At 35.2% G+C, this 122,119-nt stretch overlaps 1 protein-coding gene across 1 annotated transcript; it reads right to left on the bottom strand.

Moving 5' to 3' along the window:
- Positions 1-616: 616 nt before the first annotated feature.
- LOC141301414 (calcium-dependent secretion activator 2-like) lies at positions 617-62,118 on the bottom strand. Its single transcript, XM_073831647.1, has 11 exons — positions 61,798-62,118; positions 39,787-39,867; positions 37,332-37,562; positions 36,905-37,026; positions 18,313-18,424; positions 17,789-17,928; positions 8,596-8,662; positions 7,148-7,256; positions 5,824-6,030; positions 2,489-2,625; positions 617-712 (listed from the first exon to the last, which is right to left on the bottom strand). The coding sequence occupies exons 1-11, from the start codon at positions 62,098-62,100 to the stop codon at positions 617-619; spliced, it is 1,605 nt and encodes a 534-aa protein (XP_073687748.1). The 5' UTR covers positions 62,101-62,118.
- Between the last annotated feature and the right edge of the window lie 60,001 nt (positions 62,119-122,119).

Genomic DNA, 122,119 nt, shown 5'->3' with positions numbered 1-122,119 from the left:
TGAAATGTAAAAAATATTAATATTTCTTACACGATTCGCCATATATATTACATATATGCACAGTTTATGAATGTACTGTTGTCATTGGGAACAGAAATATATAAGAAAGTATACGTATAATATGTAATAAATAAAAAAATGAAAAAAATAAATAAATAAATAAATGAAATGTAAAAAATATTAATATTTCTTATACGATTTGCCACATATTGTTAATGCATGTACAGTGGTCATTGAGTACATAAAGTGTAACGTAATAAATTATATATATATAAACATTTTTTCTTTACTCAATGGTCATATCAAATTTAATGTAACAAAATTTTAAACAAATGTTTTAGTACACTTGCATGATTTTTTATTTTCTTTTTACATTTTGTATGATTAGCAGGCTAACAGGAGTCATTGATGATTTTAAATCATTAGCTTGGTTTGTCAATTTTTTTGGAAGGCTTTTTAAAATATTTTTTAGGACATTTTAGAAAAATTGCACTAGCAACCCATAATCTATAAGATACATTTTGTACTCAATCATATAGCATGCATGTGGTCTATTGAAAAATCCCATTCCCCCTCCGTTCGTTTGCTTGAAAACAGGCCCACTCCCCCACAGATGTCACATCCCAGAAGGCATGGGAAAAGCAGCACATTCAGGTGGTTTTTGTGGCTCCCTTTTTGCCGAACACAGAAGTTTAAACAAAGGCTGTAGAGCCTTCACAAAGAGCCAAACGCAGACAAGAGTCATTCAGAAGCTGAATGGATAACAGAAGGTGCTCACTCAGAGCAGGTAAAGACCCACAATGGGCACGAAAAGAGAAAAAACAACTGAAAGTGTTAACAGCAAATGGTGAAAAATGAACGCTTATATATTGCTATACATTGTGCACTGAGTCATATATACAACAACTCAAATTTGGTACCTCCACCCAACTTGTCGTCCATCAGGGAGAATTCCCTCATATATGTGCTTCTCGACTGTTCCAATTTCATTGCACGCACACTGATATAAACATACTAACTCAGTCCCCAGCAGGGATCTTTTATTCAAGGCAGTAAATGGAGGAGACGGGATGCAAGCGGATGGTTTTCCTATTTGGGTTGTATTGATTGGAAGCATTTATCCCTGTCTTAACCGTGAGCCCTGACTCAGCCGGAGGGCTTCATCCCTCCCCTCCAGTCATATAAACCCCTCCTATATCTAATACTTTCACCAACACATCACACACTCATTTATGACAAGACCTGGATGAATGTAAAGCATACAGAGTCCAATAAACACACAAAGAATCATTCAAGAAGTCAATCAAAACCATGCAGCACAACCAGTGCAGTCTAAACCAATCCTGAAAGAACGATTCTTATATGCTGGTTCATTATTGTGAATTAAAACCATTCACATGACCAGTATAGCCCATCTGATTCTTTTTAGTGAATCTAAAACATACAGCACAACCTGTGTAGTCCAACTCTTGAACAAATGACTCTTATGATCTGGATCTTTTTAGTGAATCAAATACAGAACAGCACAAACTGTGTAGTCCAACTTTGGTTCTTTTTAACGAATCTAAAACATATAGCACAACCTGTATAGTCCAACTCCCAAACAAATGACTCTTTTTTTATCTGGTTCTGTTTAGTGAATCAAATACAGAACAGCACAACCTGTATAGTCCAACTCTTGAACGAATGACTCTTATGATCTGGATCTTTTCAGTGAATCAAAAACATACAGCACAACATGCGTAGTCCAACTCCTAAACGAATTACCTTCATGATCTGGTTCTTTATAGTGATCAGTGTAGCAAAGTTGATTCCTGAACAAATTTTTCAAATTAAGAATTATAGACCAATGAAGTCTAAACCATTCCTGAAAGAATGATTCTTACATGGTGGTTCGTTATAACAAATCAGAACCATTCACATGACCAGTATAGTCCAACCGATTCCAGAATGAATGACTCTTAGGATCTGGTTCTTTTGAGTGAATTACAAACATACAGCACAACATGTGTAGTCTAACTTCTGAACGAATTAATCTTATGATCTGAATCTTTTTAGTAAAGCAAAAACATACAGCACAAACAGTGCCTTATGAATAAAAGTCTTCTCAGCAGTTTATAACCATACAGCGCAACCAATGTAGTCCAACCAGTTTCTGAACAAATGATTCCTAAAAAAAAAAGTGATTCCCAAATGAATGATTCGTATGAGTCAGTTCTTTTTAATGAATAAAAAATTATACAGAGCAATCAGCGTAGCCAAATTGATTCCTATAAAGATGATTCTTACAAATTAGTTATTTTAATGAATAATTTGTATGAATCAATTTGATCTTATTAGTGAATCAAACCTATATAATGTTTTTTTATTGACTAAAAAGATGGCTTATAAGCATAATTCTTTCAGAAACTATTTGGACTACGTTGATTGCACTATGTTTTGATTTACTAAAATAAATCTCCATCACAACACACTCTTGTGCTCTCACCAGGCAGGAAAAGGAGTCGTTCATGCGGTGTAAGAGCGTGTGTTTCTGCAGGATGATGAACAAGCTGGCGTGGTCGAAGTTGCAGGGCATGGCAGAGATGAGCTCCTCCACTCCCTGTCTCTGAGTCTTCTCCAGACCTGCGCCAGAAACACACACACACACACACACACAGTCAGAAATCTGGCACGCGCTGGCATACGCCACCGTTTTGTGCTAAAAATCCCATCCCCACCACAAGGGATGGCAAGTTAATGCCTGTTTGTGCTGTAAATACATGTAGACATCCATTAAGGCAAATGAAACAAACATTTGATAATTTTCAAAATCATCTCTAATAGCTTAAACATATATTCCAAAGAATTTTATATGCACTACTATTCAAATGAACCCGCTGTGGCAGAACGCAAGTGTGGTTCACACCTTAAAAGCCCGAAATCTGTGTTTGGTTACACACTCTCCATCTCCGTACACAGGCTGAGTGTTTGCATTTCACCTCTTTTGGCCAAAGCTACGCTGTGAAACTCAGTTTTCCACATTTCAGCTGGCAGGCGCTCTGAAACGTGGAAGCGTGGCTGTAAACTGCTGTAAAATATTAGCACTTTGTCCACATGCCCACATAAATAGACATCCAAAGTGCTCTAATTTATCAATCGAACACCTCTTGCATTCAAACCAGCATTCAGCCTTTTAAAATAAAGGCCAGGTCTTGCTAAAAAACACCCGGTGCCCTTCGCTAAACCGCCGCCGGGCTGAATGTTCTGATCTTTAGCGCATTAAACGCTTAAAACGTCGAAGTGTGGAAACAATACCGTGTGACTTCAAAGCACTTAAAGCAATTTTTCGCTAGCTGGTGAAGCCAGGTGAGTTGTATAAAAGTGATGTCACTTGTTCAGACCGTGTTGATTGAGTCTCGACCTTGAGTAAAAGGAGCACACCTTTGTGAGAGCGCTGTAATTAGGACAAACGCGAGCGCGTGTTTGCTGACGGTCTCTCCCGTACGCATTCAGACTTCCTGACACGGCTTGGGCGGAGAGGAAATTGAATGCAGGAGGGAAAAAAACGCCGACACGTTCGGCACGATGCAAAGAGGCCGAGGGGTCAGGGCAAGTCAGAGAAAGAGGGAGCCGAGAGAAAGCCGCGAGGCAGAAAAAGCAGGAGAAAGCACTAAAAGTGTGCCCAAGTTCATTTCCAGTCCTTTCACAAGCGTCCTCAAAATGGGCTAATGGGAGGTCCGTGAAAAGCCTAACACTCGCTGGCGGCGTGTTGAGAGCCCACATATGCGGAGCGAGGGCCTTCGCTTCTCAAGGACCACAAAAGACCAAGGCTCCTCCTGACGCCTCCATGGCCAGCGGCACCTTCTTGAGACGAGCATTAGTGATTGCTTTTATTAACGCTGCCATTTCTGGCATGCCAACGACTTCGCATTGACGGTGAAAAGCCCTGTTCTTGCCTGGAAGCGGTGTGGGCATTTGTCGGTTCCCCCCAAAAACATCACTTGTTGGGTACGAACTCCCAAGTCGGCCCATTGTCTGTTCTTTTAATTCGATGTAGGTCATTTTACGTTCATTACGTCGAGACGTGATAGATAGAAAAGAGACAAAAGGAGATAGGGTGTGGTATTGATCCACGTTGCAAATCTGACAGATCGGGTTTGACAGGAGCACCACATTGATCCGTGTCAACTTCAAGTTACCGCTATTATCCATGGACAAGTGGACGGAGAGGGGGTGCGTCGTCTTTAATCCCAGCTGAAGGGGCCGGGAACACGCCTCACGCGCTTCCCGGTCCAGGCGGTCAAGCCAGCAGTCACATCCATCTGACATCTCTCCACAAGGTGGACGGGAGCTTTATGACAGGTATCAACACGGCGATATCGCAGGTACGCCCCGCCGGGTCGCTTCGAGTGAAACCAGCCGGAGTCGGAAAGACTAATGAGGCAGGACAGGACATCGGTGTTCGGGTTGGATATGAAACCAGAGTCTTGAAACACTGATCTGGCTATGAGTTGGGAGTTGAGCATAAGGCGGTGAGACAGATCTGTGCGAATCAATCAATGATAGGAAGTCCAATGTCAGGATGAGTTAATAACGTCATCGACCCGCCGAAATGTGCCGGATTTTGTTAACAGGCATCAAATGCGACTGGATTTTAGGTGAATTCCTAACAAAATTCTATCTGTAGAAAGTATTTCTGAAAGAACGCACAACCTTTTAATTGGCCGAATGCCACGGTTATCAGGTATTCACACTGGTTTCGACACTGAGGAACTTTTCCATGCTCTTTCCATGTTCTTTGTCGAACAATCCGCCTTTATCCAAAATGGCTTTTTGGCGATGAACCTCAGATGCATTGAGTAAAAGATTGTGTATGAGGTCCAGTAAGACAAGAGGAAAGAGACCTTGAAAAACGCTCTGTTTGAGTGCCAGCGTATGCACATTATTAACTTATAAATGCCAATCTTCATGTACACAATCGCCATCAGTGCTCAAAAAAGAAGCTTTATAGTGATTCCACACCAGATTTATAACTTGAAACGCTAGTTTCTTAGCTTTACGTGAGGTTGTGTGGTAAATGAATGCCCTGGAGCTCTCCGAGCGCTTCTTCACAAGCGATAATGACATAAACCTCATTCGGCTCACTCTCTGTTTGTTGAAAGTGAGCAAACTGCAGCATTTCAGTGGTGTAAGTGTTCCTCCTTTCACTCAGCAGCAGTGTTTGGGTTATTCAAGCCCCCCGCTGACATTTGTTTAGACTGTGTCTGTGCTGCGGCCCAATGGATCGATGGCTGGCCACCGCAACCTCCAATTTCAAAGTCCATTCAGGAGGGGACAGCTGAAGGTGGCAGAAAAAGAGCCCACCTTCTTTTTGCTTTTACGGATCGGTTTGGTTTTGGGTTTGAGCATTAAAAAACGTTGACAAAGCCAGCGCAAGCCGTCTTTTGTCGTTAAAATAGTCCTGTCAGGATTTACTAGCAGGAAGACAAGCAGTGAAGAATTAGCGCTGAAAAGGCGTAGACATGCATTTGTAGGAGTTTCCCTTCCAGATGCAAAATTCATGGAAGGAGAGTATAAAAATGAACCACGTAATGCGTTACTAGTATTTGCGCCATTATTTAAATCCCAAAAACAGCATGTCTTAAAGCAGGCGGTAATTTGCGCTGCTCTTGGTAGATTACGCTGGTCATTATGGAAACGATCTGGCTGCGTTTGTTCTTTAATGTGCGCATTGTTAGTAAATCACACGCAGAATTTTCACCTTCAATCTGCGCTTTAATGAAATTTGGCCTTTAGTTATTAGGATCATAGTACCTATAAGATGAATAAAAGATAACATACTGAGTAAGGACACAGGGGCATCTTTTTGGGCATTCCCTCCTCTGCAGTTCTGCTGGTTTTGGGCGGGCGCTACTGGTTTATAGGACTGGCCTGTGGCGCGGTACATGGCCTGGACCCAAAGAGCGCGATCCTGATCGTCATTGCTGGCGAATACAACCAGATCGCCTTCTCGGACAGCGCTGAAGAAGGCTCGGCCTCCCTGAAGACCTGCAAAGATGTTGTTTTAGCAAATTAATCCATATTATATATTTACCCAAGAACACTTCATTAAGAAACACAGTCATGGATGTGATTTTGTGGCTTTGTTGAAGCATTAACACATCAACCACAATGGATTCAAGTGATGCTAAAAAACATCCAAATTATTTGGACAGAATTGTCTCACATTAAGAACGGTCTGCTGTTGAGATGAATACCTTCAAGTTTATAAGATTATAAATATAAATGAAAATGGTATATTTATAATTTACAACATTTTTGTAGATATCTAAATTTTACATTTATAAAATAGATTATTTGTATTGTTTTATTATAGATAAAAACCAAAATGTAAACATATAATTTACAACAAATTACAAATATACATTTAATATGTATATACATTATAAATATATGTGACCCTGGACCACAAAACCAGTTCTATATATCTTGTAGCAATAGCCAACAATCCATCATATGGGTCAAAATTGTTGCCAAAATTCATTAGGATATTAAGTAAAGATCACGCTCCAAGAAGATATTTTGTAAATTTCCTACTGTAAATATAGCAAAACTTAAATTTTGATTAGTAACATGCATTGCTAAGAACTTCATTTGGACAAAAAAAAGCAATTTTCTCAATATTTTCATTTTTTTACACTCTCAGACTCCAGATTTTCAAATAGTTGTATCCAGGCCAAATATTGTCCTATTCTAACAAACCATACAGCAATAGAAAATCGATTTATTCAGCTTTCGGATAATGTATAAAAAAATTGACCCCTTATGACTGGTTTTGTGGTCCAGCGTCACATATATGTGTATAACACATACATAACACATTTAAAAATCATTTTTACTGAACCTTCACATTATTTCCCTATAATTTTGTTCTCTGTAATTAAATACTGTAGACTCTGGTTTTCAGAATATTTCATGCCTACTTCATTTAAGCTCATAACATGCATTTCTTTTAAAAGTAGAATTCAGACTTAATACATAGATGACTGCAATTCATTTAACCGTGATCATTCATCCAATTTTAAAATAAAATCAAACGCCCACATGAGCATTTGACTAAATATGAGTATCTAAATAACGCATTAGTGTTGAAGCGTGAGTGTACCTGGCTGCGGATCGGAGTAATCTACCGTATACCCGTCCAACTGCATCAGTTCATGTGGCTCCGACTTCTTCTCCCGATAACTGCACATGGCAAACGTGTACTGACTCACCTGAATGACAAAAAAGAGAGGATTTCATCTTAACACAAACATTGTTTTGTTTTGATTTTTTGTCCTAAATAGTGATCAAATGTGACCTTGGACCACAAAACCAGTCTTAAGTAGCAATAGGCAAAAATACACTGTATGGGTCAAAATGATCGATTTTTCTTTTATGCCAAAAATCATTAGGATATAAGTAAAGATTGTGTTCCATGAATATATTTAGTAAATTTTTTTACCATAAATATATCAAAACTTCATTTTTGATTAGTGATATGCATTGCTAAGATCTTCATTAGGACCACTATAAAGGCGATTTTAGCAATATTTATCAATATTAGATTTTTTTTGCACCCTCAGATTGCAGATTTTCAAATAGTTGTATCTCAACCAAATATTGTCCAATTCTAACAAACCATACATCAATAGAAAGCTTATGTATATATCTCAATTAAAAAAAAAACGGACCCTTATGACTGGTTTTGTGATCCAGGGTCACAAATATTCCTTTGTGTGCTACATACAGTACAGCTTAAAAACAAATTTATACAATTTATATCTAAACTCTGTCAATTATGTCATAAATACAGTACAAACACAGACAAAAACATTTTTTTTTTTTTTTGTGCATGGATTTTTCAAAGTTTTTTACTCAAATTTATCAATTAAAAAAATTATTTATGTCACAGTGTTGACATCAAACTCTGACTGGTCAGCCATATTTTCTTGTTTTCTTTTATTGATTTTTTAAGTATGTTTTGGTAAGATTTTACAATAAAGTTCATTAGTTAACATTAGTTAACAACATTAGTTAACATGAACTAAGAATGAACAATACAAAAGCATTTAATAATCTTAGTTGATGTAAATTTCAGCATTTGCTACTGCATTTTTAAAATCACAAGTTGTGTTTGTTAACATTAGTTAATGAACAGACAATGAACGACTGTATTTTATTAACAAACATTAACAAAGATTAAAATTTTGTGTAGGAAACGTATAGTTTATTGTTCGTTCATGCTAGTTAATACATGCTAGGTAAGGTGTTATTTTTAAAAATTAACTAATGTATTAACTAACATGAACAAACAACGGACTATACGTTTATTGTTAATAAAAGTACAATTGTTCATGTTAGTATATATAATATAATGCATTAGTAAATGCTGAAATAAACATCAACTAAGATTAATAAACGTGCAGAAGTGTTGTTCATTCTTAGTTCGTTTTAACTAATGTAGTTAACTACTGTTAACTAATGAATCATCAAAAAAAAAAAAAAATTGGATTTTTTTTTCAGCACCTGAATGAAATATATATATTAAGCTGTAATTAGAAATCTGCCCACCTGAACAAGCACAAAATATCTCCTTTTCCATCGCTTCCAGACTCTTTGGCCTAAAGCATATAGATACCTACAGAGAAGAAATTAAATACATTTTAATGAGTGTCATGAATTAATCAAATCAACAGGAGAAACATTCCTTGATATCTTAATTTACAGACATGATTAAAAAAAATCTAGTTTAAATATACCACCGTATTCATTAAGCCAAAGTGCAAAACTATAAAAAGTTTATGGAATTTATTTCCTGTCATTCATTCATTTCCCCAAACGCCCGGATTCTGTCATGTTCACTCAGTGACAGAGAGAAAAACACGTCTGAGGCTATTGATTAAGCACACATTCTTAGAAACGTAACAAAAAGGAAGGATGTGTGCAGAAATATGGGTGAGGTGAAATCAATTCTTCATAAATGGACACACAGCGCCTGTGGGGGGAAAAAAAACCTCCAGTCAAGGTTGAGGGAGCAATGAGTGCATGGAAGCGGGCCAATCTGGGTTAACATGTGGCAGAGGTAATCATCCACTTGTGAAAGTGATTTTCAGCTCACTCTCCGACACCTTTCTGATACACATGATCCCATTTAGACGCCAACAATGGCCGGCTAACGGCGGGCGAGACGACCTGAGGGTGAACGGGCGCGCCACAGGCACTTTCCAGCCGACTTCGGCTCGATCTGAACCCGAATAATAATAATAATAGTCTTCTGAAGATACACATTTGCTTGATTACAATGAAAGCCTTTATGATTTCTTAAAAGTAGCTTAAGTGAAAACCAGTCAGCAAACGCTGAATCAAAAGAGTCACAATAATTGCATTTTAAAATGTTTGACTTGATTAATTCAGAAATACAACTAATATTTCATTTCTGGCTAAATAAAACATCTTTAGGTCCCTGAAATACGAAGTTGCACTCATCCTCTGAGCTGATATGATTTGTTATTTTTTTCTAACCTACTCTGTAAAAGTGCTCAACCTGTTTGCATAAAAACTTAATTTTTGAATAACCTGTTTCTTCTCTGTGTTTGTTAACATCCCCGAAAAGTCAATAGGTTTATCATTCAGATAAATTGCAGGATGCAAGTTATGATACTGCATTGAGCTTTTAAATGCAATACAAATGTTAACCTTACGGTTTGTGTCAATACGACTGTAAAAAGTCAAATTAAACATATTAAAAGACACTATGGAAAAAAGTGGCATTATGTGTTCAATGTAAGTGGTTATTATAACGGCTGCAGTGCCCCCATGTGGTTTAAAAGCAGTATTAAAGAAAACAGACTTATTTGAGAAATACAAGCAGATGTGATTTCTCTGTGGTTTTAAAAAGTAATGGAGTTATTAAATAAATTAGCATTCAGTTTAGTGCTTTATATATATAATTCAAAACTAATTCAAAAAATAAATGATTTGCATAGAAATGTGTTTTTGTAGTTATCAGTAAATTGTTCCTTTGCTCTTTTACCAGTTTTGTTATTGTTAACTAAATCTATTAATAAATTATTATCGTTTTTGTAATTTAAATAAAACTCAAATAAAATAAAACAAAATATCAATATTAGATGCAAAAACTTTAAGCTTTTAATTTTTTTCTTTTACATTTTATTTATTTATTTATTTGACAAAAATAAAGCTAAAAACTAATTAATTAACGATTTGCGTTGAAATTTATTCTAGCTATTAGTACATTGTTCTTTTAAAAAAAGGGTGGACAAGAAATATTTACATAAAATAAATAAATAAATAAATAAATAATAATAATAATAATAATTATTATTATTATTATTTAATTTACCAAAACTAAAATGAGAATAAAAAATGGAAAAAAAAATAATAATAATAAATAAATAAATAAAAACAGAAGACAAATCAAAATATTAATAAATACTATAATAGTATAAAACTAATGCGAAAACAATACTGTATTAAGCATAAATAAAATAAAATAATATTAAATGAAAAACTTAAATCTGATTTTTTTTTTTAAATAAAGCTAAAAACTGATTCATGAATGAATTGCATAAAAATTCTAGCTATCAGTACATTGTTCTTCTGCTTTTTGCATTAAACTTAAACTATTAAAATAATTTTCGGTAATTTAAATGGAAGCTGAAATAAAATATTCATAATATTAAAATTTTTGAAGTTAGTTTAAGTAAAATTACTAAAACTAAAATAAAAAAATAAAGCGGACAAGAAATATTCACAATAAATTAATAAATAAATAATAATAATAATAATAATAATTTTTCAAAACTAAAATTAAAATGAAATATGACAATATAAAAATATTTTATTAAATTAAGCTAAAACAAAATAGACATATTAGTCAACCATTTTTAGGAAAATCTGTATAAAAATTAGAAATGGTACCTTGGCAACTAACCAAAATAAATAAGTTTAAGTACTACTTTATGAAATAAAAAATAATGTAGACAAGAAATATTTACAAAAAAAAGTAATAATAAAGAGTAATAATAATCATAATGAAAATTTAAATGACCAAAACTAAAATTAAAATGAAAACTGGGAAAAATAAATAAATAAATAAATAAAATACAAATACAAATATTACGCTCCCATTACATTGTTATATATTTGTTTGTCTTTACTAAAAATTAAAAAAAAAAAAAAAGTTTTTCTTTTTGAAATTTAAATACAACTTAAATGGTGTCTTGGCAACTAAACCAAATAAATATGTTTAAGTACTAAAATTACTAAAACTGAAATAAAAAAAGTGGACAAGAAATATTTACGACAGACAGACAGACAGACAGACAGACAGACAGACAGACATACAGATAGATAGATAGATAGATACACATAGTCAGATAGATAGAAAGATGCATAAACAGATAGACAAAGATGGATAGTTAGAAAGACAGACAGACAGACAGACAGACAGACAGACAGACAGACAGATACAGACAGACAGACAGACAGACAGACAGACAGACAGATATAGACAGACAGACAGACAGACAGACAGACAGACAGACAGACAGATACAGACAGACAGACAGATATAGACAGACAGATACAGACAGACAGACAGACAGACAGACAGACAGACAGACAGACAGACAGACAGACAGACAGACAGATATAGACAGACAGACAGACAGACAGACAGACAGACAGATATAGACAGACAGACAGACAGACAGACAGACAGACAGACAGACAGACAGACAGACAGACAGACAGACAGATACAGACAGACAGATACAGACAGACAGACAGACAGACAGACAGACAGACAGACAGACAGACAGACAGACAGATATAGACAGACAGACAGACAGACAGACAGACAGACAGACAGACAGACAGACAGACAGACAGACAGACAGACAAATAGACAGATTTTAAATGACCAAAACTAAAACTTAAATGAAAACTGAAAAATAAATAATTAAATAAAAATACAAGACAATTCAAAATATGAATAAATACTATAACGGTATAGAAATAACACTGTATTTAACTTCCATTACATTGCTATATTTTTCTGTCTTTATCTTTTATAGCACAGGTAGTGTAAAATATTTCATGCAATAACACAAATCAATGAGTCATAAATGCAATGTGTGGCCGTAACCGAAGGGCGAGGTTAAAAGAGATTTTATGAGAGAAAAATGCAAACGTGTAAAAAGGGCTTTAATGTGTGCCCTGGCCCTCAAACGAAAGAGGGCAAAGATGGTTTTAAAGGGATACAAAAAGAAGTAAAAAAGGACCATGGGAGAGAAAAGAAAGAGCCAGTGAGCATAAGTGAGACAGAGACAGACTGATCAGACTGGAGCTGGCAGCTCTCTCTCTCAGGGCCACGCTGGGGTCACTCCACAAAACTGAATGGCTCCCAATTCTTCAGTCGCTCTGCTGATAAACAGATGGCTTCTTTTAATGGGGTGCACTCAACCTGAAAATCTCCCCACCGATCGCTCTCGCTCTCTTCCCATGCGCTGGGACAGTCATCAGGTGTTTGTTTTCGTGGACGTGTGTGGGTATATGAGTAATTGGACCAAACCTAAGACTGAAATACTACGATTTTGGTCTTAAAAATCCCAAATGAGTATCATAAGACCAAAAAGGATCATACATTTCAGCCTGTTCCTCACAAAAATGCGGCTTTAGAAGATTTGGAATATGCTGAGAGTCAAACGGTACGATCAAGTCCTCCTGAGACGTTTGTATTTACGAGATTTTGTAATTATGATGTTACAGTGTTCAAGTCAGTTTGGTCAGAGAAAGATGGCAATGTAACATTTCTACAAAAAAAATCCGCAATGTTTTTAAACTCTACTTTTACAAAATGATAAATAAAGAATGTACATTGGGTGTGTTTTGGTTTTTTTGTTTTATGTTTTTATTCATTTAATAAAGGTGCTGTAAACTGATTTATGTTCCATAGAAATTGTACAATCAAAATACTAATTTTTTTGTATGCAATTAACATATTTCATTGTAAATTGAAAAAAAAAAAAAAGTTATTTGTTTTAAACAAATGTATCATCACGTATCATCAAAACTTTCAACTTGGAAACTCTCAGCTTATAAAAGTTCAGAATTTTTTCACTTGTAATTAATTTAATAATAACTTATTGATTTTTTATGACTTTTTGGAGGCATTTATGTGCTTGAATTTGTAAATATGATCTTTCTGACATTTTTTAGTCAAATAGTCATAATTACAACGTCTGTTTTGTTTAACTAACTTTGGTTGGAGCAAGATTGCGATGTAACTTTTTAACAAAAATGTATCAATAACTTTTAATTCTTATTTTTACAAAATGATGGTGTTTTTTTTCAATTTATTAATCTGTTGTAAATTGAATCATTATATGTTCTAGCATTATTGTACATAAATGTACAATACTAAATTTTTAAAATTAGTATATTTTAAATAAATAAATACCAACTCTAAATTCTTGAACAGCTAATTCATTTGATTAATTAAAACGATTGTTTTATATATATTTATTTCAGATTATTTGTTTACTTCTGTTTAATGTTGCACATTTACTTAAATTTAATTATTAATTATTTATTGTTATTTAATCTTCTTAAAATTTGCATATTTAAATAAATAAATACCAACTATAAATTCTTGAACAGATAATTCATTTAATTCAACTGATTTATTTTTATATTTTTAATTTAAGCTCTTTTGTTTACTTCTGTTTAATGTTGCAAATTTACTTAAAGTTCTTTGAATTTTATTATTAATTATTTATTTAATTATTTATTGTTATTTAATGCAGCTATTTATTTACAGCTAATTCATTTGATTAATTAAATTGATTTTTAACATTTTTTTATTTCAGTTTTTTGTTTACTTATGTTTAATGTTGCAAATTTACTTACATTTAATTATTAAGTATTTATTTAATGATTTATTGTTATTTAATACTGCTATTTATTTAAAATGGTAAATTTTTGTAAATTAGCATATTTTAAATAAATAAATACCAACTCTAAATTTAAAAAGGCTAATTAATTTGATTAATTAAACTGATTTTTTAAATATATATATTAATATTTCTATATATATTTTATTACAGTTTTTTGTTTACTTCTGTTTAATGTTGGAATTTTACCTAAATTTAATGAATAATTATTAAGTATTAATTATTTAATTATTTATTTTTATTTACTGCTGTTATCTATTTAAAATAGTAATTATTTTTATTTGTACACTTTTAAAATTTGTATGTTTTAAATAAATAAATACTACTAATAAATACAACTCTAAATTTATAAACATTTGATTAATTAAATTGATATATATATATATATATATATATATATATATATATATATATAGTATTTTTGTTTACTTCTGTTTAATGTTGCTAATTTACTTTTATTTATATTACTTTTATTATTTTAAATAAATAAATACATACATGCCAATTCTAACTTCTTGAACCACTAATTGATTAGATTAATTAAATTGATTTTTTACAAATGTATTTAAATTTTATTCAAATTATTTATTTAAAATAGTCATTATTTTTTTTTTATTTGCACTTTTTTTTTATATATTTTACATACATACAATAAAATATATTATCAATATTTATTGGGCTAACATAAACAATGTATTTTATTAACTAACATTAACAAAGATTAATAAACACTGCAGAAAATGTCTTACTCAATTGTTAGTTACTTAGTTAATGCACTAAGAAAGTTTAGAGTTGTTGTTATGACTATTTTCAAGTATTATTCATTAAATATATATGTCTGACGTGTCTTATGGAAAACAAAAAACAAAAGAGGGTGAGTAAATAACAGTTGAAGTTTTAGTTTAGGGCATAAATATAATGTATAAAATGTCACAATTATATAAATTTGATTATCAATATGTCTCAGCACAGTATCTGTGTGGGAATGGTTTGAGTAAGATTGTGTCTGTCTGAGCGTGTAAGTGGTCCTCTGCTATGTCTTGTGAGGTCTGTTAAAAAGGTAATTCCAGGTTGAAGAGGCTTCTGCCAATTAGAGCAGGCCTCTCAGGGAGGCACTCTATTGAGGAATCACACAGGGCCTCTGGGTAATTAGCAGGCTGATGGCAGCGATCTGACCCTTGACCCCGCCCCACTGAGGGTAGGACCTCAGCAGCTGCTGCCGCACGTCTTCACTGCGGCTACTCACTTCTGGGAACTATGGCATTTACTGACACGGATCATACTGGATGAGTACAAATAGATAGACAGAAGGATCTGTAAAATGTTTTTATCATGCAATTTTGTCACTTTTACAAATACCAAATCTTGAACAGCAAATAAAAAAAAGTTAATGTTATAATGCTTTCTTTTAAATATTTTATTTACTTGTTTAATAGTGCCAAGTTTATGTTGCTATTTATTTGAATGTTCATTATTTATGTTTTAATTTGTAATCAGTTTTTTTTTCTCCCTTGTCATTTAGTTGCTTTTAAACATAGCAAAACTTAATTCTTGACCAGCAAACTAAAAATATATACAATCATATAATTACATTTTAGTTTTTTTATGTCTACTATTGCCGTTTTTTATTTAATGTTGATATTTATTTAAATGTTCATTATTTAATTTAGAATTTTTTGATCCCTTGTAATTTTATTTAGAAAATTCCAGAAAATACAAAAAAGGACCAACAACTCTAAATTCTTTAAATAAATAAACAAACAAATAAACACAAACTTTATAATGTTGCAAATGTACTTAAATGTAATTCAAATTATTTAATGTTATTTAATGCCGATATTTATTTTACATGGTATATTTTTATTTGTGCTAAATATTTTTTTATTTGTATATTTTAAACAAATAATGTTATTTTACTGTTATTAATATTATTTACTGCTGCTATTTATTTAAAATTGTCATTATTTTTTATTTGTACAAAAAATTCAATATTTTGAATAAATGAATAAATAAGTAAATAGCAACTCTAAATTCAAAAACAGCTATTTTCTAAATACACTTTTATTGTCTTTTATTGGTTTTATTTGTTTACTTGTTTAATGTCGCAAATTTACTTTTTACTAAATGTTATTCAAATTATTCAATGTTATTTAGTGCTGCTATTTATTTGAAATGGTCATTATTTTATGTGTACAAAATCATTTTTATTTGTATAAATAATTAATGTTGCAAATTTACTTTAATGTTATTTCAAATTATTTAATGTTTTTTAATGCTGATATTATTTTTTTGTACAAAAATATAGTTAAATTTGTAGATTTTAAACAAGCATGGAAATAAATAAATAAATACCAACTCTTAAATCTTCAACAGCTAATTCATTTGATTAATTAAATGGATTTTTAAATATATTTTAGTTATTTTATGTAAATTACAACTCTAAATTCATGAACAGCTAGTTAATATAGCTGTATAGTTATTAAAAATGTGTAGTTATTTTTATTTGTTTACATGTTTAATGTCGCAAATTTACTTGTTATTAAATGTTATTTAAATTATTTACCGTTATTTATTGCTGCTATTTATTGTCATTATTTTTTTATTTATACAAAAATATTTTTAATTTGTGTATTTAATATTGTATATTTATATAAATAAAAAAATAATAATAAACAAAACTTATAATTTTGCAAATTTACTAAAATGTTATTCAAATTATTTAATGTTATTTAATACTGCTATTTATTTTAAATGGTGTATATATATTTTTTTTTTAAAATAAATAATGTTGCATATTTCTTTTAATGTTATTCATATTATTTAATGCTGCTATTAAATATGAATATTTTGAATAACTAAATAAATAGCAACTCTAAATTCATAAACAGCTATTTTAATACATTTTTATTGTCTTTTATTGTTTTTATTTGTTTACTTGTTTACTGTTGCAAATGTACTTATTATTAAATGTTATTCAAATTATTTCATAATATTTAGTGCTATTTATTTGAAATGGTCATTATTTTATTTGTACAAAATAATATGATTTGATTTATTTAAAATGGTCATTATTAGTTTTTATTCATAGCATTGTTTTTTTATATTATTATAAATATTTTAAATCATTTTAAATAAACAAATAAATCAATAAATTAATTCTTGACCAGCTAATTTATCTGATTAATTTAATAGTAAAACAAAATCTATGTTGTAATGTTGCAAACCAGCTAAAATGTTATTCAAATTATTTAATAATATTTAATTCTGCTATTTATTTAAATTGGTCATTACTATTTGAATTTTTAGTTTCATTTTTAATTTAAATAAATAAATACGATTCGGGGGACTTCACGAATAACCCTAAAGCGTTAGAAACAAGATACTGTTTCCTGAGAGACTCCTGGAAGTCCAAAGAAACTAAATGTGTAACTCGAGAAGACGCAAGAATAATAAATGAACACAAGGTGGCACTATAACACTTTTTCTAACGCACCTCATTCATGTAAACCTGCTTCCAGCTTCAAACCAAATTATATTTATATCGACACACAAACCGACAGAGACCGTTACCATCATTACAAGTTTACTTCAAGACTTCTATTCTATGTTTATATAATAATTAAATAACAGATTATTCCCTATCTATGAGAAATGACCTGTATATGATTCAATAAAACGGATTTATCCACGGAATTCTATTTGTGGTTTTAATTTGCACATAGCTTTTTCTCTCATGAGGGCGTATTCAGATCCGGGAGGTCAGGGTGCGAGCATCATTAGAGACGTACCCGCTGTGCTTCATGTTGGGTGGTTTGTCCATGCGAACCGCCAGTTTGATTTTCAGATCCACGTCTTGGCTGTTCTTAGGCACTACCATCTTGTGCAACTCTGCCGTTTTGGGCCCGTTTGTGGTTGGGTGAAGGACCACCTGGACAGAACGAGAGAAAGCAAGAGAGAAGCACATTATTAGGACTGATACACCTGGATGGGCAGCTGGAGAGATAGGTGTGAAAGGGATGATGGGAGACGGGAGAAAAAAAGGGTTAGACTGAGAAAATAAATGGAGGAGGTGCAGTCTGTTTGGTGCGAGTCTCTAATGGGGAGTCTCCATCTGTTACTCAGGGAGCGTGAGCCCTAATGACTAGAGATTTCCTCGCCTGAAGATCACACATACACACACATGTGCACGCATAGCACGGTTCACACACTGTGTGCAGAACATCTGGTCCGCAACATCAGCTAATAATTGAGCGCAATGTGGAGACTGAACGCAGAGGTAAGCGGCGGACAGAAGGACGGAGTGTCGTCTCACCCTTCCCAACTCTTTGTCCTCCAGAGCCAGGACTCCCGTGCTTTCGGTGAAGAGTTTGACTTTGACGGCGGGCAGGGGATGTGTGGTGGTGAAATCTCCTTGCGTGCCCCACCTGTAGCGGGAGAAAACAAATCAGCCGTCACAATAGGAGACTTAATTTCGTATTCACCACTTCTCCAGACCCAGCGATGAAGTGGCTGCTGAATATTTCCTGTCTTTGTTTGATCAAATTAGTATGTGGGATGGTAAAGTATCTGTTTGTTTTTGTAAGGCTTTGCTTTTGTCCTTTTTTTTTTATGACACTAATAATAAAGCTCAAATTACTTTGTGTATGTCTTTGTGTGTATATGTATGTAAGGACTGACTGTCTTTCCATAGTGTACACGGAAAAGTACAAAGCAATAAATCTGAAAATAAACACACGTGGGAATAAATAAATATAAAACTAAATGAACACATATAAAATAAATATACAAATAACAACAAATAAACGAAATAATAAATAATTAAAAGTTTTTTTAAAAAATGTAAAAAAATAAAATTGAATTTGATTACAAATGAATAATAAATAAACTGTTTTTCCTCCCTTGTAATGTTGTTGGTTTTAAACACACACAACCAGAATCCTTGACAACTAAATTAAAAATAAATAAACTTTTATAATTAATATCTTTTTAGAAGTTTTTGTTTACTTATGTTTAATATTGCCACATTTTTATTTAATGTTTTTAATGTTCCTATCTATCTATCTATCTATCTATCTATCTATCTATCTATCTATCTATCTATCTATCTATCTATCTATCTATCTATGGTCATTTTTTTATTTCAAATTCGGACAATTTTTATTTTATTTATTTTTTTACATTTGCATTTACAAATAAACAAATACACACCTAAATAAATATAAAAATAAATGAACGCTTACAATAAAAAATAAACAAAAGAATAAGTCAATTAAAGTTAAAAAGAATAAAAATAAGTGTAAAAAATAAAAACATAATTTTTTTTATAAAAAAGTAATAAAAAAAATGTTTTATCAAATCATTTAATCCTGTATTTGCTTTCACATCACTACATTTATTTCTTAATTTACTTCTATATTTATTTACACATTTATTTTTAATTTCTGCAGGTTTGGTCCTTCATATGAACCGACGAAAAAGTAAAAAGACATAAATGATTACACGAATCAGAAAATTAATACATGTGGGAATAAATAAATATAGAGGAAAAAACTGCATAAATAAATGTAAAAAATAAATATATATAAAAAAATAAGAAAAAAGTAAACTAAATATATTTAGGATTACATTTTTATTGAAAATTTATTATATTTGTTTTATTAAATCATTTATTCCTTTATTTGTTTACCTATTATTGCATGTATTTATAATTTACCTATATATTTATTTATGCATGTATTTTTTTATTTCTGCAGGTTTGGTCCACCATAATTTTAAGTTTTACTCTTAAAGCAAGAAAATGAAACTGGAAAGAAAGAAAGAAAGAAAGAAAGAAAGAAAGAAAGAAAGAAAGAAAGAAAGAAAGAAAGAACAAGCCATTAGACCTAAAAAACTAAATTAAACTCTAAAAAACAAGACTTGACTACAAAAGCAGGAGCTAAAACGCAACTCAAAAACAAGCTTTCAAAACATGAATTGACTCCAAAAGCACTTAAATTAAATAAAAAAAACTGACTGCAAAAAACAAAAACAAAAACAAGAATTGAATACAAAAGCAAAACTAAAAACATGGCCTGACTTCAAAAACAAGGCTTAAAACTTGACTCTGACCACAAAAACAAGACTTAAAAAACAATTTTGACTCTAAGCAAGAGTAAAAACAAATGTCTACTACCCTCCACCCAAAAAAACTGTAAAAAAAAACAACAACTTCAGACTCACTTCACAAAACAATACTTGACTCCAAAATTCAACAGACAAAACATGACTAAAAAACTCCAAAAACTAAATTTTAAAACATAGCTTGACTCTAAAAACATGTTTCAAAAACAAGACTAAAAAACCTATAGCGAAATAAAATTTAACTCCAAAAAATGAGACTTAAAACTTGACTTGACTTTAAAGACATTAAAAAAACTCATTTTGATTCCAAAAACAAAACTTCACTCTAAAAGTATGAGCTAAACACAGCTTGACTTCAAAAACAAGGCTTCAAACATGACTCGACTCCAAAATCACTTCAAAGACATACAAACAAATTCTGATTCCAAAAAACAAGAATTTAACACGGAAACAAAACTACAAAACCATGACCTGATTTTAAAAACAAGGCTTAAAACTCAACCCTGACCGCAAAAACAATTTTGACTTCAGAAACAAGACTAAAAATCAAATTTTTACACCCCTAAACACAACTTGAGTCCAAAAGAAATACTAAAACTCAACAGTCAAAACATGACTTAAAAAACAAGACAAAAAAAAACAAAAAACATAATGACTTTAAAACATGGCTTGACTCTAAAAACATGACTTGACTCCAAAAGGAAGACTTAAAAACAAATATTGACTCTAAAAGCAAGTCTGTCAGGGAGGTTGGCAGGGCATGACTGAGAGTCATCTTTATGTATAGCATACTTGCATATCAGTCTGTCAGTGTATGTCTATGTGTGAGTTTCTAAGATAGGATCACTATAAAAATACAGACATATTGTATATCTATTGCTGAGTAAACATACAGCAACGTAATCAAGCTAACTCTTTCTCTCAAGCGGGCCAACAGTTGCTTGCGGCAAATTGACTGTAGGAGTCGACTCCCACGTCTAATTCAGTTCTTCTGCTTTCTAAAGCAATAAAGCCCCCAGACAGTGTTTTGAATGTCATATGGCAAGCCAAGCATCTTTCCTCTTCTATAATATAAGCAGTGAAACAAAGCCTGCAATACAGATAAACTGTACAGTATGTACACTTGGTTGAGCGTATATACAGCGATCTGTACATTCTGATGAACAAAAATGCCAATGAATCTCTTGAATCAAATCAACTATTAAATTCCTTAATCATGATTCAGCGCTCAGACTCACCCGCACATCTTTTCACAGCTAGTCTAGACTGTCTACAACATACACTGAGTCATTCTGCTGAATCACAGTCTATGGTGTCTAAGCCTCTGTGAAAAGCCTGGCTGGGTGTCCATCGGCCTCATGTTACCAAGGAGGTGTGCAGTATCTGAAAATCTTGTAGCATTCCAATTCATTTCAATAGGGTTTTGTTAGAATACAAGCCGTCAATGGAGAAAAATGCTCTATGCAGCCATAGTTACAAGACATACCAGAAGGGGGGCTATTGCTAACCAGCCAAACCGTGATCCCTTAAAGCCGAAGTATACTTTGGTTTTTACCAGTGTTGTTTTCGTCAACGATGACGATGACGAAATCATTTCGTTGACGCCACTTTTTTTCATGACGATAACGAGACGATGACGAGATAAAAAATGGCTCGTTGATGACTAAAACATGACGAGACGTGTGTGAGTTTTCGTTGACGAGACGAGAATAGACGAAAATGTTAGTGGGTGGTCCGTCAGACGTTTAAAATGCATGACATTTCCGCTTATTGTGCATGCCAATTAAAACTTAAAAAGTATCTGACGCTATGGCAAGCCGTTTTAGCATTAAATACTCTTTGCTATACTAGTAAGGCAAGCCGTTTTAGCATTCCATCCTTGTTTGTCTTTTATGTTCTAAAACATTCCTTCATTATTGTAATTATTGGTGAAAATAGTCGATCCGGGAGCTCACATTGTGTTGAACTATAGATCCGCTATTTTCAGAACTTATAAGTGACACTACCCAACAGCAAAATACTTACTGACCTACATTAATTTGTTAAAAGACTACTTTTTTCCCTTTTTTTTTGACTAAAACTAGACTAAAACCTTTTTGACTTTTCGTCGACTAAAATTGGACTAAAACTATCACATATAGAAGTGACTAAAATTTGACTAAAACTAAGAAGCATTTTAGTCCAAAAGACTAAGACTAAGACTAAATCTAAGATGGTTGTCAAAAACAACACTGGTTTTTACACGTATGCGAGTTTCTGCATACATTGTGCATGACAGAGCTGCACGATTCTGGGTAAATTCAGAATCACAATTTTATATAAACTGCTATTGAAAAATGCTGATTTTTTTAAAGCAAAACTTTTATTCAAATTCTGAACTGATTATAGACTACAACCTCTGGTAAAAAGTATGGAATCACCACACTTAGATGTTGTTCACTCATTTTGTTTACTTCACTGCATATAAACAAATTACAGATATGACTCAAAACTATTTTTGTTAATTCAACATTGTGGATATGTGAAACACACCTCAAACAAATGAGATGAAGCTCTTTTAATTAATGGAAAATTATTTTCCATATCAAGTAGAGGAAAAAAATATGGAATCATTCAATGTTGAGGAAAGAAAATATGGAATCAGCTTGTAATTTGTATTTCTGAAACAAATATCTAAACATATCTAAACTGCTAATTAGCCAGCAGTGCTTACAGACCTTCACGAGCTGTTAAACTTGGCTAATGGTAAAGAAACATGTCCCCAACAAGAAAGCTGTCAGTTGAAGTGATGGAAAGGATTATAAAACTCCTTCAAGATGGAAATCCATCATGGAGTGTGACAAAAGAAGTTGGATCTAAGTTAGAAATTGGTGTAAGTATAAACAAAATGGAAAGATTATAAAACGAAAACATACAGGCAGATCAATGAAGACAAGCATCAAGATAGAAAACTCAAAGCAAATTGCGTTAAAAATAGAAAATGCACAACGAAACAAATGAAGAACAAAAATAGGCAGAAACAGGAGTCGATGTGTGTGACATAACTGTAAGAAACCGGCTGAATGAAATGAGATTTACACATAGAAAGGCCAAATGAAAACCAGCATTAACACATAAACAAAAGAAAACAAGATTATAGTGGCTAAAGAGAAGAAGTCATGGAGTGTGGATGATTGGATGAAAGTGGTATTCAGTGATGAATCACAAACCTGCAGTGGACAAGAAGATGATGCTGGATCTTGTGCCATTCTAATAAAATATATAAAGATGACTGCCTGAAGAAAACTATCAAATTTTCCAATTCATTTCTAATATGGGGTTGCATGTCAGGTAAAAGACCAGGGGAAATGATTATCCTTACCTCAACAGTCAATTCTCAGGTTTACATTGAAACTTTGGACACTTTTCTCATTCAATCAATAGAAAAGAAGTTTGGTAATGATTTAGTGTGATAATGGACCTTGCCACAGAGCAGAGAGTGTTAAAGCATTTCTTCACGAAAGGCACATCAACCCAATGACATGGCCAGCAAACAGTCCAGATCTTAATCTGATTGAAAATGTATGGTGGAAATTGAAAAACTGGTCCATGACAAGGTTCCGTCTTGAAAAGCTGAGCTGTCAACCGCTATTCCAGAAAGCTGGAACCAGCTTGATGAAGAATATTGTTTTTCATTAGTGAAGTCCATGGCCTAAAGAATTCAGGCCATCATAAATACCAGAGGAGGAGCAACAAAGTACTTATTGTGTTTTTTGGTTAATGATTCCATAATTTTTTCCTCAACATTGGATGATTACATACTTTTTTCGTGTACTTGATATGGAATATCATTATCCATTAATTAAAAGAGCTTGATCTCATTTGTTTGAGGTATGTTTCACATAACCAGAATGTTGAATTAATAAGCAAAAATAGTTTTGTGTCATATCTGTGATTTGTTTACTTGTCTTGTAGTCAAATCATGTTATAAGTTTTAGGATTGGAGTCATTACTTGTTTTTGGAGTTCAAGGTGCACTACGCAATTAAAAAAAAAAAAAAAAAAAAAAACGCTTTTGACCGCAATGCCGGACTCAGTTCCAAAACACACCTGTAGCCAATCAGTAGTAAGGGGCGTGTCTTGTAAGGATAGAGAGAACAGAGCGCTCAATTTGAGTGCACAACATGGGTATTAGTAGATTGACTGTAGATACAGAGAGATGGCAGATAAAAAAAGAGGAAAATATTGAAGAAACAAAAGCGTTGGAGAGAGCTCGAGGAGCGTGAAGGGCTTTGAGGTTGAGGTTGAGGTTGAGTTGTTTCTTTTAGATAGTTGAAGAACATTGATTTTGCATAGTTTCACACAACTTATCTGTGTTGTTTTTTGTTTGATTATGCTTGTGTGTGATCTCTGCTTATTTCCACGATCGTCGTTATGCCAGGGTTGTGTACATACGTGTTAGGCAAAGATATCAAAATTGGGGCCAGGTCCTGTTGGAATACGACCGTGTTTGTTTTGGTGCTTTCAAATATCAACATCGTTTGGCAAAAATAACTTAATCCACCTTTAAATGTAGTTTTTTAGGTCTTGTTTTTGAAGTCATGCTTTGTTTTGTTTTTAAGCCTTGCGTTTTGGGAGTCAAAATTGTTTTCTAGATCTTGTTTTAGAAGCTCAGTCATGTCTTTGTTTTGCCGTTGGAGTCAGTCATGTTTCAATGGCTTGCTTTTGAAACAAATTTTGTTGTTATGTTTTGCTTTTAGAGTCTTTTATTCTTTCTTTTGGAGTCAAAAGACCAAAATCAAGGACGCTGAACTACAAACTGTAAACAAAGCAGCACTTGCTTACCAATTTGAATATAATTAGATGCACAGTAAGATGAAGGGCTGTGACTATAAATCGATGCATCGTGATTCATGGATCGATTCCGAATGCATCACGATTCTTTCTGGGGTCGATCCTGAGCTTAGTTTTTAACAGCAGATGGCGCTCTAATTTTTATCTGCACACTCATATGCTTACAAAGAAGAGCGCTTTCTAACCAAAGAGCTACCGTCGACATTGCACACAGATGCTCAACGATGGACTTGTTGTCTGCTTTTTTTTTGTACCAAAGGCTTTACTAGTTGCACTAGCTGTGCATAAGTTACAACTTTGTCTTGCGACGTAAAGGGGCAGTAAGTTACAATTTACACACTAATTAATATTTTGTTTTTTTGGTGCACCATTAAATTTATTTGCAACATAACTCCGCATATAAACTATATACATTTATGGAAGCCTCGAACCAGGATTAGCGGTTGGAATAAAACAGCCGAGTGACTGAATTGCATTTATAAGCTCATGCTTCACACATATGATAATGCTGACATTTACACTTATTTACATTTTAAGAGAGAACATTATGTGAATAAATGACTTGCAGATCTTCAACACAAACTCGATCTAAACAGCACACCTCTTGTGTGCATCACTCAGTGTTGTGCATGCCAAGTAAAATTAATAATAATAAATAAATGCCATTTCTTATGTTTTCTTTTGTGTTGCTTTTTTATTGCTCCGTATTAATTTCAAATTAGGTTTGGCACACAACTTGTAACGGTGGTGAAGTAAAATAAAAAGTAAAAGTAAAAGTAAACAAAACAATGTTGTTGCGTAAAGCTCCTTTTTTTTCTTCTTAATCGCCACAAACTTCTACTCTTGAATCTGAGTCATTTGTTGTCATTTGTCATGAAGAGGTTACAGTTACAGTGTAACCAAATTAAGCAGAGTTAGTTACAAACTAGATCGTAGTTAATAAGCCCCTAGTGTGGACCTTACATTCCAATATAGTAAAACAGCTTGTCTACTGTATGAACAGCCAACACAGAATTTTAGGTACAGCTGTTGCCAATGACACAGACAGACAAGATCTTTCAATCTTTACTCTGACTGACATTGTCTAGAGCCCAAACCCGCCTTGGGGAGCTTCATCAGAGGATGGATATTTTGGGAGGTCTGTTAATGTTACTGGTCTTATAATGACCTCTCACCACATAGAGGCTATATGAACCCTCAAAACAAGTAGGAAGGACTATTTATTAAGCAAACTGTTGCCAGGGCAACAAAACAACATATCTTAGCATCTCATAAAAATCAGTGCAATGATGCAATACCTCAGTCACATTAAAAATGACTTTCTAAATTTAGTCGCATTTGTTTGCAACATGCTTATGTTGACAGAACCAGATACTAACATTATTCAGGGATAATAATCATCCTTAAATGGCCTCGGGAGGTTTGCATTGGAGAGAGTTTTATCTAAGGGTACTTAAAGCAGCATTCAAAGTATTTAAATAAATACAAGCTTAACACCTTAAAGAAAATGGGGTTCATTACGGTTTCATTTGTTGGTAATGTGCACAAAGCCAATAAAAGGCTTATAAGAAATATCTAATGCCTGATTTCCAGGAACCACATTTCACTAGCCAGATTAAAATGTAATTCTAATTTAATTCCAGCATAATAAAATCACATATGTCTGACATATATTCACTTGCAATACTCATTACATTAACAAAGTGGTCATATATATATATATATATATATATATATATATATATATATATATATATTTTTTTTTTACAAAAGCGGTCACATGCACAAATGGATCTGCAATATCTGGTTCCTCTGTGCTAATTAACATCATACTGCGAGGTCAAATGTGAGCGTTATCGGATTGAACCACATGACCCCAGCAGGTGACGGCACAATAAACACACTGAAATCATCTCACACGCCACTGATTCACCTTGATGAGATTACAAGTGACATTTCAATTTCGAGTGTCTGCTGGAGAAAAATGGGAATAATAGCTGTCTCAGAAATGCAATATAAGAGGGAAAAAACCCACAACAATTGGCATCCTTAATATAAGTGCACAATACAACGTTGCCAATACCATGCCAGGTTGTAGTTAAGAAATGTTTTACAGAGGTCATAAAAGGAGGAGCAAATTCTCCCTGATCTTTGAGTACTGTCATCTGTTTGTGTACAATGAAATCATACTGTAATTTTACTGTGTATAGATCTACAGTATTTCTTAAAGGGATAGTTTACCCAAAAATGAAAATTCTGTCATTAATTACTCGTCCTTGTGTCGTTCCAAACCTGTAAGACCTTCGTTCATCTTTGGAACACAAATTAAGATATTTTTGATGAAATCCAAGAGCTTTCTGAGCCTGCATAGACTGTAACGCAACTGACATGTTCGAGGCCTAGAAAGGTAGTAAGGACATCGATATTAATTTAACTGATAGCTATGTTTTTTTAGGAATGGAATTTTGAGGAAAAATGTAAAGTTTAAAGTGAGACGGCTTTCACTTTTACTTCATGAGTTTAACGAGAGCTGTCTGTCAAGTCAGGAGCGCTATATCATTACACAAACAGATTGATTTCGGTTTTCCGTTGTTTATAATGGGCATAGTCTGCAAACTTTTGATCACCCCTTGTATGTTTAAATAGCACAGATAATGTACCTTGTAGTTGTAGTTTACATGTAGAAAAGCGAGCTCAGCGCAACTGTACGCGCACTTTTTATATAACAGACGGTCATCAGACACCTCCTCTTTAGTAACTTCATCATTTGATCCTTTATCTCTGGATGTGAAGTAGTCATTTATAACATCTTTTAGGGCACTAACATCACCAGGATTGAGCAGATTGAAATGAGTAAGACTGTTTGAGTGAGCAGCTTCCTCAGACTGTGTTGCACTCTTGCGCTCCGCTCTCTCACGGTATTAAAAAATAAATACATTTTAAAAAACTTTGCGTGCCGTAATTTACACAGGACTGGCAGGGAATATGCATTGATACATCTTTGATAAATATGTTACATGGTTTATCTTGATAGGTTAACTTTTTTGTAGTGTTAAGGGAAAGCACCTCCGCAGCGCGTTCTGAACTTAAGAGAAAGACACAGTCATTTCTGCTTTCTGCAATAAATCGCTATTTTTCTGCACAAAACAAGTGAATTTTGGCAAGATATTTTCAGAGATGATAGACAAGATGTTATAGAACAATAATGTAATGAAAACCTAATTTTGCCAAAAAAAATTGACATTCAACCTATTTTTCATATTTCCTGAAAACGTCCCAGCGTGACATCTGACGGGTTTTCCCAGATCGCATCACACACACACACACACACACACACACACACACACACACACACACACACACACACACACACACACACACACACACACACACACACACACACGTTGGGTTTACATGTTTTATGGGGACATTCCATAGGCGTAATGGTTTTTATACTGTACAAACCGTACTTTCTATCACCCTACACCTACCCTACACCTACACCTAGCCCTCACAGGAGATTGTGCACACTTTTACTCATTGTGCATGATTTATAAGCCTGTTTCCTCATGGGGACCTAAGAAATGTCCCCACAAGGTCAAAATCTACTGGAATTCCTATCCTTGTGGGGACATTTGGTCCCCACAACGTGATGAATACCAGGTACACACACACACACACACACACACACACACAATATATATATATATATATATTGTTCTTTGGCTGGGCAAATGAGTATGATCTGAGTCATCTTTCTATTCAATGCTACACAACACTCTTAAAGGCCACCCGCCTTTCACCGAGAGTGAGAAAGCTCATCTAGACTTGATGAATTCCTCCTCCTTGTCATATCACGCCTATACTGGAACACTTGGAGGTAAGATTGATTTAGGAGCTCTCTGAGAAAAAGAGACAGAATCCTGCATTTACCTGGTCAAAGTGGTAATCAGTTCAATTCTGCAATCAAAGTGCACTAAAATAGCATCAAAGCTACTGAAAGTAACTGCTTCTATAAATACACAATAACTTCACAACTACTCAAAAAATACATTGTATGGGTCAAAATTATCGATTTTTCTTTTATGCCAAAAATCATTAGGATATTAAGTAAAAATAATGTTCCATGAAGATATTTTGTAAATTTCCTTTTGTAAATATATCAAAACTTATTTTTTGATTAGTAATATGCATTGCTACGAACTTCGTTTGAAAATTTCAAAGGAGATTTTCTCAATATTTGTTTTTTTTTGTACTTCAGATTCCAGATTTTAAAATATTGTCCAATCCTAAAACCTAGAGTTGGGGTACTCTGACTTGTACTCGGACTCGAGTCCGGTCTCGAGTTCAATTTTTAGCGGACTCGGACTTGTCACAGACTCGGTGTAACAATAGGGGTCTGGAGACTGACGTGTAGATCCATATGCAAGGCTTTATTAAAAGACGCAGTCAAGACAGGCAGGGGTCGAACACCAGCAGACAGAGACAACAAGGGAAATCCGAAAGAGTAATCCAGTTATACAGGCGAGGGTCAAAATCCAGGGTGAGCAGTCCAAGGTAGAAATGAAACAAAACTAAGAAACTAGGGGAAACTATGACTATGACTAGGAAACAAACTGAACTGGAACAAGGCTAGGAACCAAGGAAACTGAGAACAAGATAAACGCTATGAGAAATTCTAACAATAAACAACGATCCGTACAGACAGAGGGGGAAGGGAAGGCTTTATACCAAACACTAGGGGTCACATGACAGCAACAACCAATGGGGAACAGACACATGGAACAGCTGGACCAATCAGAACATGACACATAAGAACAAATCATGGTGGGTTGAGAGAACACATAACATAAACAGAGTCCGGGATGGAGTGCCCTCTACTGGAGATGACGTGCACTCCAGCTGGTGATTGTGACACTCGGATGCGTTTTGACTCGGACTTGACTCGGACTCAAGCTTTTCGGACTTGGGAATAATTGCCGAGTCCAGGGACAGTTGACGGAAATTTTACTGACTCGCATTATTACGAAAGTGACATTCAGTATTCACACGTGTTTAAAAGTCTTGCCAGAACTTGAAAGCCTGCTGGTTTCTTTGCATACACAAACCCCCAAAGTGCGCTCAACGAAAGCGCCTCTCAGTCAGCGTGCAAATGCTGAATTAAGTTTACTTTTGGATGTTATTGCTACACATTTACACGAAAAGTAATGTCAAACTGCACCATCTTGGAGAGTATTAATGCAAATGCGGTCGGTTTTGTCTTGTGAGTGAATTTAAACAGTTGGGAGAAATACAGATGTGTCACAATATATGATCGGTGCATCCGGTCTTAAAGCGACAGCAATGTAAACCTGCTGCAGCAGTCTGCGTCATATTAAATTTGCCTATTTTATCTCACAATTCAGAATTTTTTTATATATGTTGTTTATATGTTTTATTTCGGACTTTATAACTCAAATTAACTCAAGAGTTTTCTGAGGGGAAAATGTCAGAAGTGTGGGATTTAAACTCATGATTTTGAGCTGAAAGGAAAAGGGAGAATGTCATTTCTTATCAAAATTGTGAAATATAATCTCGGAATTGTGAAAATAAAGTCAGAATTTTGAAATATAAACTTTTTTTTACTCTTTTATTCCACGGCCTCCATAGACTGCTTCTTAAAAACGGTCACCTTACAGCCTCATTTTCATCCAAGAAAAAAAATAATCAAAACGCCATCTACCCTGTCTAAGGTCTTAACATTCATCATATAAAAACCCAAAACAGCCAAAATCAGAGATAAGAAGTGAATTTTCATGCTCCTCAGCTCTCATTCACTAAGCTTCCTACCCACCCCGTTGAATTTATATAAAGTTGTTCCTACATTGGTGCACTACTGAAAGTAGACATTGGATCTGTTTTATTTCTCAGAGATTTCTCTAATGTGACCGCATATATAGGGAGTAAGAAGCACAATGACACTCTCTCTAATCAACACCAGCAGAAAAGCTCCACAAAAGCATTTCTAAACGACTGCGATTCCAATTATTGAGTAACCGAGCTCACTGTCTACTTAATAAATATTACAGCTTTGACATGCTAGTCAGTTCAGGTCAGATGCATCATTAGTGCAGATACACTACGGACTCAAAGGGACCCAGAGATTCATTTAACATCACACAAAACACTGGAGCCAGTGATGACCGCTTCACATTTCTCTGTCTCATAAAGAGTGTTGTTCTGGGTTCAGCAGTTTGACAGAGCCACATTTGCACTTCAGAGCTGCGCAGCTGGCATATTTTCAATGTGTCTGCAGTGTCAAAACAAGTCACTACGCTAATGGGGAGCTGATGAGATAAGAGCGATTTCATGCTCAAGGTTTAAAGATAAAAAGCAAATGTGAGAAGTTCCCAAAGGATTTGTAAGTCAGCGTACTATAGAATGAAAACAGAGCAGTGACCTTAAAAAGGTTAGAGAGATTGGCACATTGTGTACATGTCTATATAAAGGTGTAATCTATTAAACAAGTTCATTAGCACCTGGACTTGCATCTGTTTATTTTAAAAAAAAGAAGAAAAAAAACCTCCCAAACACCAGATGGAGCTTCAGAGTAAAAAATGAATCAGTTAATTGTAAGATAAGGTTAATAAATCAAATAAGAAATAAAGAAATACATCTTATATTGTGCGACATGAAGTGACATTTACTAGATTAACAAATTCAGTTATCGGAGATAATGCCACAACTATGCTACTGTGAGATATAAAGCTGTCTATCTTCATAAAGTCATGTTTTTGACCTTTATTTTTCATTTATGATATAATACTGGATATGATATTGGATTTTTGACTCTTTTTTGACCCTTGCATGACCCTGTTTGAGGATTGACCTTTGGATTTGCTAACCTTACCTTCCAGTTTAGCTTATTTTCAAAAGTTGTGAGTCACAATTCTGACTTTTTCAATCCGAACTGTGATATAAACTTTCAATTGCGAGTTATAAAGTCAGAATTGCATGACGTAAACTCACAATTGTGAGAAATAAATTGTGAGTTTATATCTCACAATTATGATTTTTTTCTCAGAATTGTGAGATATAAACTTGCAATTTCAAGTTAAAAAAACCTGATATGTTCTCAAAATTGCAAGTCTATATTTCACAATTCTGATTTAACTCACAATTATGTTATAAAGTCCAAATTTATATCTCGCAATTCTGACTTTAGTACTTGCTATTGCGAGTTTATATCACAATTCTGAGAAAAAAGTCTGATTTGTGAGTTTATATCTCGCAATTCTGAGAAAAAAGTCTGATTTGTGAGTTTATATCTCGCAATTCTGAGAAAAAAGTCTGATTTGTGAGTTTATGTCTCGCAATTCTGAGAAAAAAGTCTGATTTGTGAGTTTATGTCTCGCAATTCTGAGAAAAAAGTCTGATTTGTGAGTTTATATCTCGCAATTCTGAGAAAAAAGTCTGATTTGTGAGTTTATGTCTCGCAATTCTGAGAAAAAAAGTCTGATTTGTGAGTTTATATCTCGCAATTCTGAGAAAAAAGTCTGATTTGTGAGTTTATGTCTCGCAGTTCTGAGAAAAAAGTCTGATTTGTGAGTTTATGTCTCGCAATTCTGAGAAAAAAGTCTGATTTGTGAGTTTATGTCTCGCAGTTCTGAGAAAAAAGTCTGATTTGTGAGTTTATGTCTCGCAATTCTGAGAAAAAAGTCTGATTTGTGAGTTTATGTCTCGCAATTCTGAAAAAAAAGTCTGATTTGTGAGTTTATATCTCGCAATTCTGAGAAAAAAGTCTGATTTGTGAGTTTATGTCTCGCAATTCTGAGAAAAAAGTCTGATTTGTGAGTTTATGTCTCGCAATTCTGAGAAAAAAGTCTGATTTGTGAGTTTATATCTCGCAATTCTGAAAAAAAGTCTGATTTGTGAGTTTATATCTCGCAATTCTGAGAAAAAAGTCTGATTTGTGAGTTTATATCTCGCAATTCTGAGAAAAAAGTCTGATTTGTGAGTTTATATCTCGCAATTCTGAGAAAAAAGTCTGATTTGTGAGTTTATATCTCGCAATTCTGAAAAAAAAGTCTGATTTGTGAGTTTATATCTCGCAATTCTGAAAAAAAAGTCTGATTTGTGAGTTTATATCTCGCAATTCTGAGAAAAAAGTCTGATTTGTGAGTTTATATCTCGCAATTCTGAGAAAAAAGTCTGATTTGTGAGTTTATATCTCGCAATTCTGAGAAAAAAGTCTGATTTGTAAGTTTATATCTCGCAATTCTGAGAAAAAAGTCTGATTTGTGAGTTTATATCTCGCAATTCTGAGAAAAAAGTCTGATTTGTGAGTTTATATCTCGCAATTCTGAAAAAAAAGTCTGATTTGTGAGTTTATATCTCGCAATTCTGAGAAAAAAAGTCAGATTTGTGAGTTTATATCTCGCAATTCTGAGAAAAAAAAGTCAGATTTGTGAGTTTATATCTCGCAATTCTGGAAAAAAGTCAGATTTGTGAGTTTATATCTCGCAATTCTGAGAAAAAAAGTCTGATTTGTGAGTTTATATCTCGCAATTCTGAGAAAAAAGTCTGATTTGTAAGTTTATATCTCGCAATTCTGAGAAAAAAGTCTGATTTGTGAGTTTATATCTCGCAATTCTGAGAAAAAAGTCTGATTTGTGAGTTTATATCTCGCAATTCTGGAAAAAAGTCAGATTTGTGAGTTTATATCTCGCAATTCTGAGAAAAAAGTCTGATTTGTGAGTTTATATCTCGCAATTCTGGAAAAAAGTCAGATTTCTGAGTTTATATCTCGCAATTCTGGAAAAAAGTCAGATTTGTGAGTTTATATCTCGCAATTCTGGAAAAAAGTCAGATTTGTGAGTTTATATCTCGCAATTCTGAGAAAAAAAGTCTGATTTGTGAGTTTATATCTCGCAATTCTGAGAAAAAAGTCTGATTTGTAAGTTTATATCTCGCAATTCTGAGAAAAAAGTCTGATTTGTGAGTTTATATCTCGCAATTCTGAGAAAAAAGTCTGATTTGTGAGTTTATATCTCGCAATTCTGGAAAAAAGTCAGATTTGTGAGTTTATATCTCGCAATTCTGAAAAAAAAAGTCAGATTTGTGAGTTTATATCTCGCAATTCTGAGAAAAAAGTCTGATTTGTAAGTTTATATCTCGCAATTCTGAAAAAAAAAGTCTGATTTGTGAGTTTATATCTCGCAATTCTGGAAAAAAGTCAGATTTGTGAGTTTATATCTCGCAATTCTGAAAAAAAAAGTCTGATTTGTGAGTTTATATCTCGCAATTCTGAGAAAAAAGTCTGATTTGTAAGTTTATATCTCGCAATTCTGAAAAAAAAGTCAGATTTGTGAGTTTATATCTCGCAATTCTGAGAAAAAAGTCTGATTTGTGAGTTTATATCTCGCAATTCTGAGAAAAAAGTCTGATTTGTGAGTTTATATCTCGCAATTCTGAAAAAAAAGTCAGATTTGTGAGTTTATATCTCGCAATTCTGGAAAAAAGTCAGATTTGTGAGTTTATATCTCGCAATTCTGAAAAAAAAGTCTGATTTGTAAGTTTATATCTCGCAATTCTGGAAAAAAGTCAGATTTGTGAGTTTATATCTCGCAATTCTGGAAAAAAGTCAGATTTGTGAGTTTATATCTCGCAATTCTGAAAAAAAGTCTGATTTGTAAGTTTATATCTCGCAATTCTGAGAAAAAAGTCTGATTTGTGAGTTTATATCTCGCAATTCTGAGAAAAAAGTCTGATTTGTGAGTTTATATCTCGCAATTCTGAGAAAAAAGTCTGATTTGTGAGTTTATATCTCGCAATTCTGAGAAAAAAGTCTGATTTGTGAGTTTATATCTCGCAATTCTGAAAAAAAGTCAGATTTGTGAGTTTGTATCTCACAATTCTGTGAAAAAAAGTCTAATCTTAGAGTTTTCATCTCACAATTCTGACTTGACTCACAATTGTGTTATAATGTCTGAATTTATCTCTCGCAATTCTGACTTTAGTACTTGCTATTGCGAGTTTATATCACAATTCTGAGATAAAAGTCTGATTTGTGAGTTTATATCATGCAATTCCAAGAAAAATAAGTCAGATTTGTGAGTTTATATCTCGCAATTCTGAAAAAAAAGTCAGATTTGTGAGTTTGTATCTCACAATTCTGTGAAAAAAGTCTTACATTTTTATCTCAATTCTGTAAAAAAAGGTAGTTTGTATCTCACAATTTTGAGTTTGTATCTCACAATTTTGAGAAAAAAGTCTGATTTGTGAGCTTATATCACGCAATTCTGAGAAAAATATGTCCGATTTGTAAGTTCATAGACCTTTTTCCTGAAAGTAGAAGTCACGCCTGACTGAAGAATGGTTTGCATTTCCGGTCTCCAGTGTTTCTAGTTAAAGTATCATATATTCTGAGCTGTTAATCTAATGTTAAACCTATTAAAATGTTTTTAAAAAGCACACAGCTCTATAGTGCCAGCACTTTGCAATGTTGCAATGACCGTCATTTGTCAGTGCCTTACTCCTCAAAGTTTAAAGAGTGTAAATGACACGAAGCTGCCGACTTTATTTGAATGGGTTCTTATGGAGACCGGAACAGAACAGCATCCAATCTGACGTTAGAATTCGTAATGATGGCGCTCATCGTTTACTCAGGAAAACGGTCTATATCATGCAATTCCGAGAAGAAAGTCAGATTTGTGAGTGTATATCCAGCAATTCTGACTTTATAGTTCACAATTGCAAGTTTATATCACACAATTCTGAGAAAAAAAGTGTGATTTGTGAGTTTATATCATGCAAATCTGAGAAAAAGAAGTCCAATTTTTAAGTTTATATCATGCAATTCTGTAAAAAAAGGTTAGATTTGTGAGTGTATATCCTGCAATTCTGACTTTATAATTCACAATTGCAAGTTTATATCACACAATCCTGAGAAAAAAAGTCTGATTTGTGAGTTTATATCACAATTGTGTTATAAGGTCCAAATGTATATCTCACGATTCTGAGAAAAAAGTCTGATTTTTGAGTTATCTCACAATTCTAAGGAAAAGTCTGATTTGTGAGTTTATATCATGCAATTCTGAGAAAAAAAAAAAAAATCTGATTTATGAGTGTATATCCAGCAATTCTGACTTTATAATTCACAATTGCAAGTTTATATCACAAAATTCTGAGAAAAAAGTCAGAATTTTTGTTGAAATCTCGCAATTCTGAGAAAAAAAGTCATATTTGTGAGTCTATTTGTGAGTAGTCAGATTTGTGAGTTTATATCTCACCATTCTGAGGAAAAAAATCTGATTTGTGAGTTATATATCTCACCCTTCTTAGGAAAAAATATAAAAAGTTTATATCACAATTATATCACAAAAAAAGTCAGAATTGTGAGTTTGTATCACGCAATTCTGAAAAGGTCTGTTTACAACTTTTAAAAAGTTTACATCTTTTAAAAAAAAAGTCAGAATTTTGAGAAAGAAAGTCGCTTTTATCTTTATCTATATCTTTTTTTTAATTCAGTTTATTCAGTCTCTATTTGAATATATTTTAAAATGTAATTTGTTCCTGTGATGCAAAGCTGAATTTTCAGCATCATCACTCCAGTCTTCAGTGTCACATGATCCTTCAGAAATCATTCTAATATGCTGATTTACTAATGTCGAAAACAGTTGTGTGGCTTAATATTTTTGAGGAAACTGATAGGCTAACAAACCTTTTTATAATTCTGAATGGAAAGTTCCCAAGAACAGCATTTATTTGAAATAGAATTTAACTGTAACATTATAAATGCTTTTAATGACACTTTTGATCATTCCAATGCGTTCTTGCTGAATTTAAGTATTCATTTCTTTAAATAAAATCTTACTGACCCCAACCTTTTTGAACAGAAGTGTTTGTGTATATAACACCAGTATATATCTGGTTAAGGGTTCTTATGTTTATCGTTGATATCACCGTACTCACTGTGGTCTGGAGGCCTCGGCTTGATCTGTCTGGAGCTTCTCTCCTCCCTCCACCTCCATGGTGCAGTACACGATCCGATTAGGAGCAACAGATTTCAGTCCTTGCACCTCAATGATCACAATCTGAGGAAAAGAAACATGACATTTGAAAAGCATCCAAAGAGCGACAATTTAAATTTCTTTGTGTGGAAGTGCTTTTGACAACTAGCTGTTTAGACAACCTACTGACTAAACTATCATATAAAAAAAATGCCATTTTGAAAATTCCTAGTTCAAACAATTCATTGATGTGGAATTAATGTTTTTTTATTCATTTATTCAACCATTCAAATGCTTTGTAGCTCTGATGGCTGTAAGACTGCATGCAAAGTGAAAACTATCATGATGGAGAACTGTAAAGCGAAGATGGCATCTTTATAAATATCTACCTCCAGAGAAAACGACAGCACTACGTCAGATTTGGAGAGAGGCAAGTCGTTCTCATCGCCGATGTCCAGGAAGCTGTTCATGGGTGTGAGTTTGGGCTTGATTTTGGGCTTGAAGTCTTTGGCCACAGGCTGGCTCTCCAGGTTCGCCATCAGCAGGTTAACAGACGACCTGAGCTCCTCGATGTACATCATCTCCATGTCTTTGGAAATAAACTTTGGAAACTTTCTCTCCTATCAGTTGCACAAGGAAACAGAATGAACACTGTGACTTTGATTCTACCTTACAATTAGTCAAAAATGTATTACATTCAAGACTGACGGCAACACTTTACAGTAAGTTGCCATTAGTTAATGTATTAACTAACACGAATGAACAATGAACAAACACTTATTGCAATATTTATTATTTACTCTTTGTTAATGTTAGTTAATGAAAATGCAGCCATCACAACTTGTGATTAGTAAATGCTGAAATTAACATTAGCTAAGATTAATAAATGCTGTACAAGTATTGTTCATTTTTAGTTTATGTTAAATAAAGTAGTTAACTAATGAACCTTATTGTAAAGTGTTACCAGACCAACAATTAATATTTTGGGAGGGGAAAATGTATGTTTTTTAAATTATTACAACAACCATTATTGTTGTTGTTTATTGTACATTATTTATTATTTACTCAGAAAATATGACTGATTAATCAACATTACACTAAACAATAGGCTATTTTTACATTTTATGTATTTATTTATTTATTTCATTAATTTATTATTAACATAATATTTTGAAGGGGGGAAAATGCCTTATTTTTGTAATTTTTTTATTCTTATTTATTACCGGTAGTTTTTCAAGTTAAAACTTAACGGCTCTAAATGAGTTCCCCAATAAGACCGACTTAGTATACAATATGCTACAAAAATAGCCTGACCAACAATATTTTTTTGTTAATTTTTACATTTATTTATTTATTTACTCTGTAGCTGCTCTGAATGATTTACTGACTTAGTCCACAACATGCAAAAAATAGAATACATTATTTATTTATTTTGCGTGAAATAAAAAAATATGTAATTCTATTTATTTTTAGTTTGTATTTACTTATTTTTTGTTTGTTTGTTTACTTGACAGCTCTGAATGAGTCCACAATATGACCGACTTATACAATATACAATATGCTAAAAATAGCCTAACCAACAATATTTTTTCGAAATAATTAGTGTGATTTTTTTTACATTTATTTTTGTTTGGATTTATTAATTTATAATTTTTTTTATTATTTACTCTGTAACCGCTCTGAATGATTCACTGACTTAGTCCGCAATACGCTAAAACAGCATAACTATTTTTATTATTAACATTTTATTTAATTTATTTTTTTTGTGAAAAAATAAATAAATTTCTACTTATTTATTTATATATTTTTTAAGTTCACCTATCGGTTTTGACATAGTCCACAATATGCTAAAATAGCTTAACTATATATTTTATACATATTTGTAAAATTAAAATTTTATTTTAGTTTTATAAGTTTACTTATCGGCTCTGAATAAGTCCACAATATGACTGACTTAGTATACAATATGCTAAAAATAGCTTAACAACAATATTTGTTACAAAATAATTAGTGTGATTTTTTTTTTTACATTTATTTAATTTTTTTGTTTGGATTTATTTATTTTGATATTTTTATATTACTTACTTTGTATGATTTACTGACTTAGTTCACAATATGCTAAAAATAGCATAACATTTTTTTGTGTGAAATTTAAAAAATCTATACAGTATTTAAATTTTTTTAAACCTTTTTTTAAGTTCATTTAATGGTTCTGACTTTCACTTCCACAATATGTAAAATAGCATAACTATATTTCATTTTCATTTTCATTTTCATTTTTTATTGTATTAAAAAATTTATATTTCAATATTTTATTTTAGTTTATAAGTTTACTTATCGGCTCTGAATGAGCCCACAATATGACTGACTTATATAATATACTATAATATACAATATACTAAAACAAGCCTAACCAACATTTATTTTTTGCTAAATGATTAGTATGATTTTTTTTTTTACATTTATTTTAATTTTTTTTTTTGTTATTTTATATTATTTATTTTACTTATTTACTTTAAATATAGATTTTTTTTTCTTTACTACATAAAATCTCTGAATTATTTACATCCACAATATGCCTGCTTTAGTCCACAATATATATAAAAAAGCAGACTAATAATATTTTTTTCTAAAATATATTTTTATTGTTGTTGTTATTTTATATTATTTACGCTGTAATGGATCAGAGTCTGGTTCAAAACGGTTAACTTAACAGTGAGTTCGAGACTTTTGTGAATCTTTTTACTGAACTCATCAAAAAGAACTGATTCATATGAGTCATTCAAGTGAGTCATCAACCTTGCCTTAATTCCATAAAGAGAGAAACAGGTGAAGGTTTCTTACTCTGGCTATTTTCTCGGCCAGCTGCAGTCGCCCATCCAGCTCTCTGCGTATCTGTGCCGCCTGCTCGTCCACATTGTCCAGCTGTGAGAGAACAGAAGACAAAGCTTATCTATTTAACACGGCTTACTAAACCCATTACCCACAGGTATAGATCTAGATAGATCAAAGCTGACCGCAGTGAAAAGACGGGGAAGATGAGCTTAATAACTACCATGATTAGTCATGTAATCTCTTTTGAGCCTCATGAAACAGCGGTGGTACTTGGACGGGCCATACCAAGGAGATATAAGATCATAAAAACGTTTAATGTCTTTATCTGTTCACTGAGCGGCTCTGGCATGCCCTCAAATGAAGCGTTTTTAGAGTGTGAAACACACACAAAGTGATACACAAACACACCCACACAGCTCTGCTGGCATGTTGTCAATGCAGGGTTTCCTCTCTGTGAGTGGGAAATCTCTCTGTATCGCACACACACCACCCCCACCGGAGCGCTGTTTCCACTTGATAAGCTCTTCTCCCTTCGGCGGCAGTAGGATGGACTCCGCTCCCATTTCACGCTGCACTATTGCGTACTGCTGCACCATACTAGCTCACTTACGTTTTTTTTTTAATTAAGTGGTACTCATACTCTGTGGTTTGAACAAAACCCAGATCCTCAGAAGTTGGTAAATAGATGCATCTTCAGTGCAACATACAGTAAGATTTGTACCTCATTGTACTGTGTGGCTTGTTATTAACTCCTCACTATTGACAGAATTTTCCATTTTTCAGGCATGTGATTGGCTAAGGACAAAAAAGCAGGAAAATATACTAATATCCCCCCCCCCCCCCCCGCCGCGCCGATCAAACTGGTGGCGGATCTGTATGGATAGTAAAGCTGGACCCCATAACAACTTATTTGAACAAAAAATACATTGTAATTTATTTAACATGCAACTTTTTTTTGTACAGCATGACATAACTTATTTGGTGGATGTGCAACAGTGGGAATCAAAAGCAAGTGTCTTGTCCACTGCTCCATCACCACCACTCTCTATAACAACAACCATGACAAAAAAATATATTTTTAACTTATTTTAGTTTTACATTTTTACCCAACTTTAACTGCTAAATGTGCAGCATGCAAATGTTCATGTCAAAAGAAGATATCCACTTAGGTTTCTCAGCTTGTACATTTGTGTGGTCCAGGTAACGTTAGCTTTGCATAAAAAAAGGGTTATCATTCGCATGGCTACTTTTACTTGAGTAAAGAAGTTAAATCAGTTCTTCTACTTTTACCAGAGTATTTTTTAACACAAGAGTGGGGACAGTTGCAACGTGTGGCAGTTGCAACATTGCTTATTTCTTCAAGCAGGAATAAGATACAGAGATTATATTCATACTACACACACTTTATTGGCCCTTCATACTTCCTGGAAGAAATCAGCCACATGTGATCAGTCATTCTACCCAAAATCCATTTCTTGGTTAAAAAGTATTTTTTTTAAAGATTAGATTTTTGGTCATAGTGTCTAAGTTGTTTGTGTGACGAATTGTAAAAACATAACATTTTTTTCTGTGCGTTCTTAGCTTCTAATAGGCATAGCTACCGTGTGCCAATGATATATTGTTAAGCTAATATACCAATTTTTATCATGGCTATCACTGTAGGGACAGTTGCAACAAACTGTTGAAACCGTCCCAAAATGCTGTTCCTTACCACAATATTGATTTAAATGCTTGCCATAAAATTACATAATTGTAATTTTATAATGATAATACTAATGAACCCCTTTAATAGTTAGGTATTTCTACCTTTTTTTAAGTAAATAGGTAAAAAAATCTACTTGTCACTTAAGAAGGTTTTAAATTTACTATTCTTTGTTTTTTTTTTACAACCAATTTACCTGATTAAAGACCCTGACTGTGCACAAATAAAATAAAGAAATTGCTAAATTATATTTAAGAAGGATTTAATTACATTTTATTGAATGTTGCAACTGTCCCCTATTGTGGGGACGGTTGCAACATTTCACTTTGTCTATTTAAGTGTACATTGTTCGTATATTATCATATGTACACATGTTTTAGCAACATGGGTGAGTAGCTGACAGATGTGGCTTTATTTTATTAAAATTTCGGCTTTCTAATACAAATAGTTTCTGAGACACTAAAGGAAATGCAAAAAGTGTTGCAACCGCAACCCCCTATCTGTACTTCTACTTAAGTACGAGAAGTGAAACGGATTATTTTCTTTAGCGGAAGCAATATAAATCGTTTTTAAATCAATCAACTCCTTTTAAAATCAATATTTTGTCAAATTATTGATTTATTTTGTAGGTAGCCATGTAATAAGCGGGATAATAATGTAGAGTTTGTCTTACATGTGGTTCATGAGGCACACACGTGCGGTCTCTTGCTCTCTCTCCCTCTGTCATGCACGCGCTACATGGTCTCGCACTCACTCCCTCGCTCTAGATTTCGGGAGAAACTATTTGCTGCCATCAGATTCAGTGAGCTATATATTTAATATTATAATTAAAATATAATTATTAATTTTTCATTAGACTATTTTTTGGTGCCCCCTCAACACTCGGTAGTAGGTACCCTACACACAGTGCGTGATGCGCGTGGTGGGAGCGGCAGCGCTGAATGAACCTTATTGAAAAGTATGAATTTACCACTTATCAGTTAAGTTTACGGTTAATAATCGGATAATGATTTGCGGTTGGGAAAATTAACCGAAATGAGCATCCCTAATAGCTAGCAAATACAAGTAAGTTAATGTTAATGCAGCTTAAACATCCTGCCATAGTGGAAAATCACTCAAAATCGATCATCTAATCAATCGACAACAAAGTCAAATTAGTAACTTATAGGTTATATATAGACACAAGCAATAATATATACCCAGATCATCCGATCCGGCGATGTTCTTGTCATGATACCACTGTAGCGCGAGAGCGACTGAGGTAACTTACACTGCGCAGCAGGGAGCTTGATTGACAGGTGATCTGACTAATCACACTTCGCCATCAGCCATTTGCGAACGGTCGCAAATACGTCCTTGTTGATACTCGGAAAGGAAGGAAAAATGCATACTCTTTGCCATTTGACGTGCCGCCCGGTGTGGCCCTGTTAACCCCCCCCCCTCCCCCCCCCTTTTTTTTTTTTTTACAGATCTGCATGATTCACACAGGTCACGTTTTCAGGTCGAAAAATCCGGAATTCCGGATTAATCCGGAAAAATCACATCCCTGATTTTTTCTAAGACAACGCTTCGCCACCATTTACAAATCTTTCTGTGTTTTCACTGGTGTGCAGTAGAAGGCGCTATTAAGCATTTTCTGAAGAAAAAATACGGACGGGGAAAGAGTTAAGATGTTTTATGGTTTATCAAACTCATGATTTTTGCCAAGGGGGTGAAAAAAATGGCAAATAATCCTGTTTATGCTACTGTAAAGTTCTTCTGGGAAGTTTGTACTTCCAGTCTCAGCAGTTCTACTTATTATTATGATTTTGGTTGAATGTAATGGGGGTGATATATTTTTTTAGGACTGCATGATTCTTTTAATAATCGATTAATCGGACAATTATTCGAACGATTAATCGACTACAAGTTGAATATTTCACTGGTTAATCAGTAAACTTTGATAGATTATTCAGCTTTTGCAATTAGTTAAAAAATTGAGTTGAGTTACACATGTTCTATATATGTAGAGCACCACACCATGTCAAACTACGATACTGCAGGCCATTACATTAGGATATATGAGATCAAATAGCTAATACAATATTAAAAGTTATCATAGTTAAAAAACATGCAATATTGAATAAAAAACAGGTTCAAAACACAAAACAAAACATATTCACCTTTTAAAGTTCATCCCATTTTTATCAGGACTTTAAATTTTTAGCAGTATTTACAACCAGAGGCTCCGCAAAGTTGTGGCATCTTGGAAAACTCTTTGACTTTTACTGCGAGTGACAACATGTTGACCATTCTAAGATGGTGGACGTATTGATGTATCTGAAGCATCGAAAACATATCTATGGTAAGGAAAAACTACCTAGTAATCAACCAGAACACACTTGCAAAAAAAAAAAGAATATGATACCAATCACACAGAACACCTTAGCAGGTTTACAGTAACCACCCAGAAGACTACTAAAAACTACTCAGTAACCACTTAGACAACCGTAGTGGATAAACCATTCATGACAACATTCAACAACACCCTAAGAATCACCTAGTAACCACCCAAAAACCCTAACAACCACCCAAAAACCACATGGTAACCACCAGAACATCACAGAAACCACCAAGAACACCCTAACAACCACCAAGTAACCACCCAGAACTTCTTGGCAACCACTTAGTAACAACCCAGAACACCATAAACCATCCACAACACTCTAACAACACTCTAAGCAACTATATAGAACACCCTAACAACCACCCAACCACCCAGAACATCCTGGCAACCACCTAGTAACCACTCAAAAACCCTATCAACCACCCACAACACCACAGAAACCACAAGGTAACCACCAGAACACCCTGACAACCACCTAGTGACCACCCAGAACACTTCAGCAGGTGCAAAGCAACCACATCAAACACCAACATTCTGTAAACACCCTAACAACATTCCAGAACACCCTTGCAGACACCTGGTTTCTAGGTGGTTGTATTATTATTGTTTGGGTGGTTACTAGGTGGTGTGGGTAGTTAAAGGACACTCTAACACTGTTGCATTGAACGAGATCACCACAGCAAGCATCTAGCCAACCAGTTCACACTAAGAACACCTTAGTAACCACCTAGAAGATCCTAGCAACCACCCAGAAAATCCAAAAAAAATAAAAAAAAATCAACAACACCGTAACAACCACCTAGTAACCAGCCAAAAACCTAACAACCACCCAGAACACCACAGCAACCACATGGTAGCCACCAGAACACAATAGAAACCACCAAGAACACCCTAACAACCACCATGTAACCACTCAGAACACACTAGCAACCACCTAGTTACCACTCAGAACACTTCAAAAGGTGAATAGCAACCACAGTAAGCACCAACACTCTGTAAACCATCCAGAACACCCTAGCAACCATCTAGTAACCACCCAGAAAATCCAATAAACTACCCACAACACCCTGACAACCACCTAGTAACTACCCAGAACACTTTAGCAGGTGCACAGTAAGCACTAACACTGTAAAAATATCCAGAACACACTAACAACCACCTAGTAACCACCTAAAAAATCCAATAAACTACCCAAGACTGACAACCACCTAGTTACCACCCAGAACACTTCAACAGGTGCATAGCAACCACAGTAAGCACCAACACTCTGTAAACCACTCAGAACACCCTAGCAACCACCCAAAACCACCTAGTAACCACCCGAAACCCCTAACAATTACCCAGGACACGACAGAAACCACATAACCATCAAAACACCATAGAAATCACCAAGCACACCCTAATAACTACCTAGTAACCACCCAGAACATCCTAGCAACCATCTAGTAACCACCCAAAAAATCCAATAAACTACCCACAACACTGACAACCTCATAGTTACCACCCAGAACACTTCAGCAGGTGCATAGCAACCACAGTAAGCTTCAGCACTCTGCAAACCACACAGAACACCCTAGCAAACAACCACAACCACCTAGTAACCACTCAAAACCCCTAACAACCACCCAGAACACCACAGAAACCACATGGTAACCATCAAAACACCATATAAATGACCAAGCACACCCTAACAACTACCAAGTAACCACCCAGAAAACCCTTGCAAAAATCTAGTAACCAGCCAAAAAATCCAATAAACTACCCACAACACCCTGACAACCACCACGTAACCACCCAGAACACTTCAGCAGGTGCATAGCAACCACAGTAAGCACTAACACTCTGAAAAATACCCAGAACACCCTAGCAACCACCTGTAATTACCCAAAAAAATAAAATAAACTACCCACAACACTGACAACCACATAGTTCCCACCCAGAACACTTCAGCAGGTGCATAGCAACCACAGTAAGCACTAACACTCTGCAAACCACCCAGAACACCCTAGCAAACAACCACAACCACCTAGTAACCACCCCAAACCCCTAACAACCACCGAGAACATCACAGAAAGCACATGATAACAATCAGAACACCAGATAAATCACCAAAGCACACCCTGACAACCACCTAGAACACTTCAGTGGGAGCATAGCAACCATAGAAAGCACCCACATTATGTAAACCACCCAGACCACCCTAGCAACCGCCAAAAAATCCTAACAACCACCCAGAATACCACAGAAACCACCTACTAAGCACCAGAACACAAAAGAACACCTTAACAATCACTTAGTAACCACCCAGAACACTTTAGCATGTGTATAGTAACTACAATAAGCACCCACACTCTGTAAACAACCCAGTACACCCTAGCAACCACCCACAACACTCTAACAACCACCTAGTAACCATTCAGAACACCCTAGCAACCACCTGGTTAGTAGGTGGTAGTATTATTATTGCGTTATAATCACCAGGTAACTCAGTGGTTGTTGTAGTGTTCTGGGTGGTTACTAGGTGGTTGTTAGGGTGTTGTAGGTAGTTTATAGAATGTTTATAAAACATCTTAGCAAGTGCACAGTAAAGCCCCGGCAACCAAGTGTTTTCACTTACATGTCCTTCAGAAATAATCCTATAGATGAACGAAAATAAATGTTATACAATATTATATTTGAACTGCTCTGATGTCATTTATTACATCAAAAGATTCTAAACAGAAGAAGAGTATGTAAAGAGTATTTAAGTGCAGCATTGTGCTGGTGTCAGTAATGAGGCCGGCTAATGTCTGCCATGCTTTACTGAGCAGATCTACTGCTCCCATCACATCAACCTTCGTTATCGACTCATTCTATTAACATATGCAAATCCACTAACGCCGCAAAATCTCACAGAAGGAGCGTGTGGGAGAAAGCAGAGCAGATGAAGGCCTCTTGTCAGCCCGTTGCTGGTCTGGTCATATGTGGGAGGCCTTAATGATGCAGTTAGCCACGTCTAGGCAGATGGAAAGAGGCCAATCGGTGTTAAAGGAAGTGCACCTCTGAAACACACAGGAAGGTAAAAACCAATAATAATACACCTAATGACCCCAGCAACAACAGGAGGTCAAGGTCAGGGTGGGATTTGATCATGTGATCAAGCTTGTGGTTTTCTTCATTTCCACGGTAAACCCACACGCAAACATCTTTCACTACATTGCTCTTCAAATCTGTACGGTTCGAAGAATATTTTCCATTTAACGAGCAATGCAGAAATGGAAAATTAAAAGTACATTCTAAGAGAAGCAAATGAAACCCGCATTACGATACCGGCCACTAATTAAGAATTAACGGTGCCATCTATTTCAGTTTCTGACAGGTAATTAAGGTCTGTGCAAAAGCAGATAATCATCAACATTCATCGCTTATTTATAACTAATTAGCGTCTAATAACTCTTGTGTTTGCTGTCAGCGTGCTATTTAGACTTTGAGATATACGTCTGAATGCATGCCGCAGAAACGGTGACATTTAATTAAGATAAGGTTGCACCTGTGGTCAGGATCAGGGCCAATCAGATTGTGCTTCAGCTTCACTTGTTGCACTCGTGAATTACTAAAAGTTCTGCTGAAATGACCCATCTGTTACTCCAGATGCATTTAATATCCTGATCATTTGCAAGGTCTGCTAATGTAATTCGTTTTCTTTTTGATTTGCTCTTAATGGATGTACAGGAATATTTAATTGAGCTAGTATAAACTTTAGAATAGTTTTGTGACAACCTGTGGATTAAACATTGCAAAATTTAAATTCAAAAATAGTTCTGTACATTTACAAATTTATTAAAAATGTATGACATTAATTTATTATAAAAATATAGCGTAATTAAAATAATTGTAAAATAAAAAAAAATACATTTGGATTCAATAAACAATAATATAATATAATATTTACTTATATTAGAATAATCTATTTGAATATGAATATTTATAATAATACATTTATAACAACAGCATTGTTATTATTATTACTATTTTTAAATATTTGTACAAATTGTCAAATGATACAATGGAAATGGATGACATTCAATAATAAAATTAAAATACTTTGTGATTATTTTAATAACTATGATTATGATTATGTATAATAATAATAATAATAAAAATAATAATCTTCACCATCATCGTCATTATCATAATCATACTAATTTTGGATTTGATAAACAAGTTGAATTAATTTCTATAATGTAATAATAATATAATATAATATAATATAATATAATAATGATTATATATGACAATATATTATAACAACAGCAACATTATTATTATTATTATTATTATTATTAATAATAATAAATATTTGTACAAATTGTCAAATGATACATTTAAAATGTATGACATTAAATAATATTATCAAAATACAATATAATTAATTTAATTATTACGATCCTGTATAATAATAATAATAATAATAGTAATAATAATAATAATAATAATAATAATAATAATAATAATAATAATTAAAAAATAATTTTGGATTGGATAACATTTTTTTCTTAATTTCTATAATATAACATTAATATAATAAAATATATTATAATATAATATAATATTATTAATATTTATAACAACACTATAACAACATAATATAATATAAATACTTTATTAATTCTGAATATTTATAATAACACTAAAACAACATTATTATTATTATTATTAAATATATTGTAAAAAAAATCGTCAAATTATGAAATTAATAATAATAATAATAATAATAATAATAATAATAATAATAATAATAATAATAATAATTTTGGATTGGATAAACATCTTTACTCAATATAATATAATGTAATGTAATATAATATAATATAATAATTATTCATATTTATAATAACATAACAACATCATTATAGCAACAACAAAAATATATTATTATGATTGTCTAATGATATACTAATAATAATAATAATAATTATTATTATTATTGTTATTATTATTATTATTATTATTTATTTTTAATTGAAATATTATTAATCAATTTAATTTGAAACTAATGCCAAGATAGGATTTGTGATATTATTTTTAATAATATAATATAATATAATATAAGATAAGATAAGATAATAAATATGATTATTTATAATAAAAACATTATTATTATTATTAACAATGTGTAAAATTGTAAACTTATATATTTAAAACAAATGACATTATATAACACAAATACTATTATAATTCATGTAATAATTATGATTATGATCTTTTATAATAATAATAATAATAATAATAATAATAATAATAATAATAATAAGACAATATTTGTAATTTTTTATTTATTTTAATTATTGTCATTAATTTTTAAATTTAAATATTTAATAAATTTAATTTAAAATGATGCCAAGATAGGATTAGTAATTTTATTTTAAATATATAATCTAAACTAATCTAATCTATAATATAATATAATGTAATAATTTTTACTTACAGTAACTTATTCAACCTTCTAAGCCCAAGGACAGTCTTGTGTCCAAGTGCTGACAAATGTAAGTTTTTCTTGTTTTTATGCAGCAAGTTTTGGAAATCTATTTTGATTGGCAGTTTGAAAGTTTGAGATGTCCCCAGCCAGCCGGATAACTCTGTCATGAATCGCCAGTTTTGACAGTCAGAATGACCACGTCAGCCATTTCTCAGCACGATGACGCAAACGGTGGCTAAACAAGGAATAATAAAACTGCCAAAACAGGGACAGCGGCGTGGACATGCCACTGAAATATGCCAGTGCCACAGCGCAGGGGGTTTATGTTCATAATGCATTAAAATGACTTGATTGTGGCTTTCTTTCTTCAAACACCTCCCCAGAGCCGCACACATATGCACACCAGATTCTATTCTGTTGCCGTGTTACCAACTTGTTCGCTTTTCTTTAGCTGCTCTATTTTGGTTAGTTTGGCAACAATTTCTATGACAACAAGCCTTAGGAGCGCCCTAATGAAAGACGTCACAGGCCTGGAGAAAAGCACGCCACTGTCATGCTCTAATCTTCCCTTGGCTTTCTTTACCCCCCTCATCTAAATTAGCGAACCAAATAAAGAGCAGCCGCCTCCAGTCACTAGCTTCATTCTTCCAAGGAGCTGAAAAAAAAGTATGGCTGTCTTTCTATACTAGGCTCAGGTGCTTTAATGAGCATTCATAGTAAATTAATAATGATTTTGTTGGCCATACAAGATCAAAGAACTTTGAAATTAATACTAGTTGTGTTTAATAGCATCTCTCATTTAAACTTTAATTGCAAAAATGACTGATCAATGAAAAACAAGTTCTGTGAATCAGTTCATTTCAATGAACCGACTCAAAACTCTAATAAATTAGAAAATGTAATCCTGATATCAAGTTAATACTACACATGATAATAAATAACTAAAACAATAATATGATATTATTGTTATTATTAATTCTATGGGATATGATAATTGCCAATCATGACAACCCCTATCTGTTTTATTGATTCATCTGAATTTAATGATTCATTCATATTGATGCATAAGAATGATAATAATTGTTTCAATAAAATTAAATATCAATTTAATAAAACAAATCTTTTTCCTTTATTTTGTCAAATGTGTGTGGAAAACAATGCCCTATTTCTTAATAAATGGACTGAACTTGTGAATTTAATTCATTTCTGATTCAACTGATTGTGAATCATTTTAAATTGTAAAGAATCATTTTAATATTCTTCTTCATGGATTAAAAATGAGTCACCATGTGGCATTTTGATTCATTTCTGTGAACTGTTCATAAATCAGATAGATCTGAATTGATTTTTTTTCAAAACTCTGTTTAAGATTCATTTGCCATTATTCAAAATTGAGAAAAAAAGAGTCGCCATGTAGCATTTCGACTCATTTCTGTAAACTGTTCATGAATCAGTTTAATCTGTAATGATTCATTTCATAATTCTTTGTTAAAGGTTCATTTATCATTATTTAAAATTAAAAAAGATTCGCCATGTGGCATTTTGAATCATTTCTGTGAACTGTTCATGAATCACTTTATAGTGACATGAGTCACCATGCGATTCATTTTGCTCAATTTTGAGCAATGACAAATGGATCTTTAACAGAGTTCAAAAGAATCATTATTTAAACTGAAAAGTTCACAGAAATTAGTCAAAATGCCACATGGCGAATTTTCCTTTTCTCAATTTTGAATAATGGTAAATTAATCTTTAACAGAGTTTTGAAAGGAATTGTTACAGATTAAACTGATTCATTAACAGTTCACAGAATAGAGTCGAAATGCCACATGGTGACTGTTTTTTTCTCTCAATTTTGAATAATGGCAAATGAATCTTTAACAGAGTTTTGACAAAAATCATTACAGATTAAACTGATTCATGAAAAGGTACCAGAAATGAGTCAAAATGCCAGATGGCGACTTTTCTTTTTCTCAATTTTGAATAATGGCAAATGAATCTTTAACATAGAGTTTTGAAACAAAACATCACAGATTAAACTGACTCATGAACAGTTCACAGAAATGAATCAAAATACCACATGACGACTCAGGAATGAATCAAAATGCCACATGACAACTCAGGAATGAATCAAAATGCCACATGACGACTCAGGAATGAATCAAAATGCCACACGACGACTCAGGAATGAATCAAAATGCCACACGACGACTCAGGAATGAATCAAAATGCCACGCGACGACTCAGGAATGAATCAAAATGCCACGCGGCGACTCAGGAATGAATCAAAATGCCACGCGGCGACTCAGGAATGAATCAAAATGCCACGCGGCGACTCAGGAATGAATCAAAATGCCACGCGGCGACTCAGGAGTGAATCAAAATGCCACACGACGACTCAGGAGTGAATCAAAATGCCACACGACGACTCAGGAATGAATCAAAATGCCACACGACGACTCCGGAATGAATCAAAATGCCACACGACGACTCAGGAATGAATCAAAATGCCACATGACGACTCAGGAATGAATCAAAATGCCAGATGGCGGCTCATTTTGCTCAATTTTGAATGATGACAAATAAATCTTTAACAGAGTTTTGAAATGAATCGTTACAGAATAAGTGATTCATGAACAGTTCACATAAATGAATCAAAATTCCACATGGTGATTATTTTTTCTCAATTTTTAAGTGATGACAAATGCGTTTCTTAACAGAGTTTTGAAATAAATCATTACAGTTTAAACTGATTCAAGAACATTTCACAGAAATGAATTAAAATGCCCCATAGCGACTCATTTTGCCCAATTCTGAATGATGACAAATTAATCTTTAATATAGAGTTTGAAACTAATCATTACAAATTAAATGTATTCATGAACAGTTCACAGAAATTAATCAAAGTGCCACATAGTAACAAATTTTTCTTGATTTTGAATAATGACAAATGAATCTTTAACAGTTTTGAAATGAATCATTACAGACTAAACTGATTTGTCAACAGTTCACAGAAATTAATCAAAATGCCACATGGTGACTCTTTTTTTTTAATTTTGCATAATAACTGTTCATGAATCAGTTAAATCTGTAATGATTTGTTTCAAAACTCTATGTTAAAGATACATTTTTCATTATTCAAAGTTAAGAAAAAATGAGTCTCCATATATGTGGAATTTTAAATGTTAAAATGTTTCAGTAAAAATCTTCGATAATACTTAAAGCCTTTATTTATAAAGCATGATAAATGTTTTCATAACGCATTTTATAAATAACTTTTTACATCTGAAATTGGTTGTTTGTCATGTATTTTAATGCATTTTTGTGAAACAATTAATAGTTAAGTATTATAATGTTTTACAACAGTGGTTACAATTATTGAGATCATACAATGATTTTAACATAAAATAAATGCATAAAAAATACTTTTATAATGCATTTTATATGAAAACTACAAGTGTTACAAAATCTTCTTTAATACTTTGTATTGATGCATATAAATTTAAATAATTAACTATAATTTAAATATCAAAACTGCGAAAACTGCCTCGCTTTTATAAAATATGAAGAGTATTCATTTTATAAAATAAATAAATTATTAAAATGAATACTAAAAAGATTAAAAGTAAAATTAATATTAAAATCATTAACATTACAATTAAAATAATAAAAATTAAGGACGTAAAACTATTTATAACTCAATATATTCTAGCCTTAAGCCAAGAGTGTCACTGTGACGCGCTGCCTCTGTTTTTAATGGTCCGGCCTGACCCTGTCAGACAGATATGAGTATCACCGCACCATCAGAGGTGGTAATTCATTACCGCTTCCTTGTGGCTCACCTGCGCGGCGCATCCTCCGGCCCCGGAGCGGCACGCTAACGAGAGATGACAGGGTGGCGAGAGCGCGAGGCGAGGCTGAATGTGTTCATTAGGAAGAGGATGACAGGTGCTGAGAGGAGAACAGGGAGGCTGAGCCGCAGCGACTGGCCTCTCTGATCAGAAGGGCACAGCTGGATTTCTCAGTGTGTCCACCTGAGACGCGACCCGCCTGCCTGTCCGCCCAACCAGATGTTCCACACCTCACAGGACGCTTGATTTATTATTCAACCCACTGATTTAATGGGGTCATCTATGTTGACCATGAGATTATGTGATTATAAAATTTGTTTCTCGAGGTTGTTACAGAATATTACAGGTTAAAATTCATACCTAAGCACTGAGGAAAAACTGAAGCCACAAAGCGGATGAACCACAGATGTCACATGGACTATTTTAACAATGTCCTACTACCTTTCTGGGCCTTGAACGTGGTAGTTGCGTTGCTGTCTTTACAGGGTCAGAAAGCTCTCGGATTTAATCGAAAATATCTTAATTTGTCTTTTGAAGAAGAATGAAGGTCTTAAGGTGCGTTCACACCGGACGCGAATGAAGCGGCAAGCGCGAGTGATTTACATGTTAAGTCAATGCAAAGACGCGAATAGCCATCCTGCGGCGCGAAAAACGCGCGAATGAGGCGGCGCAAAACACGCGAATAGCGCAAATGACATTTTGAGCGTTTCAAGCGATTGCCGCGCGAAACGCGCGAGTTCAAAAATCTGAACTTTGGCGAAAATCCGCGCCGCGTTAACCAATCAGGAGCTTGCTCTAGTAGTGACGGAGGCAAAAATCTGAACCAACAATGGCGGACAAAATCACCGTTGCTGTCTGTGGTTCCTCGGAGCTGTACGATACATCTTTGGACTTTTGTAGAAACAGGAATAAAAGGGATCTTGCTAGGAATAAAGTGAGTGAAGAGGTCGGACAATCTGGTTAGTTTTAAAAAACGCTCTTTACTCAATTTGACCTACATATACATACATATTGAGACTACAAGCAAGCTAAAGCTGGCAAATTGAGCTCATTCACCTATTTTACAACTACTTTCCCGCTGACGAGTGGCAGAAGCCCCTCCCTTGACGCGAATTCGCGTCTGTTGTGAAGAAAATGTCACGCGCGAATGACGCGAATTTTACCGCGCGAATGGCGCGAGTAAACTCAAATGTTCAAGCGTTCAACTACGCGCGAATAGCGCGTTTTTTCCGCGCAAGTCGCGTCCGGTGTGAAAGCACCATTACAGGTTTGGAACGACATGAAGGTGAGCAATTAATGACAGAATTTTCCATTTTGGGTGAACTATCCCTTTAATAAAAACACATTCCAAACTACTATTATGTCTTTTATGATTCCCTTCTCATTCCCTTCAGTTTATCTCTGTCTGTATCTACAGTATCCAGTCAATCTCACTTTATTCGTTTGCTTTCTTTGTTATTGTTCTTTGTTGTTTCTTGGATCTCGTCTGTCTTCATCCTCCTTTACCTCTCTACTCAACTCAAACACATCCGTCTTTCTCCTCTCAGTCTGTCACCTCTCTGCACTCATCTGTCGCTGCCTCCTAGTCCTGTTATAGATCTTCCTCTTCCTTTGTGTGACACCCTCCACTTACTGACATTTCAATTGTCATGCTTACCGTCTCTTTCGCTTTCCCTCATTCTGTTCCCTCAGCGTTCACTCCGTAAAAGAATATGACACTGGGTGGAGCAGCTATCAGAGAAAAACACTTCCCGCTTAAAGCAAGACCGATCGAGCCAGGAAAGGGAGAATGAACAATAGACTACAGGTTAAATAAGTATTCGGCAGGGAAAATAAGAGGGCTGGTTTTTCCAGGGAATGTAGCTTTAAGTACAGGTATGTCATTCTGATTGACAATATAAAATGCAGATAAATGAGTAGTTTTAAAGGAAATACTTTTGAAAAGCTGACATCACATGGTGTGAAACCTCTATGCTATACTTCATTTAAACCTATTTTATGAAGAACTGAAGAACTTTAATACAGTTGCTTTAATAAGAGTCAATGTATAATTTATGTATATAGCCTATATAGTGTTTTATTTTTATATTTTTTCATTCAATTTCTTGAATGCTACTGATAAATACACCTACTGTACCTGAAAATTAAAGCACTGTTTGTTTCATTTGTGTATTATGTTTTATATGTAACATGTAGCCTATCTTTGTTCTTATTTTTTAATAACAAAATAAAATATTGACAAAGATTTACAGTGCTTTGCTAAAGTATTCATACCCCTTCATTTGTTTCACATTTTGTTTTGTTGCAGCATTATGTTAAACTGCTTTAAATTAGTTTTTCCCCACATTAATTTACACTCCTTACACCATAATAATGACAAAGCAAAAACCAGATTTGCAAATTTGACAAATTTATTAAAAATAAAACACTGAAATAACAGTATTCATTCCCTTAACTCAGTACATGGTTGAAGCACCTTTACAGCCTCCAGTCTTTTTGGGTCTGATGTGACAAGCTTTGCACATCTGCATTTGGCAATTATCTGCCATTCTTTGCCTCACCTTTTCACCTCTCAAGCTCTGTCAGCTTGGATGGGGGCTGGCAGACATTTTCTAGAGTCCTAGTTGTTCCAGTCGTCTTCCATTATGGATAATGCTTCTGTGAACCTTCAAGCAGCAGATTTGTTTTCTGAACTCTTCCCTAGATCATCGCCTTAACGCAAGTCTGTCACTGAGCTCTACAGGCAGTTATCTTGACCTCAGGTCTTGGTTTTTGCTATAATATGCATTTTCAGCTGTTAGACCTTTTCTGAGAGGTGTGTGCCTTTCTAAACCATACTCATTCAAATGAATTTGCCACAGTTTAACTCCACTCGAAGTGTAGTAACATCTAGAAGCAATATGAATGCTCCTGAGCTAAATTTCGAGTGTCCCAGAAAAGGGTATGAATACTTATGCAACGGGATCTTTTCAGTTTTTTTATTTCTAATAAATTTGCAAAGTTGTCACAAACCTGTTTTGTGCTTTGTCATTATGGTGTATGATGTAGATGTAGATTGATGTGGAAAAAAAGTAATTTAATGCAGTTTAACATAATGCTGCAACAAAACGAAATGTGATTAAAATGAAGGGGTATGAATACTTTTGCAAGGCACTGTATATGTTCGGCCACTTTGGCCTAAATATCTGCCACTCTTTTTATTTTATATTTGGTAACCTTGGGGTTTTGGTTTTTAATGAGGGAAATTAGTTTGGCTGTACTGCTCAGACAACTGACATGTTTGCCATATCGCCCACCCCTGCTATGAAGTACTAATTGATTCAAACAACACAAAAATGATTTGCTACAATGAGGAAACAAATTCTTATTTTGTGGCCACAGATTATTTTTTTCCCCATGTCATGTGCAGGGCTCCACGCTCTCTAAATGGACACACATTTGACACACACTCGCATACGCGAGAAAGTCTGAAGGTAGAAAATGAACAGCAAGCTGGTGAGTCAGTGTGCAGAAGTGGAAGATAATAATCAATGAAGGAAATGACCGAGAATGGAAAAACCCAAGAATAGCTCTGTGATGCCCTCCCCTTTTTTCCCATTTCCTCTCATTTCTCCATTTTATATTTAACAATCATCAGCATCCCTTCCTCTGTGTCATCACATTTCACGACAGCTCGAGTCTGAAAAATCAGAATGGGTCAGGATGGGCGATCAGTGAGATGGACTACTGAGTTCATCTTCTTTTTTTTAGCAGCAGAGCATAAAATATAGATTCGTTACCAAATCCAAAAATACATTTTAAGACACTTAATGATTTTCTTTTTCTAACATTTCAATTAAATATTTTAGCGACTAAATAAATCTAAAAATACGCCTTGTTTGCTCCCAGTCATTATCTCCCAGTCTATTTGCTTAGCTGTAAAGTATTCCTTGTGTTTTTAACAACACCACTCATAAATTTACACTTCTTTGCCCTTTAAACACATGCGCATGAGTGATTTATCGAATGCTGAGCCACCGGCTAATGCCGAGTCTAACATGCAAAGCAAACAAACTTTTAAATGTCAGCTGACACGGATCTATAAAATGCACACAGGTGCGTAAATTCTTAATAGGCGCCGAGAGAGATTAGCACCAGTAGTTCAAGCCTGATTTGATTGGAACCGTGGCGCAACTTCACCTCATTAGTCTACAACAACGAACCGCTACAAAAGAAAAACGAACATGTGATCTGTGTGAATCTGAAAACCGTAATACAAAAGAGTCAAGCCTGTAGAAAACAACAAGCCGCCTTCTGGGTCGTAGAAGTGCAGTTAAAAAGCAGTGCTGTGCTTAATGGCAACACATCTGACATATGCAGATGAAATGAACCCTGAACAAAAACAAATGAACTCGCCATTAAACTGAAAGAAAGAAACCTCACTTGGCTTTTATTTTGAGAAATGTTACTGTTGCTGCTGTTTATTACTACAGAAAATTAGTTCAATTCTTCCCTCAGTTTGTAAAAGCAAGCAAAACTGTTTACAATAATATTGTATTTCCAATGGAGGTCTAACTGAAGCACACCACTGTTTTGATACTACTGCCACATTTTTTAATAGAACTCCGACTGCATGTGTCTGATAGAAAAAGGTCATATACACCTATGATGGCTTGAGGGTGAGTAAATCATGGGTTAACTATCCCTTTAAGCATTTCACTCAGTCCCCTGCTTTTACTCCATCATAAGATCTCAGTTAGATGGCAAACATGCCAATTAATGTTGGGCCCAAGCCGCCTAATTGCACTAATCTGCTAACAGCACTAGCGATGAAAAGGGTCGTCCGTGAGGACCACCCACCACATCCCTTTCACTCCTCCTGTCCCCTGGGGAAAGGCTAGTGACAGATAACACGAGGGCAAGCCAGTTGGCCAATTTCCCATCAACCCCCTGACCTTTCTGGGATGTCTTCAAAGCGGCTGATGATGGGCTGAAGCCACCTGTGCTCAGGTGATTAAGTTAAAGGGCAAAGGATTAAAGGCACTAAACTGCTTACCGCGATTAGGAAAACAATCAACAGAACGTGTAATTGTAAAAAGTCTCATTAAATTCCTAAGGAAAAGCACTGGGTTGTTTGTCATTTGGAAGCCATTAAGTCGAGAAATATCGTAAGTGACTTATGGCATACAAAATGCAGGGCCAATTAGTATGTAGTTCTGAGCAATTTATAGAAAGTGACATATTTTCTTGAACATAAGTCAAGTTATTGTAATCTGAAATTTGTTGTGAATTCCAAAAGTGTCATTTAGATTTATGCCGAATGAAGGATTTACATGACCCCAACGTTTATTGGGCGTTTATAATAAATGTTGTAGTTAATCAATGCCACTAAAAATTATATTTTATAATTTACATTCCTGTTCTGAATGCCAATATACAGTTGAGGTCAAAAGTTTACACCCCCCTTTCAGAATCTTCAAAATGTTAATTATTTGACCAAAATAAGAGGGATCATACAAAATGCATGTTATTTTTTTTATTTAGTACTGATCTGAGTAAGATATTTCACAGAATAGATGTTTTACATATAGTCCACAAGAGAAAATAATAGTAGAAAATAATAAAAATTATAAAATTATAAAAATTACCCCGTTCAAAAGTTCTTAATACTGTGTTGTTACCTGAATGATCCACAGCTGTGTTTTTTTGTTTAGTGATAGTCGTCCATGAGTCCCTTGTTTGCTCTGAACAGTAAAACTGCCTGCTGTTCTTAAGAAGAATCCTTTAGGTCCCACAAATTATTTGGCTTTTCAACATCTTTGTGTATTTGAACCCTTTTTAACAATGACGGTATAATTTTGAGATCCAGTTATTCATACTGAGGACAACTGAGGGACTGATATGCAACTATTACAGAAGGTTCAAACGCTCACTGATGCTTCAGAAGGAAAAACGGTGCATTAAGAGCTGGGGGTGAAAACTTTTGAAAAGAAAGGAGATGTGTAAATTTTTCTTATTTTCATATTCATCATATTTTCTTTATTTAGTACTGGCCTTAAGAGGCTACAGAAAATACTTACATTTCCCAGAAGACAAAATAAGTTCAATTTTTTACCGGGTCATTCAGGTAACAACACAGTATTAAGAATCAAGGGGATATAAACCTTACTAAATAAAAAATAACATGCATTTTATATGATCCCTCTTATTTTGGTCAAATAATTAACATTTTGCAGATTCTGAAAGGGGAATGTAAACTTTATGACCTCAACTGTATAGTAAAGGATTTGTTGTGGAATGATGGGAATTAAAATACATAATGTGTTTCTAAATGTTCCGTTTCATTTATAAGTATTTAAAATTATTTCTTAATGTAATAACATTTGACACAGATGCGACTTGCGTTTTTTTGACACTGTGGAAATTAAGGTACTGTAGTTCCACAAAATTCAACACATTTTCCGCCAAAATGTTCTTTTATTCAATATTAAGGAGATCTTGCACCTTAAAGCAATAATGTATAATGTGCTTACAAAAGTTAATTCAATCAAAAATAAAACTATTGCAACTCAACCCACCGTTTATAGAAAAAAAAAAGATATTATTATATTATATGCTAAGAAATGTCTGTTTTTGTTAGTTCACAGATGCACATGTGCAAATTACAGTCCCTGCTCAAAAACACAAACATTTTCATCCCAGAGGACCTTTTTCAAATGCGAAAAGCTTTTTTTTTAATCCAAAATCATCTGTTGAAGAAATCTGGGACCCTGCAATTCATTTTTGTTCTCTGTAAATGTCCCTCTGAGGACATTCAATGTCTTTTGGGCAATTGTTTTGAAAGCACACATGTCAAAATGTCAGAGAACACACACAAAAAAAATCAATGTGCTTCTTATGAAAGAAAATCACAACCTGCTTTAAAATCTTTCTTGAGATTTTAAGGATTGTGAAAATCAGACACAACTGAATAGAACAACATTAATAATCAAAGGCGTTTTGAATTGTGGGAAAAGCCATTGTTAAAAGCCACAGAGATGAAGCCATTATGGCCAAACCCCTAGACATTTAGTATCTCTGAAAACCAGAGATAAAATTTACCCCAGCTCCTGTAACAGTAGCACCACGCATGGTATTCTTATGAACACGTGTCGAAGACTGACACGGAAGAGAAAAATATCCTGCATCACACAAGCATCAGTTGTGTCGCATCATTCATCAAATGTGACCCTGAACCTCAAAACCAAAAGGGTCAATTTTTTGAAAATTGAGATTGAAAGCCAAAAGACTGATCTGAAAGCTAAAGAAATAAGCTTTCCATTGATGTATGGTTTGTTAGGACAATATTTGGCTGAGTTACAGCTATTTGAAAATCAAGAATATCGAGAAAATCGCATTTAAAATTGTCCAAATGAAGTTCTTAGCAATGCATATTACTAATCAAAAATTACGTTTTGATATAGGAAACTTACAAAATATCTTCATGGAACATGATCTTTACTTAATATCCTAATGATTTTTGGCTTAGAAGAAAAATTGATTATTTTGACCCATACATTGTATTGTTGGCCATTGCTGCAAATATACCTGTGCGATTTATGACTGGTTTTGTGGCCCAGGGTCACAAATGCTGTTTTGTGGCCTCATGGGATAGTAGAGTTTCCACTGAATGCCGGAAGTCATCCAAGCACTTTTTGCCTACTCTTAATGAGTACTGAGAATTTGGACATACTTCTTTTGTCACATACTGTTTTTCACCAAAAAAAACTTAATTTTTATGGCTTAATATAACGTAAATTATGTTTTTTACTGAAATATGTAGTAGATAAACCATGAAAGATGTAAAGTAATTAAAAAAAAATACACATCGTTTTATTCATACTTTGGACTGGGGGGGGGGGGGGGGGGGCTATTATTTCAATGATGTAAAATGGTTGCACTCGATGAGCTACTTGTGCTACCTGTTGCAATTTTTAGCACAAGACAACATGGAAAATAAAATACTGGTACAATGACCACAGCTACTGAAAGAGCTTACAGGTGACAATTGATATACACATAGGCTTAAACCAAATCATTGATTAAACCATTGATGTTCCACAACAAGGAGTTAAAACGCCCCTGGATATCGAGTGAAATCCATGTTGAGAAACTCCTTTAGTTGCTGAAAAGCGCATCCTGCCAGGATGGCATCTAGCGTTTCTTGTCTCTGCCGTCTGTAAGCTCTTTCAGTAGCTGTGGTCTACTAAAAGCCTCAAAGGCATCATGGCTAAAGTCGAGAGAACAAAGACGCAGGTCTTTAGAAAGTTTTATTCGTCCATAGGTGTCTTCCCATTCTTTTTTCTTCTTCTTAGTGCTAGGAAAGCAGTGAAGACTTACATCGCTTCTCTTGTTGCCCTTCAACCAAAAGCTGCACAATGTGACATTGTGTTAGTTTTATTTTCAGAGTTGTGTTATGGTAAAAATAGCAAGCATTTGACGTCATCGAAATAATGACACCCCCCCCCCCATAGTCCAAAATATGTTTAAAACGATGTGGGTTTTTTTAAATAACACACTTTTGTTTTTTTTACTACGTATTTTAGTAAGAGACATTGTTTATGTTATATTAAGCCACATCAAGTCTTACTTAGCTAGCACTGACCTGCAAGGCATTGTAGAGCAGCTGGTGTTCAAACTTCTTGATTCCCAGGATCTGCTGGAACATCTCATACAGCTGTTCTTTGCTGAGGATGAGTTCAGACACAGCGCTGAAAGGCATGCGTCCCTGCGGCCGCCGCTGGTCCTCTTCTCCTTTGTAGATGGCGTCGTATTTAGTGATCCAAGAGCTGAGGACAGTCTCTTTGCTCAGGCCGTCGATCTCAGGAAGGCTGCGTACACGACGCTCAATGTTCTTCTTAAAGACCTCGCGGAAGTCACTGGCAGAACAGCCTCCGCTCTGGACCATGCGTGCCACGCGTTCGCTCTTCAAGAAGCCCTGATGGGAAAAAAAGCAACAGGGTCAATATGTCAGCAGGCCTGTCACCATAACATCTTTTTGTTATGTGATATATTGCCCCAGAGATAATTGCAATAAGCAATATTATTATATCATAGATGCCTAAACAAGGCCATATCTGCAGATGAAATTTTTTTGGAAGAAGCATTTTTAAATTTGAGCTAGCACCTCATGACTACACCACATTATGTACGAGAAGCTGCGAATAACACGGGCGCAAGTGGAATGCAAAAAACATGGTGACATTAATTACATTTTATGTAAATTGAATGAGCAATATATGAGGTCATGTACATATATTGTGCAATACATTGATATACTGATTGATTCAGGTCTATATATCGGTCCATTACGATGAATAGATTTAAAGGTTTTCATATGAAGTACTGCTAAACTTGGTAAATACAAGGACATCAGAGAAAAGGCTTACATTTCCTTGAAAATGTAATAGTTCATTGGTTCCATTAAAATTCTTATTCAAGTGGTGTATAAAAAATGTTACTGCATATTTTTTTTAGATTTTTGAGGCATAAAGTAAAGCAAAACAAAAATAAATAAATAAATGTCAGAGTTATACAACTGTCCTGTTATCACAATAAAGAAAAGACAAATTTACCTTTTTTATTATTATTTTGTAATGGTCTAATATATTATTTTTTAGTAATGGTTAATATGTCAAGGTCAAAAAGTCTCTCAACATTTATGATCATAATTCCGGATGGATGGATGGATGGATGGATGGATAAATAAGGATTTGGATATTTTTTATATTTTTGAGGCATAATGTAAAAAAATAAAAATGCCAGGGTGATACAGCTTTCCTGTTATCATCATAAAGAAAAAGATGAAAGAAAAACAGATTAAAAACAGATTTTAAAAAAAGAAAACCTTTTAAACCTTTCAATTTTAACCTTCAAACCTTCTTAATTTTAGACTTTTTCAATATATTTTTTGTTTATTATTTCTTAGTAATGACTGGTCTCCTAGAAGTCTCCTAAAATTCATAATAATTCTGGATGGATGGATAAATTAGGTTTCTGATATTTTTTATTTCTTCGAGGCAAAAAATAAATAAATAATAATAATAACTAAATAATGTCAGGGTTATACAGCCATGTATTCATAAAGAAAAACAGCCTCATTACATATAGATTTGTTTTTTAAGAAAACTTTAATATTGGGTAATTAGACTTTTTTATTATTATTTTTAGTTGTTACTTGTTAGTAATTGTCAATATGTCAAGGTCAAAAAGTCTCTTAACATTTATGATAATTCTGGATGGATGGATTAATAACGTTTTAATATTCTGACTTTATTAATATTATTTTTAGTAGTATTTCTTAGTAATGACTGGTCAATATGTCAAAAAGTCTTTTAAAATGTATGATACTAATTCTTGATGGATGGATGGATGGATGGATAAATAAATAAATAAATAAATAAATAAAAGTTACCTGATATTTTTAATATCTTTGAGGCATAAAGTAAAAAAAAAATTGTATATATATATATATATATATATATATATATATATATATATATAAAATGTCACTGTAATACAACCATCTTGTTATCATAATAAAGAAAAAGATTTAAAAAAATTATTAAAACCGATTTTTTTAAAAGAAAACCTTAAATTTGAGTACTTTTACTTTTTAAATTATTATTTTATTATTATTTCTTAGTAACAACTGGTCAATATGTCAAAAAGTTTTTAAAATGCCTGATAATTATGGATAGATGCATGGATGCATGAATGGATGGATGAATAAATGAAGTTCCTGATATTTTTAATATCTTTGAGGTACAAAGTAAAGGTGATACAAAAAAAGTCATGTTACCATAATAAAGAAACGATTAAAACTTTTTTTATTTTTAAGAAAACCTTAAATATGAGTGGTTTCACTTTTTCTTAATTATTATTTTTTATAATTTTTTCTTAGTAATGACTGGTCAATATGCCAAAAGCTTCTTAAAATTTATGATCATAATTCTGGATGGATGGATAAGGTTCCTGATATTTTTCATATCTTTAAGGTATAAAAAAAAAAAAAAGAAAACGTCAAGTAATACAACTGTCCTATTATCATAATAAAGAAAAATAGCATTGAAAAGAAAGAAAACCTTTACATTGAGTAGTTTATTATTATTTTTATTCTTACTTCTTAATGACTGGTCAATATGTCAAGGTCGAGGTCTTTTAAAATGTATGATAATAATTCTGGATATTTGAATGAATCAATGAATCAATGAATACATAAGAAAAATTAAAAAAAAAAATTTAAACGTTTTTTGATAATATTAAGCTGAGTAACATTGTATTAAGATAAATATTTTTTTTACTGTTTTTTACTGTAAAAAATTTTCTTTTCTTTATCATAGATGCTCTTTTTATAGCAGTCTCAACAGTGTCTTTGTATGGTGGATTTTGTAAAGAAGGGTCATGTCCAAGTTTGGCTAACCAAATCTGCACTGAAGACCATGAAAACACTTTTTTCATGAACCGCTTTTCAGTAATTTCATTTTTTTTATATTCGGTCACCGTGTCTGGGGGAAACCGAAGTTGGTGAGGCGCAACAGAAGCAGCAGATGGAGACGAATCGCAGCTCCTAAGCGCGAGTAATGGAGCAGAACAAAGACACTTCAGCTGCCTCGTCTCAAAGGAGGCGGGGGAATATATCTGTGTCGAAACCGCCGCGATCTCGTAAGACGACAGAGATCGGAGCACAACAGGAGGCACTTTTCATAGAGGGAAACTCCACTCAAATCGCTTTTACTTGGACACCTGTAGAGATTACAATTTTTTTCCCAGATTTGAAGAATGTGTTCATTTTAAAACACATTCGACATAAGTGTCTAATGGGATACATGCAATACGAAGATATACAACACAACTTAAATACAATACAGAGAAAGGACTTAAATTTCCTTCTTGGAAATATAAAACGCACCTACTTGTTTGTTCATGAACAGTTCATTGGTTCCATTAAAAAGCCTATTCAAACGGTGGCAAAAACAATGATATTGGATATCTTGCAGTGCCTTCTTAGTACTTGAATGAGTCAGTGGGCAGGTGGCTTACTTTCCCGTAGAGAAAATGAATAGTTTTCTCCTGCCTCAAAAAGGCCACGCAGGCGAAGTGACAGACAGGCGGTCATGCTGAGAGGACACGGGCCTGCTTATTTACTCTGAAGCAGTCGAGAACTGAATTCAGGAAAATCACTCTAATGCAACTAGACATAAACGTACGGCAGGTTCTTTACGCTAAACTCCCAGATGCAATGGCCAGATGTTATAACGCCATTTCCCCTAGGTTTACACGGCTGGCCAGTAGCCAGCGTTACTTTTTTCCCCGATACTTTACCCTACTTTGTGAAATAACGAAATTTCAGTGAAAAAATAAGTCCAAAACTCTCTATTTCAACATTTTGAACAATAGGGCCCTACAGTCTTTTGTTTTCTTCAGAAATTCTTGTGTGTTTTAATCAAATGAAAGCATAAACATTTATTTATTTTTAAATCAAATTAAAAATAAACCCTTTTAGTTTTGGCAAACAAACAGAGGTTTACTGTTAAAATCAATACGTGGAAGAAAAATTATATTCAGTTAAAAAAGTTGTAATAATAATTGTCATTTTTTTTCTACAATTAAGTGGCTAATCTTGTTGTAATATTTATTTTTTATCATTTAATTGTTTTACGTAAATTATTTAAATAGGAATATATAAACACCTACATTGTACTGTACAAAAGTAATACAAGACTACACTGTAAAAAAACAACAATTTGTTGAGTCAACTTAAAATAATTTGTTACCCAACTGCCTTTAAATTTTAAGCTGAATCAACTAAATCGAAGTTCTCACTTAGTACAACTTAACATTTCTTGTTGACTAAACTTTTTTGAGTTGACTGAACTTAAAATTTTAAGGCAGTCAGGAAACAAATTAAATTAAGTGGACTCAACAAATTGTTTTTTACAGTGTAATATTGTTCTGTTACATGTTAACCCGTACTTTTATTTTGACAGGTTTATTTTGACAGGTTGCCGTGAATTCTCATACATACAGAGGCAAACAGAACATGCAGGATTCATATTTAAACCGTCTTTTTGCATTTCATTTTTTACAGACACTAGTCCATATCGCGATCCGAATTAAGAGACAGGGCAACTTTTGATTTATTCATCCAAAAATCAACGAATTCCATGACATTCTGCGCTATAGTAAATTCGTTTTTTATGAATGGAGTCCGCGATCACGTCCGGGTTTTCTAGGAGGAGACGTTAAACGCACGACCATGTAGAGACAGAAATGACATGCTGTTGTGTAACTAAAATAAATAACATAAGGCTATTTAGTTTGTTTAATAAAAGAACAAGGTGTAGACCTGTTCTATAGGAAAGATAACCTTAAATGACAAATGACTTCTAATGTGATCTAGTGCTATATAGAAAATAAAATTAACTTGAATTTTTTTTTTTTGGGGGGGGGGGGGGGGGTCTAAAATAATGGCAGGGGAAATTGTGAATTTCCTGATCATTTACTCATCCCAATGTCATCCAAGATGTTCATGTCTTTCTTTCTTCAGTCAAAAAGAAATTAAGGTTTTTGTGGGAAACATTTTAGTATTTTTTTGTCTTGAACAAGCTCTGAGATGCGCATCTATGCCTTCATGCATTACGTAATCATGTTGAAAAGGTTCAAAACGGTACGGTAGGGTAGGGTGAAAATCTCCATCTCATTTTCTCCTCCAACTTCAAAATCATCATAGGATTTTTTTAACATTTAACTTTCTTTGTGCGTTCGCTTTGTAAACACTGGGTCGGTCCTTCTACCTACGTCACGCATGACCTTTCCAACATGACTATGTAATGCGTGCAGTTGAGCTAGTGCAAGACATTCTTGGAGAAACAAAGTCACCTACATTTTGGATGCCCTGGGGGTAAGCAGATAAACATCAGATTTTCATTTTTTGGGTGAACTATCCCTTTAAATGAGTTTAAAATTCATGTAATATTGTAAACTGTTGTATTCACCCAAATAAATTCAATTTGTCCTTGCTTAATAATAAATGTTAATCTTTTGATTATTGCTGTGATTGTGTGATTTAAAAATTTTCAGGCCATTTTAAGCCAGCAATATAATAATTTTGACTTTTCAGTTGACTAAATAAAACAACCCAACATGTTGGGCAAAAACATTTAACTCAACCAGCTGGGTCAAAATAACACGCCATGTGTTCTGTCCAATATTTACCCATTGCTGAGCTGCCAAATAACCCAAGTTGGGTTGTTTTTAACCCAGAGTGCATGCTGGTGGGTAAAGCAAGTGTAAACAAGGTCTGCTATTTGCACTTAGTGTGTAAACAGACACCCAGTTATTATTTCTGGACATTTTACTTGAATATTTCATAATTTTATGATAAATATATGTTTAAAATATTAAAACATGTAAGGCACTCAAGGCCATTTAAGTCCAGCAGTTTTAGTATAAATTATAGTGACACAAAATAAATTCCCTGCTTATTGTTTTGCATGGAAAATATAAAATAAAAACTAATTTTTCCTCTCCCTTTTGGCCTTCCATCCACACCGTGATGGCATTTTTGTCAAGGAAAACTGAGCTTTTTGAAAATGAATGATATGATAAATCTCTTGAATTTTCACGTTAAAGTGTGCATTTTGAAAACTTTGACCCAAATTTAGTTATGTGACTCATATTATACCAACAGATATTTAAGTTTTTACCAGTATTGTGCCTGTTATGTGCAATTTTCACATTCTTGCTAAAGTTCTGTTTGCTCATCATATTACACTCCTCCAAAGGTGACAGAAAATGTACTCACGGTCGCCGTTTTGTGGCAAAACATGAGTGAGCACGACCTGGACGCGTCAGTAAATAGTGAGATATTTTCGTAAATAAAATGATCCTGCCAGAAGAATTTATGTATTTATGTCAAACTTATGTCTGTATGATCTCAGTGAGCGAGGTTAAGCAAATGTAACATTTTCCGATGATTCAGTGTGGATGAGAAACTTTTGGAAAACGCTAATGTGGACGGAGAGCGTTTTGAAAAAAAAGAGTTTTCAAATGTATCCGAATTAATGTAGATGTAGCCTGACAGGCATAACCTAAAAAGGACACTGAGCAGTTGGTGCTTCTTTAAATGCAGGAAACCCAGACGGCAAACTCAGTGTTTCAGACCGTTTTATTTCCTTACCTCCCTCACACGCAGCTGTCCAAACTGTACCACCTGTATGTTTTGTACAGTGAGCGCTTATATAATATACGCCTCTACAGACTGTTGCTACTACACAATGGTGTCCAATGCCTCCGTTTTGAGGTGGTGAAAATGTCAAACATTATTACTAATGAATCGGCCACCAAGGGATTTCCTCTCTCCCTGCTGCTTGACTTAATTGGCGGTTTAAAATCTCATTCAATTATTTATAACCAACAGTGTGCAGAGCTGTGCTCTGTCTGTAGAGAAGAGATTAATAAGATACAGAGCCATTTGTGTAATTAAAGCTAATATGAGGAATTCATCCTGGCAGAAGAATGAAGAAGAATGTCCTAAGAAAGATGGAAGATTAGCTCAGGAATAATGGCCGAGCTGCCATGCTAGCAGTGGGAGCAGGTTATGAAGGAAGACTGGGAGATTATATTGGTGTATTTGACTCCATGGGGGGCGGCGTGTCGGTGATGAACACAAGGAGGGAGAGATTATGAGCGTGTGAGAGCCACAAGTCTGGAGGGTGATGATTAATTAACAGAAAGGTTTAGCGATGACAAACATTTTCAGTTTTGAAAGGTGATTTCACAGGCGTTATGTATTAACATTTATTTGCAGCTGTGTCTCAAATACCATGTTTATTCTTACATTATTGCTCTGTTCCAAAACCTAGTGTGTTGTCTACCTAGAAAGCGTCATAGACATTTTTAGGGCAGATTTTTTTTTAATTACTAAATTTAACGTATATAATTTTTACTGTTATAATAAAGCAAGGGGATTTAAAAGTCTTCTAGTATGGAGTGAACCTTTAGCAAACCTGCAGAAATAAAAAAAATAGCATTGTATTTAAAATAAAAATGTTTTGTACTAAACTTTGATCAATCTAATATGGAAGCCTGTTATATGCCACTCCATATAAAAACCATAATAAACGGTAATTGCAACTTATAATTTCACAATTCTGACTTTTTTCTCCAAATTGCATGACATAAACTTGCAATTGCAAGTTATAAAATTAGTTTATGTCTTGCAATTCTTACTTTATAACTCACAATTGCAAAATAAACTCACAATTTTGAGAAATAAAGTCAGAATAATTCTGACTTTTTTCCTCATAATTGGAAGTTTATATCTTGTAATTCTGACTTTATGACTCGCAATTTTGAGAAATAAAGTCAGAATTGCGAGATAAAAAATTAATTCTGACTTTTTTCCTTAGAATTGCAAGTATCTCATAATTCTGACTTTATAACTCGCAACTGTGAGTTTATAGTATCCAATTTTAAGCAAAAAAAGTCAGAATTGTGAGATATAAACTCAATTCTTTATAACTTGCAATTGCAATCTCACAATTCTGATAAAAAAAGTCAGAACCGTGACAAAAAAGTCAGAATTGCGAGATATAAACTCAATTCTGACTTTTTTCTCAGAATTAAGTTGCAATTGCGAGTTTATCCGGCAGTTCTGAGAAAAAAAGTCATATTTTTTCAGAAAAAAAAATCTGCGATATAAACTCAATTATTTTTGTCTCAAAATTGCAAGTTTATATCTTGCAATTCTGACTTTATAACTTGCAAAAAAGTCAGTATTGTGAGTTTATATCTCACAATTCTGAGGAAAAAGTCAGAATTGCGAGATATAAACTCAATTCTGACTTTTTTCTCAGAATTAAGTTGCAATTGCGAGTTTATCCCGCAGTTCTGAGAAAAAAATCATATTTTTTCAGAAAAAAAAATCTGCGATATAAACTCAATTATTTTTGTCTCAAAATTGCAAGTTTATATCTTGCAATTCTGACTTTATAACTTGCAAAAAAGTCAGTATTGTGAGTTTATATCTCACAATTCTGAGGAAAAAGTCAGAATTGTGAGATATTAACTTTCAGTTGTGAGAAAAAAAGTCAGAGTTTCTTTCACAATTCTGAGGTTTTGTCCCACAATTCTAAAGAAAAAAGGCAGAACTGCAAGATATAAACTCAATTCTGACTTTTTCCTCAGAATTTGTATCTCGCTATTCTGACTTTATAACTTGCAATTGCAAGTTTATATCATGCAATTCTAAAAAAAAAAAAAAAAGTCAGTATTGTGAGTTTATATCTCACAATTCTGAGAAAAGTCAGAACTGTGAGGAAAAAAAGCCAGAATTGCGGTACAAACTCAATTCTGACTTTTTCTCAGAATTGAAAGTTTGTCTCGCAATTCAGATTTTTTTTTCCTCAAATATGAGCAATGAAGTTTATATCTTTTTTCTTAGAAAAAAGTCAGAATTGTGCGAAAAGCCATGATTGCGATAAAAAACTGAATTGCGATTTAAACAATTTTTGTCTCAAAATTGCAAGTTTATATCTCACAATTCTAAGAAAAAAGTCAGTATTGCAAAAAAAAAAAAAAAAAAAAAAAAGAGTCTAATTTGCGAGAATTGTGAGATATAAACTCAATCCTGACTTTTTTCTCATAATTGTAAGCTTATATCTCACAACTGTGACTTCTGTTCTCAGAATTGACAGTTTATATCTAACATTTTTACATTTTTTTTATTCAATGGCGGAAACGGGCTTCCATAATCTAATGCATCCTAGCTAGATAAAATGATTTTCTTTCAGAAAACAATCAACAATCAAACTAATTTGAGTTTAACACAGTATATTTCTGGCCAAAACAGAATGTTCCAAATCAACCATTTATGAGATCCCTTCAACTACACACACAGTAGACATCAAGGCATCTCTCTAGACTTCAAAAAATGAGCTTATTCAACCATCTTGATCTGTACCACAGGATATAGATGACTAATGAAACACTATACCATGCCAAAATACAAAGTGCGTGGCGAGCTAAAACAGTTTGTCTGGTATCAAATTTGAACAAATACCCTTTGAATCCAAACTAAGCCCGGAGGGGTGCGATTTACTACTCATATACCAGAGCCTCAAACGGTCAAAAGTTAAAGATTGTTTATAAAGCTGTCTCATAAGGTCTGGAAAAGACTGAGTGCGGCAGACCGTATTATACGCTTCCTCATGAATAAAACATAGCTGTTATTCGCACTGGGCGGCGTGAAACATTAAAAACAGTTAAATCTTCTTTCTCCCCTGCTTTCTCACTCTCTTTTTCGAAATCTAGATGGAGTGACTCGATCAACATCTATAGGACGGCTCATTGCTCAAGAGCCTGAGAAAATGACTGCGAAACTGCTTATCGCAAGCCGCTCATTCGAGCTCTTTTGTTTGATCTCTTAAACAACAAGCAATCCCCTTACATGTGTATTTATATGAATATGAATGTTGAATCACATCTCCCACTGGCAGAAAATCTGCTCCATTTATATCTCTATTGTGTTCAAATTCGCTCGAGCGTTTCCTCTTATCGGCTTTCCTGTGAACTCAAGCTCTGCCCTCGGACTCGCTCCTGGCAGTCCGATTACTCACATCTGAATAGAAATCTGTGCTTCTTTCCCAGCCTCAATCGTACTCTGAGAAAAAATATCTTATGGGGAATCACCTTAAACTTGAAAACGAGATATTTTATGCAATGTTCACGCTGTTTTCAAAGATGTATGGTGCAAGTTTTCATTGGCAGCAGGAAGAAACCTAATGACAAAGAGTTTGGCAAGACAAAACCGCTCTGGAAAGTTTCGAGGAGAAAAAGCAGAGGCCAAATGAGAGGGACTGGAGGTAATGAGCAGTACAGGATCATGTCTGGACATACAACCAATTCTGTATAATTGGACAAACCCCATAAAACTAATCAGACCTACAGTGCATTGAGTTTGTTTGGTGCATCTTTTCTGTGACACTGAATGTAGAGGAACTGATGAAGTAAGGTACTGAACTACAGCTAAAAAGAGAAAGACAGAAAAGTAGGGAGTTTTTCCTTAGTTTTGAAGTAAAAAACCAGAGCAGTGGTGCAAATGTGTGTCAGAAGGAAATGTGGAATGGGATTGAGAGAAAGAAAGGGACCAAAAACCTATGTTTATGGCTCTGACAGCCTTCAAAGTCGGCGCCTGCAGCTATTCTGTTTGCAATGCTGTCAAACAGTAATCCAATTGAGAACCACAGGGTGGTAAACACATGGGAAAAGAGTAAGAAACAAATGTGAGATTGAGAGAGAGAGAGAGAGCGAGTGAGAATGTGGAAGGGGCAGGGAAGGAACAAAAACAGCAGATCACGACAACCTCAGGCTGAATGTGTGGAGAAATGATTCTGCCCTGGCTAAAGGGCAAACGACTTGTAACAAAACAAACAAATCGTGACTCTTGTCTATTGTCTTGCGTGTTTGTGTTAGGAATGTGTTTAAAAGCAAAGGTTGGTTGATTCCTCAAGACACCCTGTGAGACAAGGATGAAAAACTCAGAAGCAGAGGGACTGGTCAAAATGTGAAGTGCAAGACTTGAACACAGTGTAAAACAAACATAGAAGGGCTTCATTTTGGTGCGGTTGTGCAAAATCGTTTCTTTTCTGCATTTATAATGATTTTAATGGTTGAAGGAACTTTTTGGGTATTGTATTCACTACCTTTTGCTAGAAAACCTACAATTTCAATGTCAACATGAAATGGTATTCACAACCTATTGGTTTTACTGTTTAAAATTTCAACAGAGAAATCTAGTAATTTCAAACATGATCAGAAATTTCACATATTGTTGAAAGATTTCCCCATCACAACCAATGACAACCAATAATGGACCTTTTTGACCACAAAGTTTCCTGATAATTTACTCACCTCCATCTAATCCAAGATGTTCGTGTATTTCTTTCTTCAGTTGAAAAGAAATTAAGGTTTCTGAGGAAAACATTCCAGGATTTTTCTCCATATAGTGGACTTCAATGGGGATCAATGGGTTGAAGGTCCAAATTGCAGTTTCAATGCAGCTTCAAAGAGCTCTACACAATCCCAGATTTCACAGCGATGCCATAGAAGAACCATTTTTGGTTCCACAAAAAAAAAAAAAAAAACATTCAGTCAAAGGTTCTTTAAGGAACCATCTATTTCTTACCTTTTTATAATCTGAAGAACGTTCTTTCGCCACAAAGAACCTTTTGTGAAACAGAAAAATTCTTCAGATGTTGAAGGTTCTTTATGGAACCATTTAAACAAACTAGCTTCTTCTATGGCACCGTGAAGCACCTTTATTTTTAAGAATGTAGGGTATTTTCTCCTCCAACTTCAAAATCATCCGACATCGTTGTTTTACCTTTTTTGTAAAGGGTGTTTGAATTTCTTTGCATATTCGGTTCATAAACACTGGGTCGTACTTTGAGCTAATGCAAGACAAGAGTTTGTGATTAGAAAGTATATACATTTTTATTTTTTTTGTACAAAATGACGATTGTTTCATTAGATAAGACCCTTATTCCTTGGCTGGGATCATGTAGAGCTTTTTGAAGTTCCATTGAAACTGCAATTTGGACCTTCAACCTGTAAGTTCCCATTGAAGTCCACTAAATGGAGAAAAATCCTGGATTGTTTCCTCAAAAACCTTCTTTTCGACTGAAGAAAGAAAGATATGAACATGGTCACCTCGTCAATTTAATTAATAATTTATCCAAAAATGTAAACTCTTGAGTGAACTAATGCTTTAATGAGATATTTCCGGGTGAAACAAGACATGAAACTAATTTCTTTAGATAAGCATGCTCCTTTCCAAATAGTAGCGAGATTATAAAATAAATAAATAAACAGGGTACAATTCTGTTCAGTGCTGACTTCAACCATGAAAACATGTAAAATACTGAGGCACAAATGGTTAAATTAAACCATTTTCTTTCTTATGTACTTACATATATTCTCAACCACTATTTTCTCTTGGAATGCCATGATGTTAAATTCTCTAAAAGTATTTGATTATTAGGGTCATTCCGTGTCAACTCAATCAGCGGTCCCTGGCTTAAATTTTTGATTTTGATAATATTTTTTGCTGAAGAAAGATAGAAATACATAGTGATGAAAGCCAAAATATTAAATGTCATGGATGAATATTTACTGAGCAATCCACTATTTTATACAGGAGGGTCAAAATGGCCATTTTCACTTTTACAAATTACAGGGGGGGGGGGGGGGCAAATTACAAATATGGGTCAGTTATGATAAGATACTTCAATATGATACTTTTCTTTTAAAGAGGAATGTCTGAAGATCAAATAATGTTGAAATTAGAGATGTACCTCATTTCCTTCTGCCAAGACAACTGCACTGAACATACTTGTCTGAGTGCCATTCTTTTTCCATAGTTTGCATATAACTCAAGAAGTATTAATGATATCACAATATGATTTTGGATTCTACGGTCGTGGCCAAAAGTTTTAGAATTACATAAATATTGGAAATTGGAAAAGTTGCTGCTTAAGTTTTTATAATAGCAATTTGCATATACTCCAGAATGTTATGAAGAGTGATCAGATGAATTGCAAAGTCCTTCTTTGCCATGAAAATTAACTTAATCCCGAAAAAAAACTTTCCACTGCATTTCATTGCTTTCATTAAAGGACCTGCTGAGATCATTTCAGTAATCGTCTTGTTAACTCAGGTGAGAATGTTGACCAGCACAAGGCTGGAGATCATTATGTCAGGCTGATTGGGTTAGAATGGCAGACTTGACATGTTAAAAGGAGGGTGATGCTTGAAATCATTGCTCTTCCATTGTTAACCATGGTGACCTGCAAAGAAACGTGTGCAGCCATCATTGCATAAAAATGGCTTCACAGGCAAGGATATTGTGGCTACTAAGATTGCACCTAAATCAACAATTTATAGGATCATCAAGAACTTCAAGGAAAGAGGTTCAATTCTTGTTAAGAGGGCTTCAGGGCATCCAAGAAAGTCCAGCAAGTGCCAGGATCGTCTCCTAAAGAGGATTGAGCTGCGGGATCGGAGTGCCACCAGTGCAGAGCTTGCTCAGGAATGGCAGCAGGCAGGTGTGAGCGCATCTGCACGCACAGTGAGGCCAAGACTTTTGGAAGACGGCCTGGTGTCAAGAAGGGCAGCAAAGAAGCCACTTCTCTCCAAAAAAAAAAACATCAGGGACAGACTGATCTTCTGCAAAAAGTATGGTGAATGGACTGCTGAGGACTGGGGCAAAGTCATATTCTCCGATGAAGCCTCTTTCCGATTGTTTGGAGCATCTGGAAAAAGGCTTGTCCGGAGAAGAAAAGGTGAGCGCTACCATCAGTCCTGTGTCATGCCAACAGTAAAGCATCCTGAGACCATTCATGTGTGGAGTTGCTTCTCATCCAAGGGAGTGGGCTCACTCACAATTTTGCCCAAAAACACAGCCATGAATAAAGAATGGTACCAAAACACCCTCCAACAGCAACTTCTTCCAACAATCCAACAACAGTTTGGTGAAGAACAATGCATTTTTCAGCATGGTGGAGCACCGTGCCATAAGGCAAAAGTGATAACTAAGTGGCTCAGGGACCAAAACGTTGAAATCCATGAAGTCCATGGCCTGGAAACTCCCCAGATCTTAATCCCATTGCAGGGTTCAACACTAAGGATTTTTTCTACTGGCCCCATCGGGCCAGTGGTTCAGATTTTTACTTGCCCTGCCAAAATTTTCACTGGCCAAACCAAAAATAAAATAAAATAATAATAATAATAATAAAAAAGTTAATAGTTATTTCTTAGCCACATTTTAACTAATGTGTCAAAAGCCAAATATAACTGTACATTTCCTTAAATACAATTGACAATTTTAAAAAATTATAATTGTGATGTAACTAAATTTATGCACAACAGTATGTCCAGGTTGATGGTCCCAGATCAGCAGTTAACTATACATAAATGGAGGACTTAATTAAAGGAATGTTGTTGCAAAGAAGAAAATTAAACAATATTAGTAAATAGAGTGTTATTAAGCAGAATTTATGTTAAAAATGTTGTTTTTACGGTGGTCGTCCATGATTTTTTTTTTTACCTTTGTTTTTACCTTTTCATGTTTAATTAGGCTCAGAGGTGCCATGAGTGCAATCAAATTCATAAATTCATGTTATACAATTTTGAATACAGAGATCTGCCAGCAGGTGGTGGCAAGAGACTGATTTAATTACTGAATCATATTATTCATTTGATTGGTTCGAACAGATGGTTCATTCGGGAATAAAGCAAGTGACTCCTAATGAATGGGAAATTGAATCATTTCACCATTCGTTTAAAAACGCACGTTCATTCATAAACGAAACACCGCTGTGTTTGAGTGGAGATGCGCAGCGGCTCAGTTGTGACTTGTTTCAGACCACTTTTGACGACGAAACAGAGCAAAATCAGGCATAGTGTTATAGTCAGACAATGTAAGTCACATAAATAATAACTTCTTGTTTATTTAACTGTTGTATTAAATCAGTACCTCATTTACAAACTCAAAAATTATTAAGTTGTATAAGTTGTCACTCATCTTAGTTTGCGATATCACAAAGCTCTATAAGAATCAACGGCGCTCTCTATAACTTCTTATTTACACTCTCTCTACACTTTATGAATGGATTCGTGAGAAATGTCTGTGATACATTACTCAACATTGCAAAAACATGTAGAAACCTTTGAAGCTCCCCTGAGCGCAAACACAAATGCGCTGATGGGGCACATGGTGCTCCTAAATATATTTTTCCACAGTCGCACGTACTAATTTTTAGTCGCAAATGCGAGTTAGAAACAGACGTTTTCTTTTTAGCTTCATAATTTGATGTTGCCGCCATGTTGCAGTCTCTTCGCTGTACTGGTTGTTACCGGGTTACGGAAAAAACAGTGCGTACAACATCCAATCAGATAAGAGGAACCGAAAAACAATACGGTGTTCACGACATCACAGAGAAGGTAGCATTTAAAGGCTTAAAAATACAAGCTGTTTCTCGATTCTAAGACTGTATTTGCATGAATTTGACAAACAGCCGCAGGCAAATTAAACTTTAGTGACAAGGCAGATATCCTGTCTACTGTCCCGAGCGTCTCGCACGCTGGCCCCGGGCCATCGGGCAGTCCTTATTGTCGAGCCCTGCCCATTGAGAACTTGTGGTCAATCCTCAAGAGGCGGGTGGACAAACAAAAACCCACTAATTCTGACAAACTCCAAGAAGTGATTATGAAAGAATGGGTTGCTATCAGTCAGGATTTGGCCCAGAAGTTGATTGAGAGCATACCCAGTCGAATTACAGAGGTCCTGAAAAAGAAGGGCCAACACTGCAAATACTGACTCTTTGCATAAATGTCATGTAATTGTCGATAAAAGCCTTTGAAACGTATAAAGTGCTTGTAATTATATTTCAGTACATCACAGAAACAACTGAAACAAAGATCTAAAAGCAATTGAGCAGCAAACTTTGTGAAAACTAATATTTGTGTCATTCTCAAAACTTTTGGCCACGACTGTAGTTGATAATAATCTTTTGTTTTGGAATCTTACATTTCAAGGCTAAATAAAAAATTGTTGTCGCTTGAAAGCATTACAGTTGAACCACTGATGTCACATGGACTATTTTAACAATGTTCGTGCTACTTTTCTGGGCCTTAAACGTCAGTTACATTGCTGTCTATGCAGGGTCAGAAAGCTCTCAGATTTATCAAAAATATCTTAATTTGTGTTTCAAAGATGAACAATGGTAATCATTTTTAAACTAATTTAGATCTATATAAAGATAAATGCTAACAAATTGAAACTTACTGTAAAGTGTAACCTACAATTCAATTTAAAACCAGACTAATATTATACGACATTATCCTCATTAAAGTGCTGTTAAATTATGATTGCATTTATGAGGTGGATTATACATTCGGGCCAAGAGGCACATGATTTCTGCACGACACAAGCACCACAATTACAGACCACTGTGCCGCATTACACAATCAGCCATCCATAAAATGGGTCTTATTTTATCATAACAACTCATAACTACCGGTTATGGCCTTCAGGCGACTCAGACGGCCTGTCTATATGGAAAGAGGGCTGACTTCATTACCTAATCACCACAATACAGCAAATCCTACAGCCACTCAACACTAATTTTCTACCCCGTCTGCCCTCGTCGAGCACAGCTGAAATCATTTTCATAAACAGCATTGAGAAAATAAGTGATCTAACCTGCGGGGACCCGAATACAGCTTTTGCATGGCATGATTGGCTGTTTTTTCCATAACAATAGAGGGAGGCTGAAGGTTGAACTTGTGGAGGCCTTTTATTACTGTTGGCGGTGGGCTCTGAGGTGGACGTGTTAGCCTGAATGGACCCAAAAGCATTCAAAATAAAATGCACAGTGTACTGAAGGACCCTTTATTCTTTGAAGAAGTGTTCAATTTTATTTGATACAATTTCTTTTTCTTGGCCATGGTGATTTTAAGTTAGTTTTTTAATTGATGTGATTACCATGTCCAATTTAAATTTAAATCACTGCTTCAGGAGTGAAATTAGAGAAAACGCAATTAAGCAAACTATTTAGGAATGCCAATTAAACGCTGCTGGGGCGCCTGAAGAATACAGGCGTCTTAACTTATGCAAAACTGCACAAGTCTCTGTAAAATTAAAGTAAAAGGTCATACGGTGAGCAATGCACCCCAGAATCGATTTGATTCTCACCCCTTTTATCCATATCAGGCCCCCCAGTTTCTCCTGACCTTTCGGATTTCCTTCTAATTCCACAATGGCTTTCTCATCGCGCAAAGCTGCAGAGGATGCGGTCAAATGCTTTAGGTGTGTGTGTCTTCTTTACCTCCACCTGTATAAGTCCAGCATGTAGTCAAGAGTCAACTAGTCTCACAGTCTGTCTGCTGACCTGCTGCATACAAAACTGAACTGGAAAGTACTTCTACAACCTGGAATGCTCAAATCTGATTGACTGATTACAAGGTTTTATACATATGTGACCCTGGACCACAAAATTAGTCATTAGGGTCAATTTTTTGTAATTGAGATTTATACATCATCTGAAAAGCTGAATATAGTTTTCCCTTGGTGTATGGTTTATGATACGACAATCTTTGTTCGAGATGGATCTGGAATCTGAGGGTGCAAAAAAATCTAAATATTGAGGAAAATCACCTTTAAAGTTATCCAAATAAAGTTCTTAGCAATGTATATTACTAATCAAAAAAATAAGTTTTTATATATTTAATTATTTATTATCTTTACTTCATATCCTAATGATTTTAGGCCTAATTGTTAAATACACACGTGTCAAAATGCCTGTTTTTGCAAGTATCCTCGTAAACAGTAATTTAGGTTGTAAGTTAAAGCAAACAGCTGAGAAAGAAAACTTGTGTAACAGTATATTGGATCTGGGCAGCTCTTAAAGTGACAGCAGTCTAATATTCCTGCTGTCTGTCATTCATGTCAAATCACACAACAAACGAGAGAAAATCTTTCACTGCTCTCGACTAAATCACTTGGTTTACCAGAATCTAGTTTAGTCAAAGGTCTGGCTATTAGACTGTTAGTCAGCTGGTGTGAGTGGTTCAGACTCGATATTAGCAGATTAATCATGGTTTAGAGCCTCTTCATAGAGTAGAGAGTGCTGTTTGAATCTCTAAAACCATTTGGACTGAACTGTGTTTGCGAATTGAAGATTACTTCAACCTTATTTTTCATTATTTGAAACTGGTTCCATCAAGTCACAAGGGTTCTTTTTCTGAGTAGAGCACGTTATCGAAATCAGTGACATGAATGACACAAAAACCTCAACTTTTCAAAAAAGCAAATGTAATTTCCAACAAGCATCCAAGTCAGTAAAACTTGGCTACTTGTCATCTATCAGTCAGACAGTAAAAATAGAGTTGTATATTATTGAAAGAAAAGTAATAGCACACCTCTCCTCAAAGGTGGAAAGTAATAGCACACCTTTCTTTAACAAGCCCAACATGTCATCTTAGGTTAGGATTATGGGTTTGTTTGAATCTCCAAAACAACTTTTTTAATACTAATAGCAATGCCTGCTCTGAGGTCAAGTGTCTCGCCAAAGGGCACAAAAATCGACCAGAAATCTCATCTATTATAATTATTATATGACCGACTCTGAACTTTAACAACCAGGCGTCTACCACCCAAATCATGACTTTAAAATTTTATTAGGCAGTAATGGGAAGGTTGATGTCATTATTGATCAATATAAGTCTATGGCGACATATTGATGCGGTGCACAATGAAAAGCTGCCACAGTCAATAAATGGCAAAGGCTGGGGACAGAAGAGGAAAATGGCAGCTCTTCTGTTCACACACAATAGCTCTATTATTATAATTGAAGATGATTTGACAGGTCCTCAGAGTGTAATAAAAGGAAGTGCGTTCTGAATCACTGCGTTTCTGAGCTTAGTGCCTGTACAGAGCGGCTTAACTTGGAAAAAGCAAGCACTAAACAGCTTCTTATCAGTCCCTTATCAAACACAAACAATATGCAGCATCTGCAAATGCAGGTTGTAAAGGGAGATGGAAGATTGTGGGGAAATAATAAACAGGCTGGAGAAAATATGCTAGACAGCTAGAAAAAAAAGATGTATAAATAAAAAAACCTAAACGGTAACAACCTGTATTCTCAGACTTAAATTCCAAGATAACACACAAGTAAAAATAAAGACATCGGCAAGTAAAAATAACAAATGTGTGCAAGTGAATAAATTGCATACTAAATAAATGTCCTACATTTACTTTTGCATTACTTTTTTACGTTATTTTTTTATTCAGTTCACCTTTATTTTTATCCTTTCATTTTTTAATAATTAATTTGTGTATTCATTTATTTTAAGATTTATTTATTCCCACGTTGCATGTCCCTATGTAAATACTGCCAAGTTTTTTTCTTTCATTTTTGTATTTATTTTTAAATCCTATTCTTATTCTTATAAAAAATAATAATTTTACATTAAATTTAGTCCTATTTTTTTTAAAGTTCCCTTTTAGTTCATTTTACCTTTATTCTTATCCTTTTTTTTTTTACATAATAACTAATTTGTGTCTACATTTTTGTTTAATTATTCCAAAACATTTTAGTTATCAGTCCAATTTTTTTATTAACATTATTTTTTATTATTTTTACCTTTATTTTTGTATTCTTACATTTTTATGTTCATTATTTTTTTTATATTTATTTATTCCCACATTATATATTTCTAAATAAATATTGTATTTATTTAAAAAATATTTATTTATTCTTACATTTCTGTCTCCTTTATGATAATTATGTAGACTGGTCTTGCTTACCATTGGTTTAAATAAATAAATAAATAAATAAATAAATAAACAAACAAATAGCGCATAACACTTTTTATTATAGTATATAAATAAATGCATAAATTATTGTAATAAAAAAAATCTTAAATTAAATTTAGTCTCAAGTTTATTTTTGTATTCAACTTTTACCCTTTTTCAATATAATTTTTATTTGTTTTACCTTTATTTTTGTATCCTTTCATTTTTTATAATTAATTTGTGTTTATTTATTTTTTATACTTATTTATTCCCACAGTATATAAAAACTTTTTAACATAATTTTTTGTACTTATTGTACTTACTTATGTATTTGTACTTACATTTCTGTCTCTTGTATGATAATTAGGTAGACTGATCTTGATTACCATTGGTTTATCGGTTTTAAATAAATAAATAAATAAATACAGTGTGCAAAATACTTTAGTTATCAGTCCATTTTTTGATCAGAGTATATAAGTAAATAAATACATAAATCAATGTTATAGCAGAAAAAAAAATCAATGTTCCTTTATTTTTGAACATTATTTTAATTCATTTTAGCTTTTTTATCATTTCATTAATTTTCAATAAAATTTTCCTTTATTTCGTAAACATTATTTTCATTCATTTTACTTTTTATCCTTTCATTTTTTAAATTTTCAATTATTTTTATATTTATTTATTCCCACATTGTATATCCATATATAATTATTGCAACATGTATTTGTTTCAAGATTAGATTTATTCTATTCATGTATGATAATTAGGTATACTGGTCCTTGCTTACTGGTTTTAAAACAAACTAAAAAAAAAATTAAATCTAAGTTTATTTTATTTCATACCATCTTTAAAACCTGCAGACCTCCATTGCTACCACTGAGCACTGTGTAATCTCTTCACCAAAGGCTCTAAACCATCTCAGGCCTGTCGTTCCTCTTGGTTTCGGCACTTTCACCATCAGTGGGATGCTCCCACGTCCTGCAAACCCACTAAAAATATCTCAGCGGAGAGGAGGGGAGGGAATCTGCGGGGACTAATCCTGCATCTTTAATTCACAGCACATTCTGTCATAATCAATGAAAGCGGTGGCAGGCAGCTCCTGCTTGACTGACGCACTAATGAGAGTTATGACTACACCGTCAAGATGAGAGCTATTTTTTGGTTCAAAAGCAGCATTTGTATCACTCTTAAGACAGAGTGTACATCCTCTTTTGAGCATGTCATTAGGGTTTCACATTACTGGTCACCACACAAAGCACATGGCCCTTCAGAATCCACGAAAGTCCCACTTAGAACCAACAAAAACCATACAGACACAGACAGTGGCGCCTCCAAGGGAGTGCCAGGGGGGCCGCGGCCACCCCTAAAATGACACTGGCCCCCCCATTGGCCCCCCCCAACCAGAAAGAGTGGAGTTTTTTAGAATTATAATTTTATTGTATAAATTAACATGGACGTTGACAAAACACAATATTAAAGGAACCGTATGTAAGAAATTTATGTCAGTTAATCATAAAATGGCCCTGACATGTCACTAGACATTAAGAAATCATGTTCATTTCAAATACTTATATCACTGACAACAGTGGTCCGGCCAGGATATTGTCATTTAAAAGTGAGAGTTGCAGCCCTCAACTGATGTTATTGTTGTCGATTTGTGTTTTGGTCTGAGGCTCCACCCTCCAGCTATCTACCAATCACGAAGTCAGTAGAGTTTCGTGAGACGGGTTGCCAGCTAAGCTGTAGCTAGTTATAGCTGCTGCTAAGAACGAGTCAGATAAAACATGTATTAAGTTACGAAACCTAAAAGACCTCGTTATGAATCCGAAATACGTCGTGACAAAGTCCGAAATAAAACAAGGATTTGTATAGGAGATGCCTTTGAAAGATGGAGACGGCTGAAAACGGAGAAGAATTTGAAGATAGACGCCAACTTTGCTAATTTTCTCCTTGATAGGTAACGTTAAGATTTATCTATGTTTGGATAACTTTGCTTCCGTGGGCTACACAGTGGATTTTCCGTGGTCGGCCGAGCTAAATGCGTTCATAAAAAGCTTTATATCGCACCACTAGCAGGGTATGAAAACAATCTATGTTCTGACTGAAATGTGGTATACAGTACATCTTTACGAAATATTTGGCTAATCACCATCTGTAAATTTTTGCGATACATAATTACTTCGCAAAACATCTCTTTTGAAGCATTAACATAATTAACAGAAGAAAAACAAATTACTGTGTAAGACTCGCCACTTGCCATTGGAAGGTCCTTGAAGCAGCCTACTCCTGCAGCTTAGCTGGCAACCTCGAGTCAGGGGGGAGCGGGAGGGGAAACACCGTTCTACAGTATTTTGAAAGTGATTGCAGTACCAGTTTTGGCCACAATCCTACATACAGTTCCTTTAAAAGTAAATATAATAAACTTGTATGATGTGTAGGCTACTGTAGAATACGCTCTAAACCCCTCCCGCTCTTTACATGAGTTGAGGCGACTTTGCGCACTCACACAAGCGCAGCCGCACTGCGAAACATACATAAATAGTTCCGTTTTGTATGCAATGGCAAAGTGATTATATTTCGTTTCATTGTTATACTAAGTTAATTTAGAAAAGCGTTTGGAGCATTTTTTGTTTGTTAAATGTAAGTTTTTGATTTTCAAAAATCTTCTAAGTTTGATCAATTTAGCCTTCTCAAATGACCATGACTTGCCTGAAATAAAATCTTTAGATATTAAACAGTTCAAGCATATTATATATGTTAGTTTAAACGTTTAACCTATGTAAATGTGCGCTGTTAGACCCATATCCAATCGTTTGTGCGGAAAGTGAAAGCTAAAGCGGGCTTACAGGACTTGGAGGCACCAGCGCGATCACTTGCACCGGAAACAACTTAAAATTTGGCATAATTCAATAACACTCAATGCTGCCCATCGGGAACTTGCACTTGTGTCTATTTTGATGAATATACCGATTAAACATCTATGCTTTCTTGTTTTTTTAAACTCTCATTTGAAATGAATTTGCACTCCAAATAAACATGAGACTACTCGCAGTTGAATTGCAAAGCAAATTTTTTACTAATTTGCTCTATACAGAGAATAATACTGAAGTTTTTTGTAGCTTATAACCTATTCCCGGAAATAACGGTAAAGCCAAATATTATTGTCTTCAGTTAGATTTAGGCATGCAAAAAAAATTTGTTTTGTGCCACCCTAACATTTTTACTGGCCCCTTTCGGCCACCCAAAAAAAATCCTGGAGGCGCCACTGGACACAGAACGATAATTTAGGGGAATCCCTCTTATATTTAAACACATGTTTGCGTGAAAGCTCTGAGATACACTAGGTTGCTTGGTAACCTGGCCTGTCCTAATAAAATGCTGTATTGTGTGTGTGCTTGTGATGAATGAGATCTTCAGAGTTGACCTCAGTCCTGCTTGCCAATAGACATGGGTTACACTAATTGACTGTGAATGAGTGCTGTATTCTGCTGCTTCAGTAAAGTTCACAAAAGCATTTCATAGAGCTGAGTTAAAGAATAACTAAATGCTTTAATTTGAGCCTGGTCCACTCACACAGAAGTATTGAATATTAAAATATCAAACACAGAAGAAAATGGTGAGAAAGCAAGAAGAAATAATCTCATAGTAGCTGAACAAATGATAACGTCATGCATTTGCTTATACGGTTATTAAGTGTTGATTAAATATTGATGATCTGCTAAACTGAAAATGTTTATTTGCTATTGTTTACAACCGTAGCAAAATCACCCAAAATGAAACGCCCAACTCTCTTAAAAATAAAGGTGCTTTAAAAGGTTCTTCACAGCGATGCCATAAAAGAACCATTATTGGTTCCACAAAGAATAATTGAGTTGAAGGCTCAAGAACCATCTCTTTCTTACCTTTTCAAAATCTGAAGAACCTTCTTTTGCCGCACAAACCTTTTGTGAAACAGAAAGGCTCTTCAGATGTTAAAGGTTCTTCATGGAACCATTTAGACAAAAAAGTTCTTCTATGGCATCGTTAAGCACCTTTATTTTTAAGAGTGTAGGTGTATGCAACTTTCTTCTGTCAGATGAATACAATAGTTAAACAAAAAAATGTCCTGGCTCTTCTAAGCTTTATAATAGCAGTGAATGGCTGTTGAGATTTTGAAGGCCAAAAAAGTGCATCCATCCATCAAGGAAAGTGTCGTATGCAGTTCATGAGAGAGGGCCGTTCCAGTGGATCACGTAGGATGTAGGCGAATGTGCTGACAAACATGGAAGCGCAGTGAATTAGAAGTACAAAACAAGGATTTGTAAAGAAAAAAGTTTTTCGATATAAGCCAAGAGGAGACTGGTTTTCCTTTTCTGGTGCTTACGCTATGCTTACATCCTACGTCATCTGCTGAAAGGCCACTCTTTCGTGAACGTGAGTACGGCAGTTAGTAAAAGCTAGAGATTATAGTTCATAAAGTGTTAAATATGCCAAGTATCAACATTTTTGATTCCATAAAAATTTCATCATTCTTGTCACCAGTGTCAATATCAAAAACTTGAGGAAGCCTGTTTCCGCCACTGAATAAACATAAAAAAAGGTAACTGGAACTTTTTAACTTGAAATGAAGTCAGAATTGCTTGATATAAACTGACAGAATTTTTTTTTTCTGAGAATTGTGAGTTTGTATCATGCAATTATGCCTTTTTTTCTCAGAATTGCAAGTTTATATCATGCAATTCCAAGAAAAAATTCTAAATTGTGACCAAAAAAAGTAAAAATTGCAAGGTATAAACTTGCGAGGAAAAAGTCAGAATTGGGAGTCTATATCACGCAATTCTAAGAAAAAAGTCAGAATTGCAAGAAAAAAAGTAAGAATTCTGAGATATAAACTTGCAATTGTAAGAAAAAAAGTCGGAATTACAGATCCAAACTCGCAATTGCGAGAAAAAAAGTCAGAATTGGAAGTCTGTCACGCAATTCTAAGAAAAACAGTGAATTGTGTGATAAAAAGTCACAATACTGAGAACATTTCAGTCTTTTCTCAACTCTAAATTGGACTTTATAACTCACAATTGTGAGTTTATATCTCACAGTTTTCAGAAAAAAGTCAGAATTGTGAGATATAAACTTGCAATTGAAAGAAAAAATTCAGAATAATGAAATCCAAAATCAGTTTTTATCTCGCAATTTTGAGTTTACATCATGCAATTGTGAGAAAAAAGTCAGAATTGCAAGAAAAAAGGAAGAATTGAGAGATATAAACTTGCAATAGTGCGAAAAAAGTCTTTTTTTATTCAGAAAAATTTTGTAATTCTGAAAGGATTTTGTAATTCTTTAGTTTATACCATGCAGTTCTGAAAAAAAAAGCCAGAATTGCAAGAAAAAAGTAAAGAAAAAAGAAAGAATCGTAATATATAAACTTGCACTTGCAAGAAAAAGTCAGAATTACGAAATTTAATTACGACTTGCAAAAAAAAAAAAAAAAAGAAATTGCAAGAAAAAAGTAAGAATTGTGAGATATAAACTTGCAATTGTAAGAAAAATTCAGAATTACGAGATCCAAACTCACAACTGCAAGAAAAAAGTCAGAATTGTGTGTTTATATCACGCAATTCTAAGAAAAAAGTCAGAAGTGGGTGTTTTATTACTAAAAAACTCTACTGTGAGATTAAAAAGTTGCGATTCTAAGAACATACAGTAACAGTCTTTTTTTCCACCTCAAAATTGGATTTTATATCTCACAATTCTGAGAAAATAGTCAGAATATTAACCCCCTGGAGCTGTCTGGAGTACTTTTTATGATAGATCAATGCATTGTATGGTCTTCAAAATCTCAACACCCATTCACTGCCATTATAAAGCTTGAAAGAGCCAGGACATTTTTAAATACATCTCTGATTGTATTTGTCTGAAAGAAGCAAATCATATACTGTACACCTAGGATGGCTTGAGGGGTAATTTAAATTTTTGGGTGCACCGTCTCTTTAACTATTGGTTTACATGTTAAGAATTATATTGTCCAGCAGTAATAATTTTTTACTAAAAATTTATATTTTAAATTATTGTAATTAATATTTATAATACATAAAAATGTACATTTTAACATGTTATATTTTACAATTTATATAATTTAATATTATATAATTTAATAAAATGTAATAATTAATCTCTCTTTTTCACACAGTTATGGCTAACACTGGCTCTTGAACCCTATTATTTACATGGCCTGTTATTAAATATCATGAAAGGGATCAAAAAAATGATTGATACACAATGGGAAATTGGACAGGTAAATTAAACCCTTTCCCTCACAGTTACCTTTAAAACGTGCCTCATTCCCATTTCTAACGCTACAGGAGAAATACATTTATATCCAGTCAATGAGAACAGCACTTAAGCAATCTGAAATGTTCAACTCTGACTGACTAATAATGAAGATCCCTGGAGCCTAATGAAACTGAGCTGAACCTCAAAGATTGAACAGAAATGACGAAAATGTTTCAAAACTTTTAGAGAAAGAGATGGAAAAAGCCAAACATTGTTTGACCTAAAAGGGGACAAGTGGAAAAAGATGTTTAGATGGTCTGTATTTGATGCCTTGGCTTCATACTGGAGATGATAAAGCACTTAAAAGTTATTCTGCATGACTGTGTTTCAGAAAGATAAAAATCATTTCTCTCTAGGTGTGAAATGTATGTGACAAGCATTGGAAAAATGTTAATTAATTCAAAATGAATCTTTAATTTATGTAGACGCCTACATCCTGGATGTCAAAATTGTAAATAAGGAACGAGAATATGAATCAATAAGGACCAAGAACATGAACCAAATGACACATATGGAGTAATGGTTGGCTTTGGAGCTCTGTATCATAAAAAGCACATATAATTTACATTTTTTTCTGTATATACAAGTGCATTGCTTTAAAGTATAAAAAAGCTTTCAGGAAGTTATATGTAATGAGTTCCTCATACAATAGACTTAAACAGTCAGGTTCTGTGGGGGGAAATTCTCAATAGGCAATTGATTTTTAACAATAACTTATTAACCTTTAAAAAGACAGACCTACTGTGAGGTACGAGGATGTTAATCGATGGTATATGCTTTTGCTAAAGCAATCAGCCTGCATTATTTCATCTTATATTTTTTTTAAATTCCAGGTGACAAACTATATTATCCATGATTCTGCAGAGAAATATCCACCAATTAAAAACATACATTTTTGATACCACACAAATTTCATAATTCTTGTCACCAGTGTCAATACCACAAACTTATTATTTTGCCACTGAATACATTTTTTTTTTAATTGTAATTGCATCTTATCTCACAATTCTGACTTTTTACTCACAATTGACCTTCACAAAAACCCACCCTCTTTAGTTATTGTTGCTATGTCCGACAATTGTGAGAAAAAGAGTCTGAATTGCAAAATATAAACTCGCAATTGCAAGAAAAAGTCAGAATTGTGAGGAAAAAAGTAAGAATTGAAATATAAACTCTCATTTGCGAGAAAAAAGTAAGAATTGCAAGATATACACTTAAAACTGCAAAAAAAAGTAAGAATTGCAAGATATACACTTAAAACTGCAAAAAAAGTAAGAATTGCGAGACATATTTACAATTGCGAGGAAAAGGTCAAAAGTGCAAGAAAAAAGTATGAATTGCAAAATATAAGCTCTCAATTGCAAGAAAAAGTCAGAATTGTGAGGAAAAAAGTAAGAATTGAAATATAAACTCATTTGCGAGAAAAAAGTAAGAATTGCAAGATATATACTTAAAACTGCAAAAGAAAGTAAGAATTGCGAGACATATATTTACAATAGTGAGGAAAAGGTCAAAAGTGCAAGAAAAAAGTATGAATTGCTAAATATAAACTCTTAATTACGAGAAAAAAGGTAAGAATTGTGAGATATATACTTACAATTGTGAGGAAAAAGTATGATTTGCGAGATATAAACTTAAAATTACGGGAAAAAGGTCAGAATTGCAAGATATAAGCTCTCAATTGCAAGAAAAAGTATGAATTGTAAAATATAAACTCAATTGTGAGAAAAAAGTCAGAATTGCGAGAAAATAGTACAAATTGTGAGATATAAACTCTCAATTTAGAGGAAAAAGTAAGAATTGCGAGATATATATTTACAATTGGAAGGAAAAAGTCAAAAGTGCAAGAAAATATGATTTGCGGAAAACTCTCAATTACGAGAAAAATGTAAGAATTGTGAGATATATACTTACAATTGTGAGGAAAAAAGTCAAAATTGCGAGAAAAAAGTATGATTTGCGAGATATAAACTTAAAATTGTAGGAAAAAACTCAGACTTGTGATATACACTCACAATTACGAGAAAAAAGGTAAGAATTGTGAGATATATACTTACAATTGTGAGGAAAAAATATGATTTGCGAGATATAAACTCAAAATTACGGGAAAAAGGTCAGAATTGCAAGATATAAGCTCTCAATTGCAAGAAAAAGTATGAATTGTAAAATATAAACTCAACTGTGAGAAAAAAGTCAGAATTGCGAGAAAATAGTACAAATTGTGAGATATAAACTCTCAATTTAGAGGAAAAAGTAAGAATTGTGAGATATATATTTACAATTGGAAGGAAAAAGTCATAAGTGCAAGAAAATATGATTTGCGGAAAACTCTCAATTACGAGAAAAATGTAAGAATTGTGAGATATATACTTACAATTGTGAGGAAAAAAGTCAAAATTGCGAGAAAAAAGTATGATTTGCGAGATATAAACTCAAAATTGTAGGAAAAAACTCAGACTTGTGATATAAACTCACAATTACGAGAAAAAAGTAAGAATTGCAAGATAGAAACTCATAATTGTGAGAAAAAGTCAAAATTGTGAGAAATAAACTCAATTATGAGAAAAAAGTAGGAATTGTGAGATATATATTTAAAATTGCGAGGACAGTCAAAAGTGCTAGAAAAAAGTACGATTTGTGAGAGAAAAGTCAGAATAGCAAAACAAACTCAATTGCCAGAAAAAAGAATTGCTAGATATGTACTCGCAATTGCGAGAAAAAAGTATGAATTGCGAGATATAAATTCAGTTGTGAGAAAAAAGTCAGACTTGCGAGATATAAAATCTTATTTGCGAGAAAATTATTCAGAATTGCGAGCAATAAAACTAGTGCTAAACTAACCAAGTAGTATAAACTAGCAATTCTGAGAAAAAAAAATGTAAGCAATGCAAGAAAGTATGAATTTTAAGATATAAAGCAGCGCAACATGGCCTCGTCCCCTTTGTTGCATGTTCCCAGAGGCGGGGTTTATGTAAATTTGAGGGTTTGTGATGTCACAAACCCGGGAAGTAGCTCACTGTGGTCACACTACTTAAAAACGTGTAAACTATACGTTTTCGTGATCACAGCATTAAAATGTTGTGTTTACTTGACCACATAGCACAGCAATGTCACGTGAGTGTGCAACCGTGATAGAGACGGCAGGCCAAAATATTTACCAGTTGACAAATTTCTACCAGTTAATCATGTCTACCAGTATATCGCCCACCCCTATTGGTTTACGCAGTGATGTGATTCATTTGTAGCTGGCTGGTTTGGTTCATAGCTTAGAGCTCATTACCAAAGACTTTTTTTTTAAATCTGTAAGGGAAAAAATACTTCTGGAATCAAGAATGCTGAAAACGTGGGTGGACACTTACAGTACGCACTCCATGCAGATTGCATGAATACCCATTTTTACTCTCAGCACTGAAAGTGATGCAATGTGACAAAACTAGAATGCAATAAAACTAGTGATAAACTAACCAAGTAGTTGACTACTAGTGCAACAACCTCTATCAGTCATTTCTTGCTCTTCTTCATCTTCTAAACAATGAATGACAACACTACAGAACCACAATCAAAACTCTTACAGTGTCCCTGGTGGCACACTTTGGCATACGCCACAAAAAAGCCCCACAGAAGCTGTAGAGATGCTTTGATATGTGCACGATCACGATGTCCAGTGAATGACAACATGGAACTTTGATCAGCCATCCCAGAGTCCTCCGAACGTGCATGAGCGACTATCAGACTCAACTTCAAAGAGCTGCCTCCCATCCAATGCAATTAATACAGCGGAGAGTCAACTGATACGATATGAAGATCCTATTAGGACGTGATAGGCATGCCCTGTTCTAAAAGAAAAAGAAATTAAGAGAAACTGATGAAAGCAAGAAAGAGGGTGACTGACAAAGTAAGATGTGAAACGGTAAAAGCACTGATTCGAAAGGCTTGTTTGATGACTATGCTGTACATTGATGCGGTCTGATTCAGCAGACCATCTGTTGTGCCTGTTCATTATTCTCTGAAAACGTTGCATGCCTCTTCATAGCATTAAACGAACATGAAAGACATGAATAAAGATAAAAAAGTGAGTGTGTGAAAGGAAAATAGCAGCATGGAGGTAGGTAAAGCAATCAATAAAAAGCCCACTCCACACACAGAATTCAGCCAATCAATTTTCAATAAATTATCAGCTGACTAAACTGCCCTCCAAAGGCAGAGTGCAGTAACTACGCCAACACTGAAACTGAGAAAAATGCCTTTAAAGTTTTTACAGCAGCTAGTCAAACATGTTGAAATTCTGTTGAAAAACTCTTGTTTCTCTGAAACGGGACACAATTTAACCAGGAGACTTTGCCACAAGACAAAACACATTTTAAGCCTTAACTCAATTTTGACCAAATGTGTAGTTACTGCGCTTTGCCTTTGGAGGGCAGTAAAGCTGATAAATACTAAATATACAATAGCATGCATTTTGTTTGATCCCTCTTATTTCAGTAAAATAATTAACATTTTGAAAATTCTGAAAGGGGGATGTAAACTTTTGACCTCAACTGTAAACTCATAATTGCGAGAAATAAAGTCAGAAATAAGACTCGCAATTCAGACTTTTTTCTCACAACTACAAGTTTGTATCTCACAATTCAGACTTTTTTCTTAGAATTCCAAGTTTTGAATGTGAAAGCTATAAAAACCTGGGCCCGTATTCACAAAACATCTTAAGGCTAAAAGTAGCTCATAACTTGCCGATTTAGGAGAAAATCTTAAATATAATGGGCGTGTCAGTCCTAAATTTAGGACTCATAAGTTTTTGCTCTAAGAGTGTTTCACAAAGCGTTTAGCGCTAAAACTATCTCCTAAATCTGTGCAACGTAAAGACTGATTTATACGCCTCCGCAAGTTCGCTTGGGTTTGTGAAATCACCCATTTCGCGTGGCGGTGTGCACGGCTTCTCGAGTGAACTGTTCGCATGTCACCTCATTGCTCACAAAAATTTTAAAGCTGTTTTGGCTGAACAGGTACGCCTGTACAAACATCTCTATAATCCACAATGCGTGACCATAGAAATAGTCAGATGGCAAAAAACTCATCGTGACCAGTATTGGAACGGACGAAAACTTTTGCAAAAAAGTTTGTGAAACTGTACATTTTAACACTGTTGTGTTGGTTTTACTGTTGAAATATTTCTCATAATTGCTTTTGTTAGTGATTCACATTACTTATTTGCATAGGCGGAATTCACTGGTGGAACACTTTTTGCAAAGCTCGATATTGTCCCACCACTTTTTTGAACATCTCGCGGCACGGATGTACCTAATGCCGATGAAACATTCCTTTCTGTTGAATAAGGTGCTGACGCTGGAATCTGCATTTTTTTCTGAAATCATGCTTAATGTTCGTTGCGATGTTAATTAGCGACAGAACTTTCTCAAAAATTATGATTTGCCAGATATAAACTAACAATTGCAAAGAAAAGTCAGAATTGCGATAAATAAACTCTCAGTTGCAAGAAAAAAGTAAGAATTGCAAGATGTTCACTCGCAATTGTGAGAAAAAAGTCATAATTGTGAGACATAAACTCAATTGCGAGAAAAAAGTATGAATTGTGAGATTTATTACTCACAATTAAGAGAAAACAGTCAGAACTTCTAAATATAAGCTCTCAATTGCTAGAAAAAAGTACTAATTGTAAAATATAAACTCGCAATTGCAAAACAAAAGTCAGAATTGCGAGGAAAATGTATGAATTGTGAGAAAAATGACAGAATTGCAAGAAAAGTCAGAATTATGAGATATAATGAGAAAACAGTCTGAACTGCAAAATATAAGCTCTCAATTGCAAGAAAAAGTATGTATTTCGAAATATAAACTCACAATTATGAGAAAAAGTCAGAATTAAGAGAAAAAAGGAAGAACTGCAAGATTTCAGCTTACTATTGCGAAAAAAGTCAGAATTGCGAGATATAACCTCTTATTTGCAAGAAAAGGTAAGAATTGCAAGGCAAAACATGACAAACACTTCACGTTTTTGAATACTTTACACTTATCCAGTCATTTCTCCTTAACAAAATAAACTAAAATAAAAAATAATTTCTTAGTTCTACATGCATAAATGCATAAACGCTATAGCTTAATCACAAAAAATACTGTAACTATATTCCATTACTCCTCCTTCAATACATTAAAAACATCTCTACATTAATAATATTAGTTATAATGTTAGTGCTACTACAGAAAATCTATGGTTTGTCAGTACCGTATCATCTGCCACTGTAATTTAGGTCTTAGGTGAAAGCAAACAGCTGACAATGTGTAAGAGTATATTGGTTCTGGGCAGCTCTTAGAGTGACAGCAGTCTAATACTCCTGCGTTTGTCATTTATGTTAATCAAACAACTAAAGAGAGAAAATCTCTCACTGCTTGTGACTAAATCACTTTTTGTAACTTTAATAAGAAGAAATATATATTTAATTTACACAGTGAAGAATATGCAGGGGTTTTATACATTTGATTACTTTATACAGTTTATGTAGCATTTCTTGTTTGTTTTTTTTCCCTCCACTTTAGTGTTTTTGTCATATTCATTTTTAATTAGTTACAGTAATTATTCTTACTCTTATTTAATCACTGTTTACTTGTCTTTAGTGAGCTTGAGATTTTTTATTTTCTTATTTTTTTATTTAGGCCAGCATTCGTTTTTTTGTGATATTGACACTGATGACAAGAATTATGAAATATTGTGATATATATCATACTGTGAACTAAAAAAATTACTCATATCGTGATATAAGATTTGTCATATCGTCCACCCCTAATGCCTAGTGTTTTTAAATCTGTTCTGGAAAAAAAGTGCATTTTCTTCATGTGGATTTGACCAAGAGATGTGACAGAGATATATCTTTGGTTTAGGTCGAAAATTCAAGCTGTCAAGAAGACAGCCAGGCAGCTATGCAGTAAATACAGATGCATCTGGTAGCAGTTCAACTGATAAATGTCTGAATACGCCTGCTCCGCTACTATATACAGAAGTGGGCACAAACAGTATGTGAAAACACTATAGTCTGCCAGAATTCATAGTATTCAATAGTTGGCGAAAAGTACCTGGAGAACTACTTCCAAAAAGTTCCTGAAGTGAGCATTTGACAAAGAAATTGCAACACACTAAGTAAAAGGACACTAAGTAAATACTCCAATAATCTTTGCTTTATTTACAAATTTAAAATGATTTTTTGACCAATTTTGCAATGGTCGTGAAGTTTGTTCCTCATCAAAACTAAACAATTATAAAGAGCAAGTCATGTGTTTTTTTTTTGTTTTTGTTTTTTTTAAAGTGTCCTAATATTATGTTGGAGTCCCCAAAAACAGATTTAAATGCATCTAAGGTCAGAAAACTCCGAATACACATTTATATATGGAGTTATTTGTCAATGATTTCGAAATGGTTTGTTTCAAACATATTTGAGTATAATGTCTGTAAACCCCTCGCTTCCATAGGCCTACTCTGCTCTGATTGGTCAGCTGGCCAAGCCTGTTGTGATTGGCACAGACAGAGGAGTACTGTGTTGCCAAGTCTGCGGTTGGTTTTGAAGTCTGCAGGTTAAAGCAACCTCAATAACGTCATATTTATCCCTTGGAATGTGAATTTACCAAGGGAACCCTGACAAAAATCATGTATTTTACTCCCGATACACAATTTTAAATGGGGGACCATTAAAATTTGTCAGTTTAACAGCTAAGCGCAAGCCTCTATTACTAATTCCAAAACGTCACTTTAGAAATAGTAAGCTTGAGTTGCTCTATTGAAAGCTTATTGTATTACTGTATTAAAAGCTCGCTGTATTAAAGTATTATGAAAGAAAGATGTACTGGGCAAGTGTGATTACCTGCATCTGATACAGCATTCATTCTTCAGATCAGTCTGGTATTCACAATAAACATTAGTGTGAATATCTGCTGAGGAAAGCGTTATCTTTGTCGTAACGTTAATATCTTTATCTTCTGTTAAGGGTGATTTTGCTGTTCAGTGCATTTAAACTAAAAACTAAAAATAGCTTTTGTTTATAGAATATATTATTCAAAGTAAAAGTCTTTACTGTTGACTTATAAGAACAGTCTCTTGTCGCCATCTAATGGTAGAACAATGTGACTAAAATCACCATCACGAACACACACCATTTCTTAATACTAAACACTATTATTAAATACTATTATATGAATAAATGTTTAATAATCAATAGTAAATTTCCCTCGAAATGTGATTAGGCTAGTTTTGAGTAGCAATTGGGCGGGTTTTGATGTGAAAACCTGGCAACCCTGATGCACCTTTACATAAAACAATAATAAAGCGCTAGAGTTTTAGCTTCTAAACCGTAAACACATAACAAAACAATAATGGTGGATACGTTAGCCGAGTGCTAACGTGACTAACTGATGAAACAACACAGTTTGTAAACCAAAGTATGTCTAAGTTAAATTCTTTATTATTAAATGAAGTAATTAGAACAGCGACAGTCTACATTAATCAACACATTCTTTGGAAATAGATGGTTCACAGCAAATAATTATTATACTATTTCAGTAAGACTAATATAATATTGTGGAATATTGGTAATATTGTGGTTTACCAGCAAACCTAAAGCTGCACTAGGTATACACCACATATTAGCACTAAGGGCTAGATATTTTGAGCACTCACTTGAAAATGTACATGTAACGTAACGTATCAATTGTACTTACAGGTTGTGGTTAAGACGCTTGTGAGTCCAAAAAAAGACTTTGCTTTTGGTAATGAAAACAAACTTGCTTTCACAGTGCAGAATACAGCAACTCTTTCTTTTAAGAGACAATATCTTTACGTATAATGCACTTTTTTGATTAACAACTTTGCAGACTGTTTCCTTTAAAGGATAGCTACGTTACAAACTCCAAAGAAGATATTTTTCGAAAACCCATATGACCTGCTCTTTAAATGACAATAAGGTCACTTCAGCTGCAGATATATTTTGGCCACATCCTAACATACAGATATAGAAATAAAAATCAGAGTCTTGCCTCATAGTAACTGCGCACAGCGTTGCAGAAAGCCTCATCTGCGACAATCTGCGTCTCTCCCTTCAGAAAGGCCTGGAAACGCTCCTTCACCACCTGCAACTGCTGCTTGTTCAGCTGAGAACAGAAAAGAGAGAAAACAAGTGTTAACTGAAGACTTATCAGTGACATCTCATTTTCTTTAGCATAAATAAACAACCATAGAAAAAGAGAGTTTATGATAACGCTCAGAATGCGATGCACTGCTGTTGAGCATGCAACAATATAAAAACGCCATTTTCTGCTAAATTATGTTATTCTTTAACTGCAATTCACTTGTGAAGCACATGGAAATGGCTTTCCGTAAGTACAAATATCCTCGTTTTTACTCATTTATATTCATAAATGTTATTTTTTTTCGGCGTTATTGATGTTTTGGTAATGAATAATGAGTGGAAAAACACAATTATTTTCCCATCCTTTAATGTGCTTTCAAAGCTGATGTAAAAATCAGCAGGAACTACAGAACAAATGCAATGTGCCGTAATGTTTTAGAGGAAAACATCTTTATTCTAAAATAGCGATTTTTTTTCTTTAAAAGAAAAATGTTTTCTGCTTGGGGAAAAAAATAAAAACATTAGTCATAGCCTTTGATGTTGTTTGGAGGGGGTTATTTCCAATCAAATTTACCCACGGGGAGCATGAAAGGAGGCTGCTTAAAAAAATCAGGACTATTAACTGCTTTTCTTAGTCATAATCATAGTTATGACTCATTATAAATTGACATCCAGGACTTTGTCTTGAGTTGGAAATACACAAAACCATTGGGTAACTGTGGAAAAAAAAAATGCATGTAGCGGTTTTATGGTTTTCCCATAAAAATATTAAGCAGTGTGACTAGAAATGTTTCTTAACTAATAAATCAGCACATTAGAATGATTTCTGAAGGACCATGTGACACTGAAGACTGGTATATTGATGCTAAAATAATCAACTTTGCATCATAGGAATAAATTACATTTAAAAAAAAAATGTATATTTCACACTATTACAGTTTTTACTTGCATCTTAGCATAATCAAATTTTAAATGTGTTTTTAGGTTCATAATTGGATTTTATCCAACATATTTTACACTGATATGTTGTACAAAGCGTAAATGATGAATAAAAGTCAAATTTGTTTGCACATAAACCATGTAAATATGCAAGATATTAAGTGCACACCTACAGTTGTGGTCAAAAGTATTCATAACCTTGGTAAATATAATCAAAAAAAGCCGGAAAAATAATTCTGCATTGCTTATCCATTTGACCTTTCATTCAAAAAATAAAAAATAATCAAAATCTAACCTTTAACTGAAATAAAAATCAAACTCTTCAAACATTATAGGTGAAGACTAAGAGCTGTTATCTTGGCAAAAAGTATTGAATAAAACGGTGTGATTAATTGTGGCCAATGTGTATTAGAGAAAAATATTTATTTCATAATAAGACCCCCCCCCCATTTTAAATTCTCATTCTCCAATGAAAGATTCGATTTGTGTACATTTTTAAAATAATAGATCGAAAGGATTAACAATACAGATTTATTTTCACAGCCTTCTTTGATCATATTTACCAAGGGTATGAATAATTTTGAGTTGGAAATATTACAATCCGTTGGATAACTGTGCAAAAAAACAAAAAATTAATGTAGCAGTTTTATGGTTTTCAGCAGCATAACGGTGTTCAACATTGATAACTAAAAATGCTTCTTGAGCACATTAAAATGATTTCTGAAGGATCATGTGACACTGAAAACTGTAGAAATGATGCTAAAAATTCAGCTTTGCGTCACAAGAATAAATTACATTTTAAAATATAATAAAATAGAAAACAACTGATTTAAATTGTAATAATATTTGACACTATTACAGAGTTATTACAGTGTTATTACAGTTTTGATTTAACAAATGCAAACTTGCCGAGCATAAGATATTTCTTTTCAAAAGCATTAAAATATCTTATCAAACCAAAAGTTTTGACTATGTTTTTAGGTTCATAATCTGGTTTTCTTCAACATATTTTCACACTGATATGTTGTACAAAGCGTAAATAATGAACAAAAGTCACATTTGCTTGCACATAAAACATGTAAATACGCAGGTTATCAAGTGCACACCTACAGTTGTGCTCAAAAGTATTCATACCCTTGGTAAATATGATCAAAGAAGGCTGTAAAATACATCTGCATTGCTTATGCATTTGACCTTTCATTCAAAAAAATTTAAAAATCTAACTTTTAATTGAAATAAAATTCCAACTCTTCAGGCATTATAGGTGAAGACTCAGCTGTTACCTCGCAAAAGGAGGTTGCAAAAAGTATTGAATAAAACGGTATGATTAATTGTGGCCAATGTGTATTCGAGGAAAACATTTATTCCATAAAAAGATTTAAAATTCTTATTCTCCAATAATATATACGATTTTTGTACATTTTTATAATAAAAGATTAAAAGGATTAACAATACTGATTTATTCTCGAAGCATATTCATATTTACCAAAGGTATGAAAGATTTTGAGCACAACTGTATGTCACAAATCACTCTTGAAGGACACGGCTAATTCTTAGGACATAAACAGTCATTCCAGAAGTGAAACACTATTATATTTATTTTGTTTACAAACTCAAGACGCATAGACTCTGAAAGCAACTAAAGACCCTGACCGTGATCCTGAGAATCAGTGGAGTTGTGTAGCAAAATGCTCTGTTTATTTCCCTTCCTGTTGGATGTGTAGTCAGCCCTCAGGCAAATGAAACAGACATTAAATGTGCTACGACAGTCAACGGTTTCATAACCGCTGTAAATTCTAACATTCCCACAGAGCTCTAGCAACCTACGGGATATCCTTAAATTGATGGCATGAATCTGTCGAACATCTGAAGCTGTGCCTCATGAAGTCTTTGAATTAGTATTCTAGCACACATCCGTTTTTAAATACAAACAAATTAAAACACATACTGTAGCTGGAGTTGTTTACAATGTTCTGAATATGTTTTTTGGTTGCGGATGTTATTAGCGCTTTAGCCAGAGATGGTCATTAATAAGTGCAGTAGAGCACTTGTTTTTAGCATCAGCTCCAAGCAACAGCACAGCACTTGCATCGCCTCCATGTAGCACTCGCTGCTGTCTCGCTTTCAATGGCTTATTCAGTTTCATTTGTGATCGATTTGGCCTTGTCTCTTCGTGAGCCAGCAATTCACTCTCTCTTGTTTGTAAGGCAATGCAACCATTTAAAAAATGTATCCCTCATACCTGCATGGAATGAATGGAAAAAAAGTGACGAAAGTATGTAAAAGACAGTGACTGCTTTCCTTTAGTTTAAACAGCACAGAATGGTGCTTGCAACGCCAAGGTCATGGGTTTGATTCTCAGAGAAAGCAAAAACTGATCAAATGTGTACTTTGAATGCAATGTCAGTTCTACGCACATTTTTTAGTTTTTATTTGACACTCCAACACAGAAGGTGGCAGTATTGCACCTTTGCAAGTTTAAACCATCAAAGCCGAGGAAAAAAGTGTCTTATCTAGCAAAACGATTGGTTAGTTTCAAAAAAATTTTACAATTTATATACTTTTTAACCTTAAATACTCATCTTGTCTAGCTCTGTGTGTACTCTGTGTAGAGATTAAAAAGTAGAAAATTAGAAAATAACCGATCGTTTCGCTAGAAAAGACCCTTCTTCCTCGGCTGGGATCATTTAGAGCCCTTTGAAGCTGCATTTAAACATAGCATGTTGTTCTTATTTTCTTTTTCTTTGACAGTATATTTTTTTTCCCCCAAACATAGCACATATACATAGCACATTGGATTTTTCATAGTTTTGAAAGTCGAAAATCATAAGTTGGATAAGTTCAAACTAATCTGATAAGGTCTGACCCAAGTTTGGTGGTTGTAGCTTAAAAAAAGTAGAAGGAGATACAGTCCAAATTTTGTCTCAAAAGAAGAAGCAGCTTAAATGGCACTGAATAGCATTTAATAGCATTAAATAGCATGACTTCTAGTAACCGCAAGACGCTGACAGTGTGAAAAGGGCATGACAGTATTTTTCACAAAACCTTAGGTGCTGGACCTGAGTCTGGGTAATGTCAGAACTAATATTGTCTAGTGTGAAAGTGGATTTTCAAGGGTCTCCAATAGGGTTCACACAAATGCAGAATAAAAACATAGAAAATGAAACTGCCATTTAGTCACTTTAAATAGCAGCCATTTCTACATAACCATATACAGTGGAAACATACAGTGCCTTGCAAAATTATTCATACCCCTTCATTTTTTCACATTTTGTTATGTTGCTGCCTTATGTTAAACTACTTTAAATTACTTTTTTCCCACATCAATCTACACTCCCTACTCCATAATGGCAAAGCCAAAAATAGGTTTTTAACATTTGTGCAAATTTATTAAAAATAAAAAACTGAAAAGATCCCGTTGCATATGTATTCATACCCTTTTCTGGGACACTCGAAATTTAGCTCAGGAGCATTCATATTGCTTCTAGATGTTACTACACTTCGAGTGGAGTTAAACTGTGGCAAATTCATTTGAATGAGTATGATTTAGAAAGGCACACACCTCTCAGAAAAGGTCTAACAGCTGAAAATGCATATCAGAGCAAAAACCAAGTCCTGAGGTCAAGATAACTGCCTGTAGAGCTCAGTGACAGACTTGTGTTAAGGCAATGATCTAGGGAAGAGTTGAAGGTTTACAGAAGCATGTAGCCTCCATTATCCATAATGGAAGACGATTGGAACACCTAGGACTCTTGAAAATGTCTGCCAGCCCCCATCCAAGCTGACAGAGCTTGAGAGGTGAAAAGGTGAGGCAAAGAATGGCAGATAATTGCCAAATGCAGATGTGCAAAGCTTGTCACATCATACCCAAAAAGACTTGTGTCACAGTCAGGCTGGTTGAGGAGTGGAGATGGAGGAGGAGAACCGGAGTAAATGAATAAATAAAGTTTATTAAACAAAATTCTGAAAATGATAACAAACAAACAAAAACGGGGAGCAAGAAATGAGCACATGTAACATCAGACACAGACTTAAATACACAGAACATAGGGCGTGGTAACAAACAAGATAACGAGATGACGAGGGGGAAATACAAATATGGGCATAGACTAAACCAACTGAACATGAACCAAAAGGGGGAGACAAGGACTAAACCAAATGGACTAGAAACAGAAGGGGAAAAACATTGGGAAAACAGAATATGTAGGGCTTTATGATTTCTGCGATGCGGCCGGAAAACACGGACGGAATCGCGGAATCCAGTCAAAATGGAATTTACAGTTTAACGCGGAACGTCACGGAATTTGTCAAAGTTTGATGCATTAATCAAAGGTAGTTCATTACACTTAAATCAAATCGTGATTTGGACTAATATTAAGCCAAAAACCGACTGTTTAAATATGAATTAATGCGTGGTTCTGTGTTAATGAATTGTACAGGCGCGTGGTTTGTTTACTCCTTGCTTGTACTGAAGCGCGCGGGACACTTGCGGTAATATTAAAGGGCTCCAGACTGTGACCAATTTTTCTGCCAGTGTTACTAATTTTCGTGAGCGGTCACACTGGCGCGACCACCGCGTTGTTCAACTCATAAGCTCTGCCATTTCTGTCTCAGATGAGAAACATAAAATGGCACGCGAAACGAAAGTGAAACTAACACGACACGTTTGAGCTGCTCAGCGCTGACCGTTTATCAGCTTGGACTGCAATGCAAACAAACTTGCACAAACCCCGAACAGCTTTATTCGGTAGCCAATGTTGATTTTGCAACACTGTTACTGCTGCGAGATGCAGTGAGGAGCATTTGAAAATGCCACACAATGAATAAGGTTGCTGCGAGATCTAGTGAGAATCTTTCAAATTCTGGCCAAAATTCTCTGTTATAAACAGGGCTGATGTACGTCAGAAAACCAGATTAGTGATACTAACTATATGAAAAAATATTACTGTCAAATGTATGTCATATAATAAAAATACTCTAGTTCACTGTATATATCACTGTATATTTGTTTTATTAAGGAATAAGTCTGAAGCACACAATAAAATAATTTATTAGTATTATCTACAGCTGTATATACAATTACACACCCAGGTATCGGATTAGTACTCGGTATCGGCCGATACCCCGAGCCCAGGTATCGGAATCGGTATCGGGAAGGAAAAAAAGGGTATCGGAACATCTCTACTGTAAAGGTGCTTCAACTATGTACTGAGTTAAGGGTATGAATACTTATGCAATGTACTTATTTCACTGTTTTATTTTTAATAAATTTGTCAAATGTGCAAATCTGGTTTTTGCTTTGTCATTATTATGGTGTATGGAGTGTAAATTGATGTGGGGAAAAAACTAATTGAAAGCAGTTGAACATAATGCTGCAACAAAACGTGACAAAAATGAAGGGGTATGAATACTTTTGCAAGGCACTGTATGCCTTGATTCTAAGCCAAATGATATATGATTATAATGATAAGAGACTCGCAAAAACAGTTGTGAAGACACCAGATGTTCATGGCCAACAGAACTGTTGAAGTATAAACAAGTTCATGAGACATGAGAAGGACAGAAATCTAAAGTTTACTGGTTTGTGGTTCTAATAGTGAAATACCATCTCAAATGGTGACTGTGGTGGGCGAAAGCATTTTAGCCTTAAAGTTCAGGTTTACTTTAGTTCACACACCCACCCAAAAACACAACAAAAGCACTTAATAAACATCATTAAGCTCCGAAAAGGTTCTGAGGGGGTGAGACCACCATCTATGTGTACAGCTGCTCGCTTAGTACAAAGTTCTTTTTGTTTCTTTTGCTGTTATATCACAATCCTGTTATTCAGGTTCTCTCCATTTTCTCATTCTTAAAATTTATTTTTCTTTTGTTCTCCTTTCTCACATTCTTCCATTGATGGCGTTTTGCTTTTGCCACTCCCTGTGCATGACAACCCCTTCACATCGTCATGGCAACATCATCCGCTGCGTGGCAAGAGTCAGCTTCCAAGGACCAGCCTGGCTGCTGCTGCAGCAATTCAGCTGCAGCAAGTCACTTTCTGTTCTTTATATCAGCGACAAAGGGTAAAAACACCAGTCATGAAACGAATACCAGCTGCCGCCCTTCCTTGATGAGTACAGACGTTCAAATCATCTTTTAGACTAGAATACGCCTGAAGTATTTCAAGCTAAGAAGTCAAAATTCTATAACAGATGATTTAAGAGGTATTAAAGAGACGGTTCACCCAAAAATGAAAATTCTGTCATTGATTATTCACCTGCATATCATTCCAAACCTGGAAGACCTTCAGAAGGGTATGGATAAACATTGGTGAATAAATAATGGCATTTAGGATGATTAATAGTGATTTTGCAGATAAAAAGGGTAACTTTTCCCGCATTCCTACATATCAAGTGTCAGGCTCAAGCAAGTAAGTCCACAAGGCCATCAGGAAACAGGTGTCAGCTGGCACTCTCCTCCCAAGCCTTGACAAAACATACACTCCTCCTACTAATCAAACACACACTCACCTCTCCTTCAACAAACATGCTTCAATGCATCTCTTCACTGAAACACTACTATGTAATATTAGATGGTATATTATATGGTATATTATAGTAATAATTATAGTAATAAATTATACTGCATAGCCACTCTACACTCATACACAATGTCCTGCCAACTATTTGAGTACAAATATGCATTATGCAGACAAACACTTCAAACACAATGCAACATTGTTGTTTTTGCTTGTTCTAATTAATACTGACTTAGAAGCACGTTAACTGCATGACTTCAGTTGGTGCCAGCGCAACTATAAGTTAAAGAGATTTAAATACGGGTACACAAATTAACAGGTTAAAGTAAAGTATCAGTTTTGATGTTTATTTATTCAGCATACCGTTGAACTTGATAGAATTTTCTCTCTTGTTATTTTATAGGGAGCTTTAAAGAAGACAGAGAAAGACAGAGTCACAGGTCAGTTGTGACCTGAGAAAGAAGTGAAAATGCATGTGCCCTGTGTTTATTGGCCACAATAACCGTGGTGTGAAAAATCTAATATCGTTGCAGCCCTAGTACACACATTAAAACTACATTTTATGAAATAACACCCAAGAAACCATGATGTCACTACCGGAACGTCACTAAATGTTTGGGTCGTGACTGTTTCGGTAGTGACAATTTTAGATACTTTCGAACCTAGCTTAAAGATGCTAATCACCACTTGGTTAGCTTGCACAGTTCTGAACAGTTGTACACACATAAAAACTAAATTTTACGGAATAACACCCAAAAAAAACATGATGTTACTACCAAAACTTCACCAAATGTTTCGGTAGTGAAAATTTTAGATACTTTTGAACTTAGCTCAAAGATTCTAATCAGCACATGGTAAGCTAGCACAGCTCTGATCAGCTGTACACACAAAAACACTTCATTTTATGGGATAACACACCAAAAAAAAACACGATGTCACTACCGAAACTTCACCAAATGTTTTGGTCGTGACAATTTTAGATACTTTTGAACTTAGCTCAAAGATGCTAATCAGCGCATGGCTCGCTAGCACAGTTCTGAACAGTTGTACACACATAAAAACACAATTTTATGGAATAACACCCCAAAAAAACATGATGTCACTACCAAAACTTTACCAAATGTTTCGGTAGTGAGAATTTTAGAAACTTTTGAACTTAGCTCAAAGATGCCAATCACCACTTGGTTAGCTTGCACAGTTCTGAACAGCTGTACACATACACAAAAAAAAAATACATTTTATGGAATAACACCCCAAAAAAAAAACATGTAATCACTACCAAAACTTCACCAAATGTTTTGGTTGTGACTGTTTCGGTAGTGACAATTTTAGACAGTTTTGAACGTAGCTTAAAGATGCTAATCAGCACATGGCTAGCTACAACAGTTCTAAACAGTTGTACACATAAAAACGAAACGTCATGGAATCCCTGTTGAAAAAATGTTAGTCCTTAACCATAAACCAGCTAAGGACCAGCATAAACCAGCATACCAGCATCAAAACCTACCTAACCAGCATATGCTGTTTTTTTCAACAGGGATAACACCCAAAAAAGTGCTTAACTGCAGAAAAAAGCTGTATGGTAGTGACGTTCATTAAAGTTACACACAGATTTTCGGACTTTTAGTTCTATAGACTAGACTATATATTATACAGCCTAAGGTGCATTTACTACAGACTCCCAAGAGGGTTACATCTGACCTTGTTAGAGAAAAACGATTTAGTCCAAACAGAAGCTACCAATTCCTCCACTCTCTAATGTCACAGTATACACTCATGTCCACCTGTGATTGAGTTTTTCCTAAACAAACATCCACCCCTAGCAATTCCTATAAGGATCAACAGGCAAAAACAAAGAGAGAGAGAGAGAAACAAAGAGAGCAATAAAGAGTGAAGAAAGAACGTGTGCATGTGTATACGACAGTGATTCTCCCCTGGCACCATTGGGAGCTAATGGAGAAGAAACGCTGCAGACATTTATCACAGAACAACATGCAGAGCTAACAACCCTGATGGCTGCTCCTGTCTCCGCCACAAGCTTTTGTTCAAGTCCATTAGTGGAAACGCATTGCCAAATGGCACCAAATAACCACTCAAACCAAAGTGTGCCTACATTCAGGTTTGGAGTGTTATAAACCTCAATATCTGAGGGCAGCAAACAAACTTTCTGAAAGGTCTGCATGATTGCTCTCTAAGTGAAAGTTACCGGCACCATTTTCCGTCAGAGACCTACGGTCAGGAAGGAAATTCTCTGACTTGCTGTTTATTCAGCCATTTCCTGACATTGTCTAATAGAGGTCTTCATTTAGTACCTGTCAGTGATAAAAGTCAATATAAAACAGCATTCAAGACTTCTGTAATGTGATGTATTTTGAGGTGATTTGTTTCTTTATTAACCCCACAGAGCCGTGTGGAGTACTTTTTATGATGGATGGATGCACTTTTTTGGCCTTCAAAATCTCAACAGCCATTTACTACCATTATAAAGCTCAGAAGAGCCAGGACATTTTTTATATAACTCAGGTCTGAAAGAAGAAAGTCAAATACACCTACAATGGCTTGAGGGTGAATAAATCATGGAGTAATTTTCAGTTTTGGGTGAACTAATAGTTTTCGAAGCTAACGTGCCAGAAGCGAAGTCTTGTCAAAAATAAGGTACAGTGATAAAACATTACAAAGATGTTTTCCATTGAAAAGAGCACAATAAGCCTAGGAAAAGTCAACATTGTCAAATCTGATTTTATATTGACTTTACATGAATCAAGTAGGACAGAACTCAGAAGAATAGGTGGGAGTGACTTGCGAAGAGAAAGTTGAAGACATTTACAGAGAAAAAGAGACAGCAGGGAACAAAGACAAAGATCAGACATTCAGACGAGACATGCGACGGGCTGAATGATATTGAAGATGGAAAATAAAAGAAAAAAGGAAAACATCTCCCCATGGCCATTCTTTCAAAGATGAGAGGGTTTCTAAGCAGTGGCACAATTAGGTTGCAGTTGATGGAGACACTACATGAAACAGAATAGCTCTGCAGGCCAGCAATAAGAACCAGACTCAAATGATAGGAGCCCACACAAATGCCTGACTGGAAATAGCTCAACCGGTAGAATGTAGTGGGTGGATAACCACGAAAGACACAACCAAAATCCTTCACAAGCATTATTAAGTAGGTATATACTGTCAGAGCTCACAAATTGTCATGTCATATCAAATTATCCTGACAAGCAGTCTGACAGTACTGTCAGTGGTCTGATACATGGATGTGGACAGGAGATGATGTGATGACAGACCGGCATTGAAGCTTGCTTGAAAACTCCCCCGGAAATCCAAAAACTGTCAATACGTCTGCCGTTAAGTCAAACCACTTTTCTCTGAAGTTAACTGAAGTCTACTTTTTTTAGGTAAGGTCTAGTCTTCTCACAAAGTGTTTGTCCCTTCCTATTGTGTTCCACCATCTGCTAAGGCGAAAACATTGATTCCTTGTGTCATGTTTGGATCTCGCTGGTCCTTTCCCACGGGAGCTCAGAGCGAAGGCGCTGTGGGTAACAGCAGGAGGAGAGGTACCACGGTGCAGCTTGCTGTCCTACAGGTCTGTCACGACTCGCGTTGCCCTGAAGCTCCTCTCTGCTCGCCACTGATAAAGAGCTGCATGCTGTGTGTGAGTGTACGTTTGCACGCCCACACCATGTTTTCAGCTGTTCCTGCTTATTTCCGAACCCTCACATTGCTTTGAGAATGTGTCATAACTTGTTGAGGGAAGCAAACAAGGTGTTCTGAAGGTTCGGCGCTTGTCTGTTGAATAGATCCGATTGAGTCACCTTGAATTACACTAGGAGTTGCAGATACAACCTATCAGAAAGCTTGACACGTGTTACCTTTTCTGTTATCCTGGTGCCTTCTGATACAAAACTTGCTTCTGGCTGTGGCCACCTTTTTGGTTGTCAATTCTGAAGGTTGACTTAAACGGATAGCTTATTTCTGTCATTAATTACTCACGCTCTGTAATTCCAAACCCATAAGATCTTTGTTCATCTTCAGAACACAAATTAAGATATTTTTGGCGAAATCTGAGAGCTTTCTGACCCTGCATATAGCAACGCAACTACCATGTTCAAGGCCCAAAAAGGTAGTGATGTCATCATTAAAATAATTAATATGACATCAGTGGTTCAACCATAATGTTATGAAGCTACGAGAGTACTTTTTGTGCGCAACGACGACAAGAAGATGTCCTTACTACCTTTATGGGCCTTAAACTAGGGGTCGATCAGTTATCAGCACTGATGTAAGCTTTTTATGATTATTGGTATCGGTCATTTTCAAAACCGATTTGCTTTTGTCAAACAATTTAACAGTATTTAAAGAACGTTTTTTGTCAAAGTCCTTGTTATTCTTAATTTTAAAATTAATTTACATTGAAAATTTACATTTACCAGAAATATATATCCGTTAAAAATATTGGTTATCTAATTAAAAGTATTTAAAAGAAAGTTTTTGGCAAAGCCCTTGTTATTCTAAACTTTGTTATTTTTACACCAGAAATATATATTGGTTAAAAAAACTTGGTTATTGCAGATCAAACTATTTTAAAAGTATTTAAAAGGAAGTTTTTGCCAAAATATCGGTTATCAGTCTACTTGATCCGTAATAATCAGTATCGGTTATTTTCAAAACCGATTTGCCGATCAAATAATTTAAAAGTATTTAAAAGAAAGTTTTTGGCAAAGCCCTTGTTATTCTAAATTTTAACATTAATTTAAATTTTTGCACCAGAAATATACATCTGTTAAAAATATTGGTTATTGCCAATCAAACAATTTGAAAGTATGTAAAGAAAGTTTTCGTCAAAGCTCTTGTTATTCCTAATTTTGTCAATAATTTTTATTTTTACACCAGAAATGTATATATCGGTTAAAAATATTGGTTATCGGTCTACTTGATATGTAAGAATCGGCATCTGTCATTTTCAAAACTAATTTGCCGATCAAACAATTTAAAAGTACTTAAAGTTTTTGTCAAAGCACTAGTTATTGTATATTTTGTCATTAATATTAATTAATAAAAATATCGGTTATCGGTTTACTAGATCTGTAATAATCGGCATCGGCCCTGAAAAACACATATTGGACAACCCCTGTCTTGAACAAGGTAGTTGTGTTGCTGTCTGTGCACGCTCAGAAAGCTCTCGGAATCATAAAAAATACATTAATTGGTTTTCTGAAGATAAACAAATGTCTTAGGTGACATTTGGAACAACATGAAGGACATGACCGAATTTTCATTTTGGAGTAAACCATCCCTTTAATAGAAAAAAGAGGCGGCAAGAAAGGTACTGACTTTTCAATATGTTGTACTGTTGGGATGGGACCATAAGACAACAAACCAGACTTCTAAAAATTGTTTATGTTACAATCAATTTACATACAGCATCTACTCTAACTGAGGTGTTTATGTCTAGGTAATCCAGCGGGACTCACATAATTATTTTAGCTGACTACACTATTCTTTTTCGAAATGGACAGTATTCAAATCTCTGCTTATTGGTTTCCCACATCACGGTACCAGAGAACGCCCCTCATTGAAGTGATAAATTGGCATGCTGTCTCTTAAAGGTACGTAGGTGGTGACTGAGGCGCATTTATCTGCATACAGATGTCCTTTATGGCCGATTGCTCACTTTCACCTCCTCTCATTCAACAGCATCCGTTTCCTCAATCTTTTCACTCCTCCTCGCTTTCCTTTTTCAGCCACCATTCTGGTACTATTCTGAGTCACACAAAACGTGATGCAGGAGGGAAGAGGGAGCTTCCGGGGGCGTCCTCGGGCAAAAATGCTGGGAAGTGCGAGAACAGTTACCCAGATAAGGAGCCTGCAATTATGCTTTTGACCCAAGTCCCTTGACAAGCCCTTCTTTCCCCTTGAGCGCTCGACCTTCTGTCATTCTTCAAAGTGGCCAAGTCAACCCCTCAATCTTCTGATCTGCACTCGTCTCTCATATCTCAAGCCCTCTCTGATGACTTGATTTTGTAGCTCTTTAGTTAATCTGAGCTCAAGAGACTCAAGGCTCTCCACTTTATATCACTACAATGACCAAAGAAATCTCTATTAGGTGTGAAGGAGACACCAGAAAAAGAAAGGTTTTCAAAACTTGAACTAATATACAGTGCCTTGCAAAAGTATTCACATTTTATGTTGCAGCCTTGTGTTAAACTGCTTTAAATTGCTTTTTCCCCCACATCAATTTATACTCCATACACCATAATAACAAAGCAAACCTGATTTGTGACAATTTCATAAATTTATTAAAAAATAAAACACTGAAATAAGTACATAGCATAAGTATTCACTATACTCTCTGTACTCAGTACTTACTGTAGTTGTAGCACCTTTACGGCCTCAAGTCTTTTTGGGTATGATGCGACAAGCTTTGCACATCTGAATTTGGCAATTATCTGCCATTCTTTGCCTCACCTCTTCACCTCTTAAGCTCTGTCATCTTGGATGGAGGCTGCCAGACATTTTCAGGTTTCTCCAGAAATATTTGATTACATTCAAGCTAAGGCTTTGGCTAGGCCACACAAGGACATTCACAAAGTTGTCTGTTCCTTTAGGTGCTTTTTTGCAATTCCAAGTGGGTTTTCATGTTTCTTCACTGAGGAAAGGATTGAGTTTGGCAACATCAACATAAAAACTGGATTAAGTGGAGGGTTGCAGTGATGTTTGTCCTTCCGCAAATCATGGAGCTCAACTAGAGTGACCATCAGCTTCTTGGTCTCGCAAACAGTCTAACAAAGACCCTTCTCCATCATTTGCTCAGTTTAGCCAGGAGGCCAGCTCTAGAAAGTGTCCTAGTTGTTCCAAGCATCTTCCATTATGGATAATGAAGGCTACATGATTCTGTGATCCTTCAATGCAGCAGAATTCTTTCTGAATTTTTCCCCAGATCTGTGCCTTGATGGAAGCTTGTTTCTGAACTCAAAAGGCAGTTCTTCTGACCTCAGGGCTTGGTTTTTTGCTCCGATATGCATTTTCAGCTGTTAGACCTTTTCTGAGAGGTATGTGCCTTCCAAATCATATTCATTCAAATGAACTTGCCACAGTTTAACTCCACTCGAAGTGTAGTAACATCTATAAGCAATATGAATGCTCCTGAGCTAAATTTCATGTGTCCAAGTATGAATACTTATGCAATGGAATCTTTTCAGTTTTGTATTTCTAATAAATTTGGAAAGCTGTTACAAACATTTTTTGTGCTTTGTCATTATGGTGTATGGAGTGTAGATTGATGTAAAAAAAAGTAATCTAAAGCAGTTTATCATAAGGCTGCAACATAACAAAACCTTGAAGGGGTGTGAATACTTTCGCAAAACACTGTATATTTTGATAGCAGGAGACAAATTTTAATGACATTTGACAGATGATCCAAGTTTGAAAATGTGCATGGAATGGGGGGCAGAAAACATTCTTCTGAGTCATTTTAACCAGAAACTGAAAATTTTAAAGTTAAAGTCATGCTCACATGTAAGTGAATAAGCACAAGCACAAGCACAACCATTCATAAAAGAACAGTTTTCAACATCTACTGTAACACACACAAAACTGAATCAGAGTATAGTGCAAGCTGACGGATAAGGCATGAAAGTCAGAATGATCTCTTATATAAAGTGTCATTTCCAATTTCACACAAAAGGATCTACCGAACCAAGCACGGTTTATTCAATCAGTAGTGGAAACACACACACGCACATACACGCACACACACGCACGCACGCACGCACACACACACACATGTTGGGTTTACATGTTTTATGGGGACATTCCATAGGCGTAATGGTTTTTATACTGTACAAACCGTACTTTCTATGGCCCTACACCTACCCTACACCTAAACCTAGCCCTCACAGGAGATTGTGCACACTTTTACTTCATCAAAAAAACTCATTGTGCATGATTTATAAGCCTGTTTCCTCATGGGGACCTGAGAAATGTCCCCACAAGGTCAAAATCTACTGGTATTCCTATCTTTGTGGGGACATTTGGTCCCCACAACGTGATGAATACCAGGTACACACACACACACACACACACACACACACACAAAGCCTGGGAAGCTGGCTAATGATGTTTTAATACTGTTAGGTCCTTACATTTAATCCAATATTCGCATATTGCCTTAGATATATTAAGAACTACTAACTTCCAGATCAACATTTATATCAAGTTTATTCAAGTGACTGTGGGACACATGCAGCCAGTAGAGAAGCTTCAGTTTTGAGACAACAGGTGTTCTGAGAGCAGTTTGGCCAATTAAATGTGCATTTGCTTCTTCAGTGCAGCTGTTTAGCCATGATTTATTCAATATACGAAATATGAAATAACTTATAAAAGCATATTTGCATCCCATCAAGCAAATTCTTGTCAATCCTAACCTAACACTGAGACAAAATGCAAAGCTTGTCAAATACAAATCTGCCATTGGCTATGACTAAATAAGAAGCAACACCCTAGCGCTCGGTGAGCATGTTAAAAACCCTATGGGCATCATTAGAGAGAGAATCTGACTGACTGAAACCATTCAGTTTAATAGGGATGGAGGATGAAGTACGGATATCCGGCTAGCATTGTATACCGGACAAACAAATCATTAATGACGACAATGGCGCTAACAAGAGATAAGGAGTAAAGATGACAGATTGTCTTTGCTCTGCATGATGCCGTGGCACTTTCACCACGCTGCAATGTTCCTGCTTGGTGTCTGGTAGAGTTTAAACCTTTTTCAGGAGGAGGCAGATTACGTGGGTGTGTGGGTAATGGAATTACCCAACGTGGGAGATTTCAGCAAGCGCAACAATTGTATTTCAAGCATTATGCACCTGCTGTTCTCTAAAGATTCTCACAAAGCTGCAAGGTCATAACCTACCTGCAGACTCCTCATAAACTCGTAGTGTTTGAATACTTTCTTTATTTAGTGTGCTTGCCCTAAACGTGCCTCGTAGAGCAAAGTGCCAAGTGAGGTAAGCACCCGCTGAACCTCACTGTGACTTCCTATCGTTGCACTGCAAGGAGATGGCCTTACGTAACACTGTGTGGAGATATGCATCTCATGGAGAGCAAAACTGACAAGGGAAGGGAAATATGACAAAGAAGATGGGACTGTGCCTCCAGCAAGGCATGCGCCTGCCAATCTCCCCCACCAGAGTCAAGGACTCATCTCCTGTGGAGAAACAGAGGCAAGTCTGCTTACATAAACTAAACCATACAGCTATTCAGAAGAGGAAAAACTATGCACAAGACTGTGCCAAGGGATTAGACATATGTGGAGGAATAAGTGGGACATCCATCAGGCTGCTGTTCGCCATCAAGAAATGGATAAGCTATCATAATAGTGAGCACATGAGCGCAAACATATGGGGCTTCTCGCCAGAAAACTGAGAAACAATGAACAGACGAAAACCAGAGAAGGCGAAAAAGGTAGGAAATAAATGCAGCGAGACGGCTAGAGAGAAAAGCCTTAGCCCACTTGACAGTCAGAGTGTAAAGCAAAGGAAAGCAAACAATTTGCGAGGACAGAAGCTAACTCTCATCTGCAGGGAATCTGGCTCATAAACAGAGATTAGTCTCCCAGTGGGCAGATATTCACATTTAGATTTAGTTATTCAGCAGACACTCCTACTCATATTAGCAGTATCCAAACATACTGTATGAGTAGCCATTCCTGTATTTATACTTGTACCTACATATCAATGGTGATGCGACAAATTGCTTTGGATTAAAAAAAAACATCAAGGTTTTGCTACAGAATATTTTCAATATTCACTTGTTCACTCTCTACACAGTGGCAGGGCTGAGCAAAATGTAGAAATGAAGAATTGGCTCCCTTTCAGTTCATTAGCTCAGTTTGAATTGAATTGGCCATGCCCCATAAAAACTGAAGTGGAATATGAACTGGGATGGCAGGAAGAGGAAAATACAGAATTCTGATTCTTCCACAAGAATTAAGTAAGATTAAATCTATTAACTGCATATAAATTTCAAAATGTGGCTTTTCAAACATCTGTCCATCTATCCATCTTTCCATCTACCTATTCAAAGGATTAGTTCACTTCCAGAACAAAAATGGACTGATAATGTACTCACCCTGTTGTCTTCCAAGACATTCCTGTCTTTCTTTCTTCAGTCATAAATACGTTTTTGAGGAAAACATTTCATGAATTTTCTCCATATAGTGGACTTCAATGGTGCCCGTGAGGTTGAACTTCCAAAATGCAGTTTCATTGCAGCTTCAAAATGTAGGACGATTTTTAATGTTGGAGGAGAAAATGTGATGGGAGTTTTTCGACATTCCCTATCTGTATTGACACGGAATACACAGAGTACGCATACGCATGACAGTGCTAGACAAGACAATTGAGGTTAAAAAAGTATATAATTTTTTTTTATTTTTTTAGATGATGAGCGATCGTTTCGCTAGATAAGACCGTTCTTCCTCAGTTGGGATCATTTAGAGTCCTTTGAAGCTGCATTTAAACTGCATTTTGGAAGTTCAAACTCGGGGGCACAATTGAAGTCTACTATATGGAGAAAATTCTTGAAATGTTGTCCTCAAAAAACTCAAAGCACCTGTGAGAAAAAAGTACATCAATTTAAATTCTTTTTAGAAAATGGCCAATCGTTGCTGGTTAAGACCCTTATTCCTTGGCTGGGATTGTGTAGGGCCCTTCGAAGCTGCGCTGAAACTGTAATTTGGATTTTAACCCATTGATCTCCATTGAAGTCCACTTTAAGGAAAAAAAAATCCTGGAATGCTTTTCTTAAAAACCTTAATTTCTTTTCGACTGAGAAAAGACAGGCATTAACATCTTGGATGACATGGGGGTGAGTAAATTATCCAGAAATTTTAATTCAGGAGTGAGCCAATTCTTTAAAGTTTTTGACAAGCCAACATTCAATGTTTGTCTTAATAAACTGTTACATGATCTTCAACTGATTTGAATTCTACTTCCTGTTTGCTATCTCAATTAAAACTGAACAACTGAATTGGAATTTAAACAGCTTTCTGATTCAATTTTGATATAACCAATATGATCCAATACAACCTCTCTCCTCGCTGTGTGTTCATCTTGCTTCTAGCTATGCGGTGTTCAATCATATACAGGCAGGCAGATGAATGAATAAGACTCCACAGGTGAATCTCACGAAACCTGTCAAGAACATGAGTGATTTTTTATCCCAAAATCAAAAGAAAAAAATACAAAGTCTGGCTCAGAATCTGGCCAGCATGTCATCAAAAATTCAACCATGAATTTCACATTAGCGAAGGAGAATGTGAGGGCATCTGTCAAAGGGTTGAAGCTGAACCCTTTAGACTGCAACAATACAATGGCTCGAATATGGAGTTAGAAATGGGGATGTCAAATACTATATATTTACCGTATAGAAATCCTTGCAGCCTAAACAGAGTAGTATGAGCACAAGAAGTACCAAATACCACATTATCGCTTCAAGTCGCCTCAAACTGCATTTATTCACAATGAGTATCTGGCCACTTAGTCACTATAAGACTGTAACCACAGAAACACACAGATGTTTGTTTTGCTTCATGAAAACATGGTGGTACAATCGAACAAGTTGCTTCATTACAATTCTGACTACATTTCCCACACTGGCAAATCACTGGGCGATCCTTGAAATGTACTAATGATGATGTGAACAGGTTCATAAGGGGCTTTCTGGTTCTCTGACTCTCAGTCGTGAGTAATCCATTAAGAATGAGTACACAAAATCTGATTAGCAACAGATTACCTTCACCTCTCCATTAAATTAGAATTTTAATTACCTTTGAAATAGAAATTTAATGACGTTGTATTTTTGCCATGAGACAGTAATGTGCGATAATGCCTACGGGAGCGTCGGTTTTATTTACAGGTGAAGCACATCTTGGCACCTTTATTACACCTTCCACATTTCAGGTTCCAGAACTAGCCAGTGGCAATAACAACATATAAGGCCATGACATTCAAATAATGAGTGCCATCTGGATTACATACAAATAAAGGGAATAGACTGAAGATACTTTTGGAGAGTATCCACTGACAGCAAGGTCAATTGAATAAAACACCTCACGTCAATCATGGACACAAAAGGTGAGAGCATTTCACAGCCATGCAATGAAACGTGCATCACATACATTAAACAGAGTAAATGCTTTATGTGCTCACTCGTATCCCTTCAGATTTCTGAGCAAAGAATACTGTGGAAGAAATCATAGATAATATAGAATAATATAGAAGCTACACTTCATCTCAAATTTATGTTGGCTGAGCCTGATATTTGGAGCACAAAATCACTAGACATGCTGGGAATTTAGAAATTTAAAAAGAATAATAGAGCTGCAAGCAGCAATTAAGGGGCCAAGCACAACATAGGTAGGATGAGGTGCTAAGAAGCTGTCTTTAATTACTTAGTAAAGACTAGGGTTCTCCAACCCTGCTCCTGGAGAGCTACCTTCCTGAAGACTTCCAACACAAGTAGCCCTGAACACCTGGATTGATGTTCCAGGTGTGTTTGATTAGGATTGAAGCAGAACTTTGCAGTATAGTTGCTCTCATGATTAGAGACCCCTGTAAAGACATTTGTTGATACAGTATTTTCCTACAAAACTCAAAACGGCCAAATCGTTCGATCCAGTATGCCATTCCAAATCTAATTAGAAACAGTCTGTTTTTTTATTTATTAGAAGTTATGAGCAGAAATGTATTTTTTTTAACACATTTTGACCAGTCGGTGCCACTGTGCCGAAACTACTCATGTGCCCTCAGGTCATGTTTGTTATAACACATACTAAGTTTGGTCAGAATCTGCTAAAACGTGGCAGAGATATAGCCTCATGTCCATTTTTCCACAAACTTTGCATCAAATTTGATAATGTACTTTATGAAAACAGTTTGCTATTTCAAAAAGCTTTTAATATCTTTTTACCAAAAAGCTCTAAAGATGATCTGAGCCAATTTTGGTGAAAATTGGACCAACCATTTAGGGCAAGTTTAAAAAGTAAATTTTTCATCAAATTAAACACACATTTTATATTTTTTGACCAGTAGAAGGTGCTGTGCCGAAACTACTCGCATGCCTTCAGGTCATGTTTGTTATAACTGTCACACCAGGCCAGCAGAGGGAGCCTTGCCCCTCACTGACTGTTGCTGCTCCCTCTGTTGCTTCGCTGGTTACTTCCTGTTTGTCAGCCATAAAAGCATGCTCTGCGCACACACACACTGCGAAGTATTGTTTGCTCCTAGCTGCATTACCAAGCGTTTTCCCTTGTTCCTGGTTTCTAGTTCATAGTTTGTTCCTGTCTTGTTTTCTAGTCTTAGTCTAGTTTTAGTTTAGCCTTGTTCCTTGTTTTGTTTTGTTTCATTGTTTGTTTCTTTGTTACTGTGTTTGCTCACCTGGATTTTGACCCACGCCTGTTTATTGGATTACGCTCTTGGATTATCTTCGGTGTTGTCGTTTGCTGGTGATTGACCCTGTCTGTTTTACCACGATCTGTTTAAATAAAGCCTGCGTTTGGATCCACACGTCAGTCTCCAGACCTCCCTTGTTACAGAATACTTTGCCACACCCGGATCCAGCGGCTTTACCCACCAGCAGAACAACCCTCCAAGAATGGATTCAGCAGGAAGTTTGTCCAACCCCGTAAGTTTACTCTGCTCCATTTTTCAAAATGGCCGTCCCATCGAATGTTATGTTGAGGAATTTATTACATACAGTCACCTGGCACCTTGTGATGAATCGATGATGAAGGAATGTTTTTGGAGCGGGTTGGACACTGACATCAGTTTGAGTTTACCCGATGAGGACCCTAGTTGGACCCTCGTACAATTTATTGACTTTGTGTTGTTGTATTGTGGATCTCCCTTCACTGTGGGAATACTCGAAGGGCCTCAGCACAAGATGTCTGCCAGCCTAGAGCCTCAGCAGAAGATGACTGCTAGCTCCGAGCCACGGCACAAGATATCTGCTAGCCCAGAGTCACAGCACAAGATGTCTGCTAGCCCAAAGCCACAGCACAAGATGTCTGCTAGCCCAAAGCCACAGCACAAGATGTCTGCTAGCTTCGAGCCACGGCACAAGATATCTGCTAGCCCAGAGTCACAGCACAAGATGTCTGCTAGCTTCGAGCCACGGCACAAGATATCTGCTAGCCCAGAGTCACAGCACAAGATGTCTGCTAGCCCAAAGCCACAGCACAAGATGTCTGCTAGCTCCGAGCCACGGCACAAGATATCTGCTAGCCCAGAGTCTCAGCACAAGATGTCTGCCAGCCTAGAGCTACAGCACAAGATGGCCACCATCTCAAAGCCTTTTAAAAAGATGGCTGTCTTTCCTGAACCTGTTCACAAGATGGCTGCCTTTCCAGAACCTGTTCACAGGATGACTGTCCTTCCTGAGTCTGTTTTCAAGATGGCCGCCCTATTGGACCCAGCTCACAAAAAGACTACCATGCCCAAGTTCTCTCGCAAGATGGCTGCCACCCCAAAGCCCGTTCACAAGATGGCCGCCATCCCCAAGCCTGTTCACCAGATGGCTGTCCCTCCTGAGCCCGTTCATAAGAACGGCCTTTCCTGAGTCTGCACCCAAAATGGCCGCCCTTCCAGATCCTGTTCACAAGATGGCCGCTCTTCCAGACCCTGCTCACAAGATGGCCGCCTTTCCTGAGCCTGTTCACAAGATGGCTGCCGCCACTCCAGAGTCTGCACTCAAGATGGCTGCCACGCCCAAGTCCTCTCGCAAGATGGCCACCACGCCAGAGCCTGTCACCAAGATGGCCGCCACACCCGAGTCTGTCGCCCAGAGGGTGGTTGCTGCATCACACCCTCACATCTTCGTGGCTTATCAGAGGCTAATATCAAGCTTGGAGGACCCACCACTGCTGTCAGCACAAACAGCCAAACCAGTGATCATTATAGTCACATCAGCCAAGCCAGCGACTGCTAATGCTACGTCAGCCAAGCCAGCGTCTGCCAAAGTCACGTCTGCCAAGCCAGCATTCGCTAATGTCCCATCTGCCAAGCCCGAGCCCGCTCACGTCACGTCAATCAGACCACAGCCTGTGAACATCATGTCTGCTTCTCCTGAGCCTGCAGCAGCTGCTATTCCCGCAGAGTCAAGTCACATGACAGCTGCTGTTTCAGCCAAGTCAAGTAATGGTACAGGTCCTGCTCCTGCCAAGTCAGAGCACGACCACAGCTGCTACTCCTGCAAAGTCTGGTCACGTAAGGGCTGAGCTCCCTGGGTCAAGTCAAGCAGCACTTCCTGAGTCGAGTCAAGCCGCTCTTCCTGAATCAAGTCAAGCAACTTCACTCCCTGAATCAAGTCAAGCAACTTCACTTCCTGAATCAAGTCAAGCAACTTCACTTCCTGAGTCAAGTCAAGCAACTTCACTTCCTGAGTCAAGTCAAGCAACTTCACTTCCTGAATCAAGTCAAGCAACTTCACTTCCTGAATCAAGTCAAGCAACTTCACTTCCTGAGTCAAGTCAAGCAACTTCACTTCCTGAGTCAAGTCAAGCAACTTCACTTCCTGAGTCAAGTCAAGCAGTTCTTCCTGAGTCAAGTCAAACAGCTGCTGCTACAATGGCTAGTCTAATCACAACCGTTCCAGCCGCACCAACCAAAGTCTCAGCAGTTCCCTCCGAGCCAAGTCAAGCCAAAGCTTTTACCTCAGAACCAAGTCAAGTCACAGCTGATGCGCTAAGGCCAAGTCATGTCTCACCCAAGCGCCCAGAGCCTTCGCTCCTAAGCCACGCAGAGCCAACGCTCCCAAGCCACGCAGAGCCAACGCTCCCAAGCCACGCAGAGCCAACGCTCCCAAGCCTCACGCCCACTGACCCGGTGGGCATTCCTCTGCCAATTGCGTTACCTGTGATGGCAATCGCCATTTTGAGTTTGTGGGCTGCACACTGCGCCCCAGAGGCCTCTTCTGCCCATGAGTCTGTCAACAAGCCTGCTCTGGAGGCCTCATCTGTCCACATGTCCGCTGCGCCTATACCTCTTTTGGAGGTGGCGTTCATGGCGGAATTCCCTGCTCTGCCTGCACCTCCAAGGCTCCTTGCTCTGCCTGCTCCGCCAAGGCTCCCTGCGCTGCCTGCTCCGCCAAGGTTCCCTGCTCTGCCTGCTCCGCCAAGGTTCCTTGCTCTGCCTGCTCCGCCAAGGTTCCCTGCTCTGCCAGCTTTGCTTAAGCTCCCTGTCTGCCCTGTCACAGCTATGGAGGCAGCGTGCTCCTACGAACTCTCTACTTCTCTCCTTGCTCTGTCCGCCTCCTCTGTCTCTGCTCTCCCCAGGTCCCAGTCCATGACGCGGCCGCCTGTTCCGCCCTGGAGGGCTCCTGCGCCTCCTGTTCCGCCCTAGAGGGCTCCTGCGCCTCCTGTTCCGCCCTGGAGGGCCGCTCCGCCCTGGAGGGCTCCTAAGCCTCTTGCTCCGCTCCGGAGGGCTGCCCCAGCTCCTAAGCCTCCTGCTCCGCCCCGGAGGGCCGCTCAGCCTCCAGCTCTGCCCTGGAGGGCTCCTGAATCTTCTGGTCCGCTCTGGAGGGCCTTTGCCCAACCAGTTCTGCCTCAGTCTCCTGCCCCACCCCCCCCCCCCCCCCCCCCCCCCCCCGCCGCTCCCCTGGACTGTTTTTTGTTGTTGTTTCTGTTGGAGCGTCTGGAAGCCGCTCTTTGGGGGGGGCTATGTCACACCAGGCCAGCAGAGGGAGCCCTGCCCCTCACTGACTGTTGCTGCTCCCTCTGTTGCTTCGCTGGTTACTTCCTGTTTGTCAGCCATAAAAGCATGCTCTGCGCACACACACACTGCGAAGTATTGTTTGCTCCTAGCTGCATTACCAAGCGTTTCCCTTGTTCCTGGTTTCTAGTTCTTAGTTCATAGTTTGTTCCTGTCTTGTTTTCTAGTCTTAGTCTAGTTTTAGTTTAGCCTTGTTCCTTGTTTTGTTTTGTTTCATTGTTTGTTTCTTTGTTACTTTGTTTGCTCACCTGGATTTTGACCCACGCCTGTTTATTGGATTACGCTCTTGGATTATCTTCATTGTTGTCGTTTGCTGGTGATTGACCCTGTCTGTTTTACCACGATCTGTTTAAATAAAGCCTGCGTTTGGATCCACACGTCAGTCTCCAGACCTCCCTTGTTACAATAACACATACCAAGTTTTTTGTAAAATTCAATATTGCGAAAAAATCTTGACCTGTAGAAATGTACATTTTAATATGCATTTGACTCAGTATGAGCCAGGGAATCAGAAAAAAAAATCTTTAAGACCATACAGTTCAGAAGTTATTAGCAGAAACATGAGTGCAAATTTGGCCTGTTGGTGGCATTAGAGAGTTGGAGATAGAGACTTCAAATTTGCTGTGGTTAATGATGAGACTGTCCTTTATCAGAATAGCAAATTTCATAACTTTCCTGCAAGTGGTTCTATAAGCATTATAAGATTTATAATACATTAAAGTGTTTGTAAACTAGAGCAGTTTACTACAAAATTCAAAATGCCCCACACCAGGGTTAGAGACCCCTGTTAAAGACATTTGTTAATACAGTATTTGACTACAAAACTCAAAATGGATAAAGCCCAAAAAGGCCAATGATAGAATTAGGTATCGTTTGATCCAGTGTGCCATTCTAAA

This window comes from Garra rufa, chromosome 25 (genome assembly GCF_049309525.1).
Source record: "Garra rufa chromosome 25, GarRuf1.0, whole genome shotgun sequence".
In the NCBI taxonomy this organism is placed as follows: Eukaryota; Metazoa; Chordata; class Actinopteri; order Cypriniformes; family Cyprinidae; genus Garra; species Garra rufa.
This window is presented reverse-complemented; position numbering and strand designations above follow the sequence as displayed.

What these genes read in the sequence shown, in the direction of transcription:
- LOC141301414 (XM_073831647.1), bottom strand. Translation starts at nt 62,100, where the DNA reads ATGGTCCAGAGCGGAGGCTGTTCTGCCAGTGACTTCCGCGAGGTCTTT. An exon ending in AGGACAAAGAGTTGGGAAGG is followed by an intron (nt 17,929 to 18,312) that starts GTGAGACGACAC and finishes CGTTCTGTCCAG; the next exon opens with GTGGTCCTTCACCCAACCAC. An exon ending in TGCCCCTGTGTCCTTACTCA is followed by an intron (nt 2,626 to 5,823) that starts GTATGTTATCTT and finishes TTTCTGGCGCAG; the next exon opens with GTCTGGAGAAGACTCAGAGA.